The following is a 144,179-nucleotide window of genomic DNA, read 5'->3' as shown; positions in this document are numbered from 1 at the left end:
GAGAAACCTCTGAGGTCTCTCCAGCTGCTGTAGGTGTCTGGTGAGGTACATACAGAAGGAGCATTGTACTGTATTAGTGGTCTAATGAGGGATGACTACAGGGGAGTTAACACCCTTAGCTCTGGATGCAATGCCCTTACTTATGAGCAGCATAGAAGCCCTTCCTTACCATTGCAAGGTGAGCGACACAAAGTCATAAAATATCAGGATTTGCAGGCTTAAATGAGAGCAATGTGGAAGAAAGATACCCAGACAGTTCCAATAGTAGTAGGAGCAATGGGTCTTATAAAAAAGAATCTACAGTCGTATTTAGATATGTTATCAATGCATGTAACTCCCTATGAATTGCAGAAGGAGTCATTACTGAGCACATTGTGAGTGCCGTGAAGAGCACTTCTGGCTGACATCAAAGATTGAAACAATACTAATTTCATGAACTTTAATCGTACTTTGACTTAGGAGTGGGGTCCATTCCCATCATGGTATTAGAAACCCAAAATACTTGTATAAATTAAAAAAAAGGGAATTAACGCATATGTAACTAGATGGGTAGCCAACTGGCTCATCGACAGAATGCATACAGTCAAAGCTGGGGATTCCACCTCTACCAGCAGACCAGTTACTAGTGGTGTACCACAAGGATCTGTGCTTGGCTCCCTACTGTTTGGAATCTATTTCTCAGACGTCCAGGTGGAAATAGATGGCCTATGGCTTACCAAGTTCACTACTGACTGCAAACTGGGTGCAAACATTGAGTTCCCCAAAGAACTTACACAGACAAATGATTGGTGCCAAAGCCAGGACTTAAACTAAACACAAAAAAATGCATTATCATCCATTTCAGCAAAGGGGAAGTCCCTGCAAATTACAATATTAACATCACCCCCCTTAGCTCAAACCCTGTGGTGAGAGATTTGGGAACACAGGTTGATAGCAACCTTAACTTCCATGACCATGTGTCCACAGTGGTAAGATAGGCCTTCCACGAGACTGCTCTGTAGGCCAGGCAAGTTGGATGTGTGACGGGGAAGAAAGAGGTACTTGGGAACATATTTTCTCAAAGTGCAGTGGGTTGGCGGACTTTAAGGATTTTCTGTGGGATGCACTATCAGAGATGCTGGGTGGGCAAACTGGTGTGACGAGGCAGATGATTTTTCTGAGCTATGATACAGAATTGGAATTGCCTAGACATGGTAAGGCCTTGTTGTGTCTAATTATGGTGGCTGTCAAAAAAGCAGTTACTAGAAAATGGAAATCAAAGTCTAAACCAACTATATTAGAAGTAGCGAATATAGTAACAGAGATAAAACAACTGAAACTGAGATCTTTAGAAAAGGGTAGGAGCAAACTACTGGGAAAAAATTTGGAATTATGGGAACAGTACATACGGGGAGGAATGAGGTTTCAAAGAAGGCAGGACTTAAATGAGCTATGTAATGTTTGACAACAAAAGATTGGGTAGATTATAAGTGGTGTATAATGTTTGTAACGGGGAGTGTGTCAGCATGGGTTGTGATGTAAAATGCTTGCAACTAGGACTGTGTCGGTGTGGTTTGTTTTCATTTATATAAATGTATGATTGCTTGTGTCATAAGTGATGGTTTAATAAAGATGTTTCTTGTTTAAAAAAAGGGGCAGGAGCTGAATAATTTTCGTAGTGTGGCTTAGGTTATATGATAGTGAAAAATATCAAAGAACCCACAAGGACTCGGACAGTTAAAACCATAAAACGAATTTAATTGTAGAATAAAAGATAAGTACTTTCGGAAACCTCCTTCATCAGATCAACAAGCATAGTAGGCATAATCACTTTATTCAGTTCCATAGCCAATCCAAAAACATTGTTTCAGCCACACCTCCTTGATCTTTTATGCCATAGGTTGTCAGTGCACACACCGCTGTATCACATTATTCAATCACCTTTAATGTTTAAGCCTCCGTTCTTTAAGAATGAGCTTCAAGGGAAAATAGGCATTAAGACCTGGCGGTTCATCTGCTTGTAGAGCTGAATCCAGCAAATTTCAGCAGCTTCAGTGTAATTATGTAGGTCACCAGCCCTTTTACTATTTCTACAAATTTGTAGGACTAAAAATGCGAAATTATGTCGGGGGTATACAGATTTGTGTTGAAACAAGGCATTACTATTTTTCTTAAGCCTGATATCACTTAAATGTTGTAGAATCTGGTCTTTTAATCTTCTAGTCATTTTGCAAATATAAAAACAAGTGCTGGCTTCACATTTGGCAAGATAAAAAACATTCTGTGTATGGCAATCAGCATATAGCTTGGGTTGATATTCCTTCCTTGTGAGCGGATGCACAAAAATATTGGTCTTAGATGTCTGCTTACATGCCTTACAGAGCCAACAACAATAAGTACAAATCCTATCACTAGAAGTCAGAGTATTTACAAAACTAGTAGCATTCTTACTTAATAATTGTTTAAGATTATTATTTTTCTTGTAAGAAAACTTCGGGAAATCACCCACAATAGGTTTAAAAAGGTTGTTGCTGGTCAAAATTTTCCAGTTTTTCTTAATGATGTCACAAATCCCCTTTATGTCACTACTATATTTAAGTGGTACTCTAACCATAGTATCAGTTTGTCATCTTTTGTGGTTGTTGGGCATTCTTGAATTACCAGGCTTACTGAACCATGATTTACCTTTGGTTCCTCTAAGCATTTTAACGTCATTTACAGCATCCCTGGCTAGATGTTTATTATAACCTTGTTGTTTAAAGTTGTCTGTCAGTAATTCTAAGCTTGCCTCATCTGTACACTGTCTAGATACCCTCAATGCTTGCCCTTTCACAATGTTGGAAAAAACATGCCTTGGATGCATGCTATCATAACTGAGCAGAGTTCTTCCAGCATTGTTCCGTGTATAGGGTAGTTCCCATTTGACCAGACTCGTTCATAAAATCCTTAACATCCAAAAATTCAATTGCTTTATCAGAGTGATGCACTGTGAACCACGAAAAGGAGGTTGTTGTTTCCAGATATGCAGTAAATTGCTGTAACTCCACTACATCTCATTTCCACAAAAGGAAGACGTCATCTAGGAATCTACAGTAGAATAGGATTTTTTCTTTCTGAATATTTTCAGAAGTGAAAATAAATTGCTCCTCTCAAAGAGCAAGAACTACATTGACATAAGAATTAGTGCAGGGTGTTCCCATAGCAACACCCCAGCGCTGCCAATAAGTCTGATCCTGAAACATGAAAATATTATTCTCCAACACCAGTTGTAACAGAGAACAAATCCTGTGTATGATGCAACCATCATAGACATTATGACTGTTCAGAAACTTTTTGACTGCTTGTATTCCATGTGTATTAGGAATAACAGTAAATAAGCTGTTGACATCCATTGTCACAAATAAGAAACTCTCATCAATTAGAACATTGTTACCATAATCACTGAGAGATCCCAAGAAGTGAGCTGTATCTTTCAGTACAGCAGGTGGTTTAGACAAGGCTAACAATTGTTTATCTATCCATATCAGTAGAGGCTCTGTGGACCAGCCATTACCAGCTACAATCAATCTCATTGCTGGATTTAATTTGTCCATATGTATTTTCGGTAACGGGTGGCCTAGTGGTTAAGGTGTTTGCCTTGCAAAGACAAGGTGCAGGGTTTGAGCCTCACAGGGGATAATTGGCTAGGCTTACAATGGATTGCAAGGGCAGTTAGCCTAGTATTAACCTATGAACCTATGACTGATGATGGGGATTACCGGATATTCAACAATAAAGTATTGGTGCATCTCATCTGCTATTACTCCTCTTACAAGAAGATCTTCCCAGTGTATCTTTTATGCGAGTAACAATACCCTTCTCTACAGTCTCTTGAATAGCCTTATATGTTGAGGTCGAGCTTAACATTTCCTTCATCTTAGGTATGTACCAATCACGATTTAGAATGACAACCATACCCCCTTTATCAGCTGGTCTCACAATTAGCTCTTTGCTGCTTGTTAACTCTTTTAAAGCTCATCTCTCCTCCATGGATAAATTGTAAAAACTCTGTTGGTGTCTTGAGTTAATGTATTCTGTGAGTTCCCTTTCACATACTTCCAAAAAAAGTCAACGACTGGATGTGACATAGGAATGAGAGAACTTGGTTTCTTCAATATATTTTGCACACTATCATTGTCATTTCCAAACACAGAGTTCAATAAAACATTTCTGGCAAATAATCTTAAATCAAGTACAACATCATGTAATTTAGAGGGTGCAGCAGGCCCAAATGATAAGCCCATGTTCAACAGCTAAAGTTGGTTAGCAGTCAGAGTCAAATTCGAAAGATTATATGTTAACTTTGTTCTTCAGGCTCTAAGTTGAGACCTTTCTCCATTTCCATTCTCTGCTTCAGGATCTTTGCCTGTTGCTCTTTAATATCTTGTTTATGGGGAGTGGTAGCATCGAAAATACAGAGGAATTGACTTGTCCCTCTTTAGGTTTAGCACCTAATACTTTATAATTAGGTGCATGCACATCAGCTCGGATAGTCAGTGGAGCGGAGTTCTTAGCCCTTCGTGCTTCAACTGGTAACTCTGTTATTTCTTCATCAATACTTGCTTCCTGTTGAACTAACAGTTCTTTATTAGAAAGCCGTGAATCTCTAGTGTGTGAAACCTGGCTATCACAGTTTCTAAATGGTGCATTTAAAGATTCAGCAGCCGATGGATTTTCTGTTACATTATTCTTATAATCACTACTAGACCATACAAAAATGTTGCCTTGCTTGAAGTCATTAAAATCCCTAATTAGCATTTTTGTTTTAATCATTTGCAACTTGTCTTATTGAGTTAACGAGCAGAACAGTTCATCTAATTTAGATGAATACTGTTCGCTTGTATAATGTCTGTCTAGCTCATTTTGTAAAATCCGAACATTTTCCAAAAGTCGTTGTTCTTGTGGTTCAAAGCACTCTATTAAAAGTTGCAGGTACTTGAAACTAGCATCTAAGTTGATTTTCTGCCATTTCGCTAAGAGATCCAGATACATCTGGCCTTGTGCAGGCATACAGAGTATATGCATTCCTCTAGGTATAACTTTAAAATGCTGACAAGCTTCAAAATGAAAGCGCTGCCACTGTTCAATTCAATTTAAGCACAGAATATAACTTGGAGAACCGTTCATCATTTACATTGTTACTCACAGTGTTCATGTTCACTTCAGTTAAATTAAGCTTCATCAAAGGGTTCTGTTTTATCTGCACCATTTTCCTAGTCCATACACAGAAACTCCGAATAGTTGGAGAAACAGGATGATATTCAAGTTCAATATTAGTAGCATTGCAGTCAATCATCCTCCTTCCTCCTTCCTGCTGGTAAAACAAGACAAATATATAAAACGAAAACCCAGCTAACAAAGGACAAGAGTCCGTTGGGATCCAGCTGCCTACTAAATGGTCTAAAACAGGACCTAGCAGAACCACTTGGCACTCTCTTCAACTACAGTCTAAGTAGTGGCTTTGTCCCAAGAGAGTGGAAAACACCAACAGTAATTCCCTTGCACAAAGGGGGTCCACCAACTGACCCTGGGAACTATAGACCCATAAGCCTAACCAGCCTTATTTGCAAACCAGGGAAAGAATCATCATGGACCTTATCAACAAAGACATATGTGACCTTCAAACCCTTGACCTGACCCAATTTGTCTTTGTTAAGGGTAGGTCATGCTTATTAAACCTGGTGGACTTCTTTGAGAATATCACCAAAGACCCCACTTGGGCATTATTAGGAAACTCACCCAGCTAGGAGCCTTAACTGTGTAACTCTGAAATACCCCTTCAAATTGTGCAATCCCAATCTGTCCTGTTCTGCTGGGAGAATCAGTTTATCCCATTTGACTCTTAACATCCTCTCCTCCAGATAATGTCCTTCAGCTCTTTATAATTGCTATCCACAACATCTCTGGTTGATAAAAATATGCCTGACCTGTGTATAACAGTAAAGGGACTAAAACATTTTGACTTACTATCCATATCCATATAACAGAGCTTCCATTTTCTCAGTTTTTGTATTATCTTTTGTTTAGTCTCTTCCCAGATATCCTTAGCTGCCACACCAGAATAATTTTTAATCCATACTACTAAATACTTCATTTTATCATGTTCCTATAAATAAGGATATTGCTGAAGCAATTTCTGTGTGGGTATGTAATTTAATGCCTTTTTTTTAGCTTCATTAATTTTGTATCCCAAAAAGATTTGAAACTGTCTCAAAATGTTCCACAACATTGTAATGTCTCTTTCTGGGTTTGTCAGGTATAAAAATAATACCTTCTGCAAATAGAGATAGCTTTTCTTGACTACCATACCAATTATATCCTTTAATTTCTGAGTCCCTTATTTTCTTTGCCAGTGGTTCTAAGTATAATGCAAATAACAAAGGGGAAAGAAGACTCCCCTGTCTGGTTCCTTTGCTCAAGCAGAAATGATCAGAGAGGACCCCACCCACTTTAAATATTACCTCTGCTCTCTCATACATCCTCCTAATCAATCTTATAATTTTTTTCAGCAAATGCTTCCATTGCTATGCTCATAAAGTTCCAGCTTACTCTGTCAAATGCTTTCTCTGCATCAAGACCCAAAAACAACAGTGGTATTTTCTTACATTCTGCTTCCCTCTGTATCATCAGTGTTATATTAATGTTGTCAAATATTTGCCTCCCCTCCACAAAACCACATCGATCCATATCTATCAATTTTGGCATTCATTTTGTCATTCTTTTAGCCATTATATACACAAAAATTTATAATCATGGTTTAGTATTGAAATGGGCCTGTATGAAGCTGGGTCTGATGGATCTTTACCCTCTTTAGGTATTACAGCTACCACTGCTTTCTTACAGGATATTGGTACTGCTCCTCTGAAAATATTGTTAAACAAAATCTTCCAGATCTTTATCATTTTTTCCCTCCTAGCTTCCAAACTTTCACAGAATACCATCTATTCCTGTGGATTTTCCTGTAGATTGGGTATACATTACAGTTTGTATCTCATCTCCTCCTATCCTGTTAGTAATTGAGCCTCATCTACCTCTAACCTTGGCATATTTAATTCTAATTCATCTTTTCTTGACTTCTATATTTCTCTGTTTTATACAGACTTTCATAGAATTTCTGAAATATTTATAATTCCTCAACAGGATTTATTGTTATTTTCCTTGTTATAAGCTCCCTAAGCTTTGTGACAGCCCTTTCTACTTTCTATTGCCTGAGTCGTTGTGCTAAAAGTTTTTGTGCTCTACTGTTATTATCAAAAACAGTTGCTTAATAGCAATCTTTCTGAAATCATGCATATTACCGAGATAGTCCCTTATTTCCTGCTTAGCATTCTGCAGTTGATCCTCTTCTTGTTCTGTGAGATTTCCCCATTCTGCAATACTTCAAATTTTGTCACTTCCTCTAAATAATTCTTGTTACTTCTTAACCATAGCTTCCTTTCTTTTATTTCCACCCTAATTTTAAACTCCATCTTAATTTTATCCCACTCCCTAGCTATATTTTCAGAAGAAATTTCTGTCCTCTCTAATAGCTCCTGAATAATCTCCACTACCCATTCCTTACATTCTTTCTTTTCAGCAGATAGGTGGGAACGCATCAGTGTCTCATTTTTATTTCATTACCCTGTGTTTTTATTTTAGTTATTACTGGCACATGATCTGAAATTGTTATTGGGTCTGTATCAAGACCTTCAATTAAATGTTTATGTTCCTGTGAAATGTAAATTCTGTGTAGCCTAGCCCAGTCTTTACATCTTGGAGAATAATATGTAAATTCACTCCGAACTCCTATTACTGAATTCACATTTACCATGTCAAATATTTTCAAACATCTCTTCAAAAATGTACCCACCTTTGTTGTACTTTACCTAATGGGTCCCCATACACATCTTCACAGTTGCAAATCACATTCCAGTAAACTATTTATGCTTGATGTCTACCAGGGTGGCATGTTTTTTTTTTTTTTGTGAGGACCTTGTTTTCATCAGTTCAGGTACAGCTGAGTCTATACATTTGTATAGGTGTGTATATAGGGCATTTGTGTACACCTCTGTATAGGAGTCATTGTTGACAGAGGTAACAGGGGGTTTGAAACTGCCATCCCTTAGGACGCTATAATTTACTTTGGAGACATTTTTCATCATTTTTGCTCTTGGGGTGATCAAGTATGATCATTACTTCGAGCAAGATTGATTTACGATCAGACCTTACCAGGGAGGGCAACACACTGGGGGTAGTGCAGAGATCCCCTTCTGTTGGTGCGTACTAAGTCTAGGACATTTGAACCCCTTATGGGGGTGCAGACTATCTGTTCCAGAGCATTTCTATCAACAAAGTCCAGGAACCTTAGGGCAAGCATATTTGTGCTCATATATGACTCCCAATTGATGGAAGTATAGTTGAAATCACCCATGACAAAGGTGTTTGGCTTTATAGTGAGTGACTCAAGTAGGTCCAGGTAGGCAAAGTGGTTCTCGTGGTTCATGATGGGGGACCTATAGCTGACAATGATATGGAAGGGGGGGTTTACCTACAGTTAGTTGGAGTAGCTCTAGGGAGTTGTACTGTTTGACTAGTCTTGAGATGTATCTGTCTTTAATGAAGATGGATACACCTCCTTCTTTGGTTCTTTCATGCTCATTTTGAGGTCTGGTCATGCGGAAGGCATTGTTGCCTTGCATTGCTGTTGTGCTGTCTGTGGCCTTGAACCACGTCTCTGTGAATGCACAGACATTGGCATCATCCAAGTAAAGACTGCTTCCAGTGAGTCCAGTTTCCGATTTAGACTCCTAGCATTAAGCAGCATAACCTTGAGTTTGTCTCTAGTGGACTTTTTATGTAGGGAATTTTGTTTTCATGGCATTGCCTAAAAAAGGCACTATGAGGGAGGCAAGTACCTTTGCCAGTAACCAAAAATGAACAGGCAACAGGTGAATACCACCTTTAGCAAAGCAGTGTGGTCTACCATATTTTCCCAGGCTGACAGATACTGGATCCCCTGGATTGACACCAGAAGATAAACCAAATGTTGAAGTCAATCATTTTTTGTTTATACTGAGGCAGCATCCTGGATGAAGGTAGAATGCTGCTTAGGGCTAGGGACATACCTACCTGGGACACATAATATGAGAGCTCAGTCATGTCTCTCTTAATATAGTCCAGTGAGGTATGTATCAAGTTGTTCACTTCAATATGGACTATGACAGAGTCATAAAGGTACTTGCTGTTGAGAGACTTGAGTGTGTGTGTGATCTGACGGATCCTGGCACTTAACAGGCAGCTGACAGTGACCTTCTCCTTGTCCAGCCCGGTGAGGCGGACATCTGTGTGTTTCACTATGGAGTCACCTATGGCCAAGACAGTTGGTTTTTGAGATGTTTTGCCTTAGGGCCTTATTGGCTGAGACACTGCTGTGTATATTATTATCTGTAGTGGATTCTGTTGGGTCTGCAGTGTTTGCAGTAGGTTTGCGCTTGGGAGGTCTTTGACTTTTAGGTAGGGTTGTAGAGAGTACCTCCGCATATGTGGGTCTATGTGTTGTTAGCTTCTTATGTGCAAGAGGTGAAGTGTGTGTGCTGACAACCTGTTTGATATCTGGTTTGTTGTTATGTGAGAGAATTGATTCCAAATTCATAGTACAGATACATCTCTCACATGTTGTATTTGTTTGTTTTAGGAGTAATTGGTTGTCAGTATACATGAGGCAATTGCTACATTGCCTCAGGATGCCTATGTCAATCAGCCCAGATGGAGAAATGGTGGGAAACTGCCCATCCATTATGGCAGGTATATACTGTAGTAACTAGTGGGGAGTGGGCTAGATGGACCAGGTTTTGCTGTAAGACTAACAAAAAGCAGCTATTTTATGAAGGGCTAAGGGCAGAAAACTGTCAGTACTTGACAATACATGACTGAGTTGCTCGCAGGGCAGCAGTGTGCAGCTGTGTTGCACACAGTGATTTAGGTGGCTTAGGTGGGTTCACTAGCAGATATCTAGGGGAAAATTGTCTTTCCAGACAGTTGCTTCTATGACTTCCTGCTATATCCCACAGGATTGCCACCAATTAAGTGTGACATCTGGCCAATACCCCACCAGACTGCCAACAATAAATGTGATGTCCTTTACTATCCTGGGTCAGTAACTGAGGAGCTTCAATCCTTATTATTGACTCCAGTGTGAGACTGTCACCTAAACAGCAGTAATATTTCACAATTTTCCCCTAAGAGCACAACAGGAACACACTCAATAATCTGGGACTGGACTGTATATTTATGTGCACCCCTAATGTAACTCCTTATTGCACACTTCAGAGCAATGCGTCCCAGTTTAAGACCTCTGATACACTCACACTCAAAGTAAATTTAAATCTCACACATGCAAACACTTTTGGGAAAGCCTAACTCAGATTTCCAGCTGTGTCCCTTCCACAAAATAATATGGTAATGCTACCACCAATCAGAGTGCCTTCATGCCCTTCTGAAGGGGTGTCAAATTATGAAAATTAAATATCAAAATAAATGATAGCTGTGACCAGAGCAGCCAGGCCTTCGAGGGGACCTGGGAGCATCAAACAAATATAAACACTTAATAATAAGTAAAATGATTACAATAATGTAACTCAATAGCATTCAATAAACACCAGAATTCAATCACCAGAAATGTAAAATTAAACTGTAGGATAGAAGTCCATCATTCCAAAAAAAAGCTCTATCTTAATAGCTAATATTTTCTAATCTAGCTGGAGAATACTATCCCTGATCTAATCTAACACATAACAGTAAGGCAAAGGCAGGCTTACAGTTTTTGGTGGGTTCTCTTTCATGGGTGCCCATTGACTGCAACTGTTCACTAACAGCTGCTCTTTACAAACAGTTCAGTACTTGACTAAATGCACAGCTTAACAGTCTCAACTGTCTTATTTTGAAAAAAAAATATTTTTCCTGTCGTTACTGATGCTGGTGTAAACAACTATGTGATAACACATAAAGGAGATTACCACAATATATGCCATAATAAGGTCAGAAATCACATTACATTAGCAGAGTTATCCTTTCTAACTTTAATTTGGAGTATAACAATGAAAAACAGGATGCCATGCAGACATTTAAAACGAGACAACCTGCTGCCAGAGTGTGTCATTATCCTTTGTATCAAAAGAGTAGAGCTAGCATTAAATGATCATCATTCCCCCATAACAAGGTGAAGTGACTGAATGTTGCCATGGCAACTGCATTGTCTGTCTGTTGGTGCAGAGGATTAAAGAGCTGTTAGCAAGTGGTTTTGTGTGGTCAAGTTGTCCATGGTTTGATTCCCTCAGCTTCCATTGCCTAACTGTATGACTTCAAGTAAGTAAATTAAACAGGCAGAACTCACAGGCTGAGGCTGAAAAAAGTCCACAGATATCAGTGCTTTACCCTGGTCAATAAATATGAATAAATGGTATTCTTCTATATTGTTGCATTCATATTGACCTATATTCATTTTAAAATAAGTATACAGAAAGTCATTTTTATGAAACAGAAAAAAACAAGTAACAGAAATAAATACTAAAACAAATAGAAATAAATACTATCTTTTAATTTGTGAACTGTATACTAAGATACTTGTTGGTGTGACACAGCAATATGCAGAGGACAGGAAGAAATGGAAACAGATGATCCGCTGTGGCGACCTCTAACGGGAACAGCCGAAAGAGAAGAAGATGCTAAGATACTTGCAGAAAAGCACAGTTAGCTTTACCTTCAGATTTATGCTGTCTGTCTTTGCTGGCATGTGAGGATGCTATATTTATACGGCCTAGAGCCTTAATATATATATATATATATATATATATATATATATATATATATATATATTAAGTTTGGTCTCATTACAAAATCCTTCTGAAAGATATTGTTTATCACCTTGCAGACAAGCCTGACTTTCAGTCTCTGAAACCCAGGCTCAGTGCATACATTCCCTCATTTTCTAAATCTGCAATAAAAGGGGTACCCAGTGTAGAAGTATGTGGCCACATTACTGAAGATCTGTGGAATCACTAAGAATAGAAAAGCAAAGTTCAGTGGAAATGGTGAGCTATTTCCTGTAAATCTCTCTGATTCTGACTACTCATTTGTGTCGCTCCAGGTGTTCACTTTACTTAATACATATTACATAGGATCCAAGATTAGTATTCTGCTTATAAACAAAAGACAGTGTTTGACTCGAGCAGGATAACCAAGTGTTTGACTCGAGCAGGATAACCATCTGCCTCATCCTTTCACTCACACCACATAAGGAACATTTTAAAGAAACAATTTTAATTTTACTGCTGGCAGCTGCATGTGTCTGCCTCACCTGCAAGGGACTTGCATTGAATATTTAATACATGGTAGTGCATTTCCCTCAAACTATATCAAATTGCATGAGCTAAGGCACTAGCAGCTTATTAAAACCTCTCAGGTATATGAATGCAGATGGCGTACTGTGTTTTACTGGCCGCCTTGTGTGGTGTAAGAGGTAATAGACATGGGACTGCTAAGTTTGGTACTTGTTTCTTTGCTTTGTCCATAAACTTGCTGCTGCAGGCACTGTACTCCTATGATATGTAACATATCTATAAGTGGCCAGAGTCTGTTAAAATGCTTTAAATGCAGCATGTGTACAGGATGCATCAGTATCTTTATTGTGCTCCATGGTGTTCTCCTCTCACTAACTTTCATAAAGCATTAGCTAGTTATACTGCCTGTGAGGATTCAGTAGTGTTTAAAATGGATGAAATTAGTCTAAAGTAAAAAGAAACGAACAAGCAAACAGTAGTTAATTAGAATGCCTTGGGCTTGAAAGGTCAAAGATCAATCCTCACCTGTGACTAATCTGTCCTTGCTATCATGGCAAAACCAACATGACAGCTAGTCACCTGTCAAAAGGGTGAGAAAAAGAAAGCCTGTATGTTGGTATGATGCAGTTTGGTCACATCCCAAAATCCTCCTGAAAGAGAATGCTCATCACCTGGAGGTCGAGTCTGACCTTCAGTTTCCAAAACCCAGCCTTAATGCATACTTACTGTCAGTAAGGTTGTGAGAAAGAATGTCTCTGACTTCCTTTATAAAGCTGGAGGATGGGCTGGGGAATGAGAAGGTAACTGACTGACCTATAGTGTGCAGAAGTAATTTAGTAAATAGGCTAAAAACACTGATCTAATGACTTTCAATGGCTCACTGCTCAACTGGACAAGGCAGAGTAGATGTGCCTGGGGGCCATTTTCTGGTATGCGAACTGAGCTGTTATCACAATACATAAAACAGTAAAACTTGATGGAAGTGACTTGCTTACTTGATCTATTAAACTATGGAAAGTAAATGCAGTTTTTTTTTAATAGTGTTCCAGCAATCTAATACATGCAATGATTGTAGTATTACTGCTGTAGACTACAGTAATCTGAGCCACTGCTGCTGCCCACTTCCTAAATTTAGGTGAGTGTTTTTGTGTGTGTGTGTGTGTGTGTGTGTGTGTGTGTGTGTGTGTGTGTGTGTGTGTGTGTGTGTGTGTGTGTGTGTGTGTGTGTAAGAGTGAGTAGAGGATACTGTAACCCTGCATTCTTTCCCATGCAGTAATTAAAAATAAATGTTGACAAGAGGTGTTTTAGGTATGCTGCTTTTAAGTTCCTTGTTTTAATTATTCAAAGTTTAAGTAAGTCTTAAATGTTTAAGCAAATACTTATAGGATATAAAATGTCATACTGTACCCATCATTCTACGTTTAGTCATTAATATCTTACAATATGTATACAATTAAAAAAAAGCAAAAAACATCAGCAATACAAATGCAGGTACCTCTTTGTGACTATGTAAAGAACAGAAAATCTTCACAGTAGCTAAACTGATTTCACTATGAGACCCCATCATCTGATGAGAACTCAGGACTCGGGGAATCCAGGTGCCAGACATATATTTTGTTACTTTATGATCCACATCTGTAATGGAGATTATATGCAATTATACAATGTATTGTTTCCTTTTCTCATGCTTTATTAACCTCATAAAAAAAACAAATCCATTCTAACCATCAAAACTTTATAAGCCCTTGGCACTGTGGTTGGGGGAAGGTCTATACCTACATTGTTTCCACAGTGTCAGTTTATTAGGTCTTAATCAATGGTTTACCACTGCACTTCATGGCTAGAATGCAGTGATTAAGACATCGTAAGATGGGGATATGCAAACTGTACAAGTTACAGGGATAATTTGGACTACACATTTTTTCACTTACAAGTAATGCTTGGTGATCAGTGCTTTTCAATAATATGTCATAGTCATCACGGCTCTGAGCTGTATTGTGATTTAGGCCTCACTAATCTAAAGCATTCTGCAGGACAATTTTGTATTATAAATGGAGGTACTAAACAAGTTATAAAGCGCTAATGATCGATACCTCTACTCTGACTCTTCAAAAAAGTGAATCATGGCACAGTCTGATGAATCATTTGAATGGAATTAAAATTACTTTCCACTGACCATTTTTGTGGGTGAGTTCACCTCCACATCCACCATACTCTGGCTTTACCTATCTATCTCTTTACTAGTTACTTTGTTGCTAACTTTTTGTAAGTCAGGAGTAAGAATAAGTATCTTGCCCAGTCAAATATTTTCTGTTACATTGTTGTCATTCCCAGTATTTTATATTGAGACGTAGTAGTTAGTCCATGCTTAGTAGTGTATTCCTTATATACTGCAGTGATTTGGAGTAAACTGCTGCTACACCATTACAATAAAATTGTTCATTGTTTTAATTTGCATTATTGGGGACCTCTTTTTTACCAAGAAGCTCAAATGAGCCTCAGGGTGCAGATCACCTTAGTAGTGTATTCCTTATATGCTGCAGTGATTTGGAGTAAACTGCTGGTACACCATTACAATAAAATTGTTCATTGTTTTAATTTGCATTATTGGGGACCTCTTTTTTACCAAGAAGCTCAAATGAGCCTCAGGATGCAGATCACCTTAGTAGTGTATTCCTTATATGCTGCAGTGATTTGGAGTAAACTGCTGCTACACCATTACAATAAAATTGTTCATTGTTTTAATTTGCATTATTGGGGACCTCTTTTTTACCAAGAAGCTCAAATGAGCCTCAGGATGCAGATCACCTTAGTAGTGTATTCCTTATATGCTGCAGTGATTTGGAGTAAACTGCTGGTACACCATTACAATAAAATTGTTCATTGTTTTAATTTGCATTATTGGGGACCTCTTTTTTACCAAGAAGCTCAAATGAGCCTCAGGATGCAGAACACCTTACTGAAGTGGCACACATATGTCTAGATTATATGCAGTAGTTTGCAGACCTCCACCGAACAAAGATATATGCCCCAGGCAGAATGCAGACAAGCTTTGATAGATGATTTATGATTATAATTAAGCTTTGATAGATGTGAGCATCTAAAATGGTACCTGCCTAAATCATTTGTTATTTTGCTGACAGGGGAAGGCAGTGTTTTGTTTAAAACAAAAGTTTTTTATTCTTTTTCTGTAGGCCTCTGACCAAAGTATTGTACTGTATGGCAGCAGGTAATGGTTTTCATTCATATCAGACACAACAAGCTGCAGGTAGCATGGGAGGGACCCTACAAGGTGGTAAGGAAGGTTCAGTGATGTTAACTACATGGTAGAACTGCTAGGCAGGAGGCAGGGGCACAAACTGTATGATTTTTAACATGATGAAACCTTACCATAATAGGGAGGCCCTTGTGCTGAGTATTTCCAGTGGATGGCAGGAGGAGTCTGAGGGAGATCTGGTGACAGATCTCAGTGAGGCTCGGATTGACACCTCAGTGTAAGGGGTAGCAATGTCCCAGCAGCTATCCCCTACCCAGGTTCGAGAAATCTGAGCAGTGTTACAGGAGTTTGGGGACATGTTCACTGGGAAACCTGGGTGCGCCCACATGGTGCCTCACCATATGGATACAGGGCCCCAAAGGCCTATTAAGCAGGCCCCTTATAGGGTGCCTGAGAGAGTCAAACAGACTTTGAGGGAGGAGATACAGGAAATGCTGGAACTAGGGGTGCTGGTACCAAAGAAGGATGGCAGCACCAGGTTCTGTGTGGACTACAGGAAATTAAATAGTCACACAGAGTCAGATGATTACCCCATACCTAGGACAGATGAAGCCCTAGAGCAGCTGGGTGGGGCTAAGTATCTTACCACTATTGATCTTACCAAGGGTTACTGGCAGGTGCCCTTGACCCCCAGTGCTAGAGAGAGATCAGCCTTTGTGACTCCTTTTGGCTTGTATGAGTTCACAAAGCTGCCCATCGGGATGAAAAATGCCCCAGTGACTTTCTAGAGGCTGCTATATCATATCTTAACAGGAGCAGGAGATTTTCCCCTTGCTTACCTAGATGATATTGCCATCTACAACCATTCCTGGCAAGAGCATCTTCATCACGTCAGGGAGGTGCTCCGCAGACTACAGAGGACAGGGTTGACCATTAAGCCCAGCAAATGTCAGGTGGGTATAGCAGAGGTCTCCTACCTGGGACATAGAGTGGAGATTGGTAAGATCAGGCCAGAACCTGCCAAAGTGGAAGCCATTCAGGCATGACCTTCACCTTTTACCAAAAAGCAGGTGAGGGCATTATTAGGGACAGCAGGGTACTGCAGAAAGTTTCCTCCAATTATAATACCATAGCTGCTCCCCTCACAGACCTGACAAGGAAAAAAGGCCAGATAAGGTAGTGTGGACCCCAGCATGTGAACAGGGATTCCAGAAGCTTAAAGGAGCTTTGGGAGAGCCCCCTGTGTTAGCCAGTCCAGATTACAACAAAGAATTTGTTGTGCAGGTGGATGCTTCAAACCATGGGGTGGGGGCTGTACTTAGCCAGGTTTCCTCAGAGGGGTAAGAGCACCCAGTGGTTTATCTCAGTTGTAGGCTCCATCCCAATGAGGAATGCTGTATAGCTGTAGAAAAGGAATGCCTTGCCTTAGTGTGGGCACTGCAGAAACTTCAGCCTTATCTGTATGGAAGGAAATTCACTGTAGTTACAGACCACAATCCCTTAACATGGCTACATGGAGCCAGCCAGCAAAATGCCAAGTTACTAAGGTGGAGCCTAGGGTTGCAAGCATATGATGAGACAGTGCAGCAGTGCAGTGGGGTTAGCAATGCCAACACAGATGGGCTGTCAAGACAGGGAATGGGGTAAGGTATTCCCAGATAGACTCAACCATCTCAAGCAACTTTTCTCAAGGGTCACTTGAAAAACTAACTTGAGTTTTTGGGGGATGGGGAAAATTGTAATGCTGCCAGCCCAGTTCTCTGGAATTTTGTAAATAATTCTGTCATTTGTGAATATTGATATGATTTATACAGAACTGTGTGTTGCGTACTGAGCTAAAATATAACCACAACATGCCCTGCTGACTTAAAACAGAAATGCATATAAACTATATACCTATGTAAATGTATGTTTTAACAGTAGAAACTAGAACATAAAAGGGTTAACTTGCAAAACTTCAAAAAATAAGTTGAAATTAATTTGCTTTACGATTGTGCTATAAAAGTTCTATCTCAGTTTCAGTGTAGCAGACACAATCTCTAGAGCTAGAAGTTTTTGTATTGTCTTGAAAGAGATGTAATTACTAGGTTTAAAATATAAAAGTGTTTTATTGTTTTATGACTTTCAGGATTTGAGCAAACATCTGAGAGATATGTATTTTTAACACAGAGATGTTAAATTCTGTTAGTTTCTGTTTTAGCCTGGGAACTGAAGTCAGGTGTCAAAAAGTGATGTCTTCCAAGTTAAGGTAATATTTGATATTAATTTAAGAACTCTCTCAGAGAGAGACTGTGCATTTTGTATTTTGTCTTGGACCTAGCAAGAACATCCACTTATCATCATCATCATTATCATCTGCACTTGCCTTGCTCTGTAAGTAAGATTTAGGGCATAGCATCTCTTTTAGATATAGATAGGAATATAATAAAGATTAGTTTAGATGTTTCTGTATTTATTTGAGACTGTCCTACAATGTTGTTTCTTAAATATTTCCTGTAATTTTGAACTCTGAAGTTACTGTGTTGATTGACTGAGTATTGTCTTGTTCTTTTATTATTTATTATTAAATATATTTAAACCTATCTTTGTGGCTGATATTTGTGAGACATATTTAAGCTCTGAGAGTACTTGCATATGTATTTGGTGACACTGTACAGGCCACTCCTAAATAGCCTTGAAAGTCTTGGTCAAAACTACTATTTGGATAATAGTAACATTACACAGTAGGATTGGACACCTTTTGTAAGGGCCTTATACTAGCTGATAAGTAGGGGTTGGTGGCAGTGGAAACTACCTTATAGTCTGGGCAGAAGGGGGTATAGCTAGTAAACCTGTGCCAACCTTCCCCAGGTGTGTGTGTGTGTGTGTTTATATAAATCAAATCTCAAAGTGTGTGTGTGTGTGTGTGTGTGTGTGTGTGTGTGTGTGTGTGTGTGTGTGTGTGTGTGTGTGTGTGTGTGTGTGTGTGTCAGCTACATGAGCAGGGACACAAAACACTGGTTGGAGAGAGAGGGTGCTGGAGGCCTTTGCTTGGCCCCTCAGCTGAGATCTTAACCCTGTAGCTGTGCCAGTGAGGAGTCTTATTGGGGATCTGGAGAAAGAGGGAGAAACCAGCCTCAGACTGACTGTGATCTCTGTGTATTCTTAAGGGAAACTACACTTTATTGGGTGTGTACTTGTGATCCTCCCAGTGTGTACGTACCCCACTGTTGCCAGTGGTGAAGTTTGAGGCTCCTTGATTACTGGGCCAGTGCAGGGGCATCACATCTGGCATTACTGAATAATTCAAACTAAAAGAAAAAACAAAAAGAATCTGACACAGACACGACCACAGTATCCAGTTCAGAAACGTTACTAATTGTGCATAGAACACAAGCGCTTTCACAATATTAGCTTCATCAGGTGTATAAAGAGCACAATAAAACATAGCACTTAAATAGCACTAAAATCACAATCACATGATGCACTCCAATCAGAATTTACAAACACATAGCATACTTTCCATCAACACATAAAAATATATATAAAAATGTTTTTATTGCATAAAAATTCAAACATATCTATATTAAAACCATAGTCCACTGAGAAACTCAAAATTATCTCCTAAGGGGTCTACTTTTAAGCTGGGGTCTAAGGGGTATGGACTCATTGAGGCCGTGCCCTGAATCACCTCTCACCCGGACAATTCAGTTGGATTCTAAATCTTCTGTTTTATTGCACTCTACATATTTGGCCTGGGCGTGCCTCAAAGCTATCACCTTATTAACAATCTACAAATGTTAATAAGGTGGTAGCTTTCAGGCAAGCCCAGGCCAAACCCTATGTCTCAGATGGCAAGGTAAAGATAGATAAGAGAAAGGGTGGCCTTGGCAAAGATATGAAGTTAAGAATTCCCTTTAATTACACTAGTGATGTTTCTCGATGTGTAGATATCATTCAGAAGCACTGGAAGGTTTTGGTCACTGACCCTGAGATAGCAAGGTTTATTGATTATGAACCCAGAATTCAGTTTAGGAATACTAAGTCTTTAAAAAGAAGACTATGCTATCCTAGGGAGATTTCTATTCAGGACAGTGATTTTGGTACTAGACCATGTGGCCACTGTAACTTTTGTGCTTATATTGACAATAGTGCTGAATTTTATCATCCTGATCAGAAAAAAACTTATATGTTCAAGGTACATGCTACATGTCATACTAAGTATGTTGTATATCTTGCTCATTGTGAGAAATGTATGAAGTTCTATATAGGAAAGACTAATAGAACACTTAAATAACGTATAAGGGAACACATGAATGATATAAATAGGCAGAATAAGGTTAATGCACATGCCAAGCATGTTATAAATACGTACTCTATCCATATGTTTAAGTTTTTGGTTATTGGCAGAATAGTAGAGAGTGTTAGGTTTGGTGATGAGTGCAATAAAACAGAAGACTTAGAATCCAGCTGGATTGTCAGGATGAGAGGTGATTCAGGGCACGGCCTCAATGAGTCCATACCCCTTAGCCCCAGCTTAAAAGTAGACCCCTTAGGAGATAATTTTGAGCTTCCCAGTGGACTATGGTTTTAGTATAGATATGTTTGAATTTTTATGCAATAAAAAAATTTTTATATATATTTTTACATGTTAATGGAAAGTATGTTATGTGTTTTTAAATTTTGATTGGAGTGCATCATGTGATTGTGATTTTAGTGCTATTTAAGTGCTATGTTTTATTGTGCTGTTTATACACCTGATGAAGCTAATATTGTGAAAACGCTTGTGTTCTGTGCACAATTAGTAAAGTTTCTGAACTGGATACTGTGGTTGTGTCTGTGTCAGCTTCTTTTTGGATTTATGGACTTTTGTTTCTTCCTGACGCAGAATTTGAGCCTTTGTTAGTGGTAACTTTTTTGTTCTGTAAAAGAAAAAAACAGCCCACATAGTGCTGTGCTTCCTGAAGGTGCCAAAACAGTAAATGTACAAAAACAAGCTCAAAAGTCACATTCCTTAGGAACAAGCCATAAAAAAACAATACTGTGAAGGACCACCAGCCAGAGTTAAAGGGGTAAAAAATAACAAAATCCACTTTAATGTTAAAAACAATAAAATGGTTGAGAACTTTTGTGCATTAATTATAGGACTTCATCAGGACCGTTTGAGTCAAGATGTGCACACACTTAAGTAAACTCAAAGAGTCACATGTTCATATTCAAATGGTAAAAACATACTCCTTGTTATTTAAATAGGCACAAACTGTTTAAAAACACAAAAATGGGTGGTGAAGCAATAAACCAAAAGGAAACTACTTTATTTAGTGCTTTCGTCAAGTTGGGTCACAGGACTTCTTCAGAATACAATGTGTGTTTTTAAACTCCTTGTTGTTTCTTAAAAAGTGCAAGGTACTCAATAAATAAATGCAGTAGGAACAAAAGTAAAATGTGTAAAAGTATATAAAAACACAGCATGGGAAAAACAGCATAGTTGTGAAGTAATGGCAGAAAATTAAAATAAGCCCATAAAATGTTAAAATGTCTGATAAGCAAAACATAAATGAGCAGTTACATAATAAACAAATTACAGTTCAAATAAAATACTAATCTGACATGTATAAAAAAATTACAAAAAATACAATTTGTAAAAGCTTTTTAAATTTCATTGTAATTGAGCAGCTTTAAGTTTTAACACAGTTGCTGTTGACATATGTTCATTGAGACCCTTCTCATTTGCAGCATCAAGTTTAAGCTGCCAAAACGGTTCTCTCATCTCTAATTTTGTTTCACAGCTTCCCCCTCTAACATCATAAGGTACTGTTTCTACAATGCAAACAAAAACTTAGCAAATCCCTCACAACTTTGAGCATGCCTACACAGTGCATTGTTCATGTTAATTTGTTAATAGCATAAATATGCTCATAAATTCTCTTACGAAATTGATGTTCAGTTTTATCAATACCTAGGTGAAATCTCCCTAGAAAGTGAATCATTGATAGCAGACAACAAGAAATCTTTCTGGCAATGATTTTCTATGGAGAATATGTTATGCCATTCATCTCTCTTTTTTTTTTCATCTAAGTTCAAGGATCTCGAAATACTGAAATTTTGAATTTCAGTATCCTAAGAGCAGAATGCCAAAAGTGCAGTTGTGTGAAACTGCATATTTTCAAATCTGAGTTTGCCGAATTTGCAGTAGTTGTTGTCTGGTCTGTGTGCTTTGCCTTTAAGGTTTAGTGGTTTCTGGGTTGTGAACATGGCAGCAAATGTGTGGTTATATTTGGAGATTCAGTTAGTTTGTAGTTTGTAAGAGTTTGAGGTAGACATGTGGTTTGTTTTAGTTTTTTTGGAATGTTTTAGGAGTAGGTTAGGGTAGGTACGTGAGAGAGTGTGTGTGTGTGAGTATAAGTGTTGAAAGTGGTGATTTTTGTATGTGTGTAGTGTGTGTGTGTCTCTAGTGGGTGACAGTGTGCAATGGAAGTATAGGGCATGTAAAAGTAGGTTTGTTGTTTTTTTTTTTGTGTTAGTGCAACCTCAGAGTTAGTATACATAAGTAGTGGGGGGCGTGGGGTATACAAAAACATATAGTAGTGATATTTGTTTTGAGTTTCTTTGTTTTTGTGTTTTTATGTTGGGGAGGGTTGGATCTTTACTTTTATTCTTTTTTTTCGATATTTTGCATGTCGGTATTGTGCATTTTCATTGTTCTAGATGTTTGGTATTCTGGTCTCGAGATACTAAAATTTGATATTTCAGTATTTCGAGATTCATAAGTGGATCCATAGATGATATATATATATATATATATATATATATATATATATATATATATGTGTGTGTGTGTGTGTGTGTGTATATATACACACACACACACACACACACACACACACACACACACACACACACACACACTCACACACATACATATTTACATATTTGCATACTATGAGATTTGCTGAAAGTGTTTTTCAGCAATTTCATTTCATAATACTTTTACTTCCTTAATTTTTCTTTGGCAAGTCAACATGTTCTTACACTGAAGTCAGTGCACAGTTGAGATGCTTCAGAAGAAATAGAAACTTTAACTTAAGTGTGATGCTAACCTTGTACATACATCTTTGGAACAAATGGAACTATATAGGAAGCTTCAAAAAACAGACTGTTAGGGAGTTTGAACAACAAAAGGAAACACAAGTCACCATGATGAATATAAAAAAGTTATGGGCTGGAGGTTAATTGAAGGAAGGAGTATAGAGAATGAAAGGTCTTGTTATATACTGATCTGAGAGGTTTGACTAAGAGACTTATTATAAAGGTTAAATACCAGAGAATTGCAACTGTCATCTGTTTGTAGTTCAGTAAATGATTCAGTACAGAATATTGCAAAAAACTAAGTTATGAAGGCAGTATCTATGTGAAAAAATGCCTTATTTGGTCAATTAAAGCTTCTAGGATAAAATGGTCTAACATAAAAACAGCACATTTCTTAATTTTATGTTTCATTTTATGTTCCAATCTGTATTTACTTTATGCTGAAACATATACATGGGAGAGCCTCAACAAATAAAAAGTAAGGGAAGTGCCTTTCATTTTTTTTACTGTGTCATAGTAGTTGGAGTAAGAACTCATAATGTAAGTTATTTTATTTAGTCATTACCTAAAATCAAAGATATGTCACATTTAAGTATTTATAATTGCATTCAGAAATGACAAAATAATTACCTGCCCTGTGATCATAACTCTAGATCTTACAAAGTGGTAGAAGGATTTTTTTTATTTTTTTTTTACTTTGAGTAGCTTTGAAGCGTAAACTTTTTATAGACAAGCTTAGTTCTCAGTAGTAGCCCAAAGCTATTATTTTCTCTTCCTTTGTATACAGGTTGCCCATACAAGTTGTTTTTATTAGCAGGAGTTTATATACTGTGTTTTTTAAACTTTCCCAGTATTGCTTAAGGTGATTTCGCTGGATCATGTTCTCTTTAGAGTTAATTTAGTAGTCAAAATGAATACTAGAAGCAGTCAACCATCACTGGTTATAGGTAAGGTACTTTTTGTTTTCAGTTCTCTCTCTGTAATTAGAAAATTCTCTACTTCATGTTATCAAGTGTTATGTGTGAAATGACACACAGCAGGCTGCCAGCAAATCTAGATGATGATTCATCTGTGCCTATTTCTCCACCTGCAGCCATTTCATAACCATCATTGTGCCCTCTGACTTTGACCCTGTTGCTAAAGACCGGCTGTTCAATAGCCATAGGGCTAAATAAGTGTGATATCACTCTTAGTAATATAGCAATGGCAATGACAAACGCACACAGTGCCATGTAAGTTCAGCTTTCTAATACACAGTAAGAAAGTTGTAGTCATCTGGCTGTCTGGCCACACGACCTCTATTTACATTTGTCATTACTTTGTCCTTTTATTTTGCTTAAATGTTATCAAGCATTTTGGAAGTAGACAAGATTCTTTTAATTAGAGGCTTCTGGATCATATGATGTGGGATACAGTTGCTCTGTTTTATGCATCTTATATAATCAGTAATGCTGCTTTTCAGTCTTCTGAGCTGTAAGGAGAAATTCCTAAAGATAATGTACAGCACAGCAGCAAAGGGCATTACTGACCAGATAGTGACATGCTGAGGCTACCCATCCTATGTAAATCTAGGTGGGCAGCAGCAGGCATTGCAAAAGTGTTCAGCGAGACAAAATAATCCTATATAATATTTGGTCCCCTGACAACAAATGTCTTGGATCTCGAGTGGGGGGCTCACCTGCCCCATGGATGCATCAACAGTGGATCAGGAGCATGTGAAGTAGCTCATAAATCAAGAATGAAACATTGCTCATATTACTGACCATCTGAACCTTCCAAAGTGAATGCAAACCTATCTAGGAGTGGTAATGGGCAATACAAGAATAATGTGGTAGGCCAACAAGCATAGCAGGCACATGGTCTTACAAACTTTGCAGAGTTGTAATGATGTTGTAGAAGACCATTTCCAGCTATGCTTATACCCAGAGGCCATGTACATCCCCAAAACCCAGAACATGATAGTAGACAGATGGAGTAAGTCCTGATTCAACAGCTATGGATGTAAACTGGACTCACAGGTCTTTGGGAACATTTAGGAAAAGTTAGGTCCTTTGTTGGACCTGTTCACCTCAGAAGAGAATGATCAGGGTAATCCAAAGAACAAAAACAGAAGAGGTAAAGATTCTCTTGATTACACCCTTCTTGCCTAGGGAAGTCTGGTTTTCCCCCTGTTACCCACACAGACAAAAAGGGACCTCTGCTGCTTCCCAAGTAAGACATACTCTTGACTCACCAAAATGAATACTGGTGGTGCATCTCAGCCTAAGAACGCAGAGCTGGTGGTGTGCATCCTTTTGGCCTGATCCCATTCAGGGACAGGCCCACAGACACAGCACCTTTCAAGGATTTCACTGTGATTTCCAGTGAACCCCCTTCCCCCCTCTGTCTTCACACGGTCTTGTCAGGTAGTTTCTGAAAGAGGTCATTAGCATAAAACTGCCCTGCAGACAAGTCCCGTCTCCTTGTGACATCAGCTTTATCCTTCAAAGGTTAATGCTCATGGCACTCACCCTTAAAGTCAGCATTACCAGGATATAACTCAGCTTTCTTTGAAAAGTTAGCTCTTAGTAGCATTTACCTTGGTTAGAAGGGTTTCTGAGTTTCAGGCTGCAATGTGCAAGAAGTCTTATACAGTCTCCCAGAAAGATACGGCTCAGCATGAAACCATCCTACATTCCTAACAGGGTGTTATATGTAACCCCTCTTTACTAATCCACAGAACAAAGAGAACTGTACACCTGCTAGACCTCTGCCAACAACTCACATGTAAAATTAATAGAACTAACGATGTCTGGCTATTTAATCAGTTCTTTGTCCCTTCCATGTTAGGGGAGTCAGACCTTAGTTAAATGGCTGTCCATCTGCATTGCCTTCTGTTACGACAAAACAAAAAGCTGAAGCACCAGTCAGGTCACACTGCACAATGGCAACAGCTACATGAGCAGAGATGACATGGTAACTTAAAATGAGATGTGCTGTTTCTTCTGAGAAAGTGACCTTGTTTTGGTGCACTGTGTAAAGAAAAGTATCACTTCAGAGAAAAACAGAAGGGAAGGGGATAGCTGAATATATTCATCGTAAAAAATATTGTAACAAGAGTTTGTTATATGAATGGGAAAGCCAAAGAGGGATGTCACTCCTCAATTCTTACCCTCTCAGCAGCTAGACATCCCTGAAGGTGCATATCCAACTATAAGACAGAGTACACTATGCTTTCAGCTCAGTTCCTTTTTGCCAGCTGAAGTGAAAGGTCGATCTGCTGTGCATTGCTATTTCATTAATAGTTTTCCATGTCTTAGTCATTTACGGAGCTGAGTACAAACTTTCATTTATATTTATTGTTACTGATATATATATATATATATATATATATATATATATATATATATATATGTAGTTTCCCTTTATAATATCGAAATACTGAAATCTTGAATTTCAGTATCCCAAGACCATAAAGGTGAAACTTCAAAATAGGGAAAGTGCATAAGTGAGAATCCGAGTATCTCAAATCCGCATTTATGCTATGTTACGTGAAGTGTTTGGGTGGGATGGTGATCAGAATTTAAGTGAGTGTTTTTGTCAGTTGTACATGTGGGTTAGGGTAGGGAGGTGGAAGTATGAGTGTGAGTGCTGGATGTGTTTGTGTGTGTGTGTGTGTGTGTGTGTGTGTGTGTGTGTGTGTGTGTGTGTGTGTGTGTGTCTGCGCGTGTGGGACTGTAGAATGTCTGGGTGTGAGTTTTTTTTTTCTGTTTGTGCGATCTCGGAGTTGGTATATATAAGTAGGCGGGTGTGGGGGGCACAACCCTCCACATGTGGGGTGCAGGGGGGCTTGCCCTCCTGCTTACATGTAATTTACGGCTGTATAGTTTGTGTGGTGTGGGTAGAATGGTGTGTGTGTTGTGTGGTGTATGGTGTATATATGTTCGTGATTGTATGTTTCCTGCTTTTCGGTTTCAGGATTGTGAGTTGTTCGCCTTTACAGTTTCGAGATACTGAAATTCAAGATTTCAGTATTTCGAGATTATAAAGGGGAACTCTCTCTCTCTCTCTCTCTCTAGATATATATATATATATAGACACACACATACACACACATATTTTATATATATATATATATATATATATATATATCTATCTATATATATATATATATATATATATCTATCTATACATATATATATATATATATATATATATATATATATATATATATATATATATATATATATATATATATATATATATATATATATATAAATGGGTCTACTTCATATGATCGAAAGTTCATTTGATAGAAATTCATTTGACTGAGACCATAACACTGAAAGTTCAAAACCCATTTGACTGAAACTCATAACACTGAAACATTACAGTAAAAGGTATATGCCCTTTGCCCCACTGTAGTGCGATCCTGGAGTTTGTATATATAGTTAGGGGAGTGGGGTGCTGTGGGATGTGAGGGGCATAGCCCCCCACATAGTTTAGATAAATATTGTTTTCTGCAAAGAGTTATTCATTGCAGTTATAAGTATCCATGTGTATAGTTTAAAATGTATGACGTATTTGAGGGCTATGCCCCCCACACCCCCAACTATATATACTAACTCCAGGATCGCACTACAATGGGGAAGAGGGCATAATCCTTTTACTTTCATGTTTCAGTGTTATGAGTTTCAGTCAAAAGGGTTTTCAGTGTTTTGAACTTTTGGTGCTATGGTCTCAGTCAAATGAATTTCTATCAAATGAACTTTCGATCATATGAAGTAGACCGATTATATATATATATATATATATATATATATATATATATATATATGTTTATTTATTTGCAAGGGTTTGTACTATTTCTAATGATGACCCACCTGAAAATCACCTAAGTGTATAATATTTCATCTAAAATAATTCACCTGATCTGAAGCTGCACATTTCAGGGGATTTTACACTACTAAGTGAGTATCCCGTATGGGGTGTGAGAGCTTGCCCCATAATTTACCCACAGCTGCAATTTTTTTTTTCCTCTTTGCCAGTTTCAGTAATAAGGTCCATTACTGCAGCAGGCATGATGAACTGCACCATATACAATAATTACCAGCAAGTGGCTTTGTGGGCCTGAGATTTTTCCAAATGACTTTGATCTGCTGTGTCTTTTCTGCTTATGACAAAATTAAGAAACAAATAATTAGAAGCACTGTATTACGTTCAGCAGAAAATTGTCCAGTAGTGGGAGGAATTTAAAAGTTTTGTTCCATCTCCCTTTGTTAAACAAGATGCATCAGCTAAAATTGTACATCTGATAAAACAAAACCATTCAAAGGAACATAAGAAACAGATGTATTCCTCTTCTCATTAAAAATAAAAACTATGAAGCCTACATTGGGTAATGTACAGTGACAGGCAGAACTGAGGTGGGGGTCCAGGCATTCTGCGTGGAGTGAAACTGTTCTCCCTTTGGCTCCTGCAGTTAAGATTTTTTTTGTATTCACTACACAGATGGAGGTTTGCCTTACTTCCCCTTTTGTATCTACCACCTCACAGCCTCATGAGTGACAAGAGCAGACTGTTCTGATTCCCATCATGATTATAAAAATGCCACCTGATGCTGGAAAATTCCTGAAAAAGAATCTTTCATGCTAAATGTCAGTTCCCAGGTATCTGGTGTGAGGCTTGTACCTGAAACTACTGTGATATCTTTTCAGGGAATTCCCCCTGTTTCTGATACTCCTTCAGTAATAATTTGTCTGCTGTTGTGGTTGGGATGCCTGGAGGTAGACAGTCAGTTTCCAGATGACCATGATATAGTAGGTGCAGACATCTAGTGCTCAGTTAACCAGTGCTAGGGTGTTTAGGGATTAGACTGTAGCCCTCCTGGTATCAAACTTTAACTCTGTGGCTACCATCCAGAGATAGGTTCATATGTATTTACGAGGCTTGCAGTCTAGAGATCATTAAGGACTCTAGCCCAAATTCCCAATATAAAATATTTACCCAGGAGTGCTTTTCTTTGCTGCAGAATGTAACAAAAGTTTCAGTAATATCCCCTAGCCCATATGTGTCAAAGATGTTATTTACAAAAAAAAAAAAAAAAAAAAAAGAGAGTAAAGGGCACTCACCAGACCATTACTCCAATTACGAGGCAGCTGAAGACTCCCTGAGCTGTCCTGCACAAACTAGATTACATCAACCCCTGATACCAGGTCTGCTGCTGAGGATTTCTTTTCATGTCGCTTAGACATTGCATTTGATAAAGGACCATTTTGAGTGGGCTTCTAGTGTTACCATCATTCAAAAAAAAAACATCATCAGCTACAGAAGCTTGATGTGCCTATAGAAATACCTATACCTACCTCGAGTCCTTCTTTTATGAATGTACAGTTTGAATTATCACAAGACCCCAAATTACAATGACCTCTTAGAAACATATACCGATTTCATCTTGTCCAAGAGCAGTTTAAATGTCTTTATAAAAAAGACTTGTGGCAGTTATAGATCAGACTGTGACTGACCTAGTTGAAAGAAAAACTTAGCTTTAAACATCCTGCCAAATGACAGAGTAGTACGGTAAGAGAGTTACAGACCTAATACTGTGGACATTGCAACTATTAACTTCCGGAGTCACATGGTGTAGTACGAGAGAGTGAGAGAAAGATATTGACATGCATAGATGACCTATCTCAAGCCACCACTGATGTTTCTCTTAAAAAACATACTGAAACTGGCACAAACAGCTGACAGGGCTAGAGCATAAATGATGACGTGGAAAACAGCACAGTAAATGACAGCAAATGACAATGTCAGGATGCTGCTTTCATTACTGTTTTAAGATGTTTGTGGTACAGAACCAAACCCTTTCCTGAAGGCACTTAGAATAAACTTCTGCATGCCTCTCTATGTAAAACCTTGGCTTGCTTTCCCCTTCCCAAATTGTAGTGAAGAAGCTAGAAGACAAAAACAGATCCATGGACATGTTAAACAGATGCTGCACCCACCTGTTCTGAAATATTCCAGTGGTTTTCCATCCAAACTGCAGCCTTTCTGTCATAAACAAAGCAAATGCCAACAAAATATGGTTAATTAGGTAATTTGTTTAAATCAGTTTGCTCATTTTCTATTGTTATATAAAAAATTTGGGTCTACCTGAGAACACCAACAGATCGAAACGCCGATGATGAGAACACCAACACTGGAAGACCGACAACGGAAATAACCGACAGTTTGAAATCCCTACGCTGAAAACACCGACATGCGAAACGAGTGCGACTATGTAAGTATGCGATAGTGACAGATGTTAGGGTGCAGGTAAGGTAAGTGTGCGTTAGTGACGGACTGTAGAGTTAGGGTGCGGGTAAGGTAAGTGTGCTGTGCGTTAGTGATGGACTTTAGGGTTAGGGTGCGGATAAGGTAAGTGTGCGATAGTGACGGACTTTTTGGTTAGGGTGCGGGTAAGGTAAGTAAGTGTGTGATAGTGACGGACTTTAGGGTTAGGGTGCAGGTAAGGTAAGTGTGTGATAGTGACGGACCTTAGGGTTAGGGTTTGGGTTAAGGTTAGTGCATAGATAGTTGTGTATGTAAGGTTTAGTGTAGGTTTGTAAGGTTTTTGGTGTGCTTGTGTTGTGTGTGTGTTGTGAGTCGGTGTTATGGTGTTCGGTAATGTGGACTGTTGGTATTGTGTGGTTTCGGTGTTTTGGTGTCGGCGTTTTGGCTGTCGGGTTTGTGGTGTGTCGGTGTAGTGTAGGGGATCCAAAAAAATGCACTTTCTTCATCTGCTTTTACTGTATTTGTGTTTCTTCCTACTTTATTGCATTTATTCTGCTGCATTTATTACTGCTTCTTAGTAGCCTGATTAAATTGTAACTGTTATTCTAAGCCTTTGGTTGAAGCACTTGGGCTTCAGACCAGTTGTTCTACATTAAGAAGGTTTGTGGTCTGCAGTGTTGTGGCAGGACAGGTAGCTTACATGCTTGTAAGTTGGGATTTGCTGATTGAAGGCTTAGTGTCTAGATATTCTTAGAGTGTATTAGTTCTGGTTTAAGCACTTGGGCTTCGTGCCAGTTATTTTACACTAAGAAGGTGTGGTCTGCACTCTTGTGGGAGGAGATTCTGCCCTTCTGAGCTGGGAGTTTCTGGTTAAAGGCTTGTTCTGCCTGCTTATTTGAACTGTTTCTTTCTGAAATTGGTACGCCTTGTTTGCTGTAGCATAGACTAAATTCAGACCTGCTGAATCTAGCTTTGTTTGTATAACTTGAGCACTAATCCAGACCATCTTTTTTTGGAGAAGGTTCCCCTGCACCCTAGTGGCAGGAGTGTGCAGTTAGAACTTGTCTGATCAAAGACTGCTGGAATAGGGCTCAGTTTTTAGCTTTTTATTGGTTAATTTGTTTAAATCAGTTCGCTCATTTTCTACTGTTATATTAAAAAAAAATACACTTTATGCATCGCCACTTTAGCTAGGGTTAAACTATTCCTGGCACCATAAAGTCTGCTCTTCAAATTTTCCCTTAGAACTAGCCAGTTTTTTAGTTTTAGCACTCAAATCTGTTTCTTTGAGCTCAGCACTTGTTCAGAACTCGTTGTAAGCACTAAATAAGCTACAAATTTCTACAGTATTCAACTTTCCTCACTTGTCTATAGTAAAACAGTTTTTAATACTTAATAAATAAGCATCTATCCAGGCATGTCTAAGGGTCAGCTCCCGGTGTTTTCTCCTGTCTACCTGATGAATCTGGGCATCTTGGGGCAATGCAGCAATTGCCTCGTACACAGACAACCCTCTTCTCCTACCACCCAACACTACAACCTGTGAGAGATGCACTTATATAGCCAGACTGGAAGCAAAACTCTCTTCACCCAAGACTGGACTAGACAGTCAAGAGGAGAAGGTAAACACTTGCACCACACTCATCACATAGTCTCTCAAAATCTACACCACCAAAACACACACATAGCAACACAAAACACACATCTACATTTGCGGAGGCTCTCAGTAAAAATCTGCTCAAGCAACAGAGACCTCCAAAGCAGAAACGCATGCAACCTCCACCCCCCAACACAACCCAAATGACACATAGCCCACAAACTCAGTGTGCCACTCAACCAAGGCCATAAGGCATAACAATGTACCCAACACTTTAGTCATAGGTGACTCTATAGTCAGGCACACTGATGTTCCACTCACCAGGCTAAACAAGGAGAAAGTTACTGTCAGCTGCCTGTCAGATGCCAGGATCCACCACATAACGCACGCACTCAGGTCACTCCACAAGTACAAATATGACTCTGTCATTGTCCATGTTGGTGTGAATGACCTGAGACATACCTCCCTGTACTGCATGAAAAGAGACATGGAGGGGCTCCCCGATCTTGTAGCCCAGGCAGGTATGACCCTAGCCCTGAGTAGCATCCTGCCACCACCCAGAATGATACCACAGTACAAGGACAAAATGATTGACTTCAACAATTGGCTAAGCTTCTGGTGTTATTCTAAGGGGATCCAGTGTCTGTCTGCCTGGGATGACATGATCGACAGACCACGATGCTTTGCCAGAGATGGTCTGCAGCTGTCGCCCTTGGGATTCCAGATACTGGCTAAGGCTCTTGCCACCCCTATAGTGCCTTTTTAGGCAAGGTTCAAATGACAAATTCACCACCGTAACAGGTACAAGCAAGCAAAATGTGAAGGTAATGCTACTCAGTGCTAGAAGTCTAAACCTCAAAATGCATTCACTCGAGGCACTCCTTAAAATGGAGAACATCAACATCTGTGCAGTGGCAGAGACCTGGTTCAAGGCTCCAGAGAGCACCCTGCATTACCAGGCTATAATTCATACCACACCTTTTGGCCACCTAACCTGGACCAAAGCACTAAAGATGGAGGCATGTCCATATTCATTAAAGATATCCACACCTCCAGGCTAGTTGCTCAGCATAATGCATTCGAGATTATCCAAGTGCAACTAACTCTGGGCAAGACCGCAATCCAAATTGTAACTTGCTACAGATCCCCCACCATGCCCCAGGATTCCCACTCCTCATTTCTTGATATACTGGAAAATATTAGGGTACAATCCAACACCCTAATAATGGGCGATTTCAACTACCCCACCATTAACTGGGAAAATTACTCATGTACCAACTCTTTTGCTCAACATTTTCTGGAATTCATAAATTCCAATGCCTTGGATCAACTTATCCACACCCCCACCAGGGGCAGACGTATTCTAGACCTGGTCATTACCAACATGGGCAAAAGGTGTTCCACACTAGAGGTCAATTCCTCGTTGGTCAGATCCGACCACAAGCTAATCAGCCTAGACATCCACATCCCGCCCCCACCCCCCACTAGGGAAACCACTGTAAAAAATTTCTCCAAAGCCAACTTCACGCTTCTTAAGACAGAAGTGGCAAACTTCACGACACCCATGCAGCTGGACAGTAGAGGGACGACTGCTGTATCTTACACAAATACACTTTATAAGCACTTAACACGAGTGCATGGATTGTGCTATCCCTAACAGAACCAAGATGCTATCCAAAAAAAGGAAACCAATCTGGTGGTCCCCTGCCATAAACAAACTCTACAACAGGAGAAAGAAACTGTTGCACAAAGGAGTAACATCCCATGACTGGAAGAACTGTCTGGTCAGCCTCAGTAAGAAGCTGAGATCCCTCATAAAATCCTCCAAAGCTAGTTATGAAAACAAAATCGCCACTTATTCTAAAGACAACCACAAGGCATTCTATAGCTATGTCAAAAATCTCAATGGCAACACTCAGATCTGCTCTGAGTTACAGCACAATGGCACTAAATATACAGAACCAACTGATATTGCCAACATCCTGGCAAATAGGTTCAGTGCTAACTTTAACCCCCAACCCCCTAAAGGGCCCATCTCTATACCGTAAGAATACAAAGCTCCTGTAATCATGGTTGCACAGGTAAAAGCCACACTCTCCAAAGCCAAGAACACAATTTTCATGGGACCTGACAACATCCCAGGCTGCGTTCTACATGAACTACATAATGAACTGGCATCCCACCTAAGCACCATGTTCAATCATAGCCTCACCTCAGGCTTTGTGCTCACTGGCGCACAGTGACACTTATCCCACTCCACAAAAGGGGAGCCACCACGGACGCCGGGAACTAATGCCCCATTAGCCTAATGAGCCTGGTCTGCAAGGCCATGGAACATATCATCATGGAACTTATAAACAAAGACATTGGTAAACTCCAAACTCTGGACCTCACCCAGTGTGGGTATGTAAAAGGCAGATCATGTCTCCTAAACCTGATTGACTTCTTTGAAGCAGTCACCAAAGCTGTAGACAAGGGTAAGATGGTTTCACACGGCCTATCTAGATCTCGCCAAGGCTTTTGACACCATCCCCCATTCTGGAATTATAGATAAACTCACTAAACTAGGTAGAAATCTCTATGTCACAAGATGGGTTGCCAGCTGGCTCACTGACAGAACCCACACTGTGAAAGTAATAGACTCCAAATCCGACTTCAGGCCAGTGACAAGTGGAGTACCACAGGGTTCAGTCCTGGGTCCTCTTCTGTTTGGTATCTACTTTTCTGAAGTACAGACTAACACAGAAGGTCTATGGCTAACAAAGTTCGCAGATGACTGCAAACTAGGAGCCATAACTGAAACTCCAAACGATGTGGACATCCTACAAAAGGGCCTCACTGAGACAGATGCCTGGTGTCAAAGCCATGGCCTCAAGCTCAATCCCAAAAAGTGCATTGTCATTCCCTTTGGTAAAAACTCTGTACCCATGAGCTACTTAACATTGAAAGTGTGATAAGAGACCTTGGGACACAGGTGGACAGTAGTCTCTCCTTTAATAATCACATCGCCACAGTAGTCAGGAAATCCTTCTATGTGGCACACCTCATCACAAAAGGTTTCTCATCCAGGAAAAAAGAGGTCATTGTTCCCCTCTACTCATCACTCATTAGACCTATTGTAGAGTACAACGCCCCTTTTGGTATGTAGCTCACAAGACATCTACAACAACTGGAAAGGCCACAGAAATACCTCCCAAAGAGGATTACCAGCCTCAAACAGATGCCCTACACAGACCGTCTCAAAAGAACTCCAGCTTTACTCAGTCACATATCGCCTACTCAGAGGCGATCTCTGCCTAACATACAAAGCTATGTCAAACCCAGAGCTGTTGGACATGCTCCACTTAAAGAAATCCCAATCCCTCCGAGCTACATGCTCTAGGGACCTAAACCTTGTCACCACAATAAACAGAACATGCTGGAGGGATAGATTCCTGTCCCAGAGACTTCCCATACTCTAGAACAAACTACCTATCTATATCAAACAAAGCACCTCATTTTGCACTCTTCAAGAAAAATCTTGATGATTGGATGGAAAATGGAAAATTCATCCTGGGGATCACCTCTGTGGCTCTGCTTGACAGGGGCACAGGAAAATAATTTTCTTGGGTGGCGAAAGCCAGGGTACCTTTTTGGCTAGGCTTGTATAGGCCCTAGGGCTGATAGTCTAGTACCTACCTATGAACCTATGAACCAATAAGAAAAGAAATATCAGGCCTTGAAATTTAAAACACCTACAGCAGCAATACCAAAGACCCGTCATAGCATGTAAGGCCGTACAACAATAATCAGTTATTTCTACTGTCATAGCTTTTGCACTGATCCTGGTCCCCATCCCCTTGGATAAAGAAATAACCCTTTTTCATCTCAGTGATTTCAGTTAACATCAGTCCAATGAGTGTGAGAATAACATGAAGAACTGGGTGTCGGGCCTATTCAAGGTTTTCCAATAGACCAAGCCCACTGGACTCTGCCTTTAATTTAATGAGTACCTATGACAAAATAAGGAAAGGGATTATCAAGAGTCTGCCAAGAGCTTAGTGGATACCAGGAGTGCTAGAAGATACTGAAAACTGGGGAGGGGTGGAGGCCCAGAGGGGCAGTTAGTGACAAAAGTGTATTTTAAGTAGTTTTTATTATTTACTGTAATAAAGGAAGCATGTGCATGATGCATGCTGCATATAGTGGAGTTTCATTAAGGCTACCCCCACAGAAATGGCATACAAAATTTCAAAAGAAGCTACTGCCTTTCTTTACCCCATTTCAAGCCTAAGTGAGGCATATACTTTCACCTAAATGCATGGTCTTTTAGTACACCATTTACCCCGATATCCTGTGAGCCAGGAAATTGGATAACTACAGGATAGGGGAAGGGAGGGAGGATTTAACAGGCAATTTTATTAAAATACTCTTGCTCATGAATGTTATTTGGGCACTTCAGTAATCAAAGTTAACAGTGGTGAACGATTGTAATTGCTGAATAACAGGGATTCTTTGGCATCAGTCTGTTTCTGCCCACAGTCCTGGCAGCCCACTATACACTTTAGATTGTGAATTTGGAAACAGCCAAGCTATATCCTTGTACGATAGACTATCAGAATTATAGCATGTCGGAGCATGCTGGAGATGATAAACATTGATTTCTGAATTTCAGTAAAAGAAAACATAGAGGCACACACAGTCACAGACCTTTGCTACCTAAATCTGCAATGAGTTTTCAGCCCTACTAGTATTTCATGTATAGAAAGCAATAATGAAACATAATGCAAACTTGCATATAAATATCTTGGGTTATGGAAACAAATCAGCCTCTGGGTAATCCAAAACTGCAGCTAAATAAACAGTGCCATGATCACAGCTGTATTTGCAAATGCTGCTAAACTGCCATTGTCATGGCTCCTGCTTATAAAATTATTAATGACAGTTTCAGTGTGGTGACCTCATAAAAAACATCAGCATTTGAAAGGACATAAAACTGATCAGAATATACAGCTTACTGCCGAATAATCTTTCAAAGTTACTGAAATAGGGTGACCAAAAAGCAAAAATGGATAATTACATAACACCAGGAAAACCTTTCTCCAGAGTCCTTGATCTCATCACAAAATTACTACTTGCTGTACAGTATAGTGCCTTAGGGCGCTGTTTGGTCAAGGATAACTTAACAAATATGTTTTTTTTTCATTTTATCAAGTATTCTGGCATTATGTGTCATTACAGAGCAGGAGAGACCTAGCTATACAAAAGTGTAGCAAAATAAATAAAACATTATTATATGTTTCCGTTTTCTGGTAATGTATATGTTCATGGAATGTACTGTAAGTGATATACTTTTTTTCTTACTTTTAATTCTATTTTCCTTAGTGGATTTATAGATGCCTTCTTGATTGCTGTAGTCCTTTGTTAACAATGCTATAAAGTCAGTATTGTATCCAGAACAGGTGTTATCATTTTTGAGGTCCCCCAGCAAGTGTCAAGTTGGGAACCCATGGACACTTTCAATGTAAGTATCACCATATTGCTGCCACCCATTTGAAGCAACCTTTTATCTCATGCTAAAAAGCTTTCAGAGTAGTATGCACAGACTGAACTGTAGTTACACTGTACTTACATTACAACAGGTTTGTGTATCACATCAAGTTGGCCCATTTCCACAGGTGGACATTCACAGTAACTAGCATTTAGTTGCAATGATGTTGCATTACAACAACCCTGTCTACAAGACTGGCCACAAGTGAAATGGTGCCCTAGATGAAATGTTTTATGGCAGCCTAGTTGCCTCCCAGTGCTCCCCAGGTTCCCCCCATATTGGTATCCCCACATCACACAAATTAATGTTCTTCCTTTTCAAACTTTTTGCTTTACTCCTCAACTTTTTTCAGAAGCCATGTATTTCTAGATGCTCTGAGGTGCTTTTTGACTTTTATAACAAACTTTTCATGTAGCATGAAAAAAACAAAACACTATTAAGGAAAGAAATTCCTGTTTGACTTTACTTTTTCTTGCATCATTTCAATGCACCCTAACTGGCCAAGACTGCAGAATAATAACTGTTTAGAAAACAGCTGAAATCAACTGAGAACCTCCAGAAGCCACAGATATATAGATGTTCTGGGGTGTATGTTATAGCATTTTTCAACCTTTTGATCCAGTAATGCCCTTTTGTTTTCTTTCAAGGAAGAAAAAAATTGTACAATGTTTAATGTTCAAAGATGACGAAATAATAGCTCCCAATAAAATGAGAAGAGAAACATTATCAAGGATGCATAAATGTCTGGGAATAGTGTCATTCTCCCTAACTCCTTTCCCCTAAAAAATACAACGCGGTAGCGTTGTCGCCTCACAGCAAGAGGTTCTCCTGTTCGATTCTTGGCTGGAGCACCTTCTGTGTGGAGTCTGCATGTCCTCCCCACGGTCGAGTGGCGTTTGAAAGACATGCGTGAATGGGCGTGCCTTCATTGAAGGTTGGGTATTGGGCTGGCACCTTGGCACCATGCAAATCTATTGCCAATCACTAGCAGACCGGAGTTCTGCTGTGGTGACCCCTAACCAGGAAAAGCCGAAAGAAGAACAACAACATACTGTGTATCTCTCCGGTATTAGACTGGGATGAAAGGGAAAGCACAAATGGCCACAGTCATAGATTTCAAGGTTCTGCTGTCATATATACACACACAATACATATATATATATTGATATATATATATATATATATATATATCTATGTGTATTCATATATATATATATATATATATATATATATATATATATATATACATGTGTGTGTATAGGTCTGCCTTGTTATGTTGAGATAAAACGTCCAAAAACCAGCGAATAACAGTCACTGAAATCAGTCCACAAAAAGACTCCGCTGTAATAGGTGGTAGGATCCAAAGAGAACTTCACAGCACAGTTTAAAAGCTGTTTATTAAACTCCGGAGTTCTTATGCTTTTAATAAACAGCTTTTAAACTGTGCTGTGAAGTTCTCTTTGGATCCTACCACCTATTACAGCAGATTATTGTTATGTTGAGATGCCATATCTTCGAAACTCATTTTGTCGACTCCATAATATCGAAAGCTGACTTAGTCAAACTCCCGGAACAGTGAAAACAGCTTCTGGGAATGTAACCACTTGGGACACCATGGAGAACTTTGCCCTTTTCCCCACCATTACTGCAGTCTCAAAGTTGGTATATTTAGTTGGGGTGTGTGGGGGCAAAGCCCCCCCCACTTTGGTGGATTTCCTGTGCTTTGTTTTGTTGCTTTTCACTGGTGGCCAAGTAGTTCCATTCCCAGAGGTTGTTTTCGCTGTCCTGGGCGTTTGACTAAGTCAGTTTTCAATATTATGGAGTAGCCAAAATGAGTTTTGATAATATGGCACATCTATAAGTCTGTATATATATATATATATATATATATATATATATATATATATATATATATATATATATATATATATATGTATGTGTATATATCATGCCTCCTCAGCCATATTATACACCTTCTGTGTACACCTCTGTTTTCAGACCAGGACAAAATTGAAATAACGAATAGAATACAATAACACATTTCAACCTGTTGCTGTCAGATGCTTGTAAAACAGTATCCCCCCTTACCCCAACCCTCGAAACATAGACACCTGCATAGCCATCTGATATTTTTGAAGAAATTGAAAAAATAATGATCATAGTAATGTATTCCATCTTGTTATTAATAGACATTACACTTCCCTTATATAAGCTTTAGTGACCTTTCTACACACGTCTTGAGGTTTGTGAGAAAAGTTAAAGAAATAATGACCATACTGCCCCTAGACCCAACACAAGCTATAGTGACCCTTTTGCACACCTTTGCAGTTTGTGAAGAAAGTTAAAGAAATAATGTGCACACTTCATCATCCCTCACACAAGCTGTAGCAACTTTGTGTGTACACCTCTAAGGTTTGATTATGAGGAAATTTAAAGAAATAATGCCCGCCCCCCCACACACACACGCGCGCAAAGAGCAGCAACCTTCTTTACATTCTTAATGGGTAATAAGGATATTTTTAGAATAATGGGTTTATGGATAGAGGCCATCACTAAGTCCATGTTAAAATTCAGTTATACAGTCTAGGCTGTGGGGGCTGCTAGGTCCATACAAGTTCTAAGGGTCTACATGTTCTGTGACGCATTTTATGACTTGGTTTTGAAAGACAATGACTTATTAAAACTTCATTTTTTTATTGCTACCTAAAAGAATTATACATCTGTCCATTGTGTGGCTCCACAGATAAAAAATATGAACACACACACACACACACACACACACACACACACACACACACACACACACACACACACACACACACACACATATACACACATGCGCGCATACACACACAAACGCACACATATAAGCCATAGCAATACTAGTTTTATGGTGATTTCAGAAAACACAGTACATTGTGTTGCACTATTATTGTCAGTCAGTGACTGTTGTTTGACATGATCAAACAATTTAAGTCACTTTTATTTACAGTGGCCTCTGTACTAATTAATTATCACCACTTTACTAACAGTATAAATACCTCAGATGTGTGATTTTATTAAAAATATAACAGTCACATTAATTCAAGTTTATTTCACACAAGTAACCAGTAACCACCGTAAATTATTAAATATTATTCAAACAAATATATGCTTGTTCTGCAAAGCAACATTAGTAACTGTTTATACAAGAGTCAGTTACTTCCATCTAATGGCAGCCACCACTCCCTCCCAGCAGTTATACCTACTTGTGCTTACACTTCACTTGTCGAATTGTCATAAAATGGTGACTGTGTAATGCATTTCAGTTACATTCCACAGAAACAGTGGTCACACATTAAAGTATTCAAAGATGCTTCACACAAATAACATTAGTTAAGCCAAAATAATGAACACATAGCAGCAGCAGGGAAACACCCAGCAAATCTCAAATGTTCTTTTATTACAAAAAAAGATATATATATATATATATATATATATATATATATATATATATATATATAACATCTCAGATTTTTCAGGTAAATCACTAAAGATTACAATTATTCAGTAATACCAAAGAAAATAGAGTGTGAAAATGCAGCCAGCCAGAAACTCAAACTAAAAGAAAAAACAACCCACATAGTGCTGTGCTTCCTGAAGGAACCAAAACAGTAAATGTTCAAAACCAAGCTCAAAAGCCACCTTCCTTAGGATTAGGAACAAGACATAAAACAATACTGTGAAGGGCCACCAGCCAGAGTTAAAGGGGTAAATAACAAAATCCACTTTAATATTAAAAACAATAAAAAGGTTAAGTGCTTTCATCCATTAATTATAGGACTTCATCAGAACCATGTGAATCAAGAAGTGCACACACTCAAGTAAACTCTGAGTCACATGTTCATATTCATACGGTAAAAAATATTCCTTGTTGTTTCTTAAAGTGCAAGGTACTCAATAAATAAATGCAGTAGAAACAAAAGTAAAATGTGCAAAAGTATATAAAAACACATCATGGGAAAAATAGCACAGTTGTGAAGTAATGGCAGAAAATTAAGATAAGCCCATAAAATGTTAAAGTCTGATAAGCATGTATTTTCCAGGCTTTTTCCAGGGTGGCAAGTCCCCCTGCACACCCCAATTTTGGAGGACAACCCCCCCTTACCCCCAGACTTATGTATACCAACTCAGAGGTTGTACCAACTTGAAGAAGGGAGATTAAAACACATTTGACAGATGGAAAAAACAAGAAAAGAATAAAAAGAGATCCACCCAAAACCAAAATGAATACCCTGTGCTTTCTGTGCCTTTTACTGCCAGTGTGCTATAGACTCCAGCTAGAAATAGTGGCCCATCGTGTAGGTCTATTTTGAGACATGACAGTGGCACCAATAACACTTCCAGGCATGGTTTAATCAGTAGATACTTGGTCAGTATAGGGCCACACTTGTAAACATGTTTTTGTAGATAGCATATGGCTCACAAAGTGCTCATGAGTGGTGGCTAGTATCTTTACTGGTCAAGGTATGCATGACTATACACTAGCTAGCTATAGACACATTCAGCATGGACCATGGGCTGGTGTGCCATAGACCCTTCCATCTATGCTCATGAACTCCTTTCATGATGCCATGCTAGGGAATGTTAAGCACCACATCATCTTTTGTCATGTGGGAATGTCAAGCACCACATCATGTTTTGTCATATGGGAAAATCAGATACCACGTCATGTTTTGTCATGTGGGAACATCAAGCACCATGACATGTTTTGTTATGTGGGAATGTCAGGTACGATGTCATGCTTTGTCATGTGGCTTAAGAACATTGTGAAATCATGGAGGAATTTTGCTGCAGGCAGGCCATTTGTACTGAGCCTCATAGATTGCACATGTTTATATTTAAAGGCACTAGATGTTTAGGAATTAGTGCTGTGTACCAATCACAAGAATACCACATGTCAGCTCCTAGTTCACCTGCAATACAGGCTGCCTTGTTATCAAAGTGTGCATGTCTGATATCCTGCCAGTATTGATAGTACCCACACATGGTACAGGAGTCCAGTTACTCAGTCAAAGTATGTGAAGTAGCATGTGACCACCTCATTAGTCAGCACATGTATGATCCACAGGTAACAGAGAGTAAGGATAGCGAGCACCTGTATGTCACATACCACTTAACATGCCTTCCTTATTTATCTACTAAAATGATACTTACTCCCTCTTGTAATGCCATCAGCAAGACTATGTGAAAACAGTTAGAACCGACCACATGTCCAAAAAAGAATCATAGAGGAACATGACTGTGGCCAGTGAAAGACACCCTCTATGGTTCATATGTTCATAGTTATATACTAGGCTAATGACCACTAGGGTCTTTATAAGCCTAGCTGTGCAATCCAATCCAATTGTGTCCCTATGTATCATGGGCATTTATTAGAAGGTGGTATGTTAGGAAGTTTCTAGAGGTTATGTGGGGGGGTATGCTAGGTTGGGCATTACTGACTACCTCTGTCTATCAGAGACAGGGGAGCCAGACCCCTGATGAATTTTTGATTTCTCATCCATTGTTCAAGGTTCCTCCTAAATAGGGTAAGGGATGGACTCTGTTTCACATGGAGGGGGAGCCTGTTCCAGAGCACGGGGATCCTCTGAGACACATATCTGTCTCACCAACAAGCCACAAGCAAAATTTAAACCCTTGGATCAAGTGGTCTTGATACTGTTTATAGATTCATAGATTGTTACTGAGTTAACAACCCAGGGGCCTTTCTATGCCTAACCAAGATTTTCTGAAAGAATAATGACATCCTGTATCAAAATAGAACATTGAGGGCCAGGCATTTATAAGTAACCTCTGTCCATAAGGGACATGGGTGCCAGGCCTGGTGTAAGTTTCCTATTCCTTGTCAGCTGGTCTAGGTTGCACGAACTCAACTTCACATGAATGGGAAGCTTGTTCCATAGGAGGGGCAGTCTCTGGGACACATATCTGTCTCTCCAGCAAGTTCTCTTTAAGTCACAGACAAAATTTGGGTCCTTAGATCTTGTATTTCCGGTACTGTTTGACTTACAAATATGCAGGAGAGTCATAAGTGTGAGGTTTGTGAATACCTTGTAAGCCATGACTAGATCACCCCTCAGCAATCTATAAGAGACTGAGTAGAGTAAAAGGGCTGTAAGGCACTCTGTATAAGGCATATTTGTTACACCTTGTACTCTTTTTGTAAGGAACCTCAGAGGTCGCTCTAGTTGCTGCATATACCTGGTCAAGTACATAATGAAGGGAGCATCATACTGTATGATTGGTCTTATAAAGGCAGGGTACAGTGGGATAATGGCTTCTTTGGACTTAGATGCCATGTCCTTTCTTACAGGTTACACAACATAAAAGGATTTCCTCACCATTATGGGCAAGTGGTGGTCGAAGGTAAGGCTGTTGTCTACATGCGTACTCAGATCCTTGACCACTGGGTCGACTCTTGGGGGCATATTATCAACATGCTAGTTAGCTAGGATGGTTGACTTCCCAAAGAGTACATTTCTTAACACTAAGTTTACTACAATGGCTTTGGCAGCATTTGTTAGTAAGAGATAGGCGTTCTTGAAGGATGTTAGTGTCTGCAGGCGTGCCGACGATAACCCTCAGCTTGCAATAGTCTACAAACTTAGTCAGCAGTAAACCTTCATTGTTTGCTTCCACTTCAGAGAAATAGATGCCAAAAAGGAGTGGGCCCAGTACTTAGCCTTGGGGGATTCCACTAGTGACTGGTCACTTGGTGGAGGTGGCCTCTCCTGTTTTGACCTCCTGAATCCTAATTAATTTTGCAGATGTGCAAAAGGTCAGGCAGAGCTGGATCCAAGGTGCTTTGTAGATTACCTCTTAATAACCTACAGAGTATAGAGACAGGTATTTAAGGGAATCCATATATGATAATGTGTTTATACCCTGGATTCTCCTGGTAAGGAACCTTTATGGACATTCCAGATGTTACATATGTTTGGTCAGGTACATGTCAAAGGGGGCATTATACTCAATAATGGGTCTGATAAGGGTCAAATAAAGTGGCACTATGACTTCCTTGGACCTGGATACTATAGATACCATGATCCTCCTTATAAGTTGGGCAACACAGAATGATTTTCTTACTACCTTGGCCACATGTTGGGCAAAGTCCAGATTACTGTCTACGTATGTTCCTGATTGGGTCAGCTCTTAGGGGGTCACTCATTGATGGAAGCTATCACAGAATCCTGTCCTAAGCCACAAGATCCCTCCATACATCACCTCTTACCAGGCTCTGATTACTTTCTGGATGCCAGGCCAGGATTAAGGCAAAGAGGAGGTACTGTCTTTCTTTTCAAGACAGGCACCAACATACAAGTCCTTGGTCAAAGTAATGGCTCCTCAGATCCCTTTCTAAATTGGTTACTAACACAAATCCATACTCCCTTTAGCTCTCTGATTCTTCTAGCTGTTGCCTGTCTCTCTCCTCCTGTTTCATTACAATCCCTTAATAACCTACTCAAGGACTTAACTTCCTCTGTCTGGAGCATCAAAACCTTATTCTTCTTGGTGATGTTAGTCTCAGTCTCCTTGGTCCCTCACAAAACTGCAAACTTGGAACTTCACAATGTATTTAATCTCACAAAACTTGTCTCTGAATCAACCAGACCCATTCTTACCTCATCTCATCACTCACTGGTTGATCTAATTAATCACAGACACAGAGAACTCCTCACTTATATCTCGTGTCTGTATCCCCCTCCAAGCCTAAGTGATTGCTGTCCTATAAGATTCAACATCCACCTTGATTACAAAAAGTCCCTTCTAAAACTCATTACATTCTGACATAATTGCAAGTAAACATTACCAAACTAAAAACGTATCTTCTCTCAACCGGGACCATATTCTCTTCTCTAACTCCAACAAAGCTGCCCAGCTCTTCACCCATCTTCTGTGTAATATACAAGGCTCATTCTTCCCTATAGTCACAAGACTGTAAAAGCCCAAGAAAAACACCTGGCTTACTTACAAATGCACAATCCTCTTATCTCTCAGAAACAAAGCATGGCACTCCTGGAAGTCTGACCCATCTCCTTCTGCCACACAACACCCTCCTCAGAAACCTGTCCAAACAAGCAATTAGATGTCATAAGAGGCATCATATGAGAACACATCAGTCAAACCTTTTTCACTTCCCTAAACTATTCTGAGCAGAGGTCAACCTGTTAACAGGTCATAAAACTCCTCACAGTGCTCAGTCTTCTTCTTCCTGTTCTCTCGCATCCTCAGACTTTAGTACTCACGTCTCCACTTTCCCTTCTGTCAGCTCACTTAGTTCATCCCCACATTCAGCATCTCCCTCACCTCACCCTTTTACTCACCTCTTCTACTTTAAAAAGATTGTAACCAAAGATATTGTACCTCTCCTTGAAATCTTAAAATTAGACTCACCTGCAGGGAATGACACCCTCGCCCGCCGGTTCATATTCCAGTGTAGGATGTATATTGTTACTCCTCTGCTACATATCTACAACCTTTGCTTAACTCAAAAGTGTATGCCCAATATATTGAAAACAGCAAAAAATCATACCTCTTCCCCAAAAAATCCAACTAGAAGCTGCCCAATGATTACTGCTTGATCTCCATCCTCCCAACCCTAATGAAAATCTTAGAAAACTGGTCTATAACAAACTCTCAAACAACAGAAGTCAATACCGTTTTCTCTCTTACAAGCAACATGCTTTCCAGTCTGGCCACTGCACTTCCACTGAACTTTGTGCCTTTACTAATCACACCCTTTTAGCTATAGACAGGGGCCTCTTTACTTGAGCCATATTTATAGACCTTACCAGAGCCTTTGACCCTGTTGACCACCCAAACCTTTTTAATCACCTCACTGACATTGTGATTAGCCCTGACGCTATTTTCTGCTTCCAGAATTACCTATTTAACTGATATTTCTCAGTAAATTTTAACAACAGTTCACCAGCCACCACTCCCTTACTTAAATGAGTCTCTCAAGGATCCATACTAGCCCCTCTTCTTTTCTCCATTTTTATAAATAAGCTTATACTCAACCTTTCCCAACTTCCAACCTTACTCTGTGCTGATGACATGGTTATCTTTTGCTCCACCCATACAACCCACTCAATTCAATATGATCTGCAAAATGATTTCCTGTCCATCATTAACTGGCTCAATAACAAAAAAACTACTACTTAACTCATCAAAAAGTAAAACTATGCTCTTCAGAAGGCAAAAGAACTCCAACTCATTTCTTATTCCTGACCATCTTAATAATGACAATGATTACTCTCTCTCTTACATACCTTCTAACCAGTCTAGTGTACAACTCTCAAATTCTCACAAATCATAACTCAACACTCCTGACCAAACTCAAATCTGCCTACAACAAGGTAACTAGATTTGCTGCCCAACAAACCTACAAATCCCATCATTGTCTCTCTATAAAACACCTAAACTGGCTTGAATTACCCAACAGCTTCTTCTCGCTCAGCTCCAGATCATCCATTCTATCCTATACCAGCCTTCCTACTGCCCAGCACTAGCCCCTCTCATCTCCCATTATTCTCCCTCCAGACCTATCCTAAGCTCTAACCAAGACCTACTACAAATCTACAAACCCAAGTCTAAATTTGGATGGAAGATATACAGCTATCACCCCACTATTGCCTGGAATAGGCTCCCACTAGAAATCAGGACCTGTACACATCCTAAACAATTTAAGACAGCCACCAAAGAGCAGTTTAAAAGTCACTGGTCCTGACACTGCACTCTCCCTCCTTAAACATCCCCTACTTCTCATACCATAATCTACTTTCTGTCCTTAACTCACTCTTCTCACCAGCTCTCTCTAATCTTCCTTGACTACTCTTTCTACTGTCTTCTAAAACCTATTAAGTAAATCGCCTCAGAGAAACATTCTATTGTAATTGTCTTGCCTTCATGCAACTAAATTATGATAAAACTGGGTTTTTGTAACCACTTACCCCAAAAACTATATTTGTCTTAATGACATATTATTTCTTTTTATACATTTTGAAAGAGCTTTGCTATACTCCTGATTGTTGACCCTGTATAACATTGTATTGCTACTTAATGTCTTGTAATAATCCTGTAACATTGCTGTTTAATGCTAATTTTTAACTAAAATTGTATAATATATTGGACCTTTTCTCCCCGGGCCTCCAATGAAAAAGGGCTCTTCAGCTCAGTCGGACAAACCCAGTCAACAAATGCAAAATAAATAAATAAATAATAAATAATTCACACCTTCAGATACCTACTCCCACTTAACTTCCACCATCATCTTGAAAGCACCTGGAAAAAGCTAAACTCCTGACTCTTGTGGGCCAATAAAACCTCATATTTCCTCTCCTTTCCAACAAGAAATGCTATTGGTAAAGGGATTCTTCCAACCCAACTTGAGTACTGCTTACCTCTTGTAGCATTTGCCTCCAAAAAAACTTTACAACCATCCAAACAATTTCCAGCTCCATCTGCCACTTCATTACCCTTTCCCCAAAGTATGAACACTACTGTCTGACTTTAGCCAAAACCAACTGGCTGCTGGTTCAGCAACGAGCCAATGTACTCCTTGGATCTCAACTTTTCCAGGCTCCATCTTTTAATCTTAAAACTCATAGCCACTCAGGGGCTCTCTTGCAAGCACATAAAACCAGACTTGAGTGCTCAAACTGCTCTCTTTCTACCCCTGGACCCAAGCTCTGGAGGGATCTTCCCTCAAATTTTAAAGACCTCTCTAGCTCCTCCTCCTCCTTTTGGGCACAGCTTAAAGAACATTTCACAGGACAGGGTGCTTGTAAGTGCTCTGTTTTAGGCCAGATAACTTGGTCTCCCTAATCACTAACACATACTGCCTATTATTTTTAGTATAGCATCTCTTTTCTGACTCCTGACATGTCACTATACTAAATGATATAAAGATTTTTATGTAATGGCTTCTCTTTACTACCTTCTTAAGTCATTTTTCTCCTATTGGATATTAACTATACCTTTAATTGTAGTGCGCTGTTTTATTTTATAAATTATTTTTATTTTTTCTACTTGATGTATGTTCACATTCTAGGCTGAGACTGAAATTGGTCTAGTGGGATCAGCACTCTCCTCCAATTAACAGATTGTATAAATGAATAAAAATAAATAAATACATGAAAATACTTAGAAAGCAACAAAAACATTAAGATAATATGTCATAGTCAACATGGCCACTTCCACTGTGAATAATCCCTTTCCAATATGACACTGTCTTTGCAGGACCACACCAAATCCACTAAAATGGTGATGAAGCAATTACACCACAAAAGAAAAAAATAAGAATGAAACTGCAGTTATGATAGGTACCTTTCCCACCCTTACAATGACAGGCAGCCATATATTACTAGATATAGCATGGGAAAAGAACACATCAGTGTAAAAAATACGTATGGCTAGCTTACGGGCTGTCCTGCATCACATCAAAAAAGCTCAAAAACATTATGCTTACCTGGGGGCCATCCCTCTAAAGCTCACTCCTTGTAAAGCTGTATGCAACCTATTTTCATCTGTATCGTGACCCAGTCAGCATGAGCTGCGTGCACACTGCTTACGACATCCACCTTCTAGAAGGCTGCTGTTGGAAGAGCCTTATGTTTAAGAAGGATAAATATGGAGATAGTGAAATAAATGAAAAAAAAAAACTTGCACTACTTTGCAAGATTCAAAGGCAGAATATTCACACAGAGACTTCCATTTTCCATACTTCTATCTATGTCTTGACTTGTTTCCAGAAAGTTTTTTACTCAAAGTCACATAATGTGTGGCACAAGTCAACTACACAATAATGACATCTAGGGCACTAACTAGATAAGCCGGAGTAACAGTGGTTTAGCTATAAGGGCATGATATAGACAGCCAACATCTGACTGTCTTAAATTTAGGAGGACATCCCCAAACAGTGGAACCACTAGTCTGCAATGCCTTTTCAAAAGACCAACTAAGTTTCTCCTTATGATAAAACAGATTAGGTTTAACAGTTGGCTTCCACAACTTTAACAATCCAGTATACAAGTCTCTTGACTTTGGTTCTTTACACGTCCATCAACAGGCCTTAATTACATCACTTTGGGGGTGCAGCTGACACCCTTTGAACCAAGTGCCCTGGAAACTAAGAAAAGCCTAGTGAAATTTGACAAGCAAGTGCACTGTGCTAGCTTCTTATAGGTACTTAACCTCCCACCCAGAATTCTTACACCAGTCTGCTTTACTCAGAACCACTTAAGCATTCTTCATATGAGAGATGTCCATCAGTGTCGGCCCAACATTTGCACTATCATTCACTGTATACTTCTGCCCCACCTACAACAAGACAGCTACCCTGACACCAGACTACACAGGCTTAATGATCACAAAAATACATCACACTTGTAAATACATCATACTTGTAAAGGTTATAAAGGTTAGTGCCTCAATTTTGACATCAAATTCAGCCAAACATACCTCCTTGATCGTAATCTACAGAGGAATGTATTCACTGCTGTGCTTCCAGTACACTAACAGAATGAAAGGAGCAGTACTAGCCCTCTTATAATGTACTCATTGTTATTAAAGGGTAATGCTGTGTCTAAGGAAATCAGTAAGACATCATAACAAATCCTCATGGCATTGCTTTCAAAAACAGAATCCAGCAGACTCAGCTGCACTGTTTTAAAAACAATCAGGATCTAATACTAATAACAGCACTGAAAGAGGGGGAATATTCACCTTCATTGCACTACCACTGCCCCAAAATTGCAAATCAAGCTGTCACTACTGCATCTTATTTATGGAATCTTGGTCACTGCTAACATGACTACAACCATGTCAGTGAATGCGGTCCACGGATGTGTACAGCAATGAGTGTACTTATATTTCACTGAATATGTACCATGCATGTGTATCACACTGACTTCAGGTCTAGTCCACTGTAAATGTTCCATGGAATACAGTTAGTAACTGGAGGTCCAGATTAATGAATATGTTCCATATATGTGTATGACACTGCCTTTAGGTATGGCTCAAGGAATATGTTCCATGGATGTGCAACATACTGATTGTAGGTACAGCTCACTAAATATGTACCATAGATGTATACCACATAGACCATAGGTATGTCTCACTGAATATGTTCCACAGATGTGCACCACACTGACAGTAGGTACATCTCATTGTATTGTAGGTACAGCTCAATGAATACTTTCCATAGATGTGTACCACAAGGATTGCAGGTTTGGCTCAGTGAATATGTTTCATGGATGTGCACCACACTGACTGTAAGTACAGTTTACTGTATATGTACCAATGATACAGTTAATAATTGTAGGTATAGCTTAATGAATATGTTCCATAGATGTGTACCACACTGACTGTAGATATGGCTCAATGAATATGTTCCCTGGATTTGAACCGCATTGACTGGGATACATCTCAATTAATACAATCAGTGGATGTGTAGCATACTGACTGTAGCTACATCTCAATACATTCAGTGGATGGGTAGCATACTGACTGTAGATACTTCTCACTGAATATGTTCCATGGAATACAGTTAGTAACTGTAGGTACAGCTCAGTGAATATGTTCCATAGATGTATACTACACTGACTGTAGGTACGGCTTAATGAATAAGCTCCATGGATGTGTACCACACTGAATATCAGTACATCTCATAGAATATGTTCCATGTATGTGTAGCAAACTGATTGCAGGTACATCTTACTGTATATATTCTTTGGATGTGTACCATATTGACTGAAGGTACAGTTCAATGAACATGTTCCATCTGGATGTGCTTCATACTTACTATAAGTACATCTTACTAAATACATTGCATGGAAAATATTTAGTAACTGTATGTACATCTCACTGTATAGGTTCCATGGATGTATACCACACTGACTGTCTGTACAACTCACTAAATATATTCCATGGATGTGTATCACACCGACTGTAGGTACATTTCACTTAATATGTTCCATAGACATGCACAACACTGACTATAGGTACATCTCACCAAATATGTTCCATAGATGTGCACCACACTAACTGTAGGTACAGCTCACTGCATATGTTCCATGGAATACAGTTAGTAACTTAGGTACAGCTTAATGAACATGCTCCATAGATGTGTACCACATTGACTGTAGGTATGGCTCAGAGAATATGTTCATAGGTAGGTACTAGACTATCAGCCCAAGGGCCTAAGTAAGCCTAGCCAACAAGGTTCCCTGGCTTATGCCACCCAAGAAAGTTAATTTCCTGTGTCCATGTCGAGCAGAGCCACAGAAGTGATTCTCGTGGTGTATTTCCTATTTCCCATCCACTCATCAAGATTTTTCTTGAAGAGTGCTAATGAAGAACTTTGCTTGACATAGATGGGTAGCTTGTTCCAGAGTATAAGAAGTCTCTGGGACAGGAATCTATCCCTCTAGCATGTCCTGTTTATTGTGGTGCAAGGTTTAGGTCCCTAGAGCATGTAGCTCGGAGGGATTGGGATTTCTTTAGGTGTAGCATGTCCAGCAGCTCTGGGTTTAACATAGCTTTGTATGTTAGGCAGAGATCACCTTGGAGTAGGTGATATGCTACAGAGTAAAGCTGGAGTTATTTTAGATGGTCAGTGTAGGGCATCTGTTTGAGGCCAGTAATCCTCTTTGTGAAGTACTTCTGTGGCCTTTCCAGCTACTGCAGATGTCTTGTGAGGTACATTCCAAAAGGGGCATTGTACTCTATAATGGGTCTAATGAGTGCCGAGTAGTGGGGAACAATGACCTCTTTTTTCCTGGCCCTTTTGTGATGAGGTGTGCCAGATAGAAGGATTTCATGACTACTGTGATGATGTGATTATCAGAAGGATTTCATGACTACTGTGATGATGTGATTATCAAAGGAGAGACTACTGTCCACCTTTGTCCCAAGGTCTCTTATCACACATTCGGCATTAAGTAGACTGCTGTTTATGTGGTAGTTCATGGGTACAGAGTATTTACCAAAGGGGATGACAGTGCACTTTTTAGCATTGAGCTTGAGGCCATGCCTCTGACATCAAGCATCTGTCTCAGTGAGGCCCTTCTGTAGGATGTCCACATCATTTGGGAACTCGACTATGACTCCTAGTTTGCAGTCATTTGCAAACTTCATTAGCCAGAGGCCTTCTGTGTTAGCCTGTACTTCAGAAAAGTAGTTAATTTCCTGTGCCCATGTCCCAGGACTGAACCTTGTGGTACTCCACTTGTCACTGGTTTGAAGTCAGATTTGGAGTCTGCAACTTACAGTGTGGGTTCTGTCAGTGAGACAGTTGGCAACCCATCTTGTGATGTAGGGATTTATACATAGTTTAGTGAGTTTAGCTATAATTCCACCTTACCCTCATCTGTGGCTTTGGTGACTGCCTCAAAGAAGTCAATCAGGCTCAGAAGGCATGATCTGCCTTTCACAAACCCAAACTCGGTGGGGTCCAGAGTTTGGAGGTTACCAATGTCTTTGTTTTTGTACATTCCATGGCCTTGCAGACCAGGCTCGTCAGACTAATAGGGTGATAGTTCCCAGGATCAGTGGTGACTCCCACTTTGTGGAGTGGGAAAACTGTTGCTCTGTGCCATTCAGTGGGCACAAAGCCTGATGTGAGACTACGATTGAACATGGTTCTTAGGTGTGGAGACAGTTCGTTCTGAAGTTCGTGTAAAATGCAGCCTGGGATGTTGTCCGGTCCCATGGATGCTGTGTTTTTGGTTTTAGAGAGTGCAGCTTTTATCTGCATAGATGTGATTACAGGGACTCTGCATTCTTCCTGTGTAGATATGAGCCCTTTAGGGGGTGAGAGGAGGGTAAAGATAGCACAGAACCTATCTGCCAGGATGTTGGCAATATCAGTTGGTTCTGTAATTTTCATGCTGTTGTGCTGTAACTCAGAGCAGATCTGGGTGTTGTCATTGAGATTCTGTATTTTTACCACATTGACTCTTCAGTACATCTCAATGAATATGTTCCATAGATGTGTACCACACTGACTGTAGGTATGGCTCAATGAACATGTTCCATAAATTTGTACCACACTGACTGTAGGTACATCTTCCTTAATATGCTACGTAGAAGATATTTAGTGACTTTAGCTACATCTCACTGTATCCTTGGATGTGTACCACATTGACTGTAGGTACATCTCACTAAAAATGCTCCATAAATGTGTACCACACTAACTGTAGGTACAACTCACTGAATATGTTAATGGGTGTATACCACACTGATTCTCCATGAATGTGTTCCATGGATGTGCACCACACTGATTGTAGGTTCATCTAACTGTATATGTTCCATGGAATATAGTTAGTAGCTGTAGGTACAGCTCAATGAATATGTTCCATAGATGTGTACCACATTGACTATAGGTATGGCTCAGAGAATATGTTCTGTGGATGTGTACAACACTGACTGTACATATATCTCACTGAATATGTTCCACGGATGTGTACCATAATGACTGTAAGAACATCTTACTCACTGTGTTCCATGGATGTGTACAGCACTGACTGTAGGTACATCTCACTGTATATGTTGTATGGATATACACCATATTGACTGTAGGTACAGCTTAATAAATATGTTCCATCAATGTGCATCACACTGAATATAGGAACGGCTCAATGAATATGCTTCATGGATGTACACCATACTGACTACAGGTATATCTCACTGTATATGTTCCATGCATGGGTATCACACCGACTGAAGGTACCTCCCACTGAATATGTTCTATGGATGTGTACAGCACTGACTGTAAGAACATCTTACTCAATATGCTCCATGGATGTGTACAGCACTGACTATAGGTACATCTCACTGCATGTGTTCTATGGATGTGCACCATAATGACTATAGGTATAGCTCACTGACTATAGGTAAGGCTCACTGAATATGTTCCATGGTTGTGCACCACTCTGACTGTAGTTACATCTCACTGTGTATGTTTATGGATGTGTACCAGACTGACTGTGGGTACAGTTCAATGAATACATTCCATAGTTGTGTGCCACACTAAATCTGAATGAATATGTTCCACAGATGTGCACCATACTGACTATAGGTACAGCTCACTAAATATGCTGCATGGAACATGATTAATGACTGTAGATTCATCTCACTCTTTATTTCCCAAGGATGTGTACCATACTGACTGTAGCTACATCTTACTGAATGGATTCCATGGATGTGTACAGCACTGACTGTAGGTACATCTCACTGAATATGTTCTGTGGATGTGCACCATACTGACGGTAGGAACATCTCTCTAAATATGAAACATAGTTCGTGACTGTAGGCACATCTCACTGTATATGTGCCATGGATGTGTACCACACTGACTGTAATCACATCTCTCTGAATATGTTCCCTGGATTTTTAGCAAACTCACTGTAGGTACATCTCCTTGAATATGTTCCATGGATGTCTACAGCACTGACTGTCGGTACATCTCACTCTGTACCTACAGTCAGTGCTGTACACATCCATGGAATCCATTCAGTAAGATGTAGCTACAGTCAATATGGTAAACTTGCATATTTTCTGTCTTTGACCTAGCACTCTTGTGTGGGGTCATTTACTGCACTGTTATAACTTGATATTACTTGTGAACCTCTGCTATCTCTGAAAAACAAAACCAAAAAAAATCTTGCTTTTTTCCCACTTTTCTGAGATTTAAAAAAGTTCAAGTTACAGGCTTGCTGTTCTTGAACTGCTTTGTAAGTTTCTGTGAGGCCATTTTTGCTTGGGCTAAAGGAAAGTCTCTCTGTTGATCAGTGGCAGTGATAAACATTGAGCTGCTTCCCTGCCCCGTGGGAGTGGTTACTGACTTGAAACTGTAGTTTTATTGGCTGTTTTGGGTCAATTCCTGGCTCTTTCCAGCCCCTGCTATCAAGCACGCTTTAGAGTGCTTTAGCGCGATTTAGCGCGGAGTTGCCACTAGAGCAGCATCGGGCAGCGTTGGTTTAACAAGGTTAAACTTTTCTGGCTCCATAAAGTCTGTTCTTCATTTTTTCCCTCAGAACTGCTCTACTAGTAATCTAAACAGTATATCCCTTAACTAAAAAGCGCAGCACTTGTTCCTAAAAGCTTTTACTTGTCTTAAAAGCATCTTATTTTCAGGTTTAGCACTTCTGTATTATACAAAGTCCCTCACTAGCAAAACCCCCCCCCCAGGAGTACCCACTTCCTTACTAAGTCCTCTCTTATTCAGTTACACCCCTAACTTCTAAATTTCTTTAGCATGTCGAAGGGCCAGATGCTGGCGTCCTCTCCTGTCCAGTTGGTGAATTTGGGAATATTGAGGCAATGTTACAATTGCCTCATGTACACTGACAACCCTCTCCTCCTCCCACATAACACAAATACTTGCGAGAGATGCAGCTATTTAGCCAAACTGGAGGCTGAGCTCTCTCAACTCAGGACTGGCAAGACCAGACAGGAGGAGAAGGCAACTACACACACCACAAAACCAGTCTCACATAAAGCTATCACAACAATGAATCAAACACATAAACACACAAAGTCATACTCGGAGGCTCTGAGCAAAAATTTACCTAAACAGCAGAGGCCTCCAAAGCAGACATCCAAACAACTGCCACCTCATGACACACCACAGGCAACACATAAACCACAAAATCAGTGTGCAAAGCAGTCACTGCCCTTAAGGCCAAATACAACACCAAACATACTTGTCATAGGTGACTCCATAGTCAGACACACTGACGCCCCACTCACCAGGCTGAACAAGGAGAGAGTCACAGTAAGCTGCCTATTGGGCGCTAGAATCCGCCACATAACACAAGCACTCGGGTCACTCCACAGCAAGTACAAATATGACACAGTCATTGTCCATGCTGGTGTGAATGACCTGAGACGTACCTCCCTGGACTACATGAAAAGAGACATAGAGGAGCTCTCTGATTATGTAGCCCAGGCAGGTATACACTGACCCTGAGCAGTATCCTTCCTTCACCAAGAATGATGCCACAACATAGAGACAAGATGATCAGCTTTAACAATTGGCTTAATTTCTGGTGTCATTCAAAGGGGATCCAGTGTCTGTCTGCCTGGGATGACATGCTTGACAAGCCACGCTGCTTCACAAGGGACGGCTTGCACCTGTCACCCCTGAGATTCCGGATATTGGCTAAGGCTCTTGCCACCCCCATAGTGCCTTTTTTAGGCAAGGCTCAAATTCTAAACCTACCACCCTAGAAAACAAAAATGGGAAGAAACTAAGGGTAATGCTGCTCAATGCCAGAAATCTAAATCTCAAAATGCATGCTCTCGAGGCCCTTCTCAGTATGGAGAACATCGATGTCTGTGCTGTGACTGAAACCTGGTTCAAGGCTCCTGAGAGCACCCCGGCACTATCAAGTTTTACCTCATATCATGCGTTCCGGCCCCAAAACCCGGACCACACCACAAAAGGAGGGGGTGTATCCATATTCATCAAGGATACCCACACCTCCAGGTTGGTGGCAACGCACGAAGCATCGGAAACCATCCAGGTGTAATTAACCATAGGCAAAATTGCTCTACAATTTGTAGCATGCTACAGGCCACCCTCTCAAACTCAGGAACCCCACACAGCCTTCCTGAAGACACTGGGGGGTATAAATGTATCTCCAAACACCATTATATTGGGTGACTTCAACTACCCGAATATAGACTGGGAACATTACTCAAGCCCCAACTTTCTAGCCCAAAGGTTCCTGGAGTTCATAAATTCAAATGCCATGGAACAACTAGTCACCGTTCCCACAAGAGGAGAAAATATACTAGATCTCATCATCAGAAACATGGGGACAAAATGCTCCACACCGGAAGTATATCCCTCATTGGTGAGATCAGATCACAAACTTATCTCACTGGAAATCCACAACCCGCCCCAACCCCAAACAAAAAAGGCCACAGTGAAGAACTTCTCTAAAGCAAACTTCACACTACTCAAGACTGGTGTGGTATCCTTCAAGGCCCCCGAGCCAGTGGAAACCACAACCCAAGCTGCAGAAGCCCTTACAAATGCCTTCTACGAACACCTCCAGGACTGCATGGATCAGGCAATCCCTAATAAAACCAAGACTCTTTCCACCAAGGGCAAACGTCCAGTCTGGTGGACCCCAGCCATAAACAAACTTTACAATAAGAGGAGAAAGCTGTTACATGATAGAGCAAAATCCATAAAAGAGAAGACACCCTTGATCATTATTAGTAAAAAATACGAGCACTCATAAAATCATCCAAGGCCAAATTTGAGAGAAAAATTGCAATAGATTCAAAAGACAATCATAAGGCCTTCTTCAGCTATGTTAGAAACCTGGGTGGAAACTCCCAGATATGTGCAGAATTAGTCCAAAATGATACAAAAATCACTGAACCCACAGACATTGCCAACATACTGGCAGACAGGTTCAGTGCAAACTTCACCCCCCTCTCCCCCCCAAAAGGAGAGATAACTATCCCAGCGGAGTGTAGCCTCCCAGACATCTCAAATGCGCAGGTGAAAGCTGCTCTCTCTAAAGCTAAAAACACAGCATCAATGGGACCGGATGGTGTCCCCGGCTGTCTGCTACACGAACTCAACGAGGAACTAAACCCGCATATAAGGCAGCTGTTTAATCTTAGCCTTACCACAGGATACATGCCCAAGGAGTGGCGTACAGCAACTGTGGTCCCACTTCACAAAGGCGGTACCTCTATGGACCCTGGAAATTACTGCCCCATAAGCTTAACAAGCCTGGTCTGCAAAGCTATGGAGAGGATCATAATGGAACTCATAAACAAAGACATAGGGGACTTGCAGACATTGGACCCGACCCAGTTTGGCTTTGTCAAGGGCAGATCATGCCTTTTGAACTTGGTCGACTTCTTCGAAACAGTCACCAAGGCCATTGATGAGGGAAAGGCAGTCCATACAGCCTACCTTGACCTTGCAAAAGCTTTCGACACAATACCCCACTCGGATATTATAGAGAAACTTACCAGCTTAAATGTAAACCAATATGTCACAAGATGGGTTGCAAACTGGCTAAAGGACAGAACCCACAGGGTTAGAGTTGCTGGCGCCATGTCAGACTCCAAGCCGGTCACAAGTGGGGTCCCACAGGGCTCGGTCCTTGGCCCCCTGTTGTTCGGCATCTACTTCTCAGAAGTACAGGCAAACATAGGAGGACTATGGCTGACAAAGTTTGCAGATGACTGCAAACTGGGCACCATAGTGAAAAGTACATCGGACACAGATATCCTTCAGAGGGGTCTCACGGAAACTGATAACTGGTGCCAGAGCCATGGCCTGAAGTTAAATGCCAAAAAATGTATAGTCATACCCTTCGGGAAAAACAAGGAAACCCCAAGCTACCATATAGGTGGCAATCCATTAAGCACAGAAGAGGTTATCAGGGACCTGGGGACCCAGGTTGACAGTGGCCTTTCTATTGACACTCACATTGCTAAAGTGGTTAGAAAGACCTTCTACATTGCCCACCTGATCATGAAGGGATTCACATCCAGATCAAGTGAGGTCATTGTTCCCCTGTACTCTTCACTTATCAGACCAATGATCGAGTACAATGCCCCATTCGGGATGTATCTCACCCGACACCTGCAGCAATTGGAGAAACCCCAAAAGTTCCTCTCCAAAAGGATAAAGGGACTCCAAAATCTGTCATATGCTGCCAGACTGAAGAAACTCCAGCTCTATTCAGTCACATACCGCCTGCTCAGAGGTGACCTGTGCCTGACATACAAGGCCATGTCCAACCCGGAATTTATGGACATGCTCCACCTCAAAAAATCCAAATCTACCAGATCCACTAGAGCAAGCGACTTAAACCTTAGCACGGATATAAATAGGACATGCTGGAGGGATAGATTTGTCACCCAGAGACTCCCTATGCTGTGGAATAGAATCCCAGTCCATGTGAGGCAGAGCACCTCGCTGGCTCTGTTCAAGAGAAATCTTGACCGGTGGATGGGAGATCGTAGGTTTACCCGGGAATCATCTCTGTGTCACTGCTGGACAGAGGCACAACAAACTAATGGGCACAGTATTTTTTAACATAAGGGGTGGCATAAGCCACAAAACTTTGGGCTAGGCTTATAAATGCCTTAGGGCAGATAGCCTAGTATAAACCTATGAACCTATGAACCTATATGTTCCATGGAATATATTTAGTGATTGTAGTTAAGCTCAATGAATATCTTCCATATATGTTTACCATACTGACTGCAGGTACATTTTACTGATATGTTCCCTGTATTTTTACCAAACTGACTGTAGGTACATCTCACTTAATATGTTCCATGGATGAGCACCACACTGAGTGTAGGTACAGCTCACTGTATATGTTCAATGGAATACAGTTCGTAACTTAGGTACAGCTTAATGAATGTGTTCCACAGATGTGTACCACATTGACTGTAGGTATGGCTCAGAGAATATGTTCCCTGTCTTTGTACCACATTGACTCTTCAGTACAGCTCACTGAATATTTTCCATGTATGTGTAGCACACTGACTATAGGTATATCAAAATGTATATCTTCTTTGGATGTGTACCGTACTGACTGCCTCATATTTAGTAACTGTAGGTACATCTCACAGCATATGCTCCATGGATGTGTACCACACTTACTGTGGGTACATCTTACTGATTATGTTTCATGGATGCTGACAGCACTGACTGTAGGTACATCTCACTATATATATTCCATGAATGTATACCACACTTACTGTGGGTACATCTTACTGATTATGTTTCATGGATGTCGACAGCACTGACTGTAGGTACATCTGACTGGATGCGTATTACACTAATTCTAGGTACATCTCACTGAACATGTTCCATGGATATGTGCCACACTGACAGTAGGTACATCTCACTGTATATGTTCCATGGAATATATTTAGTGATTGTAGGTACAGCTCAATGAATATGATCCCCAGAGGACCACACTGTCTGTGGGTATGGGTCATTGAATTTGTTCCATGGATGTGTACCACACTGACTGTAGGTAAGCCTTACTGAATATGTTCTATGGATGTGTGTCACACTGAATGTAGGTATGGCTCAAGAAATATGTTCCATGGATGTGAACCATATTTACTGTAGGTACAGCTCACTAAATATGCTACATATTTAGTGACTATAGGTAAATCATGCTGTATATGTTCCATGGATGTGTACCAAACTGACTTTAGGTGCATTTCACTGAAAATGTTCACTGGATGTGCACCATGCTGACTGTAGGTACAGCTCACTAAATATGCCTCATATTTAGTGACTGTAGGTACATCTTACTGCATATGCTCCATGGATGTGTACCACACTTACTTTGGGTAGATCTTACTGAATATGTTTTATGGATGCCGACAACACTGACTGTAGGTACATCTCACTGGATGTGTTCTATGGATGTCCACCATATTGACTGTAGGTACACCTCAATTAATATGTTCTATGAATGTGCAACACAGTTATTGTAGGTACATCTCAATATTGTAGGTACATCTCAATATGTTCCATGAATTGACCATAGGTAAATCTCACTTAATATGTTTCACAGATGTGCAACACATTGACTGTAGGTACATCTCACTATATGTGTTCCATGGAATATATTTAGTGACTGCAGGTATAACTCAATGAATATAGTCCATGAATTTGAACCACACTGACTGTAGGTACATCTTACTTAATATGTTCCATGGATGTGTACCACCCTCACTGTAGGCACATCTCACTGAATATGTTCTATGGATGTTACCACACTGACTGTATGTGCATCTCACTGAATATGTTCTGTGGATGTGTACCATACTGAATGTAGGTACATCTCACCAAAAATGTGCTACGTATGTATACCACATTGGCTGTATGTGCATCTCACTGAATATGTTCTGTGGATGTGTACCATAGTGAACGTAGGTACATCTCGCTAAATATGTGCCACGTATATGTACCACACTGGCTGTAGGCGCTGTGACATTAACAGTGCAAAGCATCAAACTAAAAAAAATAGCTTCAAGCCAGGGTCAGTAAAAAAAGGTTTCTTTAACTGGTAACATGGTAAGCATTTTCATTCTATGAATGTGTAAGAACTTATTCAGACAAAACCATCTTGTGAAAATGTCCTAAAAAATTGACCGTAGGTGATCAGTAGTGCAAATCCCTTCAATTAAAAAAACACACTGCATTAATAGCCACATTATACCCTGGCTTATTAAAAGCAATAAAATTAAATTGTTATTCTGGCTGTCATCTCATTAATATCATATTGAATAGTTTCTAAGTCATCCTCTCTTAGCTCACTCTCAACCTTTTCCATCTTAAAAAGGTTGTTTACTATGCTTGAAAAGAGCATTCTTCTCATCTCTGTTTTTAATAGTCTTAATTTTTTATGAATCCATATCTTTTAATTTTCTACTGGTGCTGAGGAAACTGTATACCATGGGGATTTTTTGCTTAAGGCAGCCTCTACACAATATAAAAACTATCACTACCAGAGCACTGCACATGATAAATGACATTATTTCTTTCGGAATTATATCAGATGTTTACACCCACTATGGTATCTTTAAACATATTCAGTATATATGAACTACTTCGGGTCCCTATGAGATCAATGAAAAGGCTAAAGATCGAACAGGCTAGTGATCAAAAATGCCTTTCTTCAAAATAAGTATTGTGGGGGGTGCATCCCCCACTAATTATATATACCAACTCCAAGATCGCACTACAGTGAGGAAAGAGCAAATTTTTCAATCTTCACTGTACCGCAATCTCACAATACCGATTCTGAAGAACGGCATTTTCGATTTCTAATCCGTTCAATCTTTAGCCTTTCCGTCAATCTTATAGGGACCCAACTATTTCCTATATGCCTACACTGTCTACATCCAAAACATGAATAAGTTCCTTGATTTTTGGATATTTTCTTAGTAACCTTTTCTTCTACATTGCTTCCTCTCTCCAAAATATTTGTGATGTTAATGGCCCTTTTGTCAGCAAATCTAGGAGTTTCTTCAAGAGCCTCACTCAACATTTCATTCCCTCTCAGGACATAATTCCAATGTTTTAATGATGCCTTTAACATTCTGTTGTCATTAGTAAAAGTTATGGGTAAAGTGATTTGTTAAACCTAGTACAACTATTAGTACTAAGTGTAGACCCTGCTCCAAATGAGGTTATAGGTGCAAATTTGTTTTTCTTTTGAAAGAATACTTTTTTAATGCTTTCTCTACTATATCAGTTGGATAATGCCTGTCTATAAAAAAAGAACAATTTCTTTACTTTTGTGAAGAAAAATGTTATCCTTTGGTGTTAACCTAGAGGCCCTAATGATTTCCTTTCTTGCTATGTCTGAGATGCATGCAAAAAAAAGATCTAAATAGTAATTGCCACTAATGGATTTTATGTAAATCTTGCAAAGCTTACCTTTCTTGCCTTTATACACAGTCACATATAAATAATTAATGTAATCATAGTGACAATTCATCTCAAATGTCTGGTAACTTACTCAAACACACATAAAATACCTTTAAATTATCTGCATTAGAGTTCCATAGAAAAATGTTATAAATAAATATTGTGTAAAATACACAATGTTTGAAAAATGAAGAAGAAAATAAATATGTCTCTTCCCAGGCAGTCATAAAATATTAACATATGTAGGCACCATAATGTTACCATGGAAACTCCTGACACTTGATAATATACATCTTTAAAAACAAAAAAAGCTTAGATAATATCAGATCCAGTAAAACACACATTAAGTCTGCATTGACCGGGTGGCTTCCTTCAAATTTGTCTGAATAAATCCTTACTCTCTGCATTCCCTCTTCTTTAAGACTCATGGTGTATAGGACACCGTATCAAAAGTAACTAAAATAGTCCCTTTGTTAACAATAATCTCACTTAGTCAATTCCAAAAATTGAAAGAATCCTTGATCAGATACTTAATCTCACTTAAAATGGGATTGAGATAATTCTCAATAGTAGCTTCTAGGAGCTGTTTTAGAACATCTGGCTACAGCAACTGGCCTAAAAGGAGGGTCTGTTAATTTTTTATGGATTTTAGGTATTCCATGAATCACTGAAAGTCTTAGAAATTCAAAAACACCCTCATTAAACACTTTATTTAACATATAAAAAATTTACTATACTGGCGTATCACTCTGCATTTATCAGCTTTCTTACATTGACTTTCCATCCATCCATCCACAACCACTTTTTTCCATTTGTGGACATGGGGTCAGGGTGTCACTTCAGTGGCAATCATCTACAGACCAAGTTAACACTGTCAGGTGGCCAGCCCTGCCAAATTATTCATCTGGAATCATACTGTAAACTGTCCCTAACTACCATAGACCCACTTTTGTCAGCTATTATAATCTTAATATCAACATTACTTGCTAATATTTTCATTAAAATTCAAAATTTGCTTTCTCTTTTTATTATGTGAATTATTTTTAGAAAAGACAATAAAATGAGCTTTATGTACTTACTCATTTTGACCGTAAAATCATTAGACAGACAAAAAGTATTTGGTTTTCTAAACACACATCTACTCTGTTCTGGTTAGAAAAAAAACTTTAAGATTTAATTTCTAGGAAACAATCTAAATATTATCATAACATCTACTATATCAGATTTTTATCAGGTGTATATTCTACAGCAGTCAGTTCCCTAGAACTTAAATTGACATTAAAACTGTGTTTAATGACCCTCAGCTGGTATATCAGAAGTGGCTTCAGTGTTAAGCTCAGCATCATCTGAATTATCCACAAAACTTGTCACTGCCAGAAAAAAAAACTACATAAGGTTTACTGTTCACTCCACTGTTAATTTACTCAGAAATACAAATTATTTTATTAATGATGAAATGCAAGAAAGTGCATAGGTTATTGTTATAACAAGAAATTTTACAGAAACATGATATGCTGCAGTCATGTACTGGCTGAGTGCTAGGAAACAGCAGATCTCTCCAAAGTACAGCATGTCATGAGGGTTCAATGACTGCTTGATTTGTGATATAAATATACGTCATTATGGCTGTTTACATATAATGCCAGCATATCTTCGACTGCGTTATCTGGACCATGACCAATGTGAGATGATTTATCTGCATAACCTACCCATTCTTTAGTACTCTGTGAATGTAGTACTATCAATTGCATTTAGTTTGTGTACCTCACTCGATTGCCCTGCCAGTGGTACACCTGGCTTTATGTCTGTGAGTAACTCCGGCAGGATTAATGAAGACAGCATCATGGGGTGACTATCTGTCTGAAGTGGTCTTACAAATATTTTTTCACCTTTTTTGTTATGCTACTGCTGATGCTGTTTCATTTGGCAATCTGGGTGTCTGGAGGCAAACTTTGGGGGACAGTGAAGGTTGACTTGCTCTTCCAGGGTGTACCTGAGATATCTGCTTTGTGGTAGCTGAAGGTGTGTGATTGAGTGGGAGTGTAGCTGAACTCCTATGGTGGCTATATATGGGTATACTCAAGCCTTGAGGGAATGGTTGCAGACAGCAGAGCAAAAAAGAACTGTCTCCAAAGTATAAGGAGACAAATAGACAGTCCTGTGAAATGGGGGGGGGGGCATGGATACCAGCTACATGGCAAAAAAGGGATAAAAATGAGTAATAGAGCTGTAACTCTTTACAGAGTGACCTTGACATGATTAATGAAACCAGAGGTCTCCAACATGATTAATTAGTACTGGGAAGATCCTCTATAGGAGTAACATAATCAGAAAGGCACAGAATGATTAAGGAAGTCAGTAAGCCCTGACTTAAAGCCATCATAAGGCCCTTAGGAAAATTAAGAGAATCAGGGGCGACAGCAAGATTGCTAGAGTTGAAAGGTCAGCATACTTAGTTGAGACAGGGGTAAAACCAAAAGAATAATGCAACAAGAAGGTCCCTTTCAGGATTAACAAACTTAGGTAGTCTCTATGTGGTTTATTTATTTAAATTTGTTTGCCAGGGTGGTGGACTGGTACACTACTCTTTTCAGCTACCTCCCAGGCCAGCTGGCAAATGGCATATACACAATAGTTGAGCAGCATGAAGACATTTACGTAGTAATCAGATAATATGCATAAACATTCTCAGTGTAGAAAGAAATTAACTGTGTAAACAGCTAGATATGTGTTTCAGAGATCACCCCTTCTTTGGAACAGGCTTCCTATTCACATTAAGCAGAGCTCTTCCCTGGCACTCTTCAAGCACAATTTGGATCAATGGATAGGGAATAACAAATTAATTCCTGGAATAGTCCCTATGTTCCTTATGGACAGGGGCAATCTGTGAGATACTCAATGCACAGGCAGAAATTCATGCCATCTTCTTGCCCCTAGGGGCCATATATTGGGTAAAATCAGGCTATATTGGCTAGGCTTGTAAAGGCTCTTAACCTGTTAGCCTAGTAATCTTCTATTAACCTATGAACCTATAAACTACCACAATAAATTAGGTTATTGAGATAGTATAAACAGATGCAGAATAAAAAGAATCAATAGGCCCCAGCAAAATTAAGAATCTATGGTTCACCAGAGTTAATGGAGGCCAGGAATATGCAACAAGATTAAAGAAATCAGAAATTCCATGTGAGGATTACATGAGTCAGGAAGTTCCAGTGTAACAGATACAATTTTGATTGATAGACTAAGAAGGTCAAAACATGAATAACAGAGTCAGGGACACTTAGTGGAGCTATAGAAGACTGTTGAATCCACATCAGAATTACAACAGTCAGGTGTACCCTGTGAGAAAATGGGCTTATGTATGTGTCGTGTGTACCAGAGGAGTTAGCAGTCATGGAGTTGCCACCATAAATTAAGGAGGGAGGTGGCTCCAGGTAGAATTACAGCAGTCAGATAATATCAGCAGTTAAGAATCACAGCAGATTTCAAAAGATCATAAAGTCGCCTCCTCCCTTTTTAATCACCAGTCCAGTTGCCAAAGGACTTGTTGTTGAAGACTGATCCAGACATTCTAGGTTTTTCAGAAGTATATATAAAAAATGATGACTAAAACTGCGGTGGTGGTGCTGTGGTACCATTGTCGCCTCACAGTAAGCCATTGTCCTGTTCGATTCTCAGCTAGAGCATCTTCTGTGTGGAGACATGCGTGAATGGGCATACATTCATTGGAGGTTGTGCGTCAGGGCCGGCAACTCGGCATGTAAAAATCTACTGCCAATCATTAGTGGACCGGAGTTCCGCTGTGGCGACCCCTAACCGGGAAAATCCGAAAGACACAACAATATAAAAAATGATGACTGTCTTTTTACTTATATGGGCAGCATTTTTCCTTTATACTTTTTTCCCCTTGTTGCCTGGCAGCTATCAGTTGTCCCATTTCTCTACCATCCTTTCTTTTCTGTTTGGGTGAGAACCAGCCACAGGAGTTATCATCCAGGGATCTAGCAGGGGTTTTCTTAATAATTACCTAATCCAGCCACTGAATGGGAGGGATGTGACCCACACTGGCATTGCAACCATTAGTCCCTCCCATACTGCTGCATGCTTCTGCATACCCATGATGAAGACTACTAGTAAACAGCTAGGTGAGTTGCATGCATGCCCTAGGGTTGCTTCTATGTCTTCCCTACCTCCTCTAATGATATTATAGCAACTTGCAACCTAGTCCACCCACCTGCAACCTAGTCCACCCACCTACCCTTCTCCAGAATGAGCAGACCCATCGTTCCCCTCCACCATCATTTGTTGCCTGCCTGTGCCTCTAATCAAGCATCATTCACCTGAGTTGTGCTCAGGGCTTTATCCCTTTATGCCAAAGAAGCTGGATACATACACAGCACCATTTTTATTATGTTAATTTCAAGCAGACCAGGGGAAAGACCTTGAAGGGGGAAGTTGTACTACTGGTAAAAACAGGGACCCAGCTAAAGTAGTTAAAACTAATGCAAGCAAAAGACAGTGACTCTAATGGTCTCATTTCACTGCTGCTTTCAGGTGGGCAGTCCAAATTCTACACTGCAGTTGCATACATACTCATGTCCTCTTTGATTACCTTTTTGATGAGTTAATTATCATATTAGGAATTGTCATCTCATAAATATAGAATTTTAGGAGGTTTGAAATTACACAGTGGGATGACAGTGGCCCAAATTTTCTAAGACATATGGCCCTTAATTTCTCACAGATGGTCAATGAAGCCATCAGGCCAAACTCAATGAACAGCAATGACAGCTTACTTATTTAATACTCATGAAGAGGCCACAAAAGTGCCACTTGATAAGAGTTTTACCTAACTTACTCTGTGACCACTGTCCAGAGCTAGATTTTGGTTAAACATTATAAAATCTTCTCCAATGTATGTCTCAAGAAGATAATTTTCCAAAAGGCTTGTGACTGTACTTCTTATGGAGAACTTGAGCAAGGTCCTGGTACAAGTGATGTGAATTTTGTGAATGTAGCACTCAAGGCATTCTTATACATCTACTAACACTTGCACAGTACAGATTATTTTATATTAAGTTTGCATGATGGAAAGGAAGCAAATATCCATTAATCGCTGTCCAGTTAGTATCAGTTCAGAGACAGGGAGCTTGCATTATACAGATAAGATTATAAACTATAGAGTGCTGATTACTACTAGGAGTTCCCTGCTCACAGAAGAGAGGCCATGGTAGCTAAAAGTGTAGCCATATTCAGATACATAGCAAAATGACAGTCCTAATGGGCCAATCCAAGGCCTTCCAGAAGGTTATGAAGATGTTAAGTGGGGGCTTCAATGATAAGAAGAGCAGGTTAATGTTGGCTGTTTAGAATAAGACCAACTTGGGAAACAATTTCTTTTAGAATCTGGTTGAGAGCAATTCTCCAAATTATGCCCATATACTTCCTCCCATAATCACTGGTGCACATGACATACTTAATATTATCCCTCTGCTATACTTCTAGAAGGTCACAGTAGGAGTAACTAAGAAACTAACACAGTAAAATTCATGAACCTAGTATTAACAACTCAAGAGGAAAGGAAAACTCTGAGCCTTGTCTGGAGAGTGAACCTTCTCTTCTCTCTTATTCATCTGCAAATATACATTCTTGCCTTGTGGCTTTAGGAATGTGAGACTTTTGGAAGTTTGAATATAAAAGAACAAAGCATGTATTTTGAAGTGTGCTGGATCTCTAGAATTATTGTCTTCTCTTGTGAATGCAGCAAAATAGATGAAAGACCAGGAACTGTATTATGTACTTAAATGTAATTGTTTTAACCTCTGATGGACTTAATGTTTTGTGCTTCACTAAGATACCAGGGTGCAGCCTAGGGAAGGAAGCAGACATGGATATGTATTAGCAATTAAACTTTTGTTTTTTAAGAACCATTGCTATGATGAGTAAAATAACTGACTATATCACTTGTTTTTCTATAGGGCCAGGATAATGATGCGTGATAACTACCGGTGGCTGGAGAAAGACAACATTGTGGGTTTTGGCACAGTGGTTAAGGTATTCACCTCATAAACACAAGGTACAAGGTTTGATTGACCCCAGAATATTGGCTAGGCTTAAACCGGCCCTTCAGGGCAGCCAGCTTAGTATTCACCTATGAACTATGAAATAACTATGCTATACTAGAAAAGAGACAACACTGTTGGGTTTGTGATCACCATATCTGTGTGTGATAGTTATTAATTTATCTAACTTATGATAAGGTCTGCATTTCTCCAAGGAACTTAGCTATCTGAAGGTTATTTTTTCTGTAAGTATCCTATTTTATTTCTGTCTGTGTGTTAACCTACATATATTTTCATCTGTATTTGCACTGCTTTCTTTAGAATTTAAGTAAAAGTCATTTATCAGCCTTTAAGTTCTCATAACTGCAGTCCATTATTTATTATATTCATACACGGTTATACATCGAGAAGAAGGTAAGCATTACTTATACTGTTAGTTAAAAAGCTGTATGTCACAAGTCTTCCTTAGACTGTTCAGACATACTTCTACCAGTGAAAGGGATGAAGTCCCTGGGTATTCCAGACAGGGGCAGTAGTGCTGAGCCAGGAAGACTGCTGTGGGAATTGCAGAATTCTGCCAGGATCCCTGGCAATTGTGTGTGTGTGTGTGTGTGTGTGTGTGTGTGGGGGGGGTGTGTGTGTGTGTGAAAAACAATACTTTGTGCTAAAGGCAGTAGATATACGTAGATGGACACTGGAAACATTGGTACACAGAGAAAATGGTTAAAGGGGCCTGGTGGTCCCCCACGCTATTGTACAATGCACAATGCTACTCTGCAGTGCACTTTACAAATGTGTTGGTGAGTAAGCACACCACTGTCCTGTATAGCTTAGTGCTCTGTTGGAATGAACAGCACAGTGCGCTTCTACTATCCTCTGTTCTTTCCACTGCTTGGTGTGCTCTGATCTCTCTGCTGAGAGATGCAAGTTTCACAAACACTGTCAATGAATCACGCTTGACCCAGTTTGGTGTTGAAATATAACTGGTGAATTTTATCCAGAAGCTATACTCTACCCAGATATTCATGATAGAATGCCACAGTCTGTGTCCAGTTTCAGCACATGGCATACAGTTTTGGGTGTCACTCCCTGTGTCTAACAGCATGTACCTATATCATGTTATAAATCTGGATCACTGATACAAATGTAAGGTGAGTTAATACTCATTTTAGAAGGGCTACATCTAAGGACATAGTGTACTTGTGTAAAGGCTGTATGGCACAGGATTTTGAAAAAGGAGTGATTGTTTATTGATTTTTTGTAATATTAGATCTGCAGCTTGTCCAGAAGCCAATGAGGAGTTTATAAAGTTGGGCACAAAGCATGTGTACCTTTGATTTCATACATATCTAGGGAGGGAGAGAGAGAGAGGGAGGGAGATAGAAATTGAAACAAGTCAAGGGGATGACAGGCTGTGGAACCTCAAAGCTGTTTGCATGTAGGATGATTGAAGAATGCACTGGATGTGGCAATTTTCTAAGCAATCATTTTGTAAATGTGACACCTATACTAGTAATCTCACTTATAAACACTTGGAGAGTATCAAAAAGGAGTGATAAATGAATGTCTGAATAACTCTGTGTGAATAAAAGAGGGATAAAAGGTCCAGAAAAAATATCCAATTGAATGTGCAAGAATACTGCTAGTCGCTCCTGTGGCCTGAAGTAAAGATCAGAAAATAGACATTTTTCACATAGCGCTTATGCAAAATGTAAATGTTTGGGCAATCATCTTTCCAAAGATGTAACTATTAAAGTCATGTAGATGTTCATAATTCTGTTTTTTTTTTCATAGTAGAATTTATGTGGCTGTAGACAGTAGCAAGAAAACACACCAAACCAAGCTGGCTTTCACGTGACTTTTTTTCTGGTAGAAATTGCTTAGTAAAGGGGAGGAATGTATGTCAAATAAGTGTAGTACTCAGCTGCCATCCAGTGATGGCTTCTGAAAAATCCTTATTTCAGTGGTTTTGTCTGCTGTCAGAAAACATTGCCACTCATCTTTGAGTGACCCGACGTCTGTTCTCTGGATTTTACGTATATATGCAATGCTCAACAATGGAACAGACAAACAAGAGAAGGCATGAATCTGTGACAAAGAAGTCAGATAAATACAATTTAATAATTTGATACAAGGACAGAAGAGGAATTTTGTGAGCAGTACTTGATGTGTATCATTCATATTGTTCTAGATTAATGTTAGATACATTGTGCTATGGTTTCTCCTGTATTCCAAAGACATGTCATAGGTTAATTGTTGATTTTTCCAGATTGCCCATATGTATGTTTACCATGTGTGATTGAGTATGTGTGTGTGCATCCTGCAGTATATTGGTATCCTGCCCAGGAATAGCTTCTTTATCTTGCATCCATTGAGTACTGGGATAGTTTCCATCTCTTCTGTGACACTCAGATGGATGAAGTGGGTATTAGAAAATGAATAACTAAATGCATTTCATTGATGGAAAACTCCACTTTCTCCTGTAGTTTGACTAAACTCATTTATTGTTTTTCTTCCTACAGTATGGTTTAAATATTGTTTAAGTAACAAGATACCTTCTTGTACTTTATAAAACTTTCATTTTCTTGCCTAGCAATAATAGGAAAGGAAGGCCCACAAACGTTTTTAAAGCTTAACTTCTCCATTGCAGAGGAATTTGTCTCTACCTGCATGACATAACACAGATAGACATCTGTAGTTTACCCTGTCGGGTACTGGCCACAATCTTAGATAGACAATTAGTCCTGTTAATGCTATCAGCTCAGCAGCTGCTGTAAAACAAAAAGACAAGTGTTTTGCACTGCCTTTATTGCAAAGAGGAAGAGAAACAGTATCAGTGCACCTAGCAGACCTTGTCTGTCTTTCTGCATAACAGTACTAATGTGGGTAGTCCTGTCTGGGATGAAAAATGGCAAGTATGTTGTATGTTAATATTTTACAAGGAAAAAATATTTTCTGACTTTTCTCTTAAGTCATCTTAATATCATATAAAGTAGTATATTCAACAAACGTTGTGCATCACAGAGTCTTTATTTTGGTAACAAGATTTTATTTGATGATGACGTCATACATAACTGAAAGTTCCAGTAAGACTGTTCCACTTTGGGCATCTAAAAAGATTGCAACCATAATAAATGATGATATATTTGGTATAGTGATTCACTTGTAAGTGCTATTTTCTGTAACTGCAACAGTTTTATATAAAGTAGTGTTAGCCTTACACCCAGAACTACTGATTTGTCATGCTCAAGGACTATGGTTTTGATGAAGTGTTAGTATGCTGCAATACAACAAACCAAGGGGTAGCAATGCAACAGAAGTGGGAAAATGTAATGTTTGAAGACATTTATGCCTCAGTTTTAAAAAAAATTAACATCTCAAAAATGGATTGTAATTTTTTGTACTGTGCTTTAAAATACTTTTGACCAAAAATAAAACACATTAGCACATTTCTTCAACATTCATGATAGAAACATATTCTACTGCTGCAGACACTGGTTACTAGCAGAGCAAGTTCTTTGATTAACAGCTCTTGAATTGCAGTGCTAGCTTTGGAGTCAACTTAGAAAAAGTGTGGAGAAAGGTCTGTCAGTACTCATAGCATAAGACTAGAAAATGACAATCCTTACAAACGAACTGGAATTTAGCTACTTTCTTTATCAGGAGTTGTGAAATTTCTCTGAATAACTTATAAAAGTATCAGAGAAATGTGACCGTCATTCAGAAATTGTGCAAGACCATGGGCCCTGCTACAGAAGGTGTGCAAAATGCCTATGACACACACTGCTGCCACTGTATCTCAATAGGATAGGAAACATCATCACCTCCATACGTGTAGCATGACTAATATAAATGGGACTTGAAATGGATTCTGGGAAGGAGACAAGAAAACACTAAAACAAGAACAAGTTAATATGTCAGGCTAAAAGTCAACCATTTGATGGAAAAATATTCAGATTTTAAAATAACCATCTAGAGTTATGGTCAGAAAACAAATATACAATGAAAAGCACATATTTTGAGTTTTAATGTGCAGTTTTCCTTTAAGTAACTACCAGAAGTAAAAAAAAAACTCACATAATCAGTAAAGTCTATACATAGGGAAAGTGTTAGTTCACCTGTTATAACAGTATCTAAAGTTTGCCATTTAAAAGGTGCTATTAGTGTTATTTATATTCTGTAGTATAGCCTCTGTTGTTAGTATTAGAAAGTGTCAGTGTCATAGCAGTACATATATAATAGCACTGAACATTTATGAGGTTTATATAATTTGTTGAAGTGCACATATCTCATAGTGAAAACAGGGGGAAGTTAAATGACAAGTAATAGAGTCTGGAAGTACTATGATGGAGTAGTCAAAATATTTTAATAATAACAATACAGAAGGAAATATTAAGGTAAAGAAAAGAGAAAGGTGACAGATGGCTGTGGTGTCAGGGTTATGGTTCAGATGTACCACCAAAGAGAATTTTGGAGAAGAGTAGGGTAGGAGCTGTGCAATTAAATGTCTAAATGAAACGGTGAAGGTAAGAGAGGGCAAGCAAGAAATGGCAATGGTGTGATGTGCTCGCACTGGAAGGACTGATGTAATGAGAGCTGGTAATAATAGTTATGGAGATACAATAATTAGAACACAGTGGGAAACAAAGGAAGAGGCTGGAAAGAAAAAGAGGAAAGGAAAGAAAGAATCAAGGCAGAATAAACGACAGAGTAACCAGAGGTTATGTAAATCAGAGTGGTACCAAAGGCATGGAGAAGGAAATACTACATAAGAAGAGCTGCATTAAGAGACTGGCCAAAAAAGACTAAATTATAAGGCAAGCAGGAACAAAAATATTGGAAGTCATTTGTCAGCAAACAATGGGAATGAAGTGCGAAGGGTCTGAGTTACAAATAAAAAGCAGGGAGAAGATCTGAGCAAGTGAACAGGGAATCTTACAGCGTAGGAACAGGCGTCAGGTGTAACAGTGGTGGAAGTAAAGGAGTCACTTACTCCATGACATCCCCAGTTATCACTGCAACTCTTTATTTGGATAACTTTGGTATTGCAAACTATGGGTCCTGCAGCGGTCTAATTGAAAAGGAACTACAGCTTGAATTCAACAAACAATGCTATTGACTATTTTCTAACAAAGTAATAGCTAACAGTCCGTAAACCAAAACAATGGTGTTTAGGGACAGCTTAAGATTTCATTAAGGAGGGTGCTTTGTATCATCAACCCACTCAAAACTGATATAAGCCATATGGAGGCAATTAAATATCTAAGAGTCTGGCTAGACTCAGCACTAAAAACAAACTGTGTAAATTATGTGAGAAAGCACCTCTGCCTCAGTTATAATGTATTCAATGGAAGTAAGGAGAGATGTCTGCATTACCATCCTCATAACCTAACTTACAATATACACACACCCAATCATAGCACTTAACTCTTCATACCACATTAAGTTGTTGCAAACAAGCATTAACAAGATTTGCAGGTTCCTCATCCTGTCTGATCCTTTTGTTCACCACTTTTCTTTATTAAGGAAGGCTAACTGGTTGCATATAACCACCAATGTAACCTTAAATTCTTACACTTTGAATATTATCTTATCTTTTATGTTAAAAGTACAGCAACATTGAGGAGAAAACAGGTCATTCAAATCTGAAGACAAAAAGGATGCTCATTTAACCAGTTGCAATAGCAGCAGGACTTATGTTACTGAATTTGTAATCTATTGACAACTCCATGGTGATACTCATGCCAGCTAATACCCTGCACCCAGGACCGCCAAAACTTCACCCTGCCATAGCTTTGGTACTGAAGATTTGAGTACATTAACTCTCAAATGACTGACCTTCTGGCTGTAACAGAACACCACAGAAGGTGTATGTAAAGCACATATACCTGTAATCAACTTCCCACTGAGATCAGAAGCAGAAATTAATATAGCAAATGTAGGGTAAAGCTAGTGGGCTTCCTTGCAGATGCTTATAAAAGCTTTTCTTGGAGTGTATAAGGGTTCTCAGTGTCCTGTAAGGCCCAGAGCTAGATCACGATCAAATGGGGCCATAGGAAAGATAATGAACTGGGCCCACAGCCATATCAGTACCTCATTACTTGGCTGCCTCTCCCCAGTTACCATAAAACTCTGTTCAGACCTGTCAGTGTGCATACTGTTTTCTTATTTGCTTTTACACAGAGATTTTGATTTAATATAAAACTTTTATTTCAGATGTTATGACAAAAACACTTACAGCCATTTACTAAACAAGACAAAATGTTCACATTGAAGACTGACTTACCATAAGCAACAGTAAATTTCTCTTTTTTTAAACTTGCATTTATTAAAATGCATCTGAAAAATTATTAAGCAGAAATGAGCTAGGATTCATAGACAAGTAGCATATAGTGAAACACTAAGTGGTATGTGAAAGGTGCAGGAATTCAAAAACAATGTACAGTACTTTTGCTAATAGCCTGGGACAGCACATTAAATGCAAGTGTCCCTCTTCAGGGACAGCTCATGAGCACTGCCTGGTGAAGGTCAAAGTCACGAAGTAGACAAATGAAGGTGAAGGAATCAAACCGTGGACTACAGGAAGCAGTTCTTTAACAGCTCATAGCCTTACTCATCAGCTGCATGTGCAAGACAAATTGCTGAAGCCCAACACAAATGAATTTTACCCCCACATACCTGTAAAAATCAAGCTAAATTAAAAATGTATTCATCCTTAAAATATTAATGTTAAACTTGTAGACTTAATGTTATCCAGTTTATTATATGCAACCAAATAATAAGCACACTGTCAACACTCAGCAAAACAAGCAAACCAATCACGCTCCTGTTTACTATAATATATTCCTTCCTTTATCCCATAACTACTGTAGGATGAAGGAATCAAGTATGTACACACACACACACACACACACACACACACACACACACACACACACACACACACATGTGACCATCAATTACAGTCAGTAGTATCTTAGATGTTTGCTTGCAATCAAATGAATAAAAAATAATGACCTAGAAGTGTATTTTTGGTTCTGCTGCCAGAGCCATAGAGTATATATAGCCCATTACATCCACATGCCCTCTTAACTTCTTAGCCAGGAATCAGAGGCAAAGACTCAAACTCATGAACAGATTTTAAATACTGGAGTCCACTACATTTTACCAGAAAGTCACAAATGTTACAAGGAACAGACCACAAATGTGAAGAAAAATCAGGGAGAGTGAGAACTATGCTGTTTGCACTCAAATACACACACACACACACACACACACACACACACACGATACATAGATGTGACTATCAGTTAAAGCTATTTGTTTGACTGTACACCTCAAATATCTGTTTGAGATAAGTGACTGAATAAATACGTAAACAATGGCCAGACATATATTTTAGCTTGCAGTGGTCTCAATCACATAGTGAACCCATTGCATCTACCCTCTCAACTTCTTAGCTTAAGAATCAGTGATGCAGACCCAAAATCAGGACAAGAGTTTAAATAGTGTTCTTATAGACTTAGAAAGTTGCTAGTATTACTGGTTTTGCATTAGCAAGCATTTCTAAAGGATGTGAAGTCTGAACCACATATTTATTTAGATATTGTAGCCCAAAATACTTTATCAAAAGCAAAAACAAATACAAATTATATGATGTACAGACTAAAGAAATGATGAAAAAAACAGTGGCAGTTGATAACTATGTTTTCTGTACACATGCATGCACATGCACGTGTGTACAAACACACATCAGTTACAGCCACTTGTATGACTATAGACCTCAGATAACTGCCTGAAATCAAGTGAACAAATGAATACATAAATAATGTCCCAGAAATGTGTCTATCTGCTATCAGAACCATACAGTGCAACCCATTGTGACTTCTCTCTGCCCTCTGAACATCATAGCTCAAGAATCTGAGACAGCGACCTAAAAACAACAAGTTTTAACAATTTCTCTTATATACCTAGAAAGTTGATATAACAGCAAGCTTTGCATTGGCAATCATTTCCTGAAGGTTACAAAGTCTCAAACTTGCATGCATGTTTTTATTTATTGACTGCAATCTACAAGAATTTGCCAGACAGCAATAAAATTTAAAAGGAACAGACCAAACCAAATCAGAAATTCTTTGCTATAGAATTATAAGCAAAGTTAAAAATAATGGGATGGGGGAATAGCAAAGGCCCCGAAGGGATACATATTATCTGTGTGGTAACTGGATAAACCCAATGGAAAAATGTCCATTTTCAGGGGCAAACCAGAAGCACTCCCTGGTTAAGTGACTTGCTCATAGCTGTCAAAGGGTGGTAGAAGGAATTAAAGAATTAAACTCTGTATGTTTGACTACAAGCAGCAGTTCATTAACAGCTAAGAGCCTTAAGTGCCAGACAGCGCTAATTCACTTAAAAATGTAATAGAACTACATGTGTGGCATGGGCATGCATTTTTTGAATAATAAAAAGCCTTCTATAGTTATGTAAAGAATCTCCATGGCAATACCCAGATTTTCTCTGAGCTACAGCACAATGGTACCTCATATACCGAGCCAACAGATATTGCCAATATACTGGCCGACAGATTCAGTGCCAACTTTACCTCCCCCCCAAAGGACCAATCACAATACCAGTAGATTGCCAGGCAACCAGCATTACTGCTGCACAGGTTAAAACAACACTGTCTAAGGCCAAGAATACAGGTTTTATGGGACCTGACAATATCTCTGGCTGTGTTCTACATGAACTACAGAGTGAACTGGCACCTCACCTGTTTTCCCTGTTCAATCACAGCCTCACCTCAGGCTTTATCCCTACCGAATGGTGCACTGCTACAGTTATCCCTCTCCACAAAGGAGGAGCAACTACAGACCCTGGGAACTATTGCCCCATTAGACTGATGAGTCTGATATACAAAGTTGTTTTTGTCATTACCTATAGTTGTAGACCAGATGCCATCTCTTCACCAATGCCAAGTTGCGTTGTACCTGCCTCCACCTTGCAGGTGGTACCACAACTACCTCTTCATCCCTGGACTCTTCAGCCTGCTCTTCCACTACTGGCAATAAGGCTATACTGGGACCTGCTGAAATGTTTCTTTGGTGCTGTAACTATTTATTTAGTGCCATATTATGTAGTGTGGCATACACTGTGCATGATATTGCTGCAGTTGGTAGGTGCATATTGCAATGCCCCAAATGATGCATCCAGGCAGTAGAAGCATCCCATCAGTTCAAACTCTTACTAGGTGACAGAACATGTTTCTACTTGGGTGGTGTTATCCACATTCTTCACTGTGAGGTTTCAAATGGGGGACATCATCTACGTCTCCAGAGCATATAGAGCATAGCCTGTAATACACTCCAGGCATACTGTTATATGTGTATAAATAGGTGCACAGAGTCCTCTCTAGGCAAAAAACTGTCAGTGGAAAATAAGGAACTACAAACGTAAAGAATCTCCGACAGTACCACAGCTAGGAGATTTATTTAAGTTAAACAGTACAAACAGTACACAGGTTAGCACTTTCAGGGATCTACCCCTTCATCAGACAACTGTTGAAATTCCACACTTCCTTAAATACTTGAAACAGTCACATGATGATACAAACAATTACCCTAATCACTGTTAATTAAAAAGAAACACAGTTGCCAATGCAGAATAAAAATATAAAACTAAATAATGTAATAAGTATATCATATATAACACATTCCTTATCCAAGCTAATAATTCTGTTAAAACATGCATAGAAAAATACACCTGTAGTACGTCCGTCAAAGTAGGGTCTACATCTACCCGCCCTATTACTCCAACCATCTACGATACATCTATCAATAGTTTTTGATGCAACTGTGTTCAACTTAAATAAATCACCTAGCTGTGGTACTGTCGGTGCTTCTTTACATTTATACTGTTATATGTGGTCTGCTCCTTCCTTGAACAGAATATGTTTATATTGCCCTGTGTAATCCACTTATGTGTGCACCAAAAAATTAGATGACCCCATGGGAAGCCCTCCCGCACAAACTGATGTTATAAGCCAGATGTGTGCCATATGTATGAACCATGGGAACTGCTACAGTGGAGCACAGAGCCTTTATATATAATGGCACCTTGCAAAACCTTCATTTCCCACTGAAGACTTTGTCAAAGTGCCAAGGTTTTCACTAGTTAATAAAGAGTGCTGCTTGCAGCCTTTTTGTCATTTTTTATTTATTTTTATTTATGGTAGTTGCACTTCAATATTATGTATAATACAGTGGGCATTACCAACCACCCTGCAGTTCAGGGAGTAGAAATCCTTCCTGTTGATGTACCTCAGTCCCTGTGGACCAGGTGGGACCTTGATATCAATGCGTATGCAAACTATGGTTCCCAGAATCTCAGGGAAATTGGCTTTGCAGCAAAGTGTTTGTATAGTAGTGGTTCTCGCCTCTGTAGTTCTGGGTAACCAGATGTGCTCCTATACATACTACAGTATGATACTCCGGAACTTGCAGGACACTTTGGATTGAGGACTGTGATATGCCTGACATGTCCCCAGTTGGTCAGTGAAAGGTCCTTGTCTCAGATGGTTAATGTCACACATACTTTTTTGCCCAGTGGGATGAGGATTCCACATATCCCCTTGGATTTCACTTGTGGATAACACAATTCAACTGCTTTTTGTATGGTGCCCCCTTCCACTCCATATCTCCTAGTCTGCCAAGTGCTGTTTTGTTAGGTGCAGACAGCACCTTCAAGATGCAGCACATGGCCTCAGTGGTCAGTGTCACAGGCAGTGGAGGTGATGGTAGTCACTAACAAAAACAAAAAATGACCAGCAATCAACTTTATTTAAACATATATCAAATATTAAAAATGTTTGTAGAGGTATTTGATTGAGGCATACTGGTTTCAGATAAAAGGCCTTCTTCAGTGCCAAATTGAAATTGTAATTAGACCACAACACAATGAAATACATAAATAACTCACCCTCATTAAGAAACACTAATCACAATAAACCATTTAGACCTGGAGAAAATAAAGCACCTAGCCAGACTATCCAACTGCATTACGTTTTTGTTCAGTTTTTCATGCCAACCCAACTTATTCAAACCTTTGAAACATATCCAATTTATAACAGTGAATCTAAATTAAGCAGCAGGATGTTTGAGGGTATGTTTATACAAAGCACAATGTGTACAACAACTTTTAATATCACTGAAATGTTCAAAATATGAGTTTTAAATTATCTAGAAGTCCACCCTACATAAAAAGCTGAACAATTAAATTCAGCTACATATATCAGCCATTCTTAAATGCAAGTATTCAAGCAATGGATATCAAAAACACAAAGTTTATTAGAAGATGAATAATGCTTAGGTTTCATAACAAATTTACAGGCTGAACAGTGTCAACAGGGTAACAACCAACCAATTGTGTGTCCCTTCAATAGAATATTGTACAGTTGGATCAAACTGGAATTTTTTTAAATGATTTAAATAATTACCAATAGTTTTCTCCCATCAATAAGAAAATGAACAATGTGTGAGTAACAACTGTGCCAACTTATCAGATAAAAGAATCCCCCAATGTTTATTAATTACATCACAAAAGGATAGAGAGTTGCTCCCAAAACTAGTGACCATACATAATGAAGCATCCAACTTCTTCAGTTTACCATATTTTAGTAAATCAGATCTATCTATGTCTCTAGCAAGATTCTGTCCCAGATGAATGTCATCAAAGTTGTAACCGCTAGTACGAAATCTTTCTGCCATTTCTAAATTGTGTTTATTAAGCTCATCTTCAGAAGAACAAATTCTCTTAACCCTTAGAAGTTGAGATTTAGGAATGTTCCTAATAACATGGGGTGGATGGCAACTAGTAGCATCCAAAAGAGAATTATAATGAAAATCCTTCTGAAAAAGTGAAGTAGATAGTGTATCATCAACATGTTTAACTACCTTAACATCCAGAAAAGAAATATGATTCAAGCTAAAATTAAGACTAAATTGTAACCCCCCCCCATTTGTTGCCATTAAGATACTGTACAAATTCTTGCAAATAGATAGTATCAGATTTCCACACCATCCAACAATTATGCAAATAGCAATGCCATGTATATTGTGACTAATATCATAGATAAGTTGTTCTTCTAAAAATTCCATAAACAAATTTGCATAAATATGCATGAATGATGCCCCCATGGCGCTGTGCCTTTTAATTGTAAAAACATTCTTCATTAAAATAAAAAACATTTCTGGTTAGAACATGTTCCACTAGATATACCAAAAAAGTGTTAAACCCTGGACTATATAAAGGGATTTCTTCTAACCAAAACTCTATTGCCAATAGCCCAGCCCAATGTGGAATGTTAGTATATAATGCTTTGACATCCAAGGTACACATATACCAGTGAGTATCTAATTGTGCATCCAGCAGAATATTCAAAAAATCTGTATTATCTTGGATGCGGGATCTAACCCCAACCAACAGTGGCTTCAAATATTTTATCAGAAAAGGTAACAATGGGTCAGTCAAAGAGCCCCGGCCCGAAGCTGTAGGCCTACCTGGCCTACCTTGGGGACAAGTAGAATTTTTATGCATCTTAGGCAACATACAAAATTAGTTTTTGTGCAATGGTAGTCACTAACACATCTTGTTCAGGCCATGGCAGCTCCTATCACATCCAAGTTTTATACCAAGAATCCCTGATGTTCAGAAGTGATCTGCAGTGTAACACGATGCATTTGCTTTATATAGTTCTGAACCACTCCGCCATGTTTCATGTCATCATTTGCCGAGTCCATCTGCCTGATATGCGTAGGATATCTAATTTCCATCTTACTATGTAGTAATTTTCATGCATTGCATACTGTGCTATTTTTCTGCAGTTTCTACTAGGCGTACATCTCAGCATAAAAAACAAAACTATATATTAGATGCTTAAGGATAACCTATTTAAATGTGTTTTTTGTAGCTCTATAACATGTCCCTCTTCACTACGTTTCATGCCGTCACAATCATCATTAAAAAGTGTCTGTTTCACATACTCAGAGAAACCCAACAAAGAAAATATGTAAAGCCATATTACTCATTGGCAGAAAAACATGAGTTAGCTGGAACCAGGAAATCACTTGTTCTTTTGTTTGCATTTATTTCTCACACCCCCAAACAGGGTTTTTCCCACCACTATGAAGCCTGTAAAAAATGTGTTTCTCTGAAGCCTGCCAGCTCTGAATCAATCCAATAAAAAGATTAATTGAATACATGGAAGGTGAAGTTCACTGTTTTCTGACTCAATTACTCTGAAGCCAAAGGCAAATTCCACTCACATGTCTGCACTATTCAATTACATGCTTCGCAATAATGTATAAAAAGATTATGTTAATAAAATATGTGCATAAAAGTCATACAAGAAAACAGTAGGTGTTAAGATGGTCAGGGTTATATGTCAGTCAAGCAGTGAGTGTTGTGCTTTGCTTGGATGTGCTGAGGTTTGTATTTGTTTGCCACTGTTTAGAAGGATAGTTTGATTGGCATAACCCCATTCAAAAAAGTGTTGGGGAGGAAAACTTTGAAAAAATTTTGAAAATATTCAAGTTACATATATCTCTACAAGGAGTACACTTAGTATACGTTACTTACACATTCATAGTCCACTGTACAACAGATTATGGCTAAGGCAAAAATGTATACAGTGAGTATCATTATCTGCAACACAGGTAAAGTAATATTATACAACAACCCCCCCATTAATATTCAAAAACCTGCATGCTGATTGGTCAGCATGCACGTTGTAAATCAGAGTTATAGTAATGGAAAAAGGTCCGGTCGCCCGGACTTTTTCCATTGCTATAACTCTTTTTTTACAGCAACGGAGAATGCAAGATCTCCATTGCTTCACACTGTCTCGCTATGTTAAACGTGTTTAACATAGCGAGACAGCTTTAAAAAAGCAACGGAGATTCTCTGTTGCTTTTTTAAAGCTGTCTCACTATGTTAAACCCATTTAACATAGCGAAACAGCTTGTAAAAAGCAATGGAGATCTTGCTTTCTCCGTTGCTTTTTTCAAAACTGTCTCGCTATGTTAAATGGGTTTAACATAGCGAGACAGCTTTTAAAAAGCAACGGAGAATCTCTGTTGCTTTTTTTAAAGCTCTCTCACTATGTTAAACCCATTTAACATAGCGAAACAGTTTGTAAAAAGCAATGGAGATCTTGTTTTCTCCATTGCTTTTGCCCACAGCTCTGATGTGCTGCGTAGGCATACACATGCGCAGTACATCAGAACTGCCGCAGAATACCAGACATCTGCGGAAGGGCAGCAAGGAGGCATTATACAATGCCAATATTTAAGAAAAGTAATTTTTTTTCTTAAATAATGTCATTGTATAATAGCAATAACCCACTTCTGGGTGTGGGTAATGCTGGATTTACCCACGGTCGGCTTTGTTTGGCCACTCGGGCTTCGCCCTCGTGACCAAACCACATCAACCGTGGGTAAATCCAGCATTACCCACACCCAGGCATGGGTTATTGCTATAATAAAACTGTTGGTTATCACTACAGAGGCAGGAATGATTAGTTGTTGATCAAACAGTGTGTGTTGCAGAGTCTCCTGTGTTGGCCAAAATGGAACACAAAAAGTGTAACTCTTAGGTGGAGTATAAGTTTAGCTACCTATTTCACAGGAAAATGAGAGGTGCTTTGCTGTATGAAATTTACATTTAAAAATAAATGGTCATCTGATGGTAATCAAATGAAGATGGTATGGCAACAACAATGGCAATGCATACAGGCTTACAGGCATACAGCTATAAATTTGTCACTGTGTGTATAAAATATACAAGTGGTAGCATAAAGAAAAGGCAAGCAGTGGTAAGCAAAAACACAGTAGGAGATCAGTAGGTGAGGAGGGAACACAGCTGCTGTTGAAAAGAAGTCAGATTTTTAGTTTTTTTTTTAAGTGGTTACTTCAACAGTATGAGATCAGTTGATTATTCAACCAGCACAGGAATTTACTGATTTAGGTTCATAGGTAAGTACTAGGCAATCAGTCTGCAGACCATTACAAGTCTAGTACACCCCCCAAAAAAATCAAAAGTTCTCTACAGCCTGAAGTAGGCAATACAGGATAGACTGGGGGCAAATTTATGCTGTCCAGTTAGTTTTCTAGGTTGACCTTGAACATGGCAAGGAACTCCTCTATTTGGCATGTTGTGGAAGCTTGTTCTAGAAGGAGGGATATAAATGGGCATGCCTCTATCACACCAATATGTCTTATGTATTTCTTTATGAAAGCTTAGATCCTTTAACTGGGTATTTGAGGTTCTGTGAAGGAATAGAGATCAAAGGGGGTTGGATCTTTCATGGTTCAAAAGGCTAGACACAGATCTCCATGAAGGAGTTTACAACAGACTGACAGACTGAGTACAGAGAGAGGGTTACCATTCTGTCCCGATGACTACGATTTTTGAGGCCACTGATCTTTTAGTTATCAATTAGTTATAAATCTCTGAGGTCTCTGAAGTTCATGGATATGTTTAGACAAATACATGCCAAAAGTGCATTATATTTAATAATGGGTCTGGTGAGATATGAGTAAAGGGGAATTAAGACTTCTTTGGATCTACAGGAAATGCCTTTGGAAATTAGATGTGCCAGATAGAAGGCTTTCTGAACTACTGTGACATGTGATGATGAAATAATAAGGAATTATCATTTCATAGGTACTTATCAGGCTATAGATTTGTGAGGATCTTGGGAGGCCTAGGCTTACATTCCCATGGTAGTTTTTAGTCATTATATTTTGCATAAGAATAACCCATAAGCAGACAGATGCAAGGATTTGTTAGGACAATAACTAGTTAACCCTACCCATGAGAGACATGGGTGCTAAACTGGGAATGAATTTACAGTTTCCCATCAATTCATCCAAATTACATTTGAATAGAGTAAGAGAAATATTTCACTTTCTGTGCAGTGGAAGACAGTTCCATAGGAAAAAAATCTCTGTGATACATAATATCTCTCCACCATGGTTTATTTATGTTCATTGCCATTAGGCTTGCAAATATGTAGTAAGTGTGTCAGAATGGGTCTGCCAGGGAAAGTAGCCTGATGAGCAACAGTTTACTGAGTGTGTTGTGTTAGTTGGATTGAGGTTTTTCCATAACCATCATGTCCTGCAGTGTAGAACAGGCTGCTTTTACATTACTGGACTGTTTAGCATTATATCTGCATTGCTTTTACAGTACTGCAGAGATGTTTGTAGGTGGTTACAACGCATGCACTGTAGGAGATCATTGAGGAGCCAAGCACAATTTTCCAATTGCCCCAGGGCACTGTTTGGTTAGGTGATTTGCATACTCACATGCAAATGAAAGTTGAAGGAAACAAACCTGTACAGCTCATAATTTTAACCTTCTGCACTAACTGCAAGACTAAAATGCCTTTCTGCATTGGCTGTCCTCCCACGTGGCAGGCAAAATTCTTCCACTGAACCACCAATAAACAAATTATCAGCAAAAGTGCCTAGATTGCTTATAAGTGTTTGATTGGAGGGATATGTCACTTAAATGGTATTTGAAAATGTTTGTTTTAAATGAACTATGTACTTTTTTCACATTTACTTTAAAGCCATTATCCATGCACAAATTGTTAACAAACAGTTATAACATATCCATTTATATCTGGGTTTGCCTATGTACGATGTATTAATTATTCATAGTAATGACATATAAAGTCTGCAATGCCTACTGGATAAAATAATCTTATACAGATGCACAATTTCTTTGTATAAGAACATCTGTTTGACTGCATCTTTTATATGATGAACTGAAAGGGATGTGAGAACGTTTTGTTTAAATTCCGGTTCTTATTTTGCTTTACTTAAAATCTAAACAGCTGTATAATTGTATTTATTTATTTATTGACATTTGTTAACCAGGTTAGTCCAGCTGAGCCAGGGGACCATTTTCAGTTGAGACCTGAAGAAAAAAGCTCCAGAAATAGTACAAATTATTACAGTAGTTGCAAAAAATAAAAGTAAAATCAACAGAAACATAGTACAAGTCAAAAATTTGAGAACACCAGTACATAGCATAGGTCAAATAACAATTAACAGGTTTAGAGACTATTACATAAGGAGTACAAAAAAGGGGAAAACAATTGTTGTTTTTTGTGTGTGTAATTAAAAAGATAAACACTAAGGATGTGAGAGGAGAGGGAGGAATAAAGGCTGCTAGAACAAGTGCAAGGAGGAAATGAGTTAAGAGGGATTCAGAAATCAGAAGGTGATTATTATTTGTGATACTAAATGGTGAAAGTTTGGAAACTGTTTGCCAGGGAGCTTGATGATCTGTAAACTGTGCATGAATCTTAAACTGTGTGACTTACAAATGGTTTCTTACAGAAAAGTGTAATGGCAGGTAACATACCTCTTAGCCTCTTAATGTAAGAAATCTGGACAAAGACAAAAATAATGGGGGACAAAGACGGATTTTCAATATTGCTCTTATAAAATTATAAAAGTTGCTAGAATAACAGGATTTGTGTCAGACTGCATTTTATGAAGGATATCAAGTTGTTGTTGTTGTGTCTTTCGGCTTTTCCCGGTTAGGGGTCACCACAGCGGAACTCCGGCCCGCTAATGATTGGCAGTAGACTTTTACGTGCCGAGTTGCCGGCCCTGACACACAACCTTCAACGAAGGTACGCCCATTCACACATGTCTCCACACAGAAGACACTCTAGCTGAGAATCGAACAGCACAACGTCTGAATGTAAGGCGACAACACTATCGCAGCACCACCACCACAGTACATGAAGGATATCAAGTATAAAACTCAAATGTCTGTTATTATTCTGTGACTTCAGGCCTCACTGGAGCAGACCAAAGATATGGGCCAAAAATGTAGACATTCTTTGAAAATCTGAACACTTGAGAGCTATGGCTGGTAAGCTTTTTGTATCAGACCCTGAAGATCTGACTGCTGGTGGAGTTGTTATGATGAAGTGCGTATTACTACACCCAGACCCACCTTGACTATGGTTTCTTTTACACTCACACAATTAACAGGTAAAAGGAATGTTCTGTTTATGGAGACAAGGGAATATTATCTTCCAGATGTCAAAATTCCCCCTAATGGCTGGGATTCTAATTTATAGATAAGAGAAGAATTCATGAGGCAAAGTCTATAATAAAACAGTAATAAAATCAATTGTGATAAACCCCCTAAAACACTCAAACAGTAATTCGCAGTCAAAGAGTGGTTAAGGGTAAATTTTTAGAAGCAGTGAGAATTGAGCAGCACACTGGCTGTGGCACAACAATTTTCCATGAAATGATTAGGGAAAATATGGTTGTTCCACTTCTGTAGGCAACTCTTTGAGCTAAGAGATAGTCCTCATTATCAACAGTCACAGCCTGTTAGGGTAGGAGGGACATTCTGTCCTGCATATGGCTGACAAGTGCCACCATCTCTGCCTCAGGGAGTTGCTTTTAACAAGGACCATATGGTATACAGTGGACTTTCTAATGCAGAGGTCAGTGGAAAAGATGTGCATCACTCTAACAATACCCTTCTACATTTCCTGTGCTGTCCTGGCGTAGAATGGTACTTTTTTGAAGGCACCAAAACAGAAATCTAAGAAGGATTATAGGATATTCCAGATGGAGCATGAATGGAAGATAAGCATGAAATCACTAAGAAAAGAAAACAATTTATTTTGGGTTTTTCATTTTTAGGTGAGTAGTCTGAGAAGCATAAAGGACAGGAAGACCAGTTGCATATCTGTCTATATGGCTGGGAAGGACAGGAAGGGAATTTTAGGGACTAGAAAAGCAGATACACATGGTAGTAAAGTTGATGTCACTATCCATGTAGTAATAAATGATTTGGCTAGAAAAGGGCCCCTAATCAGCCAGTAGCCATACCAGGAGTTAGATATGGGCCCTTCATGGGTTGTTCACATGGTAACATACTGAGAAATCCTGCCTTTATATCCCAAGAGTGACATAGTAGCAATTTATATCACAAGGTCCAATAAATGGCTTAAAATGTGGTGCAAGGTTCAGTGGATTTGTCTTCACTAGGGACTGAAGAAATACTTGGAGGGATGCAGACTTGATCATATCTGGAAGGGAACCCGTACTAAATTAATAATTTCTTCAGAAAAGGACTCTAAAAATAATATATCCAGAGTAATCTACAACAAAAACTAATCTGAGATCAGTACTAAACATGATATTTACTTTATTTTACATTTGTTGATGGAGATAGTCCGACTGGATACATGTCCATTTCCAGTGGAGGCCCGGGGAGAAAAGCTCCAGTTACATAGATAAACAAAGCACTTATGAGACAAGCATATATACAAAGTATGTACAATGTAGTCCTCAAGGAGGGACTCACAAAATTTGCAGTGTTTATGATATACAAAACTAGTAGGGTACAACAATGGATATGAGCAAAAATGCATACACTACAAAAATTGAATGTTAACACAGATAAAACAAAACACTAATGAGACAAGCATATTTACTAGGTATGTACAATGTAGTCCTCAAGAAGGGACTCACGAGATTCATGGTGTTTCATAATGTACAAAAACTAGTAGGTTATCACAACAGATATGAGCAAAAAGCGTACTGTACAATATTGAATAAAAGGTAAAATATGGAGTTAATCAGGGTTGGTACAGGGACAAAGCCTGTGTGTTCTAAGATACTGTTTGAGGCCTTTTTTGAAGAGGTTTAAAGAGTGTTCCAGAGTAAGGTTAGCTGGAAGTGAATTCCAGGTTTTGCCAATGAAGTTGGCAAACAGGGAGTCTCCAGCTGAATTAGTAGCTTTGTGTGTGTGGACCAATAATTTGTTGGATGACCAAAGTGGCCTGGGATTATTATATGGTTTTATGATATTTTTAAGTGCAGGAGTATTTTCTGGTTTATTGAGAATTTTTTTGTGCAACAATGACCTGATTAAACTGAATTAAGCTGGGCAATTTGAGCCGCCCTAGGAGTTTAAGGTTGTGACAGTGATGGGTCCTATATGTGGAGCCGGTAGTGAATCTGGCAATATGGTTATAGCAGTGAGCAAGTTTGCTTAGTTCAGTTTTATTCAAGTTGGAGAGAATGGGGGAAGCACAGAGAAGGGTAGAGAGTAGATCACAGCAGGTGATTGCAGTCCTAGCTAACGGGGTTAGGAAGGGTTTATTTCTATATAGTGACCCAAGCTTCTTATTAAGACATTCAGAAAACTGTTACATTTTTATAGTTTAAAATACAAAATAAAACAAATAAAAGGATTTTACACAGATGTAAATAAACAACAAACAGATATACACAAACAAATTATTACATTTTTACTCAGATGGAAAGTTCTAGACAGTGTTTTTAAATATGATAGGGTATTGAATGCCTAGTAGGCTAACCTGGTAGTAAATCCAAGGAGCTCATAGGATTTATAAGTTAAGAAACAATAAAGTGTAGGCATGTGCACACGAGTGATGGTTAGAGTTAGTCTGGATTAGGACAAGGACATAGCCATGGTTTTTTTAAAGTACTGAATCAGACGTTTCTTGAATTGAGGTAGAGAGAGTTCAGATGTAAGATTAGCAGGAAGAGAATTCCAAATTTTGCCAACAGAGTTAGCAAACAGAGATTTACCAGCTGTGTTGTTGGATTTGAGAGTTTGAACTAGTAGTCTTTCAGATGAACAAAGTGCGCTAAGGTTACTGTAGGGGGTGATGAGGTTTTTAAGTACGGGTGTATTATCTGGTTGGTACAGGATCTTGTGTGCAACTGTTAGTTGGTTAACTTGAAGGAGGTTAGGCAGTTCAAGCCATCCTAGTAGATTTAGGTTTGGTTTGGTGTTTTTCTTGAAGATGACAGTAATTCTTTTTCTTGTCTAATGTGGTGGATTTTTTTGTTGATCTATGGGGTTTTTTTTGTGGTCCTCGAAGTGGCCCAAGCCCTATTTCTAAGTAGCATTTTGTGTCTGGTTTCTTTTGAAAGCCAAGGAGCAACTTTGTTTTGGTTCTAGTAGTCCGAGCTGATGCATGGGTGTCAAGGATGGTTAGGAATTTGGTATTAAAGTATATGGTAGTAAAGTATATATTAAAGACATACACACCTCCAGGCTAGTCGGACAGTATGACACATAGGAGACAATCCAGTTGCAGTTAATCATTGACAAGACCCCTATTCAAATCATAGCTAGCTACAGGCCCCCAACTTTGACTCAAGATGCACACTCTACCTATCTGGACCCCTTGGAATCTATCAAGATTCAACCCTTTACCCTGATCCTGAGTGACTTTAACTATCCAACCATAAACTGAAAGAACTACTCATGGCAAACCAGAAATGTCCAGAGATTCCTTGATTTCGTTAAGGCAAATGCCTTGGACCAGCTGGTCGACACCCCCACAAGAGGTGATAATATCTTGGACTTGATATTAACCAACATGAATAATCACTGCAGGATCTCTACAGTGTTATCCTCCCTGCTAAGATCCAACCACAAAGTGGTCACTTTTGAAGTCACCATCCCCCCCCCCCCCAGCTAGGGTCAAACAAAAAAACTTCTCCAAAGCTGATTACAACCTTCTGAGAGAAGGTATAAACAACTTCACAGCTCCCTCCCCCTCCAAAGAAACTGGCAGAAATGTCCAAACATACACCAAAGTACTATAAGAACATTTATATAGCTGCATGGAATCAGGAAAACCTGACAGGACAAAATCCTCCTCCTCAAGGAAGAGTAAACCTGTCCGGTGGACATCTGCAATAAATAAACTATATAATAAAAGGAAAAAATTGCTGTCCAGGACCAAGAAGGAGCAGGTGCCTAATTGGAAGAAATCTCTCCTTAGCCTGAACAAGCAAATAAGAGCACTAGTGAAATCCTCCAAAGCAAACTTTGAGTCCAAACTGGCCACATCAACTAAAGACAATCACAAGGCCTTCTTCACATATATCTGCAATCTCAACAGGTTCAGTGAAAACTTCACCCCTCTGTCCCCCCAACAGTAAATCAGGGTATCCCCCAGCACCTGCCCCCCTCCCTTTATCTCTAGGGAGCAAGTCATTACTACTCTGTCAAAGGCAAAAAATAAAGCCTCCATGGGACCTGATAACATCCCAGGCTGCATCCTACATGAACTCAGGCAGGAACTTGCAGCACCTTTAGGCACCCTATTTAACCAAAGCTTGACTACTGACTTCATCCCAGCTGAATGGAGGACAGCTACTGTCATCCCTTTGCACAAAGGTGAAACGTCCACCAATCCAGGAAATTATAGACCCATCAGCCTAATTAGCCTGACCTTCAAGGCCATGGAACGGATTTTCATAGACCTCATTAACAAGGGCATTGGCAACCTCCAAACACGTGATCTCACACAGTTTGGCTTCATCAAGGGGAGGTCATGCCTGTTAAAGTTGGTTGACTTTTTTGAGACTGTCACCAAAGCCATGGACAAGGGGAAGATGGTGCACACTACCTACCTTGACCTATCCAAAGCCTTTGATACTATTCCCCACTTGGGTATAATAGATAAACTCTCTCAGCTAGGCATCAATCCATATGTTACCAGATGGGTAGCAAACTAGCTCACTTATAGAACCCATCTAGCCAAAATAGGGGAAAACACCTCAAGCAGTAGACCAATAATGAGCAGCGTACTCCAGGGATCGGTCTTTGGGCCTCTGTTGTTTGGGATATACTTTTCTGAGGTGCAGGCCAAAACCAGTGGGCTATGGCTGACCAAGTTTGCAGATGACTGCATGCTAGGCGCTGTCATCAATTTCCCTAGTGATGTGGACATCCTCCAAGAGGGTCTCACCCAAACAAATGACTAGTGCCAGAAACATGCCCTCATACTGAATGCCAAAAAATGCATCATCATTCCCATTGGGGAGAGTGAAGTACCTACAAATTATCACATTAATAACAAGGTTCTAAGGATGCAATCAAGTCATGATGGACTTGGGCACCCAGGTTGATAGCAAACTGACTTTTGACCACCATATTGTCTCCATTGTATGGAAAGCTTTCTACATGGCCCACCTCATTAGTAAGGGCATCTCATCCAGGGAAAAGGAGGTCATAACATCCCTGTATTCTTCCCTTATAAGACGCATTATTGATACAATGCCCCTTTCGGCATGTACCTCATAAAGCACTTGCAGCAGCTCGACAGACCAGAGAGGTTACTCACTGGGATAATCCAGAGCTTCAAACATCTACCCTACAGAGATAGGCTAAAAGCCCTGTCCCTCTACTCAGTCTCATACAGACTTCTCAGAGGTGACCTCTGTCTGGCATACAAAGCAATCTCAGACCCCACCTTGATGGGACTGCTGCACATCCACAAGTCAAGCTCCACTCGAGTATACATTCAGGCTGAGCTTTTTATTTCATTTCTGCATTCTACAACTGATTTCCTTGTATTTACATCAACATTTCGTACAGCTATGATTGACTATTTAGATGTGAAACTTTCGAAAGATAAAGTCAACAGGGGGTATGTACCACAGATTTTTAGAAAACCCACATACTGTAACTCATTCCTACACTTTTCTAGCTGCCACCCGTTCCACCAGAAGCAGTCCGTTATAAAAGGCCAATTGATAAGGGCAGCTAGAATGACCACACTTGAGCTCGATTTTCACCAAGAGTGTGATTTACTTAGGATGATGTTTGAAAAGCGTGGGTATCCTAGCGACCTTATTGGAACTTTAGTCAGTGAAGTTTCTGACAAAAGAAGACTTGGAATCATCTCTCCCATCCTTGGGCTAAACAGTTTAGAACAGGACAGTCTTGTTCCTCACATGGTAGATTGTCAAAACAGTGTATTTGTCCCAACACAAATTCCATTACAAATTTTAGCCCCTAACTTCAAAGGTAGATTTATCACTACCTTCAGTAATGATAGTGGCCAAGTCAAACGTATTTTATGTAAAAACTGGCAGTTTATCTTGAGTGATATTTCACTATTCAGTAAACTAGGTCCAGTTCCAAATATTGTATTTCGTAGAGGCCACAACCTTAAAAACTTACTTGAATGTGGGGGGCAACAACTTAAAACACATAGGTATGCTGGAATGAATTTGTGTGAATCTTGTAGGATGTGTAGATTCATGGAAGTGGGCAATACATTTTGTATAGGTGACAACAAGTATGAGATTAAATTTAAACTCTACTGTAATTCTAGACTAGTAGTCTATATAGCAAGATGTGTCTGCTGTCCCACATTCTACGTGGGGAAGACTGAACGTAGACTGTGGGACAGGGTTTATGAACACACCTATGCTATTTCAGTCAATAAAATTGACAACCCACTAGCAAGACATATAGCAAATAATGTGGGCCACAAATTTACCTTCAAAGCTATAGATCAAGTTCAAGCCAATTTGAGAGGTGGCCCACTGAACTTACTTTTAGAGGAACATGAGCTTGAATGGCAAATCCATTTGAATACATTTGTTGTACCAGGTTTAAATGATGCTTGTAACATTGCCTGTCTTCTGAAACTAAGAAGTTTGAGACGGTAACTGGTATTTTGCTTGAATATAATTCTATTCATTTTAGCTCTACAATATTTTAGAGAGATATACCTGGTTGATTATTCCGTAACTTTGTTATTGTTTGAGTCTAACAGTTTAATGCCTTCTGTATAACTATTTATAACAGTTCTGATGACACTTTTAATCCAACAAACTTGCAGTTTTTGTATTTAGGTTTTATGAACACATGGATTTTTAGCAAATGTTTCTTTAAGAATTTGACTTACTGGAGGTGTGGTCATCACATGACATGTCTCAATTACTTATAAAATACTGTTTGAAACTGTGTATCTTTTCTGAAGAAGTTGCCACATTACAAGCAATGAAAACCGCTTCAATAAATTGTTTTATTTTATATTTTTTGGATTCCTGACACTTCCTGTGGTGGGTCTTGGTGCTGCTGACTTGGTTTTTGTGTTTCAGAAGATCCACTCGAGTAACCTGCAATGCAGGACCTCAACCTGGTCTGTGACATCAATAGGACTTGTTGGCAGGACAGATTTGTGTCCCAGAGACTCCCCCTTCTGTGGAATGGACTCCTTCTCCACATCAATCAGAGTACCTCATTAAGCCTTTTTAAGCACAACCTGGATAACTGGATGGGGAACAGAAAATGCACCCCTGGGATTCCACCTGTGATCCTGTTGGACAGTGGCATCGGATGCTAACTTGTCGGAACATGGGCTAAATTCTTTGATAGGCATGTAAGGGCCTCAGGGCCAGTAGCCTAGTAACTTCCTATGATCCTATGAAAATGTAAAGTACTATCTATCAATACCTAAAAATATAGGTTAAAAAATAAGTTATATGATCTAGTGGCTTTGATGGAAAATCAAATGTACAGTCAAGTAGTACAGAAAGCTGTAGAAAATCTGTAAGAGTGCAGAGAGAGGGCTGCCAGTCTGTCCTGGTAACTAAGATTTTTGAGGCCACTGATCTCTTTAGTTATGAATCTCTGGGGTCTCTCAAGTTGAGTGATGTGTTTAGACAAATCAGTTTTACTCATCAGTTGTATTGTGTGAACTATTAGAAAGGTCAGTACTAGTCTCATGTTTAGCAGTGCTCAGTGGCCACAACAGAAGAGTGTTTGGAGGCTGTTACAGCAACTTAAAACACTTCATTCAGATTTTTTTAAGCCAAATTGAGCATTTAACAGCTTCCCAGTGCTCTTCTTGGATGTCTGAGATTACTTTGTTAAGGAGATTTCTGAGCTGTAAACCCCTTACTGATACTACACTATTTTTCTCTAACTTTTGCGTTACATAGGCTCAAGTAAAGCTCCATGCACTACAAATAATTATGATCGGGTCTCACCAATCTTAACCCCAGAAGTTATTAATTCTTGACATGAATGTCAGACTTCGCCAAGCTTAGCTCTCAAGTTGAATTTCTTGACATCCATGTCTTCACATACCATCCTGGTATGGAAAAGAGACCTGATCATAATCATTATGTCATGCATAATTAGTATTGGTTGAATAGTTTTCTATTGGCGTGGCACAGACATGTGACCGTTGATAGTTTTTAAACTAGTTCTTGACATATGTATATGCTCTCTGATGAAACCTACGCTAAAGGAGATGGAAGTGCTAAGTCCTGTGTTAAACTGTTCTGCATATGTCTGACTAAGTCACTTTTTGTTTTTACGTAAAGGGAGTCTGAAAATGAAAACAAGAAATAGTAAAAGTAGTCTGCAAATATACAGAAAAGGAATATCGGTGTACTCTACAATTTCAGCATTGGAAGAATGGGTATTTCAGCATTTATTGCATTTAAATTGAAACCTGTGTGCTGAGAGACAGCCTTACAAGACTACCTGCAAATATATAGAGCCGAGTATATTTTTCTGTATTATTCTGTATTATAGAGCTAAAGTGTTGCTTAGATATCTGTTGTCTTACTGTTCTGCAAATATACAGAGATCAGTATATATTTTCTGGGTTTTATAATTTGCACTGTGATTCCTCACATCTTTGTTGAAACTGTCTTCCCTACCCCCCCCCCCCACTGTTCTTGGTTGTAGTTTAAATTTGGTGGCTTTTGCAGTGCCCGCCCCACTGTAGATTTGATCTAGGACACTCCCCCAGTCCCATCTCTTTACCGCATTTTACCTAATAGATCCTTTCTGCACTTGCTTTTAGTCCTTTTTAATTTAATTGCATTTTTTCAAACTGTGTGTGGACTAATATTGCTACATACTCAAATGTGCCAGCTTGCACTGCATGTGAATTGTTTTTACTACTGTTTTTGCTACTTTTCTGAAAAAAAAATTGTAAGCTTGTTTCCTACCTTTCCTGTAATTAGTGTTCCAGATACAGATTTGCTGTATCCAGGACTGTTTGTAAGCTTCTGAGCCCCCCAAGCCTTTCTGTGTTGGAGGGAAGCCTTCTAGCTTATCAGTGGGAGTGGTAAGCATTAGGTAACCTGTCTACCACATAAGGAGTGGTTCTGGCCCAGAATTTGTAGTTATTGGCCATTTGAGCGGTCTTCCATCTCTTTCAACTTTCTGATTTGAAGGCCTGCATTTGCACTTGTTTCTGTCCTGTAACTCCTGGGCCCATCTCATTTGCTCACTCAAAAAAAAAATGTATCTGCTTTAACTGTATTTGTGTTTCTTCCTACTTTATTGTGCTTTTGCGTCATCTTAAAAGTACTCAATTGTATTTATTACTGCTTGGTGTAACTCATTTTAAGCCTTTTAGTTTAAGCACTTGGGCTACAGACCAGTTGTTTTACATTAAGAAGATTTGTGGTCTGCACTGTAGTGGCAGAACAGGTAGCTTACATCCTTCTAAGTTGGGAACTGCTGATTGAGGGCTCAGTGTCTGTTATTCTAAAAGTGTATTAATTCTGGTTTAAGCACTTGGGCTTCAGGTCAGTTATTTTACATTAAGAGGGTTCGTGGTCTGCACTCTTGTGGGAGGAGAGGCTGGACTCTGCCCTTCTGAGCTGGGAATTTCTGGTTAAAGGCTTATAGTGCCTGCATATTTGAACTGCTTCTTACTGAAATTGGTACACCTTGTTTGCTGTAGCATAGACTAGATCCAGGCCTGCTGAATCTAGCTTTGTTTGTATGCTTGTTGTTTGTTTGCTTGTTATTTCACTGAAACACTAATTCCACCTAAAACGCGGCTTTCCAGCGCTTCTGTGGATCCCTAGTGATATCTGCATTGCTTACTGAACTTATTTCCTTGTTTCACTTGAAAGAAAGTTACTGTTTGTTGTTTTTGCATTTAAGTTACCTGTAACACATTGCATTTAAGTTACCTGGCACTTGCTCACTAAAGCAATTATATAAGTCAGCACTAAAAAATTAAAAGCACTACACCCTCACAAACTCCCCTTGAGTACCTTGTTCCCCATTGGCCCTTTTTTCAATTATAAAGGAATTCCCAATACTATTCTAGCATGTCCAAAGGTCAGTTGTCAACCTCCTCTCCGGTCCAGCTGGTGAATCTGGGAATCTTGAGGCAATGTTACAACTGCCTCATGTACACAGACAACCCTCTCCTCCTCCCAACAAATTCCAACACATGTGAGAGATGCAACCATATAGCCAAACTGGTGGCTAAGCTCTCTCAACTCAGTACTGGCGTAACCAGTCAGGAGGAGAAGGAAACCACACTCACTACAATTCCAGTCTCACATAGACCTACCACAACAGCAAACCAAACACATAAACACACAAAAACATACTCGGAGGCTCTAAATAAAAATCTGCCTAAGCAGCAGAGACCTCCAAAGCAGGCACCAAGCAACCGCTACCCCAAAACAAAACACGTGCAACACATAGCTCACAAAGCCAGTGTGCCGAACAGTCACAGCCCTTAAGGCTAAACAACACACCTGATACACTTGTAATAGGTGACTCTATCGTCAGGCACACTGACGTCCCACTCACCAGGCTGAAGAAGGAGAAGGTCATGGTGAGCTGCCTGTCGTGCACTAGGATCCGCCACATAACACAAGCACTCAGGTCACTCCTAGGCAAGTACAAATATGACTCAGTCATTGTCCATGCTGGTGTGAATGACCTGAGACGTACCTCCCTGGACTACATGAAAAGAGACATAGAGGAGCTCTCTGAGCATGTAGCCCAGGCCGGTATGACCCTGACCTTGGGTAGCATCTTACCCTCACCAAGAATGATGTCACAATATGAAGACAAGATGATCAATTTCAACACTTGGCTTAAGTATTGGTGTCATTCAAAGGGGATCCAATGCCTGTCAGCCTGGGATGACATGCTCGACAAGCCACGATGCTTCGCTAGGGATGGCTTGCACCTGTCACCCATGGGCTTTTGGATATTGGCAAAGGCTCCTGCTACCCCCATAGTGTCTTTTTTAGGCAAGGCTCAAAAGACAAACCCACCTCCATAGGTATCACAAGGGATAAGAAACTAAGAGTAATGCTACTCAACGCCAGAAGTCTAAACCTCAAGATGCATGCACTCGAAACTCTCCTTAGCATGGAGAACATCGATATCTGTGCAGTAACAGAAACCTGGTTCAAGGCTCCCGAGAGCACCCCAGCACTACCAGGTTATACCTCATACCATGTTTTTTGGCCCCAAAACTTGGACCAAACCACAAAAGGAGGGGGAGTATCAATATTCGTCAAAGATACCCACACCTCCAGGTTGGTGGCACAGCACGAAGCATCAGAGACTATCCATGTGCAACTAACAGTGGGTAAAACTGCCTTCCAGTTTATTGCCTGCTACAGACCACCCTCCCAAACCCAGGAACCCCACTCAGCCTTCCTAAGAACACTGGAAAATATGAAGGTCTCTCCAAACACCATTATATTGGGTGACTTCAACTACCCAAACATAGACTGGGAGCATTACTCTAGCTCCAACACCCTAGCCCAAAGGTTCCTAGAATTTATAAACTCAAATGCTATGGAACAACTTGTTACCACTCCCACAAGAGGGGAAAACATACTGGACCTGATCATCACCAACATGGGGACTCTATGCTCCAGACCAGAAGTGTATCCCTCACTGGTAAGATCAGACCATAAAGTAATCTCACTGGATATTCACATCCGGACCCCACCCCCTGCCCAGAAAACCACAGTGAAAAACTTCTCTAAAGCAAATTTCACACTCCTCAAAACCGAGGTGGAATCCTTCAAAGCCCCCGGGCCTGTGGAAAATACGGCCCAGACCGCAGAATCCTTTATAAACGCATTCTATGAACATCTTCAGGAATGCATGGATCATGCAATCCCAAATAAAACCAAGACCCAATCCTCCAAAGGCAGACATCCTGTCTGGTGGACCCCAGCCATAAACAAACTATACAATAGAAGGAGGAAGCTACTACATGATAGAGCAAAATCCCAAAAAGGGAAGGCATCTCTGATCAGTATTAACAAAAAACTATGGGCACTCATAAAATCGTCTAAGGCCAGCTTCGAGAGAAATATTGCACAGGGCACTAAGGATAATCACAAGGCTTTCTTTAGTTATGTTAGGAACCTGGGTGGGAATTCCCAGATATGCTCAGAATTAGTCCAAATTGACAAAAAATACACCAAACCCACAGACATTGCCAACATCCTAGCTGACAGATTCAGCGCAAACTTCTCCCCCCCCCTCCCCACCAAAAGGGCAAATATCTATCCCAGCAGAGTGCTGCCCCCCTGACATCTCAGATGCTCAGGTAAGAGCCGCCCTCTCCAAAGCAAAAAACACAGCATCAATGGGACCAGACTGTGTTCCAGGCTGCATCCTACATGAACTCCAAGAAGAGCTAAACCCAAACATAAAACTACTGTTCAATCTCAGCCTTACTACAGGATATGTACCTAAAGAGTGGCGTACAGCAACAGTGGTCCCTCTCCACAAAGGTGGTGCCTCAACGGATCCTGGAAACTATCGCCCCATAAGCCTGACTAGCTTGGTCTGCAAAGCTATGGAAAGGATCATCATGGACCTCATAAATAAAGATATTGGGGACCTACAGACACTGGATCCTACCCAGTTCGGCTTTGTTAAGGGCAGATCCTGCCTCTTAAACCTGGTCGATTTCTTTGAAACAGTCACCAAGGCCATTGACGAGGGGAAGGTGGTCCACACAGCCTTCCTGGACCTCACTAAAGCCTTTGATACAATACCCCACTCAGGCATTATAGATAAGCTCACCAGCTTAAATATAAACCCCTATGTCACTAGATGGGTTGCAAACTGGCTCAAGCACAGAACCCACATGATTAGAATTGCTGGAGCCATGTCAGACTCCAAACCAGTTACAAGTGGCATCCCACAAGGCTCAGTCCTGGGACCTCTCTTGTATGGTATATATTTCTCGGAGGTACAGGCCAACATGGAAGGACTGTGGCTGACCAAGTTCACAGATGACTGCAAACTGGGTGCCATAATCGACTCTCCAGCCGACACAAGCATCCTCCAAAAGGGCCTCATAGAAACAGACAACTGGTGCCAGAGCCATGGCCTCAAGCTAAACGCCAAAAAGTGTATAGTCATCCCCTTTGGCAAAAACAAAGTGCCCACAATTACCACATAGGTGGTAATCCATTAAGTACAGAAGAAGTAATTATGGACCCAAGTTGATAGCAATCACGTGGCCAAAGTGGTTAGAAAAACATTTTATATAGCCCACCTAATCATGAAGGGATTCAAATCTAGATCAGGGGAGGTCATCGTGCCTCTTTACTCATCCCTCATCAGGCCCATAATTGAGTACAATGCCCCTTTTGGGATGTACCTTACCAGACACCTGCAGCAACTGGAAAGACCCCAAAAGTACCTCACCAAGAGGATCAAAGGGCTCAAACAGATGCCATATGCTGCCCAGTTAAAGAAACTCTAGCTCTACTCAGTGGCATACCGCCTGCTCAGAGGTGATCTGTGCCTGGTGTATAAAGCCACGTCCAACCCAGAATTAATGGACATGCTGCACCTCAAAAAATCCAAATCCCATCGAGCTACATGCTCGAGCGACTTGAACCTCAGCACTGAAATAAATAGAACATGCTGGAGGGACAGATTCATAACCCAGAGGCTCCCTTCACTCTGGAATAAAATCCCAGTCCAGGTTAGGCAGAGTCCCTCATTGACTCTCTTCAAGAGGAATCTTGATGAGTGGATGGGAGATCGTAGGTTTACCCCGGGTATCACTTCTGTGTCACTGTTAGACAGAGGCACAGTATACTAACCTTGAAAAAGGGCATAGCAAAATTCATTTAAAATGGGTAGTGAAAGCCAAACACACTCTGGCTAGGCTTGTAAATGCCCTAGGGCAGATAGCCTAGTATGAACCTATGAACCTATAATAAAGAAATGCATATTTCACTGCATGGAGATGAAGTAAACTGAGAACCAGCAAGAACTATTTATAAGCAATTAGTGGAAAAAAAATGGTAGGTTGCAGGGCTAACACAACTAATTAAGTACAGCCTTCTGACTCAGGGTAACAGAAAGGTGTTCACATCATTACGTGCATATGGTATGCAGAGGCCAACTGACTGTCAATGAGGGATGCAAAATGTATTAATATAAGAATCAGCATACCAGACATTATAGATTAGATGTGCAGATGGTGTATGTATATCTGAAAAGTAAGATAACGCATTGTACTCCAGAATAGTTAAATAAATACAAACGTATCTAGTCTGCCTAACTGCTGCAGCTCACTCCCTACTGGATCCCAACTCCTGCCTTCCATCTTATCCCCTGCCCTTTTAAAAACATTAATTAGGTTTGCTTTTGTACTACCCAAAACCCAATTCCATTTGTGCACCACTCTCTTACTAAAGTATTACCTCTCCATGCTCAAGATGAAGGCTGACTCAGTCATTTGAAACTCAAGACATCTACCCTTCCATTCTTTTTCTTCATTTCATTTCCTTCATTTATGTTGTTGATGATATTGTGAACTCGCATCATATTCTGTAAGGGAAAACAACCACAGCTTCTCCAAAATCTCTGTATAAAACTTACCATCCATCTATTTTGTCACACTTATTGCCTTCTTCTGTAAACTTTCTGGCATCTTTGCTTCCGTATCCCTTTACAGTTTATAAAACTGAATTAAATATTTCAGAAGATGTCCTATCAGTGACTTACAGAACAAGAATGTTATCTGTTTGTCCCTTGACTTCACACATCTGGAGATTTTATTTTTTTTATTGACTTATTGCGTGTTTGATAATGAGGTAGGTAGACTAGTGGAACACCTCTATTAATTACTTTCCAGACCTTATGGTAAGGATAATACAGGTTACATAAAATCATGACAAATAAACGATAAACAAATTGAAAAGATATAAGCAAAACACACACATATATATATATATATATATATATATATATATATATATATATACTGCACTTAACTAAAGTTTTATAATAAACATAATGTAAGTTATGAGCGTGTATTGTATAGCGTGGATGCACAGTAATAGAAAAATAACTTTTTCAGCTGTAGTGCTGAGTAGTACAATAGTTCTAAGTTTGTAGGTAGCATAATACATGAGATGTAAACCAACATCCTTTTGGCTATGGGTGATATATTTTTTCACTTTCTGGTAGTTTATTGCTATAGTTACAACTAGTTCTATGTCCTTATTCTACTTCTGTCTTCCTGAATTGTACTTCCTCTTCCATGCTGTATGCCATCCAGTTTTACTGCTCCCACCCTGCATTTTGTAGCAATGAATCTTAGGTCCTGTGTGTTAGTCCATGTCCATAGCTTTCTCAAGTCTTTCTTGATAACTCCCTGCCTATGAAGTATGGTTCATCCTACTATTTGTATTGTCTAAAAATGTCAGTGTCACATTCTTTGAGTGATGATGATGACAAATACATTGAACAATGCATTCCCATGATGGCTGCATAGAGCATTTCATGACTTTCATGACTTATGTCCATTTCTCTTGACAGTAAACTTCTCCTTTCTACTGTCTCTGTCCTACCTCTAATGACCTGTCCATTCATATAACCAATTGCTGTCCCGTCCTGTATCCTTCTGCTTGCTTGCCAGTTTTCTGTGTAGTACTGAATTAAGGTCTTGCTAAAAACAAAGTCAATGACATCTTCCAGTTGCCCCTTATATACTACTTAACTCACTTGTTCACTCACTGATTCATTTAGCATGTTATTTTGGCTTTGGCTAATAACCCCAAAGTTGTTGCCCTCTAAATAAATTGAACCAGTGTTTCCCTCAATACTTTCCTTGCAGCTTACCGGTATATTCACACTTAATAGGCCCCAGTTTAATTAAGCAAAAAAATGTAATGGTTCAGATCAACAGAACTTAGAACTTACTCCAATTTTAGGTGATCTTTGAGCTAGTCGTGAGAGTTACTATGGGTGAGAGTTAGGCACAGCCCTTTTTATTTATTCAGCATGACTAAATAGGCATCAATTACATGGTCTTTGAATTAAAGTGTCACAGTCAATCTCCCTTATGTATTTTCTTAAGTGGTGTCAGACTCACTGAACATAGCTTCATGGACTGATTTTGTCCCTTCCTCTCCTGGGGTAGCATTACAGTTGTACATTCCAGTATGCATGAATTTCCTCACTGGCCAATAATATGTTGAACAGTTCCATTAGAGGCTCTGTAACACTCCAAGAAGTTTTATAAGACTCTAGGTAAGTATCCCATACACCCTTGTGCTTTATTATACCTGAGTGAAAGCAGCTCATTCTTCATTCTCCATTGAATGGTCATTCCTATGATGCCAGGAGTAATGCCAGGCTACAATAAACAGTTAAAATGTAATTTTTTTTCTTTTCCTTCACACTTATTCATCTATCAGACTGTTGCTCTTATGCCTTAGAAATTGTGACTTCTGTCCCTTTTAATATAAAACAACAGGAAATGTGTTTGGATGTGTGTTAGATCTCCAGACTTGCTGTCTTCTGTTGTGAATATAGCAAAAAAATACATAAATAAAAGATCAGGACATGTCTTTCCTTTGAGATGTAATTACTGTAGTTTCTGATGGCCTTAATGGTTTGCATAACATTAAACCACACAAGGGTAGACTCAAGCAAATGAAGCAGTCTTGGATGTGCATTGGCAATTTCTACTGCTATTGTGACAAATAAAAAATGATTTTACTACTTTTTATCCTGGTATCAGAGGTAGTGTCATGTGATGAACATTGGAGGTTGGAGGAAAATCATAAGATCTTCCCATTGTGGTAAGCCTTTCCAATTCTTAGACTGCCTTACTGCTAAGGTTTCCCCTCATGGGGGCTTCAACACAGAGGGTGGTCTCATGGGCAAAGCTGAATGATAATTTGCAGTCGAGGGGAGCAACTAATGTTAATTAGCCATGTTCTTACTCCCTGCAAATGTCAATGGTTCCTGATTTGCTCATATAAAAGGTCAGTGTCTGAGAAAAAATTGACTGCTGTAAAAACACGTCAATCATTCATTCAGTCCTATGACAGTACTCCCCTGGAAATGTCAGTAGCTCCTGATTTGCATACACAAAAGTTCAGTGCTGGAGAAAAAATGAATATTGTAAAAATACATCAGTTATCCATTTAGCCCAATGACAGTACTACCAGTATAGGTAAGTTCTTTGAAGACATGTGAGTTGGGGTGTCTTAGTGTGCATATGTATGTGGACCTCCGTATGCATGTTTATATATGTGTGTGTGTGTGTGTGTGTGTGTGTGTGTGTGTGTGTGTGTGTGTGTGTGTGTGTGTGTATATGCATTTGTCTGATTGGGTAGTCGTACTAAGGGGCTAAGGGGCTAGGTAGGGAATTAAAAGTCTGGATGTGTATGTGTGTTGGAGCATGTGTTTGGGTGAATGGGTGACTATTTCAATCACTGTGATTGACTATGGGGCTGCTTGTTTGTTGATGGCTGGATATGCATATGTGTGTATCTGGGAATGCCTGAGAGAGTGTATGTGTGTTTTGTGGTGGGGTGCCATTGCCAATGTGATGCATGGATCACTAAGGAGAACATCAGTGCGGTCATGTTTGACAGTGTTAGTGTGGGCTAGTGTCAGAGATATCCCAATGAGATGACATTGAGTTATTTTTGATTGAGGCCATAGCTGTCTCTGAATCACATTTTCTTACCATTGTGGTATTTGACCAACCTGAATTGGACAGTTGTCATGAGGCATGACACTTTGTGTGAAATGCTATGCTTCAAGAAGGAGGTGGTGCTGTCTTGTTTGTGGTGGACCCATCTGTGTGTACTAGTTATTCATTTTGTCTAACTTACCACAGTTAGGGAGCTGAGTTTGTTCTGTATGCATCCTACTTTTACTGCATTTGATTTCATTTATGTGTGGATAATTACCTACACATACAGAAAACAGTTTAAATACAGATTAAATTAAATTAAAGGGACTAACTTTAATGATTTATCTCCTGTCCTCTCCAGGAGCTCTGAACAAGAATAAATAGAACAATATTAAAGCCGAGATTTAAATGCATCTACCTAACTAAGAACCAGCGGTCTGGCAAAAAAACAAAACAAAAAGGGATTAACTTTACTGAATGTTAATATCCTCCCCACTGTACTGCATTTAATATTTGTATAAGGCTGCACTCACACCACCGAGCTGTACTCCTCCCCTTCTTTTTCTCTTTTGCCTCCATCTAACTTCTGAATCCCACTACTATCTACCCTACTGCTTTTTCTCCTCATCTCATTTTCCTCTTTATCCCTTAACAGATATTTATCCCACTTGACTTTTAATTTTTGACTAGTTCAAGGCAAATTTAATCCAGTCCTCTGCTCTAGCCACTGCACTAGCAAGACGCTAATTACTGTTTTTACAGATTGGTTATTTTTCCTGCATTCTGCCACAATCTGGGTCCCCTAACACAGGCAATCACTATACGATGTAACCCAGTCACACAGTTTATGCATTTTACTTTCACTTTTCCACCCACAATGCCTTGCATAATTTAAAAAATCCCCTTTTAGCATTCTGCATCATCTTTCCAAATATTCAGCTGTATCTCCCTCTTTTACCTGGACCCAGTGGTTTATAAAAGCTGCATTTGCATTTTGCTAAATAGCATTTCAACTTTTACTAAGGTATCTAACACAGAATTCATTTCTTGCTACAACTGCTACTTTAACTAAGATTTCTTAAACTGACATTAAACCATTATAGGTTGTTTTCTTAAGCAACTGCAGTATAATCAAGGTATTCCAACCTACTTTGTGCTCCTGATACAGAAAAAGCTGCTTTGCTTGTTTGATTAAGTGACTTAATTTCAGTCAGGGTATTCTAACTGGTTTTGTGGTCTTTTTTAGCATAATGTGCAGTGTGTTACTATGTTACTTGTTCTTAGCTGTAAAAAAAGCTCAGATTTCCACTCAGCTGCTCTCACCTAGCAACAGGCTCTCTATCGATTCTTTGTGACCAAAGTTAATACCGCCCTAACATCTGCATTTTTTAACTATAGGAATTTAGCTTATATTTGATGTAGAAGTGCATTTTAATATAGGCATTAGCTTGTTTCTTTTCTGTATGAAATGCCGCTCTAGCATCTGCATTTTTACCACAGGAATCTATCTTTTACTTGATGTAGAAGTGCATTTTTACTGTAGGTACTTAGTCGACATTTAATGTCAAAGAACTTTAGTTTACTGGATTGCAACTGCTAATACTGTTCAAAAATATAAACAAATTATCTTATCTATTGTTTGTTGCTTAGGACAAGCTATGTAAAATATTATACTGACTGTTCTGTGTACTCTGCTGCTTAACCTCATTTATGAAACTGTATTTCTGCTCTATCTCCTACCCCTCCCATTGCCTTCCAACTACACTGTGCAACACTAAACTCTCCTCAACTCCTAGATATAGGCTCGTCTCCTTTTCTCCACTAACCTATACTAGGCTGTCTCTATAGTCAGACACCACAACCATATCTCTCTCTCTCTCCCTGTCTCTCTCTACTATCCCTATAGACATCTTTATGGTGGTCTGTCATGTCTAATCTCCTTCTCCTTTCTCCCCTTTTTTTTCTCCTATGATTAACCTTCCATCCTTTCCAGGAGATCTGAACATGAATGAATAGAACAGTATCACAGCTGAGATTTAAATAAATCTACCCAACTTAGAGCCAGCAGTCCAGAAAAATACAAAACAAAACAAAGATTAATGTATGTTAATATCCTTCCTATTGTACTGCATTTAATATTTGTGTAAGGCTACATGTACACCACTGAGTTGTACTCCTCTCCTTTTTCTCTTCTCCCTCCACCTAGCTGCTGAACCCCCACTGCTATCTACTCTACAGCTTTTTCTCCTCACCTTGTTTTTCCTCTTTATCCCTTAACAGATATTTGTTCCACTTGTCTTTTAATTTCCACCTAGTTCAAGGCAAATTTAATCCTATCCTTTGCTCTGGCCACTGCACTAGCAAGGTGTTACCATTCTTACAGATTGTTAATTTTTCCTGCAGTCTGCCATGATCTGGGTCCAGTTTGCTCTGTTCACCCTTGCTGTGCTCAGCCTCACTCTGCTCATCTACCCTACCCCCATTCCCACCCACCCACATTTCAATTACACTTATACTTAATTAAAACCCTCCCCAGTCAACTCTCCAACCAATCACACACTTTCTAATTAACCTCTAACCACATTCCTCCCCTAAATCACCTAAACCACCTCCCTCTTTTATATTCTCTATATCTAACTCTCCCCTTCACCTTCACTCATCCCTCCATCTCCAGACTCATTATGCCCTTTAAATTACCCCAAAATGGTCTACCCCAGTCATACAACATTTTACCTTCTATCTCTAACACTTAATTTCATACTGCTAGCACACAGCACCACACTCAAACCTCATAAAATCAATAGATCCACAAAATGCTCTACAACTGACACAAGCTTTGAAAAACAAACATTAAGTTACTCCAATATTTCAGCCAGTCTACTTAAACCTCACATCTTCCTATTTATAAGATATACAATATTACAACTCTACCATAATCCCAAACCCACACTTCACCTAAAGCTGCACCTAATACTACACCTAATAATAAAACACATTCCTCTTACCCACTATCACTTGTTCCTCTCCATCTTATCCCAGAGCAGGGATATCCACTCCAACCTTGGACAAACCACAGCTTCTTTTTCCTATCAGACACCTCCCCCTAACAAACTATTTTAATCACACTAAATTTATATAGTATATGTAACAAAATAACAGACTTACATGCATGGTTATCACAATATTTACCAGATATAGTGGCACTCACAGAGACATGGCCAAAACTGAATACTCAAGACACAGTACTCCCCCCCCCAGGATACAACATAATAAGAACTAATCAAATTCACAAAAAAGCTGGAAGAGTAGCACTAATCTACCCTAATACACATGCCAAAATACCCTATCATAAGCCCATTCCAAAATTCTGTAACACTGAAATCCTTACCTCCCATTTACAAATTAACAAATCTAAACAAATATGCATTGTAGTGTTGTACATTCCCCCCTGGGCCCGATATTCCCATACTAGAAGACATCTTATCCTGGATCTCATAAAACATTTATGATGAAACAATTATCATGGGTGATGTAAGCATCAGCTGGCAAAAATTAACTTCTGACTTCCCAGCTAATAGCTTAAATCTCTCTGGATACACCCAACTTATCACTACTTCCAACCAGATTTCAAAAAGGTAACATTTCAGGAACAATCCTGGACTGGATCCTAGTCTCTGATCCCAACAAATATTCTAACTCAGGTACACAGGTACTCTTACAAGTGTATTAAGTGACCACCTACCCGCATACACTTACAGGACACGTATACAACCCAAAAGACTCAATTAAAAAACTTCCTGCAATCTAACCAATTTTAATAAACAACTTTTCACTAATGTACTAAACTCCCTAAACTGGTTCACACTAAAAACACTTCCCTTAGACGAAGCAGTTATCCAATTTAACAAACTTTTCCTGGACACTCTTAATGGTCTAGCTCCACTTTGCACCAAAAGAACAAAAATAATTTATGCACCCTGGTTAATTAAATCTACTAAAAAGTTACTAATAATCAGAGACAAAACATGGAAGGACTGGCAAAAAAATAAAAATAATTCAACCCTATAAAACATTAGACAATTACATAATCAATCAAGCCAAAAAGCAAGTAACTATGATAAAAAACAGTACTTTTCACAGCACCTAAATGGCCATAAAAATAATCTAAGAAAGTTCTGAAATACCATTTCAGCACTTCTTACCCCTGGATCTAAGCAAACCCCCTACCAAGTCATAGATAAATCACTATCCCAAATAGCAGAACTGTTTAATACATATTTTATAGAAAGCATTGCAAACTTAGTGAATGACCCAAACAAAAACAATAACCCTAACTCTACCCTCAATCCACCTCCTTCTCATACACCCTCCATACTCTGTGCCTCTAGTTTCCCCTCTCCTCAAAACATTTCTACCTCACCACCTCAACCTCCTATATTGTCATTGCAGCCAGTACCTACTAACTTATAAGCAAACTACTACATAAATTAAAACCCTGTTTTCCCTCCAGTGACAACCTCCTTTCTGAATTCCTAAAAGTTGCTGCCGATGCTATTGTCTACCCTGTCAGCATTCCATTAACAGATCCATCACTGAATCTCATGTCCCCTCCCTCTGGAAAAAAAAATTATCATAACTGGACTACCCAAAGATGGAAAATCTAATGTACTTTCCAACTTCCGATGCATTGCCATACTATCTCCTCTTTCCAAGCTTTTAGAAAAATGTGTTCACAAACAATTCCAGGACCACATACTTCACAAAACCTACTTACACCCACCCAGCACAGTTTTAGGCCAGCACATAGTACTACAACTGCACTAATTTCCTTTACACAAACAATCAGCAGGGCAAGAGACTGTGGACACATAACCTCAGCAACTTTCCTAGCTCTTTCGAAAGCTTTTGACATTGTGTTATACACCCTTCTCAACAGTGGTTTACCAGTTATATTTCTGGCAGACAATAATGCATTAAATGACAAGGATGTCTTTCATAATATCTCTTCAACAAAACTGGAGTTCCTCAAGGGTCCATTCTTGGTCCCTTCCTCTTCAATACCTTCATAAACTACCTGTATACTGCTTCCTACCAAAGTTCCCTTATCCAATATACAGATGACTCAGCTCTCATTTATTCTTCCGACAACATAACACATCTCAAACACATAATCAAACTGCCTTCTCTTCCATTGAATCCTGGCTCACTAATGCACTACTCAGTCCTAACAAAACAAAACTCCTGTTTACACCTAAGCCACCTTTGGAATTTGACATTTATTCCCTAAATAATGCAGAAATAAAAGTAGTTTCACGTGCAAAATTGCCATGGGTAACACTAGCCAATAAACTTTCCTTTGATCTACACATTCACAGTACTGTAAAGAAAACACATCACAAGCTAGGGATGTTCTACCATCACAAAAGCTTCATGGATACATCCACCAAAATAACACTGGCCACAACCTACTTACTTCCCTCTTTACTATATGGCACCCCTATCTTAACCAATATCCAGGTTTCACTAAAATTAAGCTTGAATCCTGTTACAACAAAATAGTAAAATTTGCAATAAATGTCTCTTATTCCAAACATTGCTGCAGTGCCCTGACTGCATTTAATTGGCTCGAACTCCCCTTATTATTAAACATCCTCCAATTGACCTTTGCTCACAAAATCATCTATAAACCTAACAATTGTCCAGCCTTAAAATCAATACTCCAGACAAACATACCTACTAGGTCTCTTTGTTCTGAAGATAAGCAACTACTAACTCTATATAGACCCCACAAAAATGCAGGAAAATGTCTTTATTCCTATCCTGTGACCAAACTATAGAATATATATATATATATATATATATATATATATATATATATATATATATATATATATATATATATATATATATATATATATAGCTAGGTATGCAGCAAACACTACATTCAGATCTCACCACTGCTCTACCCTAAACATCTAAACCGGTTAGAGCTTCCCCAACTCTTACACCTGTCCCAGCTTAACATGGCTTACAAAATCTTTTACCATCCTGAAAGAACTCCTTCACTACAAGGTTTACTAGAGCCTTATTCCTGTAGCAGAATTCTGCACTCTAACAATAAACCTTTCTTACAGATCTCAACAGCACACACTCGTGCTGGAGAATCCATCTACTTGCATTATATTGACAAGATTTTGAATTCTCTACCTAGTAACATCAAATCTAGCATTACTTTAACTAAATTTAAACAAATGCCAAAAACCCACCTTACAAGTAAATGGCTCTGCCCTTGCTCTGCTCCAGATTAAGAATTCCCTACTCCTCTTAGATAACTTTTCTTCATACTAACACTACTACCCTTGACTTGACTGTTGATTTATGTATTATTATTATTATTAACTCATAGGTACTCACTCAAGTGGGATCTCTGCTAACCAACAAAACTTGTATGTTAAGTACATGTTAATCCAGTTGTATCTTTATTTCTACATATTTCCTGCTGTCAGTCTCTGTAAACCTATACACTATGTCCAATTGTATATCTTGTTTTACTGATATTGCCTCACTTAGGCTATTTGTAATCTCTTCTCTGTCAAGTATTTTCTTAATTATGTTTTTTTTATTTTGTATTTCTCTGTGTGGAGCTTTTCTCCCCAGGCCTCTGCTAAAAAATGACATGTTGTCCAGTCAGACTATCCCAGTAAACAAATGTAAAAGAAATAAAAATAATAAAGATCATGCGAGATTTGGGAATTTGCCCTTATCCCACTGTTGTTTGATCTTGGAGTTGATATATATAATATATAGAGGGTGTGGGGTTCCACTGGAAAAAAAATGTTAGATTGCTGTTTTTGTATGCAATAAATTGACTTAATGATGGGACAATCATATACATATACCTACATACACACACAGAATCTATATTTTTTATATATTTATGGAGCATTATTTATTTCAGAGGAAGATAACTGCTATTTACCATGTTGCATAGCAAGCTGTGTGGCATGTCTTCCACATTTGAATGCTTAGACCTAGTAAAGAAAGGGATCAATTTGTATGATTTCATATTTGGTTTAATTTAAGAGCAGTAGGTAACTGGAGATCCCTGACCTGCCAGGCTAGTGGCACTACTGTGCCAGGAAGAAAACTGTGTAGAATTGGAGAATTCTGCCAGCCTTCATGGGGAATTTTTTTACATATGCCTGAAAGAGGAACTGAGGGAGATGTCAGAACTGGGAGTAATATAAGAGTCCAACAGTCCATGGGCCTCATCAGTGGGGTGGTGCCAAATAAAAATGGCAGCACTCATTTATGTGTGGACTACAGGAAACTGAATAGTCAGACTGTGATGCTTTTTTCTAAGTATCTAAGTAATATTAGCATGACCAAAGGTACACACAGGTACCCCTTGACCCCTACAGCCAGATATAGGTTAGCATTTGCTGTAGCCAGTCCTGATTATAGTTAAGAATTCATGATACATGGAGATGCTTCTAATTAGGTGTGGGAGCTGTTATTAATCAAGTGTTCTCAAAGGGAGAGGAACACTGTATTGTGCACTTGAGTTACAGACTTCAATCTTGGGAGGAGTCTTATGCAGCCATAGAGAAGGAGACTTTAGGTACAAGCTGGGATTTGCAAAAGTTACAACCCTACCTATATGGCAGAAAGTTCAGTGTGGTGACCTACCACATCCCTTTGAAATGTTTACATAAAGCAAGCAGACACAATGTAAAACTTATTAGATGGAGTTTAGCCTTGCAGGAATATAATATGACTAGTCAACATAGATATGGTATGACCAAAAGTAATGCAGATGGTCTACTTAGAAAATAATTTGGGCTAATATAGCAAAAAAAAAAAACAAAAGTGCATCTTTGTCTCAAGCTTTGTGCCTTGAGGGATGCTTCCAAAGGATTTGCTTGATGCTCTTAAAGGCGGAATTTTCAACCCTGAGATAATACATGCTGAAAGAGTCAGTTAAAAATCAATATGTTATTTCAAAAGTCTCTCTCTCTTGCACATCTGCAATTAGACTGTTGTTCTTTTGGCTTAGAAATGTGTGATCAGTAAAACTGGTTTCATTACTTTTTTCTCCCATTTAATTTGCCAGGTCTTTTGGGTTTCTAGTACTATGATAGGGAATGGAAGTCATTCCTAAGTCAAGGTATGATTATGAAATTAGTATTGTTTCATTCTTTGATATTAGCCAAAAGTGTTCTTTGCAGCACCTACAATGTGCCCAGAATTCATACAGAGTTACATGTATTGATATCTAAGTATGACTGTGGGAGATGATTTCATGTTATAACACTGTGTATAACTATGTGTGCTGTAGTAGCCAGACGAAAGAGGAGATACTTCCTTGTTTGTGGTGATCCATCTCTGATTACTAGTCATTAAATTAACTAACGTCTGACAGTTAGGGACAGTATTTCTGTAGTAAGATAAAGCCATGGAATGTAGGAATCTGGAGCTTATTTTTTTGCTTTATGCAGTTTGTCTACTTTATTGTCTTTTATTTTATTTCTCTGTGTATTATGACCTCCATATATCTTAATCTGTGTTTGCTCTGTTTTCTTTATTATTTAAGTAAAGCCCATTCATTCATCTTTAAACTCTTATCGCTGACATCATATACGTTTATGGACTGTTACTTATCTTAGAAGAGGGTAGTCATTACTGGCATGATTAACAAGCTCTGTAGCCTGTCTCCTACTAAATTGTTTAGGCCTAATACCAATGGAAGAGATAAGTATGTATAATTTCATATTTGGCTTAGTTAAGAGCAGCAGGTAAGTGAAGGTCCATGGCTTGCAAGGGCAGTGGCAATATTACCATGCCAATGGAAAGTTGTGTGGAATAGGAGAATTCCACCTACTTTCCTGAGAACTGTGTGTGACAGTGTGTGTGAAAATAATTATTTTTGTGAAAGGTGGCTATTGTGGATGAAGGGGTACTGAAGACATGAGTTCACAGACATAGCAGTGAGAAATGGACCCAGAGGTGCATGGCCAAAGTTTTAGCTCTATAACTGGCCTGTATGTAGCCCAGTCTGGGTGTGGACATTGGAAGCTGATATCTAGGACAGCAGTGCATATTCCCAGCATACTGCTGTGGCCAGGTTGTGTTTTGTGAATGAATTATTGAAAAAGACTTCTGTGCATTTTCATGCTATTACTTCACTCTTGGTTGGCAGTGCTGGGACTCAAACCATATCAGGCCTCCTTCCATCCTCTGATTTCCTGGTTGATTTTATACTACTTCCTGTTTGATCTTCTTTTCTTCCTCTTTCTTCTAGCATGCTCCAACCTTCTACCTCTGCCGTCCTGCTTTGCCAACTCAGACGTAATCCTCTATGTACAGAACAGCTGATGGTGCTACTACACAGGGCAGTAACACAGCTAGTGAACTGATCTGTGGAATATTATACCCACACAGGTTCATAGGCTCATAGGAGTTTACCAGGCTAATGACCACAAGGGCATTTTTAAGCCTTGCCATGGATCCCAAGTCTCTGATAAGTTCTGATAACCCTGATAAGTGTAAGCAGGGGGTTGAGAGATGAAACATTTACAAGCAGGAGCCTGGGAAATGAACTTTTTACAGATTCACATAAATTCTACAAAGGGAAGTTGCTAAAAAACTCAGAAGATAGAAACAGGATAAAACATAGAACTGTATATTTAACATATGACTCATGAGTTATCTTTGATATTTGCTAATTGCTGCAGTACCACTTGCTGTGAAGCAAACTATTTTGATTTCTGATAATTGTGGTCTAAGCCAGTTTGCAGCTATTTGCTGGGCATCTAATAGGAAGAAAGAGTTACATAATGTCTTTGGACAGATGCTGCATAACAAGATGTGGCTGCATGCCATTCAGACTCCAGCAGTGGAGGTACATTTCCCACCCCCATTACTTATGTGTGACCAGAATGGCACAGACAAGGAATCTTTTGACAAAGGAAAACCTCTGGGGCTAGACAAACAAGGACAGATTTTACATATGCTTAAAAGTCTAAATGACAAGTCAGAAAATACAGAAAGGGAGAAAAATCTCTGGGCTCATTGAATATTGTGTGTCATACTAAGTCGATCACTTGAACAATAAACATGGCTCATGGTTCTACATTGGTCCAGGGAAGGGCTTACAATATCAAAGGCCTCAAAAGGGATGATCAGTTCCAGCCTCAACCCTGAAACCAATCTGGATAAATAAAATCACTGCTGTATGGTACAGGATGTCATCTGATAGTTCTGTGTATTTAGAACACTAGAAAAAAACAAATAAAGGTGCAAGCTAAACACCAGTGATTAAGGTAACAATTGACAGAAGCGTACATGGAACACTAATACTTAAGACACAAAATGGGTAATTGCATCAGATGGATACAATGAGTATGGGTATGCATGGTTGAAAGATGTAAAAGATAAAACTTTTAGCATTTGAAGAAAATTGTCAGCAACCACCTCACAGATGTTATCTGTGATGACTGGTGACTTCAAAGTGGGGAGGCTGCAAGAATCAACTGATTGGCTGTGTCCCAGCACACACACACGCACGCACACACACACACACACACACACACACACACACACACACACACACACACACACACACACGTGCACATACACACACGTGCTCACGCACACACACACATACATACAGACACACACACGCACACACACATACATACACAGACACACACTCACACAAACACACACACACCTACTTATTAACACCTCTGCTATTACCCTCCTGACAATATTTTGGAGCTTAATAGTATATTATTAAAATAAATACATACCATCTTACTGGTTGTCTATTGAATAGAAAACATAAAAATATTTAATAAAAAAAGGTTTCCTTTTTTTTATTCTCATGCCTGCGCGTGAACACATTCAACTGAAGCACAGTGTCCTTCAGATTTTGATTCTCATGCTGTCTCAGGCACCAGCCATTTTAGACAGCTTGTAACACTGGAAACATCTGCTCACATCTTTCTCTAGCAGTCACTGAACCACTGTGTGCATTCCCTTTAAACAACAGGAAGAAGGGTAATAAACCATAATCACCTTATTCACCATGGTGGTAAACATCCATATGCCAGGCTGTTTAAGAAACAGCCCATTTAAATAAACCAACTTGTTTAACAGAAAACAGAAATTCATGCATGAGCAGTATTTACCTGCATGAGTTTTAAGTCTTCAAACAGGAAAGTCAACTGTTTTGCAGAAACTAAAACTAAAACAAGTGAAACAATTTTTTTAAATCAGCTTTTTATTCAGAGGGTATGCAGCCCAGCAGTCTAGTACTACCAGACAACCACGGATCTCATGCTGAAGCCCTGAGCAAGACAGAACAGTCCTGTTACTGTAGCATAACACACAAATCTGGCTAACACATTCACACAGCAGCCTGTTTCAGGTAGCACTACTGTTTGTCATACATGACTCACATACAGTGTACCAAGTTAGATAATAAAGGAGGAGGAGCTAGACCATTTAGAGCCCAGGACAAGACTGTCATGTGGTCCCCCCCCCCCCCCCCCGAGTAAAAAAAAATACATACATTTTGAACAGGGATGGGAAAAAATGCCTTGATAACAACTTTTGACAAAAGCATAGAACAAAAGGGTCAAAAACATGTCGGAACAGAAAATGTTATTAAAAGTTTTACACATTTTTCTGAGTTAATCATTTTACTGTCATGTGATACACAGCCAAACACAGCACAACTTTAGCAATTTAAATTAATGCTGCCAACTGTATAAGTATATATGCTGATACCTCAGAAAAGTTAAACTATTTAAGGTGCCCCTATCCTAACTTACAAACCTCTACCCTAAGCAAGATGGAACAGTGCTACAACAAAGTTGCAAAGTTTGCCACAAACTCTAGATATCACACACACACACACCATTGTAAACCACAACTAGAGCTAAACTGGCTTGAACTCTAACCAACTTGCCTTTATTCAGCTATCCACCTTGCACAACGTTATTTTCAAGCCTACTGCCTGTCCTGCACTAGCCAATCTAGTCACACCTTACACATCAAATCAATCCCTACAATCAGAAGACAAAAATCTCTTAGCTATCTCAAAACCCACAAGAAAACTAGGTCACTCTCTGTATTCTTACTATGGAGTTCACCACCTCTAGCTATCAGGTCTATGCCTGTTCTAACCCATTTCAAAGCTTCTTTAAAAAGTCATCTCAAAAATACATGGCTAATCTCTTGCATAAAGCCTGCCTAATGCTCAGCTCTTTCCTCTTCTTCCACACTAGCCTCATTCTCCTCTTCTGTCACATTTCACTCTGTCACAGTCTGCAAGGGCCTAAAGCTCTCCTAACTCCATCTCTGTTTCTATACCATATCCTTAAGATACTGCTCAGGCTGTAATGTCTCTATTCTTAGCTCTCTCACTATCTTTCTGCATCACTAACTTTCTGGCGATTATTTTCCTAACTGAAACCAACATTCAATTTTTTTCATGTACTATAACAGTTAATGTCATACATTGCACTACTTACATACATACTACTTTTGGACACTATCTACTCTTAGGCTATGTATATGGTGAGAGTGACTATTACTATCTATGTTTTAACTCTATAGAATTTTCTAGATATGTAATCTTGCAACATAGCTTCTTTCAACTTATTTTTGTATAGTATTTATAATGTCATTTGTATTGTATTGGATTATACTGTATTTGTTCTGTATGTGGAGCTTTTCTCCCTAGGCCTCTGCTGAAAACGGGTTCTGTAGACCCAGTCAGACCACCCCGGTAAACAAATGTCAAATAAAATAATAAATAAATTAAAGAAAAACAGATATTAAAAATAAAGAAATAAAGCAGAATTCAGCACAGTTCACATCGCTTCGTAGGTACAGTCCAAACGCTAACAGCAGCATAACAAGTTATATTATTAACAGCTTGGTAAATATGAACTACAACACAGAAAACCATGAACTGTGGCTGTGTCACAGACCCACGAGAAAAACAGCTAAAATATACATCCCAACTTTTATTTATTTATTTATTTTATTTTACATTTGTTAACCAGGAAAGTCCGACTGGATACATATCCATTTTCAGCGGAGGCCCGGGGAGAAAAGCTCCAAGTAACAGATAAACATTTAAAATGCAGGTTACAGTGATATTTAGCAATTTAACAAAAATAAAAAGACAAAAACAAAATAGATTACATATTTAAGAAGAACCCTTCAAAATATACCTGTAATGTATACTGCACCAAAAAAGTTTAGTGAGCACCATTTGTACCTGAAGCTTACATCACACTGACAGCTCCTTGTAACATAGCGTTTTAGTAGTTAGTGCTAGTTCAGAGAACGCTGGATCATCTACACAGCAATGCTTGGTTTATTGTCTTTTAACAGCATGTCCTAGTGGCATAAAAATATACTAGACACTTACACTGAGTGTGTTTATTGTTTAGCAACAGGTGTGTGCTCTACTAGGAAATATAAGCTGTACCTCTGAGTGCCTTATTTCAGTTATAAAATGACCCCAAAACCTAACAAATAAACATAAATGTCAAGTGTAAGCAAGTCCACAAAAAAAGAAATAAAGAGTTAATGTAAAAATAAAAATAAAAGAAAAAAATGGCCCTTTGGATTGTATTGCATCTGACAGTATGAACCATACTGGTTTATCTCATATGCACAAGGTACAGGGTTTGATTCTTACTCTTGGGATGGGAAATTTGACTAGGCTTAAAGTGGTCCACAAGGGTAGATAGCCTAGTACTAATCTATACACTTAGAAAACACACACACACACCTCTTTTGTTACTGCATAAAGGAAACTATGATAGGTATGTATCCAATTCTCATGTTAGTCATCAGTAAAAGAAGTGTCTGAGCTAAACTTTAGCTTCATTTTAATTACAACACACAATTTATAAAAGCCCAGTAATAATCCTAAATATCAAATCCAATAACTATTTGTGTACTGCATTACATATACCTGTCCTATTTTATGGCACAATAGCCTCTTAAACATCAAAACAAGAAGAAAGGTTTCCAAAGCCCTACACCAATCTCAGGCACAGACATACACTATAATACTTTGGGACACACAATTCGTTATTCTGCAAACCTGTAGTAATTGTGATTACTTCAAGGTACTGTAAGGCAGACCTCAAGAAGCCTATTAAGAATACAGAGTACTCTGAAGACCCATTTTTAATTGATTTTTGTCCTTAGTTTACCTGTGCAACAAATGGACTTTTCAGAGTATTAAGTAATATGTGTTGAATACTTAGGCCTAGCCCATGACCATGGCTCTCAACTGTCTAGATTTTTACAGAATGTTCAGATTATTGCCTCATAAAATGTGTGGCTTTCTGGCAAATCAGTGGGGAATGAACTCATTAAATAATGACATACATTTATGTTTTCAGGCTTCATTTTCTTCATAAAATGAATACTAATACAAATCCTGTTATTCTAGCAACTTTCTAAGTCCAAACTTTATAAGAGCAATATTTAAAATCTGTTCCTATTTTTGGGCCTTTCACCCCATTATTTTAGGCTTTGTCCAGATTTCTTGTGCTAAGAGGTTGAGAGGTTTACCCCCCGACACTGCTTTCATGAGGGACAGAGACTTATGTCACTTTTTTCAATGACAAAGAAGAGACTAGTCATATAATTTTAGAGGGTGTAGGTGGCTCACCCCCACACAATGGAGATGACGGGAAGCCTGCCCCCTACAAAAACACTTAAATTTCAGTAAACCTGGTTATCAGGGGGTTTAATATTCTGTGAGTCATACTGGAAGGATTTACTATATCCTTGTTTCAAAATCAAGACTATACATTAAAGCTATGCCTGGCTTTACTGCATTGCCACCTATCAAGCAGTGCAGCTGCATTGTTTGAGTTCTTTCTTTAAATGTCTTGGCAATCCCTTTAGAAGTCTGTTCATTTATGCACAAGCATGTAACTGACATCAAAATGATTTATCCCCCTGTGACCCCTTCAGCAGTCTATCCAAGTATGCACAAACACCAAAATGAAACATTTCCTACCGATGACTTCATCAGCGGTTTGTCCAAGTATGCACAAGCACCAGAATGAAACATTTCCCCTAACGACCCCTGTAGAAGTCTGCCCAAGTATGCACAAGCAGCAAAATGAAAATTGCTTCCCAAAGACCCCTTCAATAGTCCATCCAAGTATCCACAAGCACAAAATGAAGCATATTGACCCAATGACCCCTTCAGCAGTCTGTCCAAGTATGCACAAGTCCCAGAATGAAACATATCCCCCCAAATATGCCTTCAGCAGTCTGTCCAAATATGCACAAGCACCAAAATGAAAAATATCCCCCAACGACCCCATCAGCAATCTGTCCAAGTATGCACAAGTACCAAAATAAAATATTTTATCCCAATAATCTCTTCAGTAGTCGGCCCATGAATGTTTGAACAAGCACCAAAATGATCCAGTAAGTAACCCTACTTACTTCAGAGAATTGTTGTTTGTTTTTCTACCCTATTCTGTCTCCCCCACACACCAAATGTGCCCACAGTGAGCGATTTCAATTGAGAAAACAGTGCATCCCTTTACTCACTATGGGTGTCAATGAGATAACCCAAGACACCACCTTTTTTGCACCATGGCACAACCCCCTTTACATGCGCAACTAATCACAGGTCGTTTTGGGGTGGTGCCAAAGCAAGATGATGTAAGCGAGGGCAGGAGGCATGTAGGAGCATCTCAAACATACAGGTTGCTGTTTCCCTTAAAGGCAAATAAAAAAGGTATTTGACTACAAATCGTATTCTTTTTATTTTATATTGGCAATTTGCACCCTGGACAAGACAGGTCCTGAGGAGACTTCCCATTTGCCCTGCCCTAGCTACACTAAATGAGTTCCAGAAACCTGTATACCTGGGGCTAAAATAAGGGATGCATCTAAATCTAGGGCACACAAAAGGTTATTGGGTAATGAAGATTAATTTGGTATTCCCTTTCTTTGTGTGGGAGTGAATGATTTGGGAAGTTTATTGTGAGGAGATGTAAAGTATATGGCAGCACTGAAACAGATCTTTCTGATGATGGAAAGGCTCAAATATTAAGTGAGAGTCTGCCTTCAGTATAAATGACACCCGAATTTACAGATGTAATAATTGACTTTAATAACTGGCTTCAGAGCTACTGTGTGTTGGTGGGATTCAGTATGTATCTGTATTGATGGAAATTTGTTGTTCATCATCCTGCTTTACAGGTGATATCCTTTACATCTCCCTTCAGGTGCCACACACCTGAACAACAAACATGCTGGCTGCAATGCCTTTTTAAGAGCTACAGAATTAATTATCATTCCAGATTAATATTTGAAAACTGAAGAAGTTCTACTTAATGCCCGAATTATAAATAAATTCTGCAGTGATAGGATTTCCTGACTTTGAGGGGGTAGGAATCTGCAAAGTCACAGAAATATCTGGTTTTAAAAAATCATCTAACATAGATTCATAAATGCATAGATTGTTACCAGGCTATTGACCCAGTGGGCTTTTCAATGCCTAGACTAATTTTTCCTAAATAATAATGACGTCCTGTATCCAAATAGAACACTGAGGGCCAGGATTTGTAAGCTACCTCTGTCCATAAGGGACGTGGGTGGCCGGCCTGGTGTAAATTTCCTATTCCCATCCACTGGTCTAGGTTGCACTTAAATTTAGTAATAGATGAACTCAGTGTCACATGGATGGGAAGCCTGTTCTATAGGACAGGCACTGTCTGGGACACACATCTGTCTCTCGAGCATGTCCAGTTTAAGTCACAGACAAAATGCAGGTCTTCAGACTTTGTATTTTCGGTACTGTTTAACTTACTAATATGCAGGAGATTCATAAGTGTGGGGTTTGCGGATGCCTTGTAAGGCAGGCATAGATCACCCCTCAGCAATCTATAGGAGATCCAGTACAGAGAAAGGGCTTTAAGGTTCTCTGCATAAGGCAGGTTTGTTATGCCTTGTATTCTTTTTGTAAGGAACCTCTGAGGTCACTAGTTGCAGATGCCTAGTCAGGTACATACCGAAGGAAGCATTGTCCTCTATGATTGGCATGATAAGGGGAGAGTACAGTAGGAAAATGACCTCTTTGGACCCAGATGCCATACTATTACCTATAAGTTGTTCAGCATAAAAGGATTTCCTCACCACTGTGGCTATGTGCTGGTCAAAGGTACTGTCCACGTGCATACCCAGATCCCTGTCCACTGAGTTGACTCTTAGGGGCATATTATCAACATGGTAATTAGCCAGGATGGTTGACTTCCCAAAGAGTACAGTTATGCATTTCTTAGCATTGAGTTTAAGACCAAGACTTTGGTTCCATTTATTAGTCAGAGATAGGCCTTCTTGAAGAATGTAAGTATCTACAGGGGAGTTGATGATAACCTCTAGATTGCAATCATCTGCAAACTTAGTCAGCTATAAACCTTCAGCATTAGCTTCCATTTCAGCGAAATAGATGCCAATAAGGAGTTAGCCCAGTACCGAGCCTTGGACTCCACTAGCTACTGGCCTCTGGATGGAGATGGCCTCACCTATTTTAACCTCCTGGGTCCTAGCATTGAGTGAGTTGGCTATCCAGCTGGTGATAAAAGGGTTCATACCTAATTTAGTGAGCTTGCCTATAATACCTGAGTAGGATATTGTATCAAAAGCCTTGGCCAGGTCAAGGTTAAGTTGTATGCACAGTCTTGCCCTCATCCTTTGCTTTGGTGACCCTCACAAAGAAGTCCACCAGATTTAATACACATGGCCTTCCTTTAATAAAGCAGAATTCCAACATTTTCAGGTTACCTTTCTCCTCATTTATCGTGTCCATGATGATTCTTTCTATTTTCCATAGCCTTACATATAAGGCTGGTCAAACTTGTGGGCCTGTAGTTACCTGGATCAGTGGTTGGGCCTCCTTTGTGCAGGGGAATGACTGTAGCCATTTTCCATTCCTTGGGCACAAAAGCTGACTGTAGGCTCTGATTGAAAAATGATTGTGGATCACAGAGGTCATATTTCACTCTTTTAGTAAGCATCTGGGGATGTTAACGGGGCCCATTGATGCAATGTTTTTGGCCTTGGAAAGTACATTGAAGACCTGTTCCATAATAATGGTTAGGGGGATTGTGGTATGCGGTATTCCTGTAGCATTATCGGGGGGGGGAGTTGGGGGAGCAATTTGAGCTGAACCTATCAGCCATAAGGTGGGCATTGGCCTCTGCTTCAGTATGGGTGATGCCATTTACAATAAGTTCTGCCCATTGTTGAGTATTTCCCTTGAGGTTACAGACATAGCTGTAGAAAGCTTTGTGGTAGTCCTTTGCCTGAGAAACTATTTTTTCTTCAAACTTAGCCTTTGAAGTATTAATTAACCCTCTTAGCTGGCTGTTTAGATTGGTCAAGGGGTTATTAGTATGTAGGGATTTGTTCCTCCTATGGTTGACCAAGATTTTTTTTCTTTTGTTGTTTGACTGATTGATATTGTGTTTCCACCAGGGTGACTTGCCTTTGAAGTTTGTCTTATTCTTAATACAAATGGGCACAACTCACTCTATACAGCTATAAATATGGCTGTACAGGGATTTGGTAAATAGCTCCGCATATGCCATGGTGTTTTCTGGGTTTGGGGGTACTTGGAATTTAGCCAATGTGTTTCTTGGAAGAGGTTAGCTATGGAATAGTTCCTAAAGGTTTTTGGTTTCACTGGGTCCCAAGATTTAATTTTTATTTCAAGCAGTACTGTCTTATGGTCATATCTGATGAAAGAGGACATTACATTGGGTGATGAACATTGCTCCCTATGCTTGTGAGTACAAGGTCAGGGATGTTTGCACCCCTGGTAGGAGAATGGAACAACTGTTTCAGGATGTTGGTAATAATGAAATTTAGGAATGACTAGGCTTGCGCATTAGAAGTGGTGTAGGATTCCCAGTCTCTAGAGGAGGTAGTTGAGAGCCCCCATGAAGATCATATTGGATTGAACAGTGAGGGACTCTAGTATATTGAGATAGGTAGAATGGGTTTCCTGGGACTCCCTTGGACTGACACCAGAAGCTAAGCCAGTTGTTAAAGTCAATTATTTTCTGTTGGTAACATGACATCATCCTTGGAAAAGGTAGTATGCTGCTCAGTGCTAGCCTCATACCTGCCTGAGATCATGTCTCACTTCATTTTGTTAAGGGAGGTACATCTCAGGTCATCGACACTCACATGGACTATGTCAGAGTTATACTGGTAGCTGGGGTTCGATAAGTGCCTGTGTGACTTGACACATCCTAGTCCCAGAAAGTCAGCTATCTGTGACTTTCTCCATACTCAACCTAGTGATGGGGACATCGGTGTGCCTCACTATAGAATCACTAACGACCAGGAAATTTGGTTGTGCACTGGTTTGCTTTAAGGACTTACCAGTAGAGGCACTAAACAGTGTTACTATGTGTAGCTGTAAGTGGTGTTTTAACAGAGTGTTTATGTGATTGCTGAGGACTCTCTTTTGATTGTGCTGTGCAGGATGTCTTAGTGTTTTGGAAAGGTTACCTGTAAGTGCCTCTTCATAAGTGGTTTTATGTGTAGGGTCTTTACCCTGCAGTAGGCATGGTGCAAGTGTCAGTGACAACCTCTATAGGATTAGTTTTGGTTGTATGAGAGAGTTTTGCTTCCAGCATTAAAGTGCATTTATACCTCTCGCATACTTTATCTTTTTTATTAAGAATAAGTGGGTTGTCAGTGTATATCAGGCAATTGCTACAATGGCTCATAATATCCATCTCAATCAGAATGGCCACAGGGAGAGTCGGGAAGTGCATATCTATGGCTGCTGCAAAGCTCAGCTATGTGCAAACTCTATGGTCTAGTAGTTAAAAAAAAAATCTGTCTAGACAGTAGGGGTATTTTAAGGGAAATTTACACTATGAAAGATTGGCATCTACCCAGATTACAAGGGGGAATTACACTGCAAGATATTGGTATCTATACATATCACTGCTAGGTGCTGCTATGTGGAGAGCAGCAGTTCTAACTAAAGACTGTAAAAACAAGGTCAAAAGGTTCAGATATTCAATACAGAAACACTCAATTAAAGCAGCCATGGCAAAAACAATGTGAAAACAAGTGCTGAAGCAGAGGCTATGGTGATGTAAGTCTTAGCTTGCTTGTAGGTTATGACCTAGCATTGTGCAACTATGACACTTACAGCAGAGATTTGATTTAAAAGAAAATGCTGCCTGTGGCCAATCAAAAACAGCACACTCTTCTCTCCTTTACACGATTAAACAGCACACTCTTCTCTCCTTTACATGATTAAACAGCACACTCTTCTCTCCTTTACACGATTAAACAGCACACTCTTCTCTCCTTTACACGGTTAAACAGCACACTCTTCTCTCCTTTACACAGTTAAACAGCACACTCTTCTCTCCTTTACACGATTAAACAGCACACTCTTCTCTCCTTTACACGATTAAACAGCACACTCTTCTTTCCTTTACACAATTAAACAGCACACTCTTCTCTCCTTTACACGATTAAACAGCACACTCTTCTCTCCTTTACACGATTAAACAGCACACTCTTCTCTCCTTTACATGGTTAAACAGCACACTCTTCTTTCCTTTACACGATTAAACAGCACACTCTTCTTTCCTTTACATGATTAAACAGCACACTCTTCTCTCCTTTACACGATTAAACAGCACTCTCTTCTCTCCTTTACACGATTAAACAGCACACTCTTCTTTCCTTCACATGATTAAACAGCACACTCTTCTCTCCTTTACACGATTAAACAGCACACTCTTCTCTTCTTTACACGATTAAACAGCACACTCTTCTTTCCTTCACACGATTAAACAGCACACTCTTCTTTCCTTTACACGATTAAACAGCACACTCTTCTTTCCTTCACATGATTAAACAGCACACTCTTCTCTCCTTTACACGATTAAACAGCACACTCTTCTCTCCTTTACACGATTAAACAGCACACTCTTCTCTCCTTTACACGATTAAACAGCACACTCTTATTTCCTTTACACGATTATGGGCCAGAAAATGACTGAGGTCCCTTCTACTCTCACCAAAGTGGAACCAAGGCAGTTTTAACTAAAGACTGTAAAAAGGTCAAAAAAGTGCAGATATTCAACAAAGCAACATTCAATTAATGCAACTATGACAAAAATAATGTGAAAAACATCTGCCAAGTTACAGTTTCAATCACTTTCCCTCATTCAGACCCCATGAAACTGGCTGGATTGCAAGAGTGTTTTCATATTGCACCTATAAAAGTCTTCGAGCAGAGCCACTAAACACAAAACACAAAGGACAGGAGTTAGGGACCCTTATTATCATCAATAACACTGATGTCCAACTAAATAGTTGTTACCACCAATAACACTGATTGCAGTATAATTAGTTGTTACTGCAGCTCCACTATGATCCAGAAAGAGTAACAATACTTCACTGACTTACAGAAACAGGTAATCAGAAATGATGCAGCCATTATGAGTGACTTGAGCCACTATGCAAGTAAATGAGACTGTTATGCTTCCAGTACTAAACCCACAGAATGCCTCCATGATTTCATTAATAATAATTTCTTGTAACAACTTTGTGAAAATTGAACTAGCTGGAAAACATTCTGGATATTATTTTGACTAACGTGCTGTCAGTCTACTCCGCTGTTACCATTCTTCACCCTTTTCCCTTGGGCCGTGATGCAGTCGGACTTTTTATCAAGACAAAGGCTAATATTGTGCACAGAATGTCCACATTCAGGGGGTTCAACAGAAGTGAGTACCCAGAATTATACAATGCCTTCTTATGATTCAAAACCATGCATGCTGACTGGACAGTCCAGTCAGTCTGCCCATTGTAAATCAATCATTCCCAACAGGAACAAATCCAGTCAGCAGCTCCTTCTAATCAAAACAGAGAACACATATATGCCACAGACTGTAGTCGTTTGTCACACAAAACATGCCTGTACATGATATGATTCGTTGAAAAGGAAGAGCAGGAATGTGATCTCTGCATACATGCTGGTTCTTTCCTATAGCATTACAATCTGGTAATGGCTAAAAACTAGTACTAACCTCATTTAAAAGAGGTTAAGTCAAGCACATGTAGTATAAAGCCGTCCTTAACCTTTTACCCAATCTAGCCCAGCCTACAGTAGTTGTGGCCCTTCACTAATAAACGTAGCCAAAACTACAGCAGAAGTTTGGTAATAAGTTAAATATTTAATGTGAGAACATTGTTTGGATTAATATATATTACTCACACTTTGGTTGTCCTGGATAAATATAATTAAAAGTGTTACCCTGATGGAATGTGTAAGGTGTAAACTAAATACATATAGTACAGGTTATGTTACATGTGACCCTGTTCATTCAGCTCAGTCAAATTGCCATCAGTGTTCATCAAATGAAATTATGTTCCAGGACTGTAGGCATTTGGCACAATGCCTGACAGAAAATATACAAGTTCTCATTTCACAGTGAGTGGGCTGCACCTTTTTTTAGTGAACATTGGGACACCACACCTTTGAAATAATATTTACTTATACACTGCATATATTGGCCTTCCGATGACTTAGAGTCTATGCTATAACAATAGAAAGACATTGAGTTGGAAACCTTAATAGGCATGTGTCATGTGTGTGGCCAAAAGCCATGATACACTCTGCCTTTCTCAGTTTCTGTTGTTACTCTCTGATTGTTACACCCTCTGTCTCAATTTCTGTTATTGTCTCTGTTTCCTGCTTCATTTGAAAAACTTGTAATGAAGTTGTTTTCTTATATTTAATGGATACATTTGTACTTGCATGTTATTTTATCAGAAATCTGAATGTATGACTGTCTGCGGCATGGATGCACACCATTTGTGGACTACAAAAAGTACTGTTTCCACACTGTCAACTATGTACATAGTGCATTGCGCTATACAAACATACAGGCAGTTGACATACTATGCCCTACTTGACCCTGAATGTGCACTGCAACTGATATATCTTTCTGTCAACTATGACTGCTCTACATACCTGTCAATTATCTAGAGTTTTGCAGAATGTCCAAATTTTCATATTTTTGGTCTGTTAATCATAAAATTTGTGTTTTTCTAGCAAATCAGTGAAGATTTAATTCACTAAATAATGGCAGGCATTTGAGTTTCAGACTTCTTATCCTTCAGAAAAATGCATGGTTACACAAAAACTTTTATTCAAGCAACTTTCTAAGTTTCCAAGTAATGAATGCAAACACAGTGGAGTGAAGCATGATATAGTCACTCATACAAAAAACTCTGCAAACTAAAAAACGAACAAAGCAGCTTTTAATCTGGTTAGCGCTTTCACCACTGCTCGAGTGGCTTCTTCAGACCATACAAAACAAACAACAAAAATACACTTCTTATGTACTTACTCCATCAATGCATATCCACAGGTGCTTCTAATCATGGCATGCAAAACCGATGTGAAATCTCTTTTCAAAAAACGTAGTCACGTATCTACGTGACCACAACAATGTTATTAAAGCAACACAGTACACTTAAAAAGTAAAAATGATAAAAACAAAAACAATATTCTACCTGTAACAATAATTCTCACATTTGATAGACAAACTCTATACATATATTGTGTAATTCATAGTACATTTCAAAACGGATTATTTAAAAATCATCTATCTGCCCTCTTACTCAATATAATGCACGAGTTCTCTAAAATCCAATAGATTGTTGTTTGCTCTTAACTTTTATGTAAAATTCAACACATTGCTATAAATACCTAATACAACATATCACATAGCATATACACAATTGCTAAAATAGTAATCAACACACAATTAACATACCCCCTATTCATTCATACATACTCACATTCAAATGTAAACAGTCTGCATTCTCTCGGCTATACTCATCAGCACTCCCCTAAAGACAGAATGCGAAAGAATGCATGCGAGGAACTCCAGCCTGGGAACATGCCCCATAAATTAATAGCTTACTTGAATGAATGCAAACACTTTGATATCTATAAACAAAACAGCCAGGAAATAAAGACGAGATCCACGAAATCCTGTTATTTAACGCTTTCGTTTTTTAATAAAAACTTCTTCAGAATACTTTGATATCTATATTGATTACTATTTTAGCAGATGACTGCAAGGTAGGAGCAGTAATTGAATCCCTAAATGACTTATTCATCCTGCTGGACAGTTGTCCCAAACAAACAGTGGGTGCCAAAATCATGGACTGAAATTAAATATTAAAAATGTTTTATCATATCCTTTGGAAAGTTATCTACCCCAGGGAACTACCACATTGACAATACACCCCTAAAAATTGACCCAGTTGTTCATGATTTTGGAATTTATGTGGACAATGACATAACATTTGAACAACATGTGTCCGCTATTATGAGAAAGTCATTCTATACTGCACAACTTATAAACAAAGGAATTGTTTCTGGATCTAAGGATGTCATTGTAAAATAACCCCTTTGTCATGTATCTGTCCAGACACATGCATCAACTGGAATGTTCACAAAGATGCAAAAAACACGTACACCAAGTGGAGAAATGCTAGTTTATTTTACACCAGGTAAAGCTTTCGGGAAACACCCTTCATCAGTATTCAGAACTCATTCAGCAAACTACTTAATATATCCAAGTGAAACACATCACATGTCACAGCCACCAATAATAAAAAGCAAACAAATAACAAATAAATAATACCATAGCTACTTTTAAAGTCATACCATATACTTAAAAATACATATAAATACAAAATCATGAAAAATATTTTTCATAAAACTAATAAATAGTTTTCATTTATATTCCTTCTGCTTAGCAACTAATATTGGTTTTAATGTTACCATGTTGTTAAACCCAGGATATTTGTTTGCATCTAATCTAATAATCTACTTGTATTCTGATATATCTAATTTATTATTTGTATAAATATAAAACTATTTATTAGTTTCATGAAAAATATTTTTCATGATTTTTGTATTTAAATTTATTTTTAAATATATGGTATGACTTTAAAAGTAGATACAGTATTATTTATTTGCTAATTGTTTGCTTTTTATTATTGGTGGCTGTGTCAAGTGGTGTGTTTCATTTGGATATATTAAGTAGTTTGTTGAATGAGTTCTGAATACTGATGAAGGGTGTTTCCCAAAAGCTTTATCTGGTGTAAAATAAACTAGCGTTTTTCCACTTGGTGTATGTGTTTTTTGCATCCTGCCAGTTAATATCTTGTGGATTTAATTGCAGTGAATCTGACTGTTTTTCCATTTTTCATGTTCACAAAGATACCTTGCTAAAAAGGATACAGAAATTAAACAATATGTCCTACATGGACTGATTCAAAGCCCTGGCACTATATTCTGTATCCTACAGACTGTTGAGAAGTGACCTGTGTCTGACATACAAGGCATCCTCCAGCTTAATACTGATGGACTAACTACACATCAGCAAGTCAAATGGCATCAGAAATCCTTAGTTTAGAGATTTAAATCCCTTCTGCAACATCAACAGTATGATTTGGAGGGATAGGTATATTTCACAGAGGATACCACTGTTCTGGTATAGATTCCCATCCACATAGCACAAAGTTCATCCCTGTTCATATTCAAGACATCTTGGATCTTTGGACGTGTAATAGAAAATTTACCTCAGGACTGCTCCCTGTTCTACTAATGGACAGAGGCAGCTCCCAAATGCTTTATCCCATGCATGGGTCACCACAAATTATCTAGTTTATGATTACAGTTATTTCTCACTAGAGGCAATATATAATTATTAACCAGAGAATGCTTAAGGGCAGTCTAACATCAAATGGGACAGGTTAATTCAAGTACCAAAAGGAACAATTGGCTAGGCTTAATGACCCACAAGGGTAGCTAGCCTTGTATTTATTTATGAAACTATATATGACCTTCAGCACTGCATGGAGTACTCAAGGTGTGGTCTGGAGGCATTACCTCTTTGCTTCTGGAATTTATCCTCCTGAGGGTACACCTCAACGTTCTATTATTCTACTGCCATTGTACTCCCCATTCTACATATGTTGGTCTCGTCCAAGTGTATTTAACACCTCCAGATGCCTGTCTTGGTCTGTTGCTATCAGATCTTCCTACTCCTCCGCAGATGACACTTCAAATTAGCTTTGGTGTGGTCTTAGTGCAATACTTTACATTTGCTTACAATGAACCTCAGCAGATGTCATTTTCTGCTCATTTGTTTTATTGGTTATTTATTTATATTTGGTAAGTAGGTAGGTGAGGTGACCAGCTAATCCTTTTCACCCACAACCTGGGATATAGGGAATCAACAGTTAGATGCAGGAAATTACAATATATAGATAGAAAACAGGTTTAAAGTTTGCAAAACATTATATATTATAAGTGCTGCATAATACAATATTTACAAATGTGCATATTTATGGTTCATTTGCTCTTGTTTTTGTAGCTAGCTAGTTTAAACAGGTTATACAGAAAGATGTTGCAGTAGATGCAGTGTTTGTAGGAATATAGTTAGAACATTTAATTATATTAACAACATTAGGTTCACAGTAAGAGATAGTTTTACCTGTAGAAGCAAGGGAGTTGTGTATGCTTTACACTGTCCCTGTGGATTATATTATATAGGTGAAACTAAAAGAGAGTTTCTTATTAGGTTAGGTGAGCACATTAGAGACATAAGACATAAAAGGGAAAATAAATTTATTGTCACACATTTTAGTGTTTATCATAATAGTGATGCTTCATTTTTAACAGGAACAGTTTTAGAAAGTGTGAAATGTCTTTGTAATGATGAAAATGCTTTGAAATATAACTTACAATATAAGGAAAGTATTTTTATTTTGAAATACAATACAATGACACCCTGTGGATTGAATAATGAAATAAACTGGAGGTGTCTGCTTTAAAACTTTTTTGAACATAATTGTTTAATTAATTGCTATGAGTATATATATATCCATTCTTTCAGTGAGAATGTATACTCTTGAAAGGTGGTTACACTGAGGCGCTGGAGAATAAAGAATTTGCTTTTGGATTTGACTTTGGTTCCTGTTTTTCGATTCCTGACTTCTGAAGATTTTGATGTTTTGGTATTGTTTTGGATCAGAGTTGTTTCTATCTGAAGGTGTGTGGAGTGGAGTTTGTGCAATTATCCAGGGATGTCGACTGATCCTAATTTGGATATTCCCAGGGTTTTTTGGGAGAACACAGCTTTGCAACAAGGTACTGTAGGGGCTGAAAGCTCTATGATTTATTCTGCTCAACAGAGAACTATTGAGCAGTTTTTTCAGGTTCTAGACCTGCTGTAAATGTTTCTGCACATGTTCCTGTGGATGCACGTCAACCTGAAGTGAGAGACTGTCAATTTTTTGATCAATTTTTGCAAGAAAGAAATAAAAGAGTGCTTGACCCTTTTGTTTCTGTGGGACATAAATTTCAAAGTGTCTCTCCAGAAATCAGAGAACTGTATCAAAAATATGACAGGTTGATTGAGAAAGAGACAAGGGTGCACTTTAACATTTTAGGTTTGCAAAAATATATTAGCTTGAATATTACACCTAGAGGTCTTAGATTCGTAAAGAATCCTAGTACACCATTTGACTTGAATTGTGCTGCTGATAAGAAATTTAAGGAACGCTGGTTCATAGCAGCACACAAGTGTGTAATAGAGTGGCTTCACATTCTGTTGGAAAGGGACCAGCCCAAACATCAATCTCTTAAACAGGAGCTGGTTTCCCTTTCACATAGTATTAGTTCATCTGTGAGTCTAGAAAATATGAAGTCTTTCATGGAGAAGACTAATGAGAGACTGAATAATCTAGAGAATGAACTTGTAAAACAAAAGAAAACAAAATTAATACGTGATATCAATGAATATGAAGCAGGGACTGCATTTTCTTACCCTCCTAATTGGACAGAACATAAGCGGAAACAACGTAGGAGGGTAAGATTCACTGATGCACCGTTGTCTTCTTCTTTTGCTTCTTCAGGGGAAGAGTTTAGGTCGGACACCAGTATGGAATTTCTGGAATTACCTAGACCAGCACAACCACGTAGGATGCAACAGGAGTTTAAAAATGGAGGCTTGCAGCATCAGGAACGAACATTTCAACAGGGACAGAAACGCCTGAGAAGTTATGAGCAAGAAGATGTCTCTGTTCAGAAATTCAATCAACCTGACAATTTTCGTCAGAATCGGAGGTATGGACAACAATATAACAACAAGAAATTTAAACAGTAATGACTTTAATGATAAAGGTATTGTTCTAAATTTATCTGGTTGTGATTTGTCTGATGAACAGTTTGCTGTGTTATGTTTAGGTTTAAAGTTTATACCTACTGTTTTTCCTAAAGAATATTTGATACAGCAAGATATTTTTAAATTTCTTAGGAAGATACATTTGAAAGTTCATTTTAGCAGGGACCAAGGATGTTTTAATTCTGCACATGGAGGCTTTTCTTCATGTGAATCTGAGGATAGTTTTTATTCATGTGATGAATGTATAAGTAATGATGATGTGCAATTTCCTATTGTTGGCAATGCAATAGATATGTCTTATGTAGCATCTTCTAACAAATTTATTCCGCCTTTTATTAACCAGAGAGCTATTCATTATGGCTCCATGATTAAATTTGAATGTGAAAATATATGTAGAAATATGAAATTGAATAGATGTAATAGTTTATATAACTTAACTTATAAAGAATGGAGTGCTTTAAAAGAATTATGTGACAGGAAGGATATTATCATTAAACCTTCCGATAAGGGAAACAAAACTGTTATAATGAGTGTTGTGCAATATTTTGAGATGTGTATGAATCATTTGCAGGATGAAACAACATATGAAAGAAGCAATATGATTCATTATCAAAAGGCTGTTACAAAATTTAAACATGTTGGACAGGGGAGTCAGGCTGGGGTTTTTTACAGAGAAGGATGTGAGGAATAGGTTAGATAATGATAGAAAGAACCTAGCTGTATTCTTTTGTTTAACAAAAATACATAAGAACTTACATAACCCCCCAGGTCGACCCATTATTTCAGCCTGCAACTATTTCCTACATAACACTGGTTTGATTTTACATAGAATATTTTTACCATATGTAGTTAAATCTCCAGTTTACATCAAAGATAGTATGGAATTTTTAAACAAAATATCCTCTATCTCTTGGAACAACAAAATGTATTGGTTGGTTATGGATGTTAAAAGTCTATATACCTCTATTAGACACGATGATGGCCTCAATGCAGTGAGATCTTCTTTAAAAGGCAACCCTTCTGTTGATTTCATGGTAGATTTGTTGGATTTCTGTTTAAAGAATAATTATTTTATTTTTAATGATGTCTTGTATCGGCAGAAACAAGGTACAGCGATGGGGGCAGCTTTTGCCCCCATGTATGCCAATTTGTTTATGAATTTTTTTGAAAGGAAATTTCTATTTGAGTTAAATTTTATGAAATGTAATGTGTTATTTTATTTTCATTACATAGATGATTTGATTTTTATTTGTGATGGTGGTTTTGATTCAGTTAATGAATTATTGACAGACTTACATGGTAACCCATTTGGGTTAGAATTTGATGGAATACAGAAGGGAAACAAAGTAATATTCTTGGATCTTGTTTTGGAGGGTACAGAACATGGTAAAATTATATCAAATATACATAGGAAGTTTATAGATGGTAATCAATACCTTCATGCATCTAGTTGCCATCCTGTACATACTTTGGAAGCTCTCCCTTATGGGGAATTGGCAAGGGTATCTAGATTATGTAACACACAAGAAAATCTACAAAGGAATGGGATATCACATATAATATGTTTTGAAAAGAGGGTACAGTGTGAATATTTTAGAAAATGCCCTTATGAAGGTAAAAAAGGAGAATAATATGGTAAGGAATAAATGTAATAAGGGTGAATATCACCATTATAAGAAATATCATCTGGCAACCAGTGATAAAACTTGTAAGGATGTTTATTTTGTCTCTACATATAATGTAAAAGTGGAGACATAAAGGATGTAGTGGAACATTTTGGAAATTTTTAGTGAAAGACAAGGTGTTGATGCACATTTTGCCACAAAACCTTTATTCTCCTATAATAGAAACAGACATTTGAAAGATATGGTGGTACATGGTAAATTTGTAATGCCAAAATTTTGTTTACCAAGACCACTAAGTGAATTTGGTACAAGATGTTGCAGTAGATGCAGTGTTTGTAGGAATATAGTTAGAACATTTAATTATATTAACAACATTAGGTTCACAGTAAGAGATAGTTTTACCTGTAGAAGCAAGGGAGTTGTGTATGCTTTACACTGTCCCTGTGGATTATATTATATAGGTGAAACTAAAAGAGAGTTTCGTATTAGGTTAGGTGAGCACATTAGAGACATAAGACATAAAAGGGAAAATAAATTTATTGCCACACATTTTAGTGTTTATCATAATAGTGATGCTTCATTTTTAACAGGAACAGTTTTAGAAAGTGTGAAATGTCTTTGTAATGATGAAAATGCTTTGAAACATAACTTACAATATAAGGAAAGTATTTTTGTTTTGAAATACAATACAATGACACCCTGTGGATTGAATAATGAAATAAACTGGAGGTGTCTGCTTTAAAACTTTTTTGAACATAATTGTTTAATTAATTGTTTAATTGCTATGAGTATATATATATATATATATATTCATTCTTTCAGTGAGAATGTATACTCTTGAAAGGTGGTTACACCGAGGCGCTGGAGAATAAAGAATTTGCTTTTGGATTTGACTTTGGTTCCTGTTTTTCGATTCCTGACTTCTGAAGATTTTGCTGTTTTGGTATTGTTTTGGATCAGAGTTGTTTCTATCTGAAGGTGTGTGGAGTGGAGTTTGTGCAATTATACAGAAAGACAAGTATACAGTCAGAAAAGTGTAGTAAAAGGCAATCAATATCCTATGTTAGCCCACATCTTTAAAATAAATGTGAGTAGTTTATTTAAAAGATCTTTCAGTTTTGCTTTGAAGCCCTCCAGTGTTTGCTGACTCCTTATTTCACTAGGGGATGATTCCATGTGGCTTTTTCTATTCCTGTACTTGCACTGCATGGCATTTACCAAGAGTTAAGCAAAAGCAATATATGATCAATGTGATTGCTTTACCTTGATTGTCTCTTAGGGAGTAGGCTTGTTTCCTGATACAGATTTTTGCTTTGAGGTTGGCAGTGTCCAGATTTCATAATTTTAAATAGAAAGGTGCTAAGTAGAAGAGTATTCCTACTCTGAAAAAGGAGACAGTGACATTTCTTTAGTAGATGACATTGCTATGAGTGCATGTCAGCTAGGATGACAAAGTCGGACATTTTGTCTTCAGCTGTTTGTAGCTAGTATGTTAAGGGGGTCATTTGTATTCAGTTTTAGGGATTAGCATGTTCCTAGCTAGTGCTTGAGATAGAACTGGTAAGAGTACACAAGATATCTCATAGGAATGTTTTAGCTGGGTAAGCTTTTTATTGACTGTCATCTCTGTATGTGGTATGAATGATAGAACTGGGTCTACAGTCAGTCCAGATTACTATTGTTCAGCTACTTTAGGAATTGTGCTATTCATAGGATCTTTCAGTATGAAATCTAGTAGGTTAGTTAGGTTTTATTGAGAGGCAAACAACATAATTCCAGAAGTATTGAGGATGGTTATTAATTTCTTGTCGAATGCAGAGTCTGTTGAAGTTATCCTGAGGTTTCTATTGCAGACTGCCAGCTGTTTTGTCTTAGTCTATGAGTGGTGAGTTATCTGCTTGCATGAGAATGTTTTGAGAGAGAAGGCTATAGGTAAGATCATTTACAAATAGGGAAAATGGAAGGAGGGTCATTATTGACCCCTGTGGTATACCAGTGTTGATGGTATCCTGTTCTGAACAGGAATTGCCAGAATATACTTAGACATTTCTACTTTCAAGATAGCTTTTAAGCCAGTTTAATGTTTTTGTAGCAAAAATAAACTTACTGAGTTAAGTAAATAGAATGGAATGATTAACCATTTCAAATACTCTTGTCATATTCACAAATTGATGTGCTGTAAGGAGGCCATCATTCATGATGCAGTAAAAACAATAAGTTTGAATGTATAGTACAGTTATGGTAGAAAGGCCATTGTGAAAATCATGTTGTTGGTGAAACAGAAGGCCATATTTATCTATGTGGTCAAATATCTATTTATATAACATCTTTTTGAATATCATAGTAAGAGGACATACATTAGCAATAGGCATGTAGTCCGTTGGTGCTCTGGAAGCAGTAACTTGAACAAGAGGACCATGATGAAATGCTTAAAGGACGCAGCAATGACACCCGAAGACAAATTATAGGTATGAATGAATGGTATGGCAATTAGTGCTTCTGCTTTCTTTAGGCAAGCAGGGTGGACATCACTGACGTTGGCCCTAGAATTTTTGCTCAAGTTTTCCAAATTACACTTTTGGCTGAGACAAGATGGACCACTTCTTCAGCCTTTCCATCTCCTTTCCTTGGGTGTTCCCATGATCTTCCAGTGTGGCAGCCCATTTATTTTATTCATTTGTTGCCCAGGTAATGCTACTGGACACAAGTGTATCTTTTCAGGAGCAACCTGGGAAGCACTGTGTGATTAATTGACTCACTCAGAGTCACAGAGTAAGCAAATGTAGGGGAAGGAATCCGACCTTGTACCCTAGACTACAGCAGCTCATTCGCAGCTCAGAGTCTTAGTCCATTGCGCTAACAGCTAAACAAGTGCCTATGATTGTGTCATCAATGAAGTGATTGATCCACTTCCCTAGTCCCTCAGATACTAACACCCTTCACATATGCACACAAGAGGCCACCCAAATACAATACACAGATGACTCCACACTCATATGAACATCTGATAACCTGAAACATCTCCAAAGGATTACTCAGGAAGCTTTAACAGCCGCTGAAACACAGCTTTGTAACTCAAAACTCATGCTATCCCCCCACAGTAAGCATCTTCTTTTTTTCCCCAAATATGTCTCATGAAAAAAAAAAAAATAAAACCCTCTCTCTTAATAATACAACCATTGAGGTCACTTCTCATAGCAAATTACTAAGGATGATAGGATACGATAATCTTAAATTTGACCTCATATACAAAATTGCATAAAAAAAAATCACCAAAAACTAGGGAATGTTTTATAGAACCAAAAAGCTTCTCACCAGTGCAACTAAAACTACACTCAGTACTTTATGCCGCTCCTATCCTTACTAACCTCCAGGCACCACAAAAATCAGAACATAAACAATACTATAATAAAGTGGCTATGTTTGCAGCAAATACGCCTTTCAGAACACAACACTGTAATGCACTAAATAGCCTAAATTGGTTAGAGCTACCCAATCAGCGAACATATACACAGCTTCTCACCATGTATAATATCATCCAGCATTCATCTGCTTGTCCAGCGCTAAATACCATTTAACACAACTATGTTCCCAATCTGTCATTATAATCTAGGGACCAAAAACTCATGTCTGTCCACAAACCTATCAAATCTGCTGGGCATTGTCTGTACTTATATCATGTTAAGGCCTGGAACTCCTTACATGTATCCATCAGGTCAATACTCACCCTCCAGTCATTTAAAACCATTCTGAAAGAATTTCTAGCCAAAATCTGTCTCTATTCTTGCTCAACCTAGGATAACCTATATCCATAAATATATACGAGTATTATTCATACCCTACCTTCCTTAGTCTGCCTTATTCAGTCAATTCCTTACTTCAGTCAATTTCTCTCCCCTGACACTCCTTCTATATATGCCAAAGTCCTGTTTTTCTTCACTTCATATTGCAATTCCTCTTTATATTATACTAACTTGCCTTTAATTTGTCTATAAATTGTCTAACATTTCTATAAATATTAAAACATTGTCATATAAGTTGCACCTATTCTTAACCAATGTTTTGACATTATGTCTAATTTGGTTAAAAATTTTAAACTATAGATGTTTTTGTATTATTTTTGAAGATTGTAAAATTATTGCTCTTAAAATGTTTTTCTAATACTTTGGAGCTTTTCTCCTTGGGCCTCCACTGAAAATGGACACCTACCTAGTTGAACTTTCCAGGTAATCCAATGTCAGTAAATAAATAAATAAATAAAATGAATGCCTGAGACAAGCACACTCCCCTCTGGTACTAGAGGTACCACCCATTTTAAACTAATTTTGCTATGCCCTTTTTCGAGGTTAGTATACTGTGCCTCTGTCTAACAGTGACACAGAAGTGATACCCGGGGTAAACCTATGATCTCCCATCCACTCACCAAGATTCCTCTTGAAGAGAGTCACTGAGGGACTCTGCCTAACCTGGACTGGGATTTTATTCCAGAGTGAAGGGAGCCACTGGGTTATGAATCTGTCCCTCCAGCATGTCCTATTTATTTCAGTGCTGAGGTTCAAGTCTCTCGAGCACGTAGCTCGATGGGATTTTGATTTTCTGAGGTGCAGCATGTCCATTAATTCCGGGTTGGACATGGCTTTATACGTCAGGCACAGATCGCCTCTGAGCAGGCGGTATGCCACTGAGTAGAGCTGGAGTTTCTTTAACCGGGCAGCATATGGCATCTGTTTGAGCCCTTTGATCCTCTTGGTGAGGTACTTTTGGGGTCTTTCCAGTTGCTGCAGGTGTCTGGTAAGGTACATCCCAAAAGGGGCATTGTACTCAATTATGGGCCTGATGAGGGATGAGTAAAGAGGTACGATGACCTCCCCTGATCTAGATGTTAATCCCTTCATGATTAGGTGGGCTATATAAAATGTTTTTCTAACCACTTTGGCCACGTGGTTGTCAAATGAGAGATTGCTATCAACTTGGGTCCCCAGGTCCCTAATTACTTCTTCTGTACTTAATGGATTACCACCTATGTGGTAATGTGTGGGCACTTTGTTTTTGCCAAAGGGGATGACTATACACTTTTTGGCATTTAGCTTGAGGCCATGGCTCTGGCACCAGTTGTCTGTTTCTATGAGGCCCTTTTGGAGGATGCTTGTGTCAGCTGGAGAGTCGATTATGGCGCCCAGTTTGCAGTCATCTGCAAACTTGGTCAGCCACAGTCCTTCCATGTTGGCCTGTACCTCCGAGAAATATATACCGAACAAGAGAGGTCCCAGGACTGAGCCTTGTGGGATGCCACTTGTAACTGGTTTGGAGTCTGACATGGCTCCAGCAATTCTAACCATGTGGGTTCTGTCCTTGAGCCAGTTTGCAACCCATCTAGTGACATAGGGGTTTATATTTAAGCTGGTGAGCTTATCTATAATGCCCGAGTGGGGTATTGTATCGAAGGCTTTTGCAAGGTCCAGGTAGGCTGTGTGGACCACCTTCCCCTCGTCAATGGCCTTGGTGACTGTTTCAAAGAAATCAACCAGGTTTAAGAGGCAGGATCTGCCCTTAACAAAGCCGAACTGGGTAGGATCCAGTGTCTGTAGGTCCCCAATATCTTTATTTATGAGGTCCATGATGATCCTTTCCATAGCTTTGCCTACCAAGCTAGTCAGGCTTATGGGGCGATAGTTTCCAGGATCCGTTGAGGCACCACCTTTGTGGAGAGGGACCACTGTTGCTGTACACCACTCTTTGGGTACATATCCTGTAGTAAGGCTGAGATTGAACAGTAGTTTTATGTTTGTGTTTAGCTCTTCTTGGAGTTCATGTAGGAGGCAGCCCGGGACACAGTCTGGTCCCATTGATGCTGTGTTTTTTGCTTTGGAGAGGGCAGCTCTTACCTGAGCATCTGAGATGTCAGGGGGGCAGCACTCTGCTGGGATAGATATTTGCCCTTTTGGTGGGGGGGGGAGAAGTTTGCGCTGAACCTGTCAGCTAGGATGTTGGCGATGTCTGTGGGTTCGGTGTATTTTTTGTCATTTTGGACTAATTCTGAGCATATCTGGGAATTCCCACCCAGGTTTCTAAAATAACTAAAGAAAGCCTTGTGATTATCCTTAGTGTCCTGTGCAATTTTTCTCTCGAAGCTGGCCTTAGACGGTTTTATGAGTGCCCGTAGTTTTTTGCTAATACTGATCAGAGATGCCTTCTCTTTTTGGGATTTTGCTCTATCATGTAGTAGCTTCCTCCTTCTGTTTTATAGTTTGTTTATGGCTGGGGTCCACCAGACAGGACGTCTGCCTTTGGAGGATTGGGTCTTGGTTTTATTTGGGATTGCATGATCCATGCGTTACTAAAGGTGTTCATAGAATGCATTTATAAAGGATTCTGTGGTCTGGGCCGTATTTTTCACAGGCCCTGGGGCTTTGAAGGATTCCACCTTGGTTTTGAGGAGTGTGAAATTTGCTTTAGAGAAGTTTTTCACTGTGGTTTCCAGGGCAGGGGGTGGAGTCGGGATGTGAATATCCAGTGAGATTAGTTTATGGTCTGATCTTACCAGTGAGGGATACACTTCTGGTCTGGAGCATAGAGTCCCCATGTTGGTGATGATCAGGTCCAGTATATTTTCCCCTCTTGTGGGAGTGGTAACAAGTTGTTCCATAGCATCTGAGTTTATAAATTCTAGGAACCTTTGGGCTAGGGTGTTGGAGCTAGAGTAATGCTCCCAGTCTATGTTTGGGTAGTTGAAGTCGCCCAATATAATGGTGTTTGGAGAGACCTTCATATTTTCCAGTGTTCTCAGGAAGGCCGAGTGGGGTTCCTGGGTTTAGGAGGGTGGTCTGTAGCAGGCTATAAACTGGAAGGCAGTTTTACCCACTGTTAGTTGCACATGGATAGTCTCTGATGCTTTGTGCTGTGCCACCAACCTGGAGGTGTGGGTATCTTTGACGGATATTGATACTCCCCCTCCTTTTGTGGTTCGGTCCAGGTTTTGGGGCCAAAAAGCATGGTATGAGGTATAACCTGGTAGTGCTGGGGTGCTCTCGGGAGCCTTGAACCAGGTTTCTGTTACTGCACAGATATCAATGTTCTCCATGCTAAGGAGAGTTTTGAGTGCGTGCATCTTGAGGTTTATACTTCTGGTGTTGAGTAGCATTACTCTTAGTTTCTTATCCCTTGTGATACCTAAGGAGGTGTGTTTGTCTTTTGAGCCTTGCCTAAAAAAGGCACTATGAGGGTAGCAAGAGCCTTTGCCAATATCCGAAAGCCCAGGGGTGACAGGTGCAAGCCATCCCTAGCGAAGCATCATGGCTTGTCGAGCATGTCATCCCAGGCTGACAGGCATTGGATCCCCTTTGAATGACACCAATACTTAAGCCAATTGTTGAAACTGATCACCTTGTCTTCATATTGTGGCATCATTCTTGCTGAGGGTAAGATGCTACTCAAGGTCAGGGTCATACCGGCCTGGGCTACATGCTCACATGCTCAGAGAGCTCCTCTATGTCTCTTTTCATGTACTCCAGGGAGGTATGTCTCAGGTCATTCACACCAGCATGGTCAATGACTGAGTCATATTTGTACTTGCCTTGGAGTGACCTGAGTGCTTGTGTTATGTGGCAGATCCTAGCGCCTGACAGGCAGCTCACCATGACCTTCTCCTTGTTCAGCCTGGTGAGCGGGACGTCAGTGTGCCTGATGATAGAGTCACCTATTACAAGTGTATCATGTGTGTTGTTTAGCCTTAAGGGCTGTGACTGTTCGGCACACTGGCTTTGTGAGCTATGTGTTGCACGTGTTTTGTTTTGGGGTAGCGGTTGCTTGGGTGTCTGCTTTGGTGGTCTCTGCTGCTTAGGCAGATTTTTATTTAGAGCCTCCGAGTATGTTTTTGTGTGTTTATGTGTTTGATTTGCTGTCATGGTAGGTCTATGTGAGACTGGAATTGTAGTGAGTGTGGTTTCCTTCTCCTCCTGACTGGTTTTGCCAGTACTGAGTTGAGAGAGCTTAGCCTACAGTATGGCTGTATGGTTGCATCTCTCACATGTGTTGGAATTTGTTGGGAGGAGGAGAGGGTTGTCTGTGTACATGAGGCAGTTGTAACATTGCCTCAAGATTCCCAAATTCACCAGCTGGACCGGAGAGGAGATTGACAACTGACCTTTGGACATGCTAGAATAGTATTGGGAATTCCTTTATAATTGAAAAAAAGGGCCAATGGGGAACAAGGTACTCAAGGGGAGTTTGTGAGGGTGTAGTGCTTTTAATATTTTAGTGCTGACTTATATAATTGCTTTACTGAGCAAGTGCCAGGTAACTTAAATGCAATGTGTTACAGGTAACTTAAATGCAAAAATGACAAACAGTAACTTTCTTTCAAGTGAAACAAGGAAATAAGTACAGTAAGCAATGCAGATATCACTAGGGATCCACAGAAGCGCTGAAAAGCTGCGTTTTAGGTGGAATTAGCATTTCATGGAAATAACAAGCAAACAAACAACAAGCATACAAACAAAGCTAGATTCAGCAGGCCTGGATCTAGTCTATACTACAGCAAACAAGGTGTACCAATTTCGGTAAGAAACAGTTCAAATATGCAGGCACTATAAGCCTTTAACCAGAAATTCCCAGCTCAGAAGGGCAAAGTCCAGCCTCTCCTCCCACAAGAGTGCAGACCACGAACCTTCTTAATGTAAAATAACTGGCCTGAAGCCCAAGTGCTTAAACCAGAACTAATACACTTTTAGAATAACAAACACTGAGCCCTCAATCAGCAGTTCACAACTTAGAAGGATGTAAGCTACCTGTCCTGCCACCACAGTGCAGGCCACAAACCTTCCTAATGTAAAACAACTGGTCTGAAGCTTAAGTGCTTAATCCAAAAGACTTAGAATGATAGATACACTTTAATCAAGTTACTACCAAGCAGTAATAAGTACAATTGAATACTTTAAAGAATGCCTGGATTAGTGCTCAAGTTATACAAACAAAGCTAGATTCAGCAGACCTGGATCTAGTCTATGCTACAGCAAACAAGGTGTACCAATTTCAGTAAGAAGCAGTTCAAATATGCAGGCACTATAAGCCTTTAACCAGAAATTCCCAGCTCAGAAGGGCAGAGTCCAGCCTCTCCTCCCACAAGAGTGCAGACCACAAACCCTTTTAATGTAAAATAACTGGCCTGAAGCCCAAGTGCTTAAACCAGAATTAATACACTTTTAGAATAACAGACACTGAGCCCTCAATCAGCAGTTCCCAACTTAGAAGGATGTAAGCTACCTGTTCTGCCACTACAGTGCAGACACAAACCTTCTTAATGTAAAACAACTGGCCTGAAGCCCAAGTGCTTAAACCAGAATTAATACACTTTTAGAATAAGAGACACTGAGCCCTCAATCAGCAGTTCCCAACTTAGAAGGATGTAAGCTACCTGTCCTGCCACCACTGTGCAGGCCACAAACCTTCCTAATGTAAAACAACTGGTCTGAAGCCCAAGTGCTTAATCCAAAAGACTTAGAATGATAGCTACACTTTAATCAAGTTACTACCAAGCAGTAATAAATACAATTGAATACTTTAAAGAATGCCTGGATTAGTGCTCAAGTTATACAAACAAAGCTAGATTCAGCAGGCCTGGATCTAGTCTATGCTACAGCAAACAAGGTGTACCAATTGCAGTAAGAAACAGTTTAAATATGCAGGCACTATAAGCCTTTAACCAGAAATTCCCAGCTAGAAGGGCAGAGTCCAGCCTCTCCTTCCACAAGAGTGCAGACCACAAACCCTTTTAATGTAAAATAACTGGCCTGAAGCCCAAGTGCTTAAAACAGAATTAATACACTTTTAGAATAACAGACACTGAGCCCTCAATCAGCAGTTCCCAACTTAGAAGGATATAAGCTACCTGTCCTGCCACTACAGTGCAGACCACAAACCTTCCTAATGTAAAACAACTGGTCTGAAGCCCAAGTGCTTAAAGTAAAAGGCTTAGAATGAGTTACACCAAGCAGTAATAAATACAATTGAGTACTTTTAAGATGACTCAAAAGCAAAATAAAGTAGGAAGAAACACAAATACAGTAAAAGCAGATATATATATATTTTTTGAGTG

This window comes from Protopterus annectens, chromosome 1.part0, assembly GCF_019279795.1.
Source record: "Protopterus annectens isolate FY-2018-M chromosome 1.part0, PAN1.0, whole genome shotgun sequence".
Classification (NCBI taxonomy): Eukaryota; Metazoa; Chordata; order Ceratodontiformes; family Protopteridae; genus Protopterus; species Protopterus annectens.
Note: the sequence above shows the minus strand (reverse complement) of the source record.